The sequence below is a fragment of the Erythranthe guttata genome, chromosome 9 (assembly GCF_056151865.1).
Source record: "Erythranthe guttata isolate IM_541 chromosome 9, IM_541, whole genome shotgun sequence".
NCBI lineage: Eukaryota > Viridiplantae > Streptophyta > Magnoliopsida > Lamiales > Phrymaceae > Erythranthe > Erythranthe guttata.
In genome coordinates, this window is record NC_142541.1 from 14,671,510 (window position 1) to 14,805,627 (window position 134,118).

At 34.3% G+C, this 134,118-nt stretch overlaps 29 protein-coding genes, 1 long non-coding RNA gene and 1 pseudogene across 40 annotated transcripts; 15 read left to right on the forward strand and 16 right to left on the reverse strand.

Annotated features, from left to right (window-relative positions):
- Window positions 1-9,482: 9,482 nt before the first annotated feature.
- On the forward strand, window positions 9,483-10,943 carry LOC105975561 (ethylene-responsive transcription factor WIN1). The gene is made up of 2 exons (XM_013000762.2): window positions 9,483-9,624; window positions 9,817-10,943. The coding sequence occupies exons 1-2, from the start codon at window positions 9,545-9,547 to the stop codon at window positions 10,391-10,393; spliced, it is 657 nt and encodes a 218-aa protein (XP_012856216.2). The 5' UTR covers window positions 9,483-9,544; the 3' UTR covers window positions 10,394-10,943.
- A 3,550-nt stretch (window positions 10,944-14,493) lies between these two features.
- On the reverse strand, window positions 14,494-16,361 carry LOC105975495 (large ribosomal RNA subunit accumulation protein YCED homolog 1, chloroplastic). Its single transcript, XM_013000694.2, has 2 exons — window positions 15,764-16,361; window positions 14,494-15,051 (listed from the first exon to the last, which is right to left on the reverse strand). Exons 1-2 carry the CDS (start codon window positions 15,901-15,903, stop codon window positions 14,649-14,651), a joined length of 543 nt encoding a protein of 180 aa, XP_012856148.2. The 5' UTR covers window positions 15,904-16,361; the 3' UTR covers window positions 14,494-14,648.
- A 915-nt stretch (window positions 16,362-17,276) lies between these two features.
- On the reverse strand, window positions 17,277-19,310 carry LOC105975879 (large ribosomal RNA subunit accumulation protein YCED homolog 1, chloroplastic). Its single transcript, XM_013001120.2, has 2 exons — window positions 18,680-19,310; window positions 17,277-17,756 (listed from the first exon to the last, which is right to left on the reverse strand). Exons 1-2 carry the CDS (start codon window positions 19,231-19,233, stop codon window positions 17,354-17,356), a joined length of 957 nt encoding a protein of 318 aa, XP_012856574.2. The 5' UTR covers window positions 19,234-19,310; the 3' UTR covers window positions 17,277-17,353.
- Window positions 19,311-21,055: 1,745 nt separating this feature from the next.
- LOC105975951 (embryo-specific protein ATS3B) lies at window positions 21,056-22,816 on the forward strand. Its single transcript, XM_013001214.2, has 3 exons — window positions 21,056-21,477; window positions 21,590-21,697; window positions 22,361-22,816. Exons 1-3 carry the CDS (start codon window positions 21,352-21,354, stop codon window positions 22,631-22,633), a joined length of 507 nt encoding a protein of 168 aa, XP_012856668.2. The 5' UTR covers window positions 21,056-21,351; the 3' UTR covers window positions 22,634-22,816.
- A 142-nt stretch (window positions 22,817-22,958) lies between these two features.
- Window positions 22,959-25,060, reverse strand: LOC105975950 (butanoate--CoA ligase AAE1). Its single transcript, XM_013001213.2, has 2 exons — window positions 24,603-25,060; window positions 22,959-24,514 (listed from the first exon to the last, which is right to left on the reverse strand). Exons 1-2 carry the CDS (start codon window positions 24,933-24,935, stop codon window positions 23,084-23,086), a joined length of 1,764 nt encoding a protein of 587 aa, XP_012856667.1. The 5' UTR covers window positions 24,936-25,060; the 3' UTR covers window positions 22,959-23,083.
- Window positions 25,054-26,850, reverse strand: LOC105975569 (isovalerate--CoA ligase AAE2). Its single transcript, XM_013000770.2, has 2 exons — window positions 26,466-26,850; window positions 25,054-26,178 (listed from the first exon to the last, which is right to left on the reverse strand). The coding sequence occupies exons 1-2, from the start codon at window positions 26,772-26,774 to the stop codon at window positions 25,309-25,311; spliced, it is 1,179 nt and encodes a 392-aa protein (XP_012856224.1). The 5' UTR covers window positions 26,775-26,850; the 3' UTR covers window positions 25,054-25,308.
- Window positions 26,851-28,788: 1,938 nt separating this feature from the next.
- Window positions 28,789-31,874, forward strand: LOC105975494 (putative polygalacturonase At3g15720). The gene is made up of 10 exons (XM_088823045.1): window positions 28,789-28,880; window positions 29,042-29,167; window positions 29,296-29,436; window positions 29,541-29,717; window positions 29,825-29,848; window positions 29,938-30,145; window positions 30,240-30,321; window positions 30,910-31,015; window positions 31,138-31,254; window positions 31,374-31,874. Exons 1-10 carry the CDS (start codon window positions 28,863-28,865, stop codon window positions 31,605-31,607), a joined length of 1,233 nt encoding a protein of 410 aa, XP_088679171.1. The 5' UTR covers window positions 28,789-28,862; the 3' UTR covers window positions 31,608-31,874.
- Window positions 31,875-33,062: 1,188 nt separating this feature from the next.
- On the forward strand, window positions 33,063-36,449 carry LOC105975493 (putative polygalacturonase At3g15720). The gene is made up of 10 exons (XM_088823044.1): window positions 33,063-33,198; window positions 33,318-33,539; window positions 33,786-33,926; window positions 34,234-34,383; window positions 34,657-34,677; window positions 34,816-35,023; window positions 35,115-35,196; window positions 35,387-35,495; window positions 35,754-35,867; window positions 35,946-36,449. The coding sequence occupies exons 1-10, from the start codon at window positions 33,196-33,198 to the stop codon at window positions 36,183-36,185; spliced, it is 1,290 nt and encodes a 429-aa protein (XP_088679170.1). The 5' UTR covers window positions 33,063-33,195; the 3' UTR covers window positions 36,186-36,449.
- Window positions 36,450-37,871: 1,422 nt separating this feature from the next.
- LOC105975492 (putative polygalacturonase At3g15720) lies at window positions 37,872-40,316 on the forward strand. The gene is made up of 9 exons (XM_088822796.1): window positions 37,872-38,255; window positions 38,417-38,554; window positions 38,716-38,865; window positions 38,974-38,994; window positions 39,101-39,308; window positions 39,406-39,487; window positions 39,605-39,713; window positions 39,813-39,926; window positions 40,020-40,316. The coding sequence occupies exons 1-9, from the start codon at window positions 37,872-37,874 to the stop codon at window positions 40,314-40,316; spliced, it is 1,503 nt and encodes a 500-aa protein (XP_088678922.1).
- Window positions 40,317-40,362: 46 nt separating this feature from the next.
- On the reverse strand, window positions 40,363-41,980 carry LOC105975929 (Putative thiol-disulfide oxidoreductase DCC). 2 transcript variants are annotated; one of them, XM_088823046.1, is made up of 6 exons: window positions 41,724-41,980; window positions 41,340-41,397; window positions 41,102-41,209; window positions 40,870-40,962; window positions 40,663-40,759; window positions 40,363-40,623 (listed from the first exon to the last, which is right to left on the reverse strand). In XM_088823046.1, the coding sequence occupies exons 1-5, from the start codon at window positions 41,908-41,910 to the stop codon at window positions 40,678-40,680; spliced, it is 528 nt and encodes a 175-aa protein (XP_088679172.1). In that variant the 5' UTR covers window positions 41,911-41,980; the 3' UTR covers window positions 40,363-40,623; window positions 40,663-40,677. The 2 variants fall into 2 exon arrangements, with proteins under 2 accessions (XP_088679172.1, XP_012856633.2); XM_013001179.2 differs by having other exon boundaries at window positions 40,363-40,759; window positions 41,724-41,979.
- Window positions 41,981-53,138: 11,158 nt separating this feature from the next.
- On the forward strand, window positions 53,139-54,126 carry LOC148768183 (uncharacterized). Its single transcript, XR_016033660.1, has 2 exons — window positions 53,139-53,201; window positions 53,364-54,126. It is a non-coding gene; the product is annotated as an uncharacterized LOC148768183 (long non-coding RNA).
- A 3,767-nt stretch (window positions 54,127-57,893) lies between these two features.
- Window positions 57,894-59,748, forward strand: LOC105975913 (uncharacterized). The gene is made up of 8 exons (XM_013001158.2): window positions 57,894-58,144; window positions 58,403-58,515; window positions 58,618-58,689; window positions 58,810-58,845; window positions 58,945-58,990; window positions 59,117-59,204; window positions 59,341-59,398; window positions 59,482-59,748. The coding sequence occupies exons 1-8, from the start codon at window positions 58,066-58,068 to the stop codon at window positions 59,530-59,532; spliced, it is 543 nt and encodes a 180-aa protein (XP_012856612.1). The 5' UTR covers window positions 57,894-58,065; the 3' UTR covers window positions 59,533-59,748.
- Window positions 59,749-59,826: 78 nt separating this feature from the next.
- On the reverse strand, window positions 59,827-63,386 carry LOC105975912 (O-fucosyltransferase family protein). 2 transcript variants are annotated; one of them, XM_013001156.2, is made up of 6 exons: window positions 63,078-63,386; window positions 62,868-62,950; window positions 62,303-62,373; window positions 62,116-62,204; window positions 61,399-61,620; window positions 59,827-60,762 (listed from the first exon to the last, which is right to left on the reverse strand). In XM_013001156.2, exons 1-6 carry the CDS (start codon window positions 63,200-63,202, stop codon window positions 60,030-60,032), a joined length of 1,323 nt encoding a protein of 440 aa, XP_012856610.2. In that variant the 5' UTR covers window positions 63,203-63,386; the 3' UTR covers window positions 59,827-60,029. The 2 variants fall into 2 exon arrangements, with proteins under 2 accessions (XP_012856610.2, XP_012856611.2); XM_013001157.2 differs by lacking the exon at window positions 63,078-63,386 and having other exon boundaries at window positions 62,303-62,409.
- An 849-nt stretch (window positions 63,387-64,235) lies between these two features.
- On the reverse strand, window positions 64,236-66,063 carry LOC105976125 (Pentatricopeptide repeat (PPR) superfamily protein). Its single transcript, XM_013001418.2, has one exon. The coding sequence runs from the start codon at window positions 65,958-65,960 to the stop codon at window positions 64,419-64,421; it is 1,542 nt and encodes a 513-aa protein (XP_012856872.2). The 5' UTR covers window positions 65,961-66,063; the 3' UTR covers window positions 64,236-64,418.
- A 531-nt stretch (window positions 66,064-66,594) lies between these two features.
- Window positions 66,595-68,622, forward strand: LOC105975920 (large ribosomal subunit protein eL18y). Its single transcript, XM_013001169.2, has 5 exons — window positions 66,595-66,746; window positions 66,855-66,944; window positions 67,057-67,185; window positions 67,292-67,474; window positions 68,268-68,622. Exons 1-5 carry the CDS (start codon window positions 66,744-66,746, stop codon window positions 68,424-68,426), a joined length of 564 nt encoding a protein of 187 aa, XP_012856623.2. The 5' UTR covers window positions 66,595-66,743; the 3' UTR covers window positions 68,427-68,622.
- A 3,170-nt stretch (window positions 68,623-71,792) lies between these two features.
- LOC105976094 (hypothetical protein) lies at window positions 71,793-73,683 on the forward strand. The gene is made up of 3 exons (XM_013001384.2): window positions 71,793-72,179; window positions 72,258-72,363; window positions 73,205-73,683. The coding sequence occupies exons 1-3, from the start codon at window positions 72,025-72,027 to the stop codon at window positions 73,472-73,474; spliced, it is 531 nt and encodes a 176-aa protein (XP_012856838.2). The 5' UTR covers window positions 71,793-72,024; the 3' UTR covers window positions 73,475-73,683.
- A 4,919-nt stretch (window positions 73,684-78,602) lies between these two features.
- Window positions 78,603-80,207, forward strand: PDF1A (peptide deformylase 1A). The gene is made up of 4 exons (XM_013001379.2): window positions 78,603-79,071; window positions 79,371-79,460; window positions 79,549-79,616; window positions 79,786-80,207. The coding sequence occupies exons 1-4, from the start codon at window positions 78,673-78,675 to the stop codon at window positions 80,024-80,026; spliced, it is 798 nt and encodes a 265-aa protein (XP_012856833.2). The 5' UTR covers window positions 78,603-78,672; the 3' UTR covers window positions 80,027-80,207.
- A 12-nt stretch (window positions 80,208-80,219) lies between these two features.
- Window positions 80,220-82,274, reverse strand: LOC105975489 (putative polygalacturonase At1g80170). Its single transcript, XM_088823054.1, has 8 exons — window positions 82,036-82,274; window positions 81,742-81,876; window positions 81,486-81,662; window positions 81,372-81,392; window positions 81,000-81,289; window positions 80,823-80,931; window positions 80,633-80,749; window positions 80,220-80,559 (listed from the first exon to the last, which is right to left on the reverse strand). The coding sequence occupies exons 1-8, from the start codon at window positions 82,261-82,263 to the stop codon at window positions 80,260-80,262; spliced, it is 1,377 nt and encodes a 458-aa protein (XP_088679180.1). The 5' UTR covers window positions 82,264-82,274; the 3' UTR covers window positions 80,220-80,259.
- A 2,307-nt stretch (window positions 82,275-84,581) lies between these two features.
- On the reverse strand, window positions 84,582-85,332 carry LOC105975626 (MAPK kinase substrate protein At1g80180). The gene has a single exon (XM_013000817.2). The coding sequence runs from the start codon at window positions 85,175-85,177 to the stop codon at window positions 84,839-84,841; it is 339 nt and encodes a 112-aa protein (XP_012856271.1). The 5' UTR covers window positions 85,178-85,332; the 3' UTR covers window positions 84,582-84,838.
- A 1,163-nt stretch (window positions 85,333-86,495) lies between these two features.
- Window positions 86,496-89,863, forward strand: PSF1 (partner of SLD five 1). 6 transcript variants are annotated; one of them, XR_016033487.1, is made up of 8 exons: window positions 86,496-86,577; window positions 87,576-87,640; window positions 87,777-87,896; window positions 88,744-88,811; window positions 88,896-89,090; window positions 89,168-89,330; window positions 89,422-89,561; window positions 89,669-89,863. XR_016033487.1 is itself a non-coding variant. In XM_088823048.1 (8 exons), the coding sequence occupies exons 1-8, from the start codon at window positions 86,520-86,522 to the stop codon at window positions 89,693-89,695; spliced, it is 843 nt and encodes a 280-aa protein (XP_088679174.1). In that variant the 5' UTR covers window positions 86,498-86,519; the 3' UTR covers window positions 89,696-89,863. The 6 variants fall into 6 exon arrangements, 5 of the variants coding, with proteins under 5 accessions (XP_088679174.1, XP_088679173.1, XP_088679176.1 ...); XM_088823048.1 differs by having other exon boundaries at window positions 86,498-86,577; window positions 89,415-89,561; XM_088823047.1 differs by having other exon boundaries at window positions 86,506-86,577; window positions 87,576-87,694; window positions 89,415-89,561.
- Window positions 89,864-90,218: 355 nt separating this feature from the next.
- Window positions 90,219-91,771, reverse strand: LOC105975488 (F-box/kelch-repeat protein At5g43190). The gene has a single exon (XM_013000687.2). The coding sequence runs from the start codon at window positions 91,563-91,565 to the stop codon at window positions 90,411-90,413; it is 1,155 nt and encodes a 384-aa protein (XP_012856141.2). The 5' UTR covers window positions 91,566-91,771; the 3' UTR covers window positions 90,219-90,410.
- A 633-nt stretch (window positions 91,772-92,404) lies between these two features.
- Window positions 92,405-93,599, forward strand: LOC105975639 (uncharacterized). Its single transcript, XM_013000833.2, has 3 exons — window positions 92,405-92,536; window positions 92,976-93,204; window positions 93,295-93,599. Exons 1-3 carry the CDS (start codon window positions 92,442-92,444, stop codon window positions 93,523-93,525), a joined length of 555 nt encoding a protein of 184 aa, XP_012856287.2. The 5' UTR covers window positions 92,405-92,441; the 3' UTR covers window positions 93,526-93,599.
- Window positions 93,600-94,117: 518 nt separating this feature from the next.
- LOC105975557 (zinc finger CCCH domain-containing protein 39) lies at window positions 94,118-95,638 on the reverse strand. Its single transcript, XM_013000756.2, has 2 exons — window positions 94,776-95,638; window positions 94,118-94,457 (listed from the first exon to the last, which is right to left on the reverse strand). The coding sequence occupies exons 1-2, from the start codon at window positions 95,308-95,310 to the stop codon at window positions 94,222-94,224; spliced, it is 771 nt and encodes a 256-aa protein (XP_012856210.1). The 5' UTR covers window positions 95,311-95,638; the 3' UTR covers window positions 94,118-94,221.
- A 622-nt stretch (window positions 95,639-96,260) lies between these two features.
- LOC105976022 (Single hybrid motif superfamily protein) lies at window positions 96,261-99,683 on the reverse strand. 3 transcript variants are annotated; one of them, XM_013001304.2, is made up of 9 exons: window positions 99,510-99,683; window positions 98,933-99,121; window positions 98,293-98,372; window positions 97,925-97,984; window positions 97,578-97,811; window positions 97,422-97,484; window positions 96,948-97,016; window positions 96,713-96,758; window positions 96,261-96,602 (listed from the first exon to the last, which is right to left on the reverse strand). In XM_013001304.2, exons 1-9 carry the CDS (start codon window positions 99,517-99,519, stop codon window positions 96,532-96,534), a joined length of 822 nt encoding a protein of 273 aa, XP_012856758.2. In that variant the 5' UTR covers window positions 99,520-99,683; the 3' UTR covers window positions 96,261-96,531. The 3 variants fall into 3 exon arrangements, with proteins under 3 accessions (XP_012856758.2, XP_012856756.2, XP_088679178.1); XM_013001302.2 differs by having other exon boundaries at window positions 98,293-98,378; window positions 99,510-99,666; XM_088823052.1 differs by lacking the exon at window positions 99,510-99,683 and adding an exon at window positions 99,217-99,321.
- Window positions 99,684-99,928: 245 nt separating this feature from the next.
- On the forward strand, window positions 99,929-100,844 carry LOC148768184 (uncharacterized; annotated as a pseudogene).
- A 3,279-nt stretch (window positions 100,845-104,123) lies between these two features.
- LOC148768185 (uncharacterized) lies at window positions 104,124-104,986 on the forward strand. The gene is made up of 2 exons (XM_088822797.1): window positions 104,124-104,177; window positions 104,618-104,986. The coding sequence occupies exons 1-2, from the start codon at window positions 104,124-104,126 to the stop codon at window positions 104,984-104,986; spliced, it is 423 nt and encodes a 140-aa protein (XP_088678923.1).
- A 5,802-nt stretch (window positions 104,987-110,788) lies between these two features.
- Window positions 110,789-111,752, forward strand: LOC105975612 (uncharacterized). The gene is made up of 2 exons (XM_013000808.2): window positions 110,789-111,096; window positions 111,194-111,752. The coding sequence occupies exons 1-2, from the start codon at window positions 111,043-111,045 to the stop codon at window positions 111,557-111,559; spliced, it is 420 nt and encodes a 139-aa protein (XP_012856262.2). The 5' UTR covers window positions 110,789-111,042; the 3' UTR covers window positions 111,560-111,752.
- A 657-nt stretch (window positions 111,753-112,409) lies between these two features.
- PWP2 (periodic tryptophan protein 2) lies at window positions 112,410-116,783 on the reverse strand. The gene is made up of 8 exons (XM_013001119.2): window positions 115,386-116,783; window positions 114,905-115,156; window positions 114,712-114,804; window positions 114,252-114,623; window positions 113,656-114,000; window positions 113,347-113,574; window positions 113,063-113,259; window positions 112,410-112,689 (listed from the first exon to the last, which is right to left on the reverse strand). The coding sequence occupies exons 1-7, from the start codon at window positions 116,610-116,612 to the stop codon at window positions 113,089-113,091; spliced, it is 2,688 nt and encodes an 895-aa protein (XP_012856573.2). The 5' UTR covers window positions 116,613-116,783; the 3' UTR covers window positions 112,410-112,689; window positions 113,063-113,088.
- Window positions 116,784-117,280: 497 nt separating this feature from the next.
- LOC105976113 (alpha/beta-Hydrolases superfamily protein) lies at window positions 117,281-120,167 on the reverse strand. The gene is made up of 9 exons (XM_013001404.2): window positions 119,840-120,167; window positions 119,459-119,570; window positions 118,809-118,845; window positions 118,654-118,723; window positions 118,431-118,535; window positions 118,129-118,279; window positions 117,944-118,026; window positions 117,733-117,826; window positions 117,281-117,645 (listed from the first exon to the last, which is right to left on the reverse strand). The coding sequence occupies exons 1-9, from the start codon at window positions 119,868-119,870 to the stop codon at window positions 117,573-117,575; spliced, it is 756 nt and encodes a 251-aa protein (XP_012856858.2). The 5' UTR covers window positions 119,871-120,167; the 3' UTR covers window positions 117,281-117,572.
- Window positions 120,168-126,493: 6,326 nt separating this feature from the next.
- LOC105976060 (putative cytochrome c oxidase subunit 5b-like) lies at window positions 126,494-129,478 on the reverse strand. Of its 2 annotated transcripts, none has more exons than XM_013001343.2 (6): window positions 129,089-129,478; window positions 128,922-128,998; window positions 128,768-128,818; window positions 127,691-127,757; window positions 127,497-127,576; window positions 126,494-126,865 (listed from the first exon to the last, which is right to left on the reverse strand). In XM_013001343.2, the coding sequence occupies exons 1-6, from the start codon at window positions 129,237-129,239 to the stop codon at window positions 126,800-126,802; spliced, it is 492 nt and encodes a 163-aa protein (XP_012856797.1). In that variant the 5' UTR covers window positions 129,240-129,478; the 3' UTR covers window positions 126,494-126,799. The 2 variants fall into 2 exon arrangements, with proteins under 2 accessions (XP_012856797.1, XP_088679182.1); XM_088823056.1 differs by having other exon boundaries at window positions 128,922-129,001; window positions 129,089-129,375.
- A 484-nt stretch (window positions 129,479-129,962) lies between these two features.
- Window positions 129,963-133,418, reverse strand: UVR3 (DNA photolyase family protein). The gene is made up of 13 exons (XM_013001419.2): window positions 132,979-133,418; window positions 132,239-132,310; window positions 132,075-132,155; window positions 131,738-131,989; window positions 131,573-131,659; window positions 131,391-131,489; window positions 131,226-131,309; window positions 131,066-131,152; window positions 130,907-130,978; window positions 130,709-130,822; window positions 130,549-130,636; window positions 130,380-130,475; window positions 129,963-130,288 (listed from the first exon to the last, which is right to left on the reverse strand). Exons 1-13 carry the CDS (start codon window positions 133,279-133,281, stop codon window positions 130,080-130,082), a joined length of 1,644 nt encoding a protein of 547 aa, XP_012856873.2. The 5' UTR covers window positions 133,282-133,418; the 3' UTR covers window positions 129,963-130,079.
- Window positions 133,419-134,118: the final 700 nt, after the last annotated feature.

Sequence of the window (134,118 nt, forward strand, 5' to 3'; positions counted from 1 at the left end):
TCATACACCACAATTTAATAGTTACAAGCGAATAGACACATTTTATGATCATCATGTTTCAAAATATGGAGCTCGAATGAGATAAATTAGGTACAAACTGGATAATCATTCACATAATCTGGAAGATTCCAATAAATTTAACACCACAAGAATGAACGTGTAAGAAAATTTATAGTTGACGGTGTGATTGTAATTACCCAAACATGAGATATTTTTTCATAATTTGAAATTACATCGCTGTTGGTCATAATTTATACAATTGTATATTTTGTTTTTAATCGAGTAAACTGCAAAAACTACCCCTGTATAATCTTGAAATAACAAAAACCCCCCTGTGATAAATAAACTAGCAAAAACCTCCCCTGTGAAATTATTTAAATAGCAAAAACCCCCCTATGGAACTATTTGAGGGTTGACTTGATATAAAAAGACACAAATACCCCTGGAGTCTTGCAATTAATAAATTCTTATATTTTATAAATATTTTAATTATTTTATTTAAAAAATAATCAATTTAGTTGTTTACTATTTTTTTTAATTTCTAAACAAGTAAATTAAAAGGAATAAATATACATATAATATGTATATATATAAATACATTTTGAGGGACAATTTTGTCATTTCAAGTCTAAAAAATCAGCTAGGGGGGATTTTGCCTTTGACTAAATTTCACATGGGGGTTTTTGCTAGTTTATTTATCACAGGGGGGTTTTTGCTATTTCGAAATAACACAGGGGTAGTATTTGCAGTTTACTCGTTTTTAATCCGTTGCAGCATGTAACCACAACTTGATGAAAGATTGAGGGGTTATCGGGTAGCACTTCTCAAATTGGTGGTGCAAAATTTAATTTCGAAGAAATGCAGGACTTTTGGTTGTTATTTTGTATTAACTTTTCAAAGTTAAATAAATAATAAAAAAAAAAAAAAAAAAAAAAAGATAAAAAAAAAAATCAGTTGCCGACATAATTTAGTTGACGATTGGATCATTCGTGAAAGAGCGTGTGTGGATTAATAGAAGCAGATTCAACCAATCAAATTGACCACGACGTGCCGGCACGTGACACCTATGCCCAAGTATTAATCTATATTATCACCAATTCACAATCGAATAATTTTATAAGTTAACATTTAGGGTAAATTCCATTTTCTCCCCTTGTATTTTGGCTCGATATCACTTTACCCCCTTCTACTCTCGATTGCATCGATTTTCCTCCATGTACTTGAAAAGTTGTCTCAATGAGGCCATCGCCGTTAGTTTTCAGACATTTGATCTTAACACCGTTTAATCTAAAGATTGAAAATTACAAAAAAGATACACCCCTCCAAGTTTAAATAATTATTAAAAAAAATTAAAAATTAATTGTGGCTACCGTCGTGTACTATGTTTTTTTGAATTTTTTTATTATTTTTTCTATTTTTTTAATAATTATTTAAACTAGGAGATGTGGCGTTTTTGTAATTTCAGAGCTTAGATCAAACGGTGTTAAGGTCAGATGTCTAACAACTAACAATGAGGGCCACATTGAGACAAATTTTCAAGTGCAGAGGGGCAAATCGTTGCAGTCGATAGTAGAAAGGAGTAAAGTGATACTAAGCCAAAGTACAAGTGGAAAAAGTGGAATTTATCCTAAAATTTATTGTTAAAGGTTTGTGGCCGAAATGAGTTGATGGGCCACGAAACAAAGTATAAATAAAAGTATGTTAAACAAGGCCCGCTTAGTGTGTGTATCTGGAATGATCTAAAGGGTTTCGATTTCGGGCTTTTATTTTGGGCTTTATTCGGCCCAACTTCAGCTAAAGATTATTATTATTATTATTATTTAGGTGAATATTTTTTTAACGTGTTTATGGGAAAGTGACAAAACAAGTCTACCAACTTTGAGTGTTGAAAATTAAATGCAGTTCCTAAAGCATGGGACTGCACATTCATACATATACAATATATATATATATATATATATATATATATATATATATATATATATATATTTTGTTTTTAAATGTCGAATCATATTAATGTTGTTTGTACGCAAGATTGGTCGCTTTCTAGACTTTAAAACAAAAGATAAACGTAAAAAAAGATTATTAAAGTTTCCGGTTCTTAACCCATTTAGGTAAGTTTTTAACAACCTGCAAGAGATCAATGTACGTTTCGGATAAATGTGAATTCATTCGTTCCGTGATATTATATATATATCTTTCGTTTAAACATTTTACGCACATATGAAAAAATAGTATTTAAATATGGTTGAATCTTAAGAAAAACACGAAAATGTCATTTTTTTCCCTCTAGAGTGGCAAATAATTTCGAACTAATGAAATATTTAGCAAGCAATTGTACTCAAATGTCGTTGGCAAAATTTCTATTGTTTGGTTTGGTCAAACTAAAAGTCCTGAACAAAAACTCGAGAAGCCGCCCTTAATTAAATCTCCGAAAAATTAAGATTACGCTATAATAAGTTACTGGACTCGTCACTGCACTTGGTCGATCGACGACTCAAAATAGTAGCAGAAGGATCAGTTAAATGTCTATATTGTTAGGATTGATTCAAGATTTGGTGATATATATATATATATATATATATATATATATATATATATATATATATATATATATATATATATATACTCTTGGTTGGCAAAGTTATATATTTAACTTTGGGAAAATGACTTCTACTTATTCTTCAAGAAATAATTCTAATTGAAGTGGGATGAAGTTGACTTGTCTTCTAAAGAAAAGCAAAATGTAGAAAAAAAAATAAAAATAAAATAAAAAATAATATATTTTCGATTTTCACCGTACCAACGAAACTTTGAAGATGAATAGTAACACTATCACCAACCAAAACACACACACATACATACATAATATATATATATATATATATATATATATATATATATATATATATATATATATATATATATATATATATATATATATATATATTAGTAGAAATTAAAGATGAAAAATGATGAGTATTCTATGCTGCAACACTTCTTAAAATGCATACCAAAAATTTCATATAGGTCTTCATCAATATTAAGTGCATTAAACACCAGCCGCTTAGTTCGTTCATTTTTTTTTTCTGAAAAGATATATATATACACACACACACACACACACATATTATAATAGCAACTTTATCACAAGCTTAATGGTGAAAAAATGTCGTACTTAATTTGTTATTATTGACAATTCATTTTATAGTAGATGTCAAACAATTAATACAACTATAAATCACCCATAACGATGTTTTGTAGTTGTCATTTAATTATATGTATGACTAAACAAAATCAGACACATTTTTTCATCATTTTTAAATTTATGATATATATATATATATATATATATATATATATATATATATATATATATATATATATATATATATATATATATATATATATTGTTAGTATTATTATTTGGAGAATTGGCTTTATTGCTATGATGAATAGACTAATACGATCATGTTGGCTTTTAAGTGACATGTTTAATTAGGTCACTGTTTTCTTTATATATTATTAGTGTATAAATATATAGACCCAATCTTGTTTAGTTCCTCTAACACACTCTCCCATTTGTTATTACAAATTTAGTTAGGGGAAATTTATAATTTTGAAGAGCATCATAAAAATTAGTTAAGAGATTAAAGATCTGACAAAATTTATATAATATGAATTTTAAATCCTTTTTTTATATATTTAATTATTCTAGATCATAATTAGAAACTATATTTTTTGTAGCATTAAATTTGGTTAGTGAATGAGTAGGTGAGTTTCTTAATTATATGATGAAGCATCCCATGTGGTTTGGCAATGTAACCTAATTAATTGTGTGTTTGGAATATTATATATTTGTGTGATTGACATTTTGTAGCTTTTAATCTTGTCAATGGCCGCCCCCCCCCCCCCCCCCCCCCCCCCCCCCACCCCCCCACCCAACAATGCTGTCCCAAGGTTCTGCCAAAATATTACAATTATGCCCCTGTGGGTATATTCCATTTACCACCTCGGGGTTGATTTAGAAATTCATAACGAATATTGCATGGAATCTTCAAGATTCTATTACTAATAACTCCGTAATGGTGTAATTGTAAAACAAGGAAATAACTTATGAAGATATTTGTATACCACAAGTGTCGGTAATAATTTGTTTAGTCTTACCTCACGGGTAAAAGAAAAAATTACGATTTTTAGTTCCAAAGACTTTTCTGTAACATCAGAAATGTAATTATTGAGGAAATTAAATGACAACATCATCATATTAATTAGCATGATAAAATCTAAACTAATGACTAAATAAACATTTTTTGATCATTGAGGAAATTAAATGACAATATCCAATAAATATTTTTAATTAATTATTATTTAAAAAAGAAAAAAAAAAGAAAAAGTAAAACCAATTTGATCATCATTCATTTTTAACTCGACTACCCAATAACATAGAAAGACAACGTTGGACATGCAATTTATATAGTAAGTCTTAATGGGTTTTAATAAATTTTTAATTTAATATTTAATTTTGACATGTGATTTTTCATTGGAATAAATAAAGTGGCTTATTGATTCATAATGTCAATGTCCAAAAGTGTCACAATCGCATTGAAATTAGTATGCTTACCTTTCTTGTGAACCAAAACAAATAACTATAATTCATTTGCATAATTCTTTACCTACCTTAGTATTACTCCACATGCCATCCTCCTATTCCCTTTTATATATATATATATATATATATATATATATATATATATATATATATTTGTGTGTGTGTGTGTGTGTTGTGTGGTAGGGGGAGAGATACCATATGCTCTTATTGCATACCCTTATATTGGAAGCACACATTAATATATTAAAATAGGTGTAACAAAACTCGTGTGATGGGCCGCAGCCCAAAACGCGTATAACAAATAATTCACATTACAATATGATATAAAAAAAAAAAGAAAAAAAAAACTCACCACATCACTTGAATTTTTTTGTCGAGATCAGTTAGGGGTTGTAAACAAGTCGAACAAGACTGTTTTGGCGAGTACGAATCCATTCTGGTGAGATGTGGCTCATAAGTATTTTAATTGGGCTGGGCTCGAGCCGATTTTGTCGAGCTCGAACTCGAGCTCAAACTCATTTTCTTTCAATTATTTACAAATTTATTATTATTAATTAAAAAAAATATAATAATGAACTATAATTATTTTTACTTCATATATCTAGTTTGTATATTATTATTATATTCTATATTATCATATACTATTTACATTTATGTATATAAAACTCGCGAGCCAGCTCCTGAGCTCAAGAATAATAGATTAATACTATTATTACAATATTATATATTATTTAAATTATTATTATTATTATTATTATTATTATTATTATTATTATTATTATTATTATTATTATTATTATTATTATTATTATTATTATTATTATTATTATTATTATTATTATTATTATTATTATTATTATTATTATTATTATTATTATTATTATTATTATTATTATTATTATTATTATTATTATTATTATTATTATTATTATTATTATTATTGTTATTATTATTATTATTGTTATTATTGTTATTATTGTTATTATTGTTGTTATTATTATTATTATTGTTATTATTATTATTATTATTAATTGTTATTATTATTGTTATTATTATTGTTATTGTTATTATTATTGTTATTATTATTGTTATTATTATTGTTATTATTATTGTTATTATTATTATTATTATTATTATTATTGTTATTATTATTATTATTATTATTATTATTATTATTATTATTATTATTATTATTATTATTATTATTATTATTATTATTATTATTATTATTATTATTATTATTATTATTATTATTATTATTATTATTATTATTATTATTATTATTATTATTATTATTATTATTATTATTATTATTATTATTATTATTATTATTATTATTATTATTATTATTATTATTATTATTATTATTATTATTATTATTATTATTATTATTATTATTATTATTATTATTATTATTATTATTATTATTATTATTATTATTATTATTATTATTATTATTATTATTATTATTATTATTATTATTATTATTATTATTATTATTATTATTATTATTATTATTATTGTTATTATTGTTGTTATTGTTGTTATTGTTATTATTATTGTTGTTATTGTTGTTATTGTTATTATTGTTGTTATTATTATTATTATTGTTATTATTGTTATTATTATTATTGTTATTATTGTTATTATTGTTATTATTATTATTATTATTATTATTATTATTATTATTATTATTATTATTATTATTGTTGTTATTATTGTTATTATTGTTATTATTATTATTATTATATATTATTTAAATTATTATTATTATTATTATTATTATTATTATTATTATTATTATTATTATTATTATTATTATTATTATTATTATTATTATTATTATTATTATTATTATTATTATTATTATTATTATTATTATTATTATTATTATTATTATTATTATTATTATTATTATTATTATTATTATTGTTATTGTTATTATTATTATTATTATTATTATTATTATTATTATTATTATTATTATTATTATTATTATTATTATTATTATTATTATTATTATTATTATTATTATTATTATTATTATTGTTATTGTTATTATTATTATTATTATTATTATTATTATTATTATTGTTATTATTATTATTATTATTATTATTATTATTATTATTATTATTATTATTATTATTATTATTATTATTATTATTATTATTATTATTATTATTATTATTATTATTATTATTATTATTATTATTATTATTATTATTATTATTATTATTATTATTATTATTATTATTATTATTATTATTATTATTATTATTATTATTATTATTATTATTATTATTATTATTATTATTATTATTATTATTGTTGTTATTATTGTTGTTATTGTTGTTATTGTTATTATTATTGTTGTTATTGTTGTTATTGTTATTATTGTTGTTATTATTATTATTATTGTTATTATTGTTATTATTATTATTGTTATTATTGTTATTATTGTTATTATTGTTATTATTATTATTATTATTATTATTATTATTATTATTATTATTATTATTATTATTATTATTATTATTATTATTATTATTATTGTTATTATTGTTATTATTGTTATTATTGTTATTATTGTTATTATTATTATTATTATATATTATTTAAATTATTATTATTATTATTATTATTATTATTATTATTATTATTATTATTATTATTATTATTATTATTATTATTATTATTATTATTATTATTATTATTATTATTATTATTATTATTATTATTATTATTATTATTATTATTATTATTATTATTATTATTATTATTATTATTATTATTATTATTATTATTATTATTATTATTATTATTATTATTATTATTATTATTGTTATTGTTATTATTATTATTATTATTATTATTATTATTATTATTATTATTATTATTATTATTATTATTTAAATTATTATTATTATTATTATTATCCGTCACTTCACTTCAGATATAATAATGCTTTAATTATTATTGTCTCAATTTTGCCTTATTACTACTAATTAGTTGAAATATAATTAATGGAAACAAAATTAGTGACACGAGTATTTTAGTCGCATTACATGGTTTTTCCCCCCTAAAATTCACGTATATTGTATTAGTTTTATTTATACGTGCGCAAAAGTGACACTTATTTTAGAACACACAAAGTATTTTTTATTAGAAAATGCTAGATATATCATATTATCATATTGTTGATCACATTCATCGATCGAGCATTGATCATGTACGCCTAAATTAAACATAACCAATTTTAATTTTAAAAACGACGATTAAATTTACAAACTAGACCGATAATTAATTAAATAAAATCTCAAAAAAAAAAAAAAAAAAAAAGGGAGAAGAAGACCAGTCAACAGTCTTGCACCAATCAAAGCCTACGCATTAGAGTCAAATATTAAGGTTTACAATCATAATTACTCTATTATTACATTCAAATCACAATTTTCTAATCACACATTAAACCTTTCTTGAACTCTAGGGCTACCTTAAACCAAAAATCTAGGTCAAGACTGTCTGCTTAGACCTAAGATCAACGGCACAAAATAATCATTAGTAGATACACTACTCACATCCAACCGTAGATATATTTAATCATTCAATTTTCATTTTAGCAATTAATTAGTTACAACAAGATCCATAATATTTTAGCAGGCTATATGTATCTAATCTAACTTATGGACCAATAATACAATGTTTATTTGACAGTTAAAACTGCGTAATTAATATAGATAGGCATTTAATTCCTCAACAGGACCACGTTTTTATTTAGTGAAATAATTATGTAAATTAATCCTACCGCACTAATTAATTAAGGTGGTCGTAGTTTGCTAACCCATCGTCGCTTCTTATAGAAAAAAATATGTTCGATTATATAATTTGACGTCGATGGCTGCCTGGAACATATCGAAAAATGTTGTGAAATTGAATTAGTATAGAATTAATTGGAATATCAAGATTTTTTTAAATAAATAATTTGGACTACACGTTAAAAATCTGAATAGTTCGATAGTTAGAACTGAAGCGCATCAAATTCGTGTCAACCTCATGAAATTTGCCAGTCTTGGCTCGAGCTCCACTCTTTTAAACCCCGGGGTTTATGTCTAGGGCGAGCCCGTCATTGCTCATAGAATTGGCTCGCACGAACTTCTCACAAACACGCATACCCCGTCCCTAGAGACTTTTAGCTAATAAAACAATGAGGATATTTTCGTAAAATAAACAAGCGAGACTTTTATCGAAACAAAAAAGTATAATCGTCCTAATTGTTAATGAAATTGCGTCCAATGAGCGTTTAACACATTCCTTTTTTATTTTTTGAGTAATGAAAGAGTCCGCAACCAACCATATATGTGCACTAGATAAACCTACACTCTCGTATAATAGCTTGTAAACCATACGAGAGACGTAATCCACATGTGTATATATATAATATACAATAGCAAGTACGAATCTTTAAATTACTGAATTAGGGCAAAGTTTTTTAACCTAAATATGTAGTTGAAAAGGGTAGATCATATATATATATAGGTAGGCAAATGTTTTGACTATTCACATGCATGTAAACAAAAATGGCTCTCTACTTAATTAAAATCGTGTTTATACAACGAACCCACAAACTGTGGCTCTCTATAAGTAGCCATGGCCCAACTGCACGGAACTGCACACTGGACCACTGCACCAGAAATACCTAGGCCCCTCTCTCTCTCTCTCTCTCTCTCTCTCTCTCTTTCTCTCTCTATTACTTCCATTCTCTCTCTCCCTCTTAATTATAAAGATGATCATGTAAGTACTATAAATCATACTGCAAATGCGAGGTATCTTTCAGACTAAATCATACTAAATTATAAATCAAATATTCATTCTCATTCCTTCATCAGAGTTTCTTTCTGCAGACGACAAAAAAAAAAAAAAGAAAAAAAAAAAATGGTACTAAAGAAAAAATATAGAGGTGTCCGACAGCGGCACTGGGGTTCTTGGGTGTCAGAGATACGACACCCTCTCCTGTAAATACTTCTCTTCTTCATTTAATTCCTCTGTGCATTCACATTATTTACACACACACACACACTATATTATTATATCATCTGCAAGTTGCAACGAAAACTTATTTGTTACATATATATATCGATCACCATGTACGTACTTTTTTCGGTGTTATTACAATATGAAACCCTATTTTTTTTATTGTCTGACAGGAAGAGGAGGGTGTGGCTTGGGACTTTCGAGACGGCGGAGGAGGCGGCGAGGGCGTACGACGAGGCGGCGATTCTGATGAGCGGCAGAAACGCCAAGACCAACTTTCCGGTGCCGGTTAGCCGGGATGTTGACGGTAACGGAAACGATAATATTTCTCCGTCATCTTCCTCATCGTCTTCCACCGCCTCTGCGGCGGCGGCGGCGGCGGCCAACGCGAGAGCGACTTCTCTCTCGTCGATTCTCAGCGCAAAGCTTCGGAAGTGCTGCAAATCTCCGTCGCCTTCTCTCACTTGCCTCAGGCTAGATACCGAGAATTCCCACATTGGGGTGTGGCAGAAACGGGCCGGATCCGGGTCGGAATCCAACTGGGTCATGACCGTTGAGCTTGGCAAGAAAAAGAACGCCGATCAGAATATCCCGTCGTCAACCATGGATCACGACCATGAACTGCCACCGCCGCCGCTGCCGCCTCTGGCGGCATCTCCGGCGGAATCCTTCGGTATGATGAGGGGTGGGATTGATGAAGAGGAAAGGATTGCACTGCAAATGATCGAGGAACTTCTCAACAGGAATTAATCCAATCAAATTAATTTCTAAATTATATTTAATATATATAATTATATTCCATTATACGTTTATATTTAGTTAATTTTTCGTATATTATGATATTAATATTCACAAGGACTAAAAAAAATAAAAAAAATCCAAACTTATATACCTATTTTCCCAGTTAATTAGATGCTACACCTGGTTGTTTATACCGTGTGTATTCTGAACCACTAAACACACATACACTTTGATGTGTGTGTGTGATTATATGTAGATTGTCTAGAGTTCAAATCCACTCGGTGTAAATAACCGGATGTAGCATATGATTTCTGTATTTTCCGTATCTATATATTATATAAATGGAATTATGTGATTCGTTTGAGTTCATTCCTATATAAAAATAGGGTGGATTATTAAATTAGCCATGAAGGCTTTTGTCTATATGAAATAAATCAATTATTGTGTGTTACTCATTTGAACACACATAATTTGATATTCTTCCTATGGTTGTAGAAATTTATTCATATTTGTCATTTGAGAAAGTTCAATGTTATCTTTCCTACATATATATACACACTTGTGTTGGTTATGTTGAGATCAATTATTTATTTTTAAACACGTCTCTTTTAATTATTTTGTTGCTACTTATAAAATCTTGATTCTAACAATTCGTCTGAAGTCGACTATATATAGGGCAGGTGGAAATTGTAACGGAATTTTCGAATATCGTTGGTTTCGATTGTACGTGAATCGGTGGCTCAGTACTTCGCTCTAAGTACGGGTAAATGAACTTTTTCATTCCGAATTTAGAAAATTTTGCCATTTTTTTTATCGGAATTGAAATGTTAACAAGGTTGCAGATTCCGATCCAATTTTAGTTATATATATATATAGAGGTGAATAAAAGAATAATATTTCCGATTTCTTTTAAATCCAGTACAATAAGATCCGATTTCGGAACAATTTTTTCAACGGAATTTGGAATAGTTCTACAATTAAAAAAAAACCGATTTGTTTTTTTTTTTTTACGAAAGTGCTAATTCAGATCCGATCCTTCAGATTTCCAACCCTAGTTATATTATATAAAGAAACATCTCCAGTTTTAATTATACTATATATACTATAAAGATAAAATTTGTGGACTTTTTTTTTCTTTTGAATTGGAAAATTTAATTTATTGATACTAATATTATTATGTTGCAATATTAATTTTTTTTTTCTCGGTGCATGTTAGCGAAGAAACGGAGTTAGTATTATTTTTACTTTTTTTATTTTTACATTTATGTAAAAAGGTCTTGATATTTTGATTGATTTTTTTGTTTTCTTTTAATTGAAGAACATTACTATGAGTAGCATTTAGTAACCCTTTTCCCTCATTTTTCACTGTTTTCTCTGAAAAAGAAAATTAACAAAATAAAGTGAAACAAATATTTGATTCATATATACTAACTTTTATTGATTCCAAGAATGGGTTGACATTTGAACTTAATTTTAATCAAATGGTTAGCTCAAAGGAGGAAGGAAAAAAGGCAACACATTTAAATACACCTAATAATTTAATTGATCCCAATTTGAGTATGGGGTAAATTACGACCAACCCATTAGGTAAGGTCAAATTACGAAAATACCCCTTTTATTTGGATAATTACAAACCACCATCACCAACTATGAATCTTCTTACACGTCCACCTTTATGACGTTAAATTCAATAAAATCTTCTAGATTCCGTGGAATGTTGTCTAGTTTGTATTCGTTTTGTGCGAAAATACAGTTTTTGATACACCACAATCTGATATTTACAAGCTAAGAGACACATCTTATGATCATCTTGTTCACAAATGTGGAGATCAAATGCCGTAAACGTGTACAAACTGAAGAATATTTCACATAATCCAAAAAATGGAGAACTTTTTCGTAATTTAATATTACCTCAGACTTTACTGTAATTTACCATAATTTAATTGATCCCAATTTAATTATGATATATGTGCGAAGAGAAGATATTCATTGAAGTAGCAGTTACAAAATTAATGGTGAGTTGTCATCATTTTCCGTACAATATTAATTCCTCCTGCATCACTTCAAAAATGGGCTTTTCTAATTATTGACTATTCAATCATATAATTATATGAAAATGACTAGCTAGCTACTGATTTCATTTAATATATATATTAATTAATGTGCTTTTTACATTATTAATAAGTCCATAAAATAATTACCTTATTTTATTACTATATTTATACACACATACACACAATATTTGTATACATACATATATATACACAATATGCACATATATATAAACCCCACGCAATATTTGTACATACATGTAGATCGTAGATAATACCTATGACCAAACTACTAAATAACTAGTTGTTAGCTTGAGTTCGGCATCAATTATCCACGTGGAAAGGTCTGAGTATGGGCGGCGGCCCACAGTCGAATATCGTACAATTTTGTGTGTGCTGAATGCAATACTATAAGATTATGGATTGCGTATTTCCTGACATTAATTGATCTAGCAGCGCATGAGACCGTCCTATAAGTGATATTAGAGCCAAGGTCAGTTTCGTTTCCCAATTGGAGCAATTGCCGAGAGGAAGATTGTTAGCCTGCATTAGGCAGCAATCGTCCACTGAAGGCAATAAACATAAAAAACCCACCGTCGATTAGTTGGTGAATTAATTTAATTTTTTCTTTGGTTTAATTTCAATTATTAGGAGATGATGAATGACAAAGTTGTCCAAATGAATATTCCAAGTCTCGACATATGGTGAATATTATACTCATCTGCAGAATACTTGTTTCATATAATTTAATTAGAGCCCCACAAGAGTAGGTCACATAATAAATTCATAATTCATAGTTTATAAATTTATTTGTCGATAATTCACTATTCGACCATGACAACGTTAATTAGTGAACTATATCACCATAGGGGTGTGAGTGTCCATCAAGCCGAAGCTCAAACCGGTCGCGTAAACGGGCCTTTATCCGAGTCCGACCCGAATGACCCGGATCCTAGTAATTGGAAACGGGTACCATTAATCGAGAAAAAAAAAATGAATTTAATTTGGTAAATTAATTAGTGGTCCTAGAAGAAGAAGAAAGGGGGTGCATTATAATTTATGTTTGATGTGTTTCATCTAGATTGTGAAGGTGGATATAAATGCTCTTATTTAATAATTTAATTTCATATGTAAAAGGAAGTGTGTGTGTGTATATATATATATATATATGAAATAAGGGTGGTAACCATGAAATGTCAATTGTCTGTGGAATGTGTTAGCTAATTCGATCGAACACATAATAATGTGGTAATTACTGCATGCATGTGTGTGTGGGGCTATATTTTAATTTTAATATTTATTGAATTTTTGGTAATATTAATTGTTCTCTGTTCCCCGTGGGCTTCATTTTTGTTTCTTTCTCATATATAATAAGGTCCACTCTTCTCTTCTCCCTATACCTATTTTGCATACTTTTTGTGTTGCTAGTTTTACTGTAAATCATTTTCTCAAGTACCCAAAAAAAAAAAAAATTACTGAACCATATATTTTGGTTCGGTAAACGATATGAAATTTTGGCGTGAAATTTTGGTTTGGTTACAATACATAGCTGAGGGTGGTTGTAACTGCCTAAATATGAGGGGTTTTTTCGTAATTTAACCCTACATCCGGGTGGCCATAGTTTTCCATAAATAATATTCATTATTTCCAAGCCTCTTATAAGCATATAAAGAAAGAAAAAAGTGTCAATTATTTGATGAAACGTTTGCTAATGTTGTCTAATCACCAGACATTGCTGTAACGACTTAAGTAATTAATTAGGATATAATGACAACTGACAACACATAATAAACACAATATATATACATCAAAAATTAATATACTGTTATTTTCAAGAACTTGAAAAGTCCCAAGTCTTTTGCATCCAGAAAGCGAAATCACTAATGAATTTAATGTAGATTTAACATTTCGAATTAAATTCAACAGTGATATATATATATATATATATATATATATATATATATATATATATATATATATATATATATATATATATATATATATAAGTCAATCATTGCTGAGAAAACTGGTAAATTGAGCTTTCAAAAGATTCCAGACTTGTGCAAATAAAAAATTCCATGTGCTGCATGCAAATTCATCACTCTCAAACAAACCTGCAGATTCATTTCCCATTCCTTAAAAATAAAAATATTTACAACAAAAACAAATTTCTTAATTAATTTTTTTTTTTAATTTAAATAAAAAAGTGAAATTTATGTTTGCTGCATTTGCTCTCTCAAATCTCGGAGGGGCCCACCGTAGCCTTTTTCGTGAACCTTCTTCTTCCCACAGATAAACTTACTAATGTTGAGATTAGTGCCGCAATCGAGGCATAATCCTCTACAATTAGGACCACACAGAGCTGTAATGGTGATCTCCACATGTATAAGGTCTCTTATATTCTTCGAAATATCGACCACTTTTTCGTCTGGAGGAAAATACAACTGATCGTCTAAATCGATTAAGCTATCGTCACTGTCTTCTGCTTCAACGCTTTTTAATTTCTCGTCTCCGAAAATCGTACCCAAGTTTATGGTATCGGATTCTTGGAGGGGTTTTTCACACAGTAAAAGTGAGAAATCGGAGTAGATACTCTGCGCAGCTGGTTCGTCACACCTTCACAAATCGGTAAATTAAGATAAATTACTTAAACAAATACTTGAGCTACACAAATAAAATAACCGTCAAGCATTTTGGCTAATCATTCGTGTCGCGTGTTGCACGATAACCAGAGCGAAAGAAAATAAATTAATATTTTATTTAAAATTTTGAAGTTTTCTTTACTTAGGCCCAAATCCATTTACATGCAGATTTCTCTGCGTCCGAACGACTATTTGTATACACTTTCAGGCCCAAATATCAATACGATTTTTTTCATCTCCCAATAATAATGGGATCCAATGCAAAAGAAATACCATCCCATTTTTTTCAATTTTAATAAAATTACGACATATACCATTGAATCATTCCGATGTCACATCGTTAACAAGCCAAATACTTATAAGGCCCAAAAAGCACACAGAAGAGAACGATACCTTCGATTCCGATTCTTATCAAATGTTAACCAAAAAATTTCATAAGTGCAGCACACTTGACAATATACAATGATTACTTTACATCTTTTCACCGGTTTTCAATTAAACAATTTATACTAATTGTAATTGACTAATTGTAATAGCATATAACTGAATACATCAATCAAACATCCACAAGAACTAAATATATAAGCAAAAAAAAAAAACAATGTAAATATATCACAAGCACAATTAAATCAATGCTGCACAAAAATAAAATAAATTAAATTAAATTAAAAAATGAAAAAGAATACCTGTTGCAATTAAGAGAAATGACAGTTCGAACAATTCCGTCGAGCCTCAATTTCTGCTTCCTCCGAGTAACATCTGCCGAAATCAACACCGGAGTTCCGTCGGGAAAATCCTTAACGGATTTCACCACGCGCAACCCCATCTCCGAATCCCGGTTCTTCGAGAATTCCGAGGATACCTTTCCTAACCCTAGCCTCTCGAGAGTAGTGCAGTACTCCAAATGCGAAACGGCGGCGTTTCGTTTGTACAAAATCGCGCCTTCCCAGGGGCTGCCCTCGTCTTCATCTCCGATTACTTCGTCTGGAAATTCCCAATCGCTGTTGGAGGGTTTCTCGGAATGGGTGGTTAATTGGGAACTGCTGCTGCTGCTGCTGCTGCTGCTGCGGGTTTTTGTTAGGGTTAAATTTGATAAGGTGGATGGTTTTTTTAGGATTATGTTTGTTAGGTGGTTCAATTTGAAGGTTTTGTGGAGGTATGTAGATCTTACGGAGGTGAATTGGACGAGAGAGGAAGAGGTCACGGCGGTGGTGGAGGCGGCGGCGATTGGATACACGTGTCCCAGCAACACAATCTATTGTTGCAAAATACTCTTTGTGCAATTATTATTTTAAAAAAATCGGCAATTATAAATTATTAATGAAATGTCAATTTTACTCTCTCTATTTTAATGGAATTTTAATTAATTTATTACTGTTTTTTTGAATGTTCATAATAACCTTATACACAAACATGATAAAAAAACTAATCGATATTATTTTCTAATAATGCTGATATATCCCTAATCTCTCATCAAATCAAATAAGTTCTCCATCTTCATCTTAGAAATCTGGTCTTACGGTTTTACGATCAATTCAGTTATTCATCATTTTTTTTCGACCCTTTAATTTATTCTTACTTTGCTACAAATTCGAATTGGTGCATCGTTACACTATTTCTTCAGAATAAGCTTATTTAAGGATGTCTAATTCCGAAGAATTAGGTATATTACTTGTATTTCAATAATTAAGGTTTTGGTTGAAACCCTTAATAGTTTTCTTACTTTAATCCCATATTCATATTGTATTAAAGATCGAAGGTCGTCTAATTGTGATTCTAGGTTGCCCTATGGATTTATTCGTAATTAAGGTTATGCCGATTCGTAATTAGGGTTCTTGTTAAATTATAGTTAAATTGACTTTTTTTTTTGATAAACAATTTACATCGACAAATTAATCCGTAAAAATTGTAATGCATATATAATTAGGATCCTAATAAATTCGTGTTAGGATTCTAGTTAAATTCTCAATTTTAAGTAAATACATTTTGTGACATGTGATGCAGATAATTAAGAGGTCAAACATAATTATTTTAATTAATAATGTCCTTATTTAGAAAAATATTGATTAAGGGTAATTATGTAAAATAATACTGTATATTTAAAACAGATTTAATTTAATTATTTCAGTAAAATATCATCGGGGGTAACTTAGACAATTCAATATTAATCTATTTTATATTGGTTTGATTAAAAAAATATTTACAACAAAAATAAATTTCTCAAATAATTGTTTTTTTATTATTAAAATAAAAAAAAATAAAAAAAAAAGTGAAATTTATGTTTGCTGCATTTGCTCTCTCAAATCTCGGAGGGGCCCACCGTAGCCTTTTTCCTGAACCTTCTTCTTCCCGCAGATACACTTACTAATGTTGAGATTAGCGCCGCAATCGAGGCATAATCCTCTGCAATTAGGACCACACACAGCTGTAATGGTGATCTCCACATGTATAAGGTCTCTTATATTCTTCGAAATATCGACCACTTTTTCGTCTGGAGGAAAATATAACTGATCGTCTAAATCGATTAAGCTATCATCACTGTCTTCTGCTTCGACGGTTTTTAATTTCTCGTCTCCAAAAATTGTACCCAAGTTTATGGTTTCAGATTCTTGGAGGGGTTCTTCACACAGTAAAAGTGAGAAATCGGAGTAGATACTCTGCGCAGCTGGTTCGCCACACCTTCACAAATTGGTAAATTAAGATAAATTACTTACTTAAACAAATACTCGAGTTACACAAATAAAAGAACAGTCAAGCATTTTGGCTAATTAATCGTCTCGCATGTTGCACGATAAGCAGAACGAGTATTCGATTCGAAAGAAAATAAATTAAAAATTTTATTTAAAATTTTTGAAGTTTTCTTTATTTAGGCCCAAATCCATCTACATGCAGATTTCTCGTCGGAACGACTATTTGTATACACTCAGGCCCAAATATCAATCCGATTTTTTTCTCCTCCCAATAATAATGGGATCCAATGCAAAACAAATACCATCCCATCTTTTTCGATTTAAATAAAATTTGCGACATATAACATTGAATGATTCCGATGTGACATCGTTAACAAGCCAAAAACTTATAAGGCCCAAAAAGCACACAAAAAAAAACGATACCTTCACTTCCGATTCTTATCAAATGCTAACCAAACAAATATACAATGATTACTTTTATATCTTTTCGATTAAACAATTTATACTCTTAAGTGGCTGGTTCGATTCTAGATTATTGATCAATGGCAAATAACTGCGAGCAAGTTAACTATACTACGTACTCTATACGTGAAATAAATTACATTAATCCAAGTATTCATTTGCATTATTAGATCTACGTAAGATAATTTCTCGAAGTTCGGTTGAAACCTAAAAAAAATCTCTTAGCTTTTTCAAATGCACTAATTTTCAATTGTTCGTCGTCGTAACTTCCTAAGTTAATCGTAATTGTAATAGCATATAACTGAATTACATCAATCAAACATCCACAAGAACTAAACATATAAGCAAAAAAAAAAAAAAACAATGTAAATATATCACAAGCACAATTAAATCAATGCTGCACAAAAATAAAATAAATTAAATTAAATTAAAAAAATAAAAAGGAAATACCTGTTGCAATTAAGAGAAATGACAGTTCGAACAATTCCGTCGAGCCTCAATTTCTGCTTCCTCCGAGTAACATCTGCCGAAATCAAAACCGGAGTTCCGTCGGGAAACTCCTTCACGGGTTTCACCACGCGCAACCCCATCTCCGAAGCCCGGTTCTTCGAGAATTCCGAGGATACTTTTCCTAACCCTAGCCTCTCGAGAGTAGTGCAGTACTCCAAATGCGAAACGGCGGCGTTTCGCCTGTACAAAATCGCGCCTTCCCAGGGGCTGCCCTCGTCTTCATCTCCTTCTTCTCCGATTACATCGTCCGGAAATTCCCAATCGCTGTCGGAGGGTTTCTCGGAATGGGTGGTTAATTGGGAACTGCTGCTGCTGCTGCTGCGGGTTTTTGTTAGGGTTAAATTTGATAAGGTGGATGGTTTTTTTAGGATTATGTTTGTTGGGTGGTTCAATTTGAAGGGTTTGTGGAGGTATGTAGATCTTACGGAGGTGAATTGGACGAGAGGGGAAGAGGGCACGGCGGTGGTGGAGGCGGCGGCGATTGGGCGGAGCATTTTCAGCTGCTCGGGGTTTAAGAAATGGTTTCGCTGTTGTCGAAGGACTTTAGTTTGTTTATCCGATAAACTATTTTTATATTATTGCAAAAATAAAAATAAATAATTTTATAATTTCGTATAAGTAAATTATAATTTTTTTTTACTCCCACCTATTTACAACCTTCGTTATATAATATTCCCTCTGTCCCATATTATGTCTTTTTAGAGAGTTTTTTTTTGTCCCACATTATTTGTCATTTTACATTTTCAATGAAGCATTAATTGTATTATTGTCAATTTTACCATTAATTACTCCTAATTAATTAGTTGAGAATCAATTAATGTCGAGGATATTTTAGTAATTTGATCTGTTTTTTACTATAATCTATGCACATTTATTGATTTTCTTAATATGTGTAAAACAAGCCAAAACGACATTTAAATTGGGACGGAGGGAGTATATACATTGTCGTAAATTTAGTAAAAATAAATTATTTATTAGAATTTGTAGTTGATTAAATGTAATTTGTAGTTGATTTAGTATAATTTATAGTTGATTGTTACAATTTATAGTTATATACGATTTAGTCATCTGTCGAATAAAAAATACATAAAAACAATTAAAATAATAATTAAAATGAATTTATTGAAAAACATTGTAGTTGATTATTGTAATTTGTAGCTAATACTATAGCCAAAAAAAATATTAGAAAAGGGCAAATTACGCCCAGTCTCCTGAGATAAAGTTAAATTGCGAAAACCTCCTATTTTTTGAGTAATCATAACTACTCCTTTAACCACGTATTTTGTTACAAAAAAATTCTCATTCAGTTGATAAATTTGATATTGTAAGGGTGCATATGTAAGAATACATAATTGAGGAAGGTGATTATAATTACCCAAACAAAAGGGGTTTATCGTAATTTAACCTTATCTTAGGGGATTGGCCGTAATTTGCCCTGAAATAAAGAATTTATAAAAATATAAATAAAAACTAGCGTAACCATAAACCACGAGGGATTATGTTAGTCTGAGTTTGACAGCCAACGTGGTGGAGGCTCGGGTATGGGCCGTCCACAATCGAATATCGTGAGCGCTTGTGTGTGTTGAATGCACTATAAGACTATAATTTGCACATCTCCTAACACCAATTAATTTTAGTACAACTGATAGCGCCTGAGGTACTACAAATTATATGTTGATAACGATTACGAGGAGGTCATCGGGGAAAAAAAAAAAAAAAACTTGTAAGAGCAACTCCAATGGAGTTATTAAATGGGGTATCAAAACTCTTAACTACCATTTTGATAATTGAAGTTAGAAATTTTCCACTCCAGTGCAGTTATCAAATAAGTTTCTATTTTGATGTTTTAATTTTTGGGATGTAAAAATACATCCCCAAGAAATAATACCAATTGGAAGTTACATAACTTAACCACCATAATAACCAATTAGAATATGACATGTGTTAATTAAAATACATAATCACATTATTTAGTTTTAATTAACAACTATTTGATAACTATGGTTGGAGCAAATAAATTTATTTAGGTGTCAAACTAAAATATAAAATATCAAATAAATATTTGATAATTTATTTTGATATTTATGGGTTGGAGTTGCTCTAACAGCAGTATGGGTACCCTTTTAGATTTTGAGTTTTGAAAATTTCTCAAAAAAAAATTGATTTTTTTTTTTTTTTGAATTATATGGTATTGTCTATTGTCAAATATAATAATAATAATAATAATAATAATAATAATAATAATAATAATAATAATAATAATAATAATAATAATAATAAAATTATTGTAATTCATTCAGAAGAAATTAAGTGTTTAATCTTGATTAGAATAGATTAATGAGAATGGGAGAAATCATGATTGGCTTAACTCTTAAGCATGAGAATACAGAGTCCAACCATAAAAGGGTGGTGGCGAGGCGGCGACTCTTCTCTGCTCGACACCAAACACAGAGACGTGGCCAACTCCAAAACTCCGTCGCTAACCAGACAATTTCAACCGACAATCTAGCAATCGACGAACGCCTCAATATATATATATAGAATAAACCCCCCTTGGTGGTTTGAAAAGGTTTTCTTTTTGTTCGGCGAAGAAGAAGAAGAAAAAAAAAATCATGAAACCCCTGTTTTTTCTGCTATTTTTAGCTTTCGTATTATCTGCTTCTTCTTCTTCGCAAGCGAGATCTGTAATCCCGCGCCGCCCTCAGCCGCTATCGTCGATCAAAATCAACACGACACTGGTACGAATGATGAATTTGTGTTTTGGGCGTGTCGATGATTTTTAATTTGTTGGAATATTGTGTAATTTGTTTTAACCTAATTTGGATTTTAAAAAAAAAAAATCGTGTGCAGAATCAGGGAACATGTTCTTTTAGTGTAAGCGTAAGGACCAGCTGCTCGTCCATTCGATACACACGAGATCGTATTAGTCTCTCCTTTGGCGATGCCTATGGGAATCAGGTTCCATTTTCTTCTTCAAATTTTTTTACAAATTTATTGCATTTTAGGTTTTTTTTTTTAATTGCTGATATATTCAATTTGTTATTGCTGGATTAATATTTGCAAGATAATCTCTGGGGGTATTTTGAAATTTGAACTTGATCCTTGGATTTTAGCTGATCACAGTATCAAAGACTCGATTTTTATGACTCTTTTATGTGCAAGAAGTGGATGAACTTGTGTATAGTAGTTGCGACTGGATATAAACCGATGCGTTGTGTAATTTATCTTATAGTTGAATCTCATTTGCTAAAATATGAGTTTCTTTCCAATTGACGAATGTGTGTGAGCAAGAATCTATACCGATTTTATTACGTAGAAAGTGAGTTTCTAGTGTACGTAAACTTGATTCTTTTTGCTTGTCACAACATCTTGTCGAACTCGATTTAATTATGTCTCTTTTATATAGAAAGAAATGGATAAACTTGCCGATAGTAGTTTCAGTATATTTGTTGTAGATTTTAACTAGGAAAATAATGGAATTTATGGAAATAGTTTCGAAAACTGCCCACGAAACTTTAGATATATTAGTAACACGGCCACGGCAACAATGTTAACGGTTTTTGACTCGACTTGACTTTCACCACTTAGTTTTTGACTCTCAATTTTCAAATTTATTTACAGGTTTACGCACCAAGACTGGATAGTCCTGGTTCGAAGACATTCGAGCAATGTTCAACCGATACGTTTCAAATATCCGGACCATGCACTTACCAGATATGTTACTTGTACCTCTACAGAACCGGGAACGATGGGTGGCTCCCGTACGATGTAACTGTCTCTGGATATAACACAAAGGCCGTCACATTTTACTACAATGTACTTATTCCTAAAGATATTTGGTACGGATTTAATTACTGTTATGGCACCAGAGCTGCTTCATCAGCAATGAAGTAGTAACTCCCAATTTCCTCGTGTGTTTATTTTGTGTTTGGCTGAAAGACAGAACCCCTCGTATCAAATTTTACCGATTTAATGTTATGTTTCGTGTTTTTTTGGGGCTTGTGTTATCCACTTGTAAGTGTCAAAATTCGGATTCTTGATTTGTTAACTGCTGGAAATTTAACTTTGTTGCTGCAATTTCTAGCTATAGAATTTAGATGACTTGAAGCAAATTTACAGTTTGGAAAGATCTTATGAAGAGATTCTCTATTATTAGTATTCGTTGTGTATCGCAACGAAGTAACTCGAGATTTCTTCTCTTGTTTATTTTGTATTCGACTGAAAAACACAACTCTCGTATCGAATTTTACTTGAAGAAAATTTACAGGTAATGATAGCAATTTACAGAGAGATTCTCTATTATTAGTACTCAATAATAATATGGACCAACTTTTGTAGAGAAGCTCAAGAAAGACTGCCCATGGCCTTTGCCTTCTCCCTGAGGATAAACTTCTGAATCTTACCAGTCGAGGTTTTCGGTATATCCTCAAAAACAACAGTCCTAGGTGCCATGTAATGAGGCAATCTATCCCGACAAAAGTCGATTATCTCTTTAGAACTAACCTCTAATCCTTCCTTAATCTTGACAAAGGCACACACCGTCTGCCCCCAGTGATCATCTGGTCTGGCCACAACGGAAGCTTCTAGAACCGCCGGATGACGGTACAACACCGTCTCCACTTCCACCGTACTTACATTTTCTCCACCGGATATCACAATGTCTTTCAATCGGTCTTTCAACTCTAGGTACCCATCTTCGTGTTTCACCGCAAGATCGCCGCTTCTGAACCACCCACCGGAAAATGCTTCTTCCGTTGCCTTTGCATCTTTCAAGTACCCACTCATTACCGTGTTCCCCCTAAACATAATTTCACCCATAGTCACACCATCGTTCGGCACACTCTTCATCGTTTTAGAGTCTCGTACATCCACTTCCTCCAAACCGTAATGCTCGACTCCTTGTCTGGCTTTAAGCTTAAACCGTTCTTCGAGGGGCAAAGAATCCCATTCTGGTTTCCACACGCACGATGTGGCGGGCCCGTATGTCTCTGTGAGCCCGTAGAGATGAGACACATTGAATCCGAGCTCCTCGATCTTGGAAAGGATGGAAGGTGGTGGTGGTGCGCCACCTGTCATTATTTCAACTTTATGTGGGAGAGGTTTCCGGTGGGTGGAATTTACGATCATGTTCAAGACTGTGGGGGCCCCGCCCATGTGGGTGACATGGTGGAGGGCGATGGCAGCGAAGATTTGCTCCGGCAAGACTTGCCGGAGGCAGACATTTGTGCCGCCTAGGGCCGCCAGGCCCCAAATTAAGCACCACCCGTTGCAGTGGAACATGGGGACCGTCCATAGGTAGACGGGGTTTGAGGCCATTCCGTGGATCGATGACGTGGCGAGGGCGTTGAGGTATGCTCCTCTATGGCTGTAGACCACGCCTTTAGGGCGGGAGGTCGTTCCCGAAGTGTAGTTGATGCTGATAGGGTCGTATTCGGTTTTCGGTGGCATAGGGGCGTATTCGTCTTTTCCACCAGCGAGGAGGGTTTCGTATTCGTACTCCTGCGAATCGGGTGTCGATTGAGTGGTGCTGTGTTCGGGAATTAGGACAAGAATTGGCGGTTGAAGTTTGTTTTGTACGAGGAGAGCGAATGCTTGTCGAGCTATGTCGATGAATTGGTGATCGACGAAGATGATTTTGGCTTCGGAGTGTTGGATGAGGATCGAGAGCATAGACGGATCGTGGCGCGTGTTCAACGTGCAGATAATTCCTCCGGCCATCGGAACTGCGAAATGGAGTTCCTGCATAGCCGGTATATTTGGGGCTAGTGTTGCCACCTGTACATCGGAAAAAAAATTAAAAAATCGAAAATTCAGTAAGAAAAAAAATTAGAAATGGCGAAGAATTAGGGATTTTGAATAATACCACGTGGCCATGAGAAATCCCTAACTGAGTCAACGCGGAAGCGAGCTTGAGGCATCGAGAGAGAGTTTGTGACCAGGTGAATCTGAGAGTGCCGTAGATTACTGAAGTTCTGTCTCTGTAAATTTTGGCAGCTCTGTGAAGAAAGGTTATGGGGGTTAAGGCGGCGTAATTTGCAGAGCATCTGACCAGACCCTCCACCATTGATGGAGCTTCGAGATTTTCATGTGATGATGATGAATTGCAGAGATGGCGGGAATTTTGTGGAGGGGCCGCTTTCTTGTGGAAGAACCACCTGGTGGTTAGTGAGCTGCTCCGCCGGAGAAAGTGGTTCATGGTGGTGGTGGTGGAGGTGGTTTTTGTCAGGATCAGATCATTTGTTTTTTTTTATATAGTAGGGAAAAAGACAAAAGGTTTTGATAAAATTTATGCATGATAAAAAATGCGAGTCACATGAACAAATAATAAGTCTATTTGCATCCGCTTCCCCTCAACTATGTGTATTTGACAAATAGACCCTCAAATATTTAAAAGTTTGTCATCCACATCCCTAAACTATAATAATTTGGCAAGAAAAAGAAATAGAGATGTAAGGAAATTTCATGTTTGGATATTAATTTTACAAAATATCCATCTCTGGTATTATTATTTCCCTTGAACATAATCTCACCCACCGGCACACCATCGCTCGGTACGCTCTTCATCTGTCTCACATACAGTCCGCATCAACTTCCTCCAAACAAGAATCCGATTCGGGTTTTCTTGGAGACAAACGGAACCCGAGCTCCTCGATCTTGGAGACGATTGGCGGCTGCAGCGGTAGTATTCCGTCGGCCATTATCTCAACCACCGTGCTAGGCGGCTCATTTCGATCCCGATAGGTCGAATTTACCTTTCGATCCCGATCGGTCGAATTTACAATCATGTTCAAGATTTTCCGGGACCCACCCATGTGTGTGACACTGTTCAGGAAAATGCTTTCGAAGATTTCCTTAGCGGAGACACGTGTAAGGAAAACGTTTGTGCCGCCCAAAGCCGCCAAACCCCAAATCAGGCAGTCACCCCCGTTGAATTGGGAAATCGGCACTGTCCAAAGGTAGACAGTATTCATTGATCTCAATCCGTGAATCGATGCCGTTGCAAGTGTGTTGACGTAGGCTTCTCTGTGGCTACGGACCACCCTTTTGGGGTGTGGTGGCGTTGCTTCGGAGGTGTAGTGGATGCTTATAGGATCTTGTTCGGTTTTCGGCGGTTTAGTGGTGTGTTTTTGGCTATCTCCACTTGCTACGAGAGTTTCGTAGTCATGCGTACCGGGACACGAAAACGGAATGGCGTATTCGGGAATTAGGACGAGAATCGGTGGTTTGAGATTGTTTTGTGATACAAGATCGAGTGCTTGTTGAGCTTTGTGGAGGAATTGGTGGTCTACGAAAATTATCTTGGCTTCGGAATGCTGGAGCAGGATCGAGATCATATTTGGATTGTCGTACGGGTTTAGTGTGCAGATAATCGCTCCGGCCATCGGTACAGCGAAATGGAGTTCTTGCATTGCTGGTATGTTTGGGGCCAGGATTGCTACCTGTTATTGCATCATACACCATCATCATCAATTCATCATAATCATCAAAAAGCCAAATATTCATGATTTTTATTCAAACCTAAAATTCATGTTCATATGAAAAATTCTCCAAGCACAATTTGCAGGGGATTAAAAAAAAACCCCAAAGTAAATCAACAATGCTTAATTCGAAAATACTAGAAGCAATTTTGCAGAATACGAGTATAAGAACCCTAAAATTTTAGCAGAAATCCCCAAAACACACACACATATTATCGGAGAAGAAATGGCGAGAATGGAGAAATTACCACATCGCCGCGAGAAATTCCCAATTTTGACAAGGCGGCGGCGAGATTAGCGCACCTGCCGAGAGTCTGGCCCCAGGTGAATCTCAGTGCGCCGTACACGACGGAGATTCGATCTCCGTGAACCTCTGCAGCTCTCTCCAGAAAGGTTACGGGAGATAAGGGGGCGTGCTTTGCTTCGCGTTTGACGGATTCTTTTACAGAGAACTGACGCTGACACCGGTGATTTAGTGCAGGGTGCACTTTCTTCGCGACATTGGTGAAGGACCAGCCGGTGTTTAATGAGCACCGCCGCCACAAAGAGGCGGCCATGGTGGTGGTGGTGGACTGGAAGTGGTGGAACCCTCGCTGAAAGAGAAGAATTATGTCAGAAATATTAAATTGTGACTTTATTCTTTTAATATTATATAGCTAGTTATTTATTTAGTATTTACAATATCTTTTAATTTAGTATTTTGAATATCTTTTATTATTTTATACAAACTATGGGCAAATTACTGCCGCCACCCATGAGGTATGGTCAAATTACGAAACATCCATCTTGTTTGGTAATTACAGTCACCTCTTAACTATGTATTATCTTACGAAAATAGCCCTCCATAGGTAAATTTAAGGATGTTAAATCGGTAAACCCAACATTTCATATTGTTTACCGAACTGGATATACGATTTGGTTCGGTAAATAACCAATTACATAAATTTTATGTAAAAATATTTAAATGGAGGGGTAACTGTAATTACCCAAACAAGAGGAGTTTTTTTCGTAATTTGGCCATACCTATCTCACAGGGTTGGCCGTAAATTTCCCTACAAACTATTGAGGCATCTATTGATAGTTTATATTTAATCCCACTTTGCACCCTTGAAATATAGTTTGCTGGCACTTTACACCCTTGAAAAAATAATAGCACTTTGCACCCTTAAAACACAATAAATTATGCATAATTCGAAGGTGCAAAAGTGCTATTTTTTTTTTTTTTAAAGTGCCAAAATGCTACATTTGAAGGGTGCAAAGTAGAATTAAGCCTAGTATATTTTAAACTTAAAATCCATAAAACATAAGCAACTTTTGGAGCAGATTCTCAAATTCAACTCACTAAATTCAATCGTACTTCATTTGAATTTTGCCAAGTCGTGATATTTTATTATGTTTAGTTTAGGAGGTTGTGTAATGAAGTAGGGAATCGCACATGCATAGACACATGCATAATTAACGTGGAACTGGATTATGTCTTACGTAGAGTATTCTTCAAGAATAAAGATGCTCATATATAGTTAATGAGCTGTAATAGGTTTATGAATAAGATTAAGATTAAGATTAAGATTAAGATTTAGATTAAGATTAAGATTAAAATTAAAATTAAGATTAAGATTAACCAAAATAAAATTATTTATTTTGATGAGAACTCGCTTTGTGTTAGTATAGTTCGACTAAGGGAGCTAGAACTACTTTTTCTATAATTGCCGATCGACCTGAAAAAGTTATAATTTGATCCAACCAAACATTAAATAATACTTAATTATTTATTTAATCGTAGCTTATATCATACATATAGAGTTATTAGCACAGACTCTCCTGTGTAATCTTTAATTGTCGAAAAAAATCAATGTTAAATTATTTTTTAGCAATAACCCACATATGTAACGTTTTACAAAGCACACATGTTCTTATATTAAAATTGGTTTTTGATTTAAATGAAATGATAAAATTGCCCCTAATAAAATGATTTTTGTATTGTATTAAATATAAAAGAAAATTATTAAACTATTTATTTTGGATCTTACAAAAATCATGGGGTAAATTTATAATTTTCTAAATTTATGTTTTAAAGGTTATTATGGTATTTTCATGTCAAAACAATGTACCCAAGTCGCGAAATCCGCATGTGCAACACACATTCAGCTTATATGATCCTTATTAGCTTTGACTAATTTTTATATGGGAGTTTTTACTAATATTTTTAACACTCATATCTACTCGGAGGGATCAGTTAGCTTAAAATTTAAAACATTATGAAAGCGGAAATATTGGAGCATGAAAAAGCGTGCTACGATCCCTAAAAACGTGGATATAATTAAATAATATTAATTTGTGTGAAATACGACTTTATCGATGGGAAAACACATGCAACTCACTGAGTAAATTGCACGAAATCCATCCTGTATTAGTTTGCAAGAAAGTGGAATATATAATTACTAATATTTGCTTTACTCAAAAAAAAAAAATATAATTACTAATATTTGCTAATTAATTAATTAAACAGTTAAACAAATATGTAAAGTGTCAAAAACACGTTAATTATATCTCTCCTTATAAATAGTAGTCAATCTCAATGGTAATTAATGTAACGGGCCGGTTAATCAGTGTATTTAAGAAGCTAATTAAATTAAATTAAATTAATGCTGCCTCCTACAATGGTGAGTATGTAATGAGTTCCTTTCTTTCATATCTACAAGTGCGCGCGCTCGAGAAGGCGAGAGATGATATATATCTACACATACGCAGAAAAAAAGCACGAACGCGACTGATTATGTATATGTAAAATGGTTATTAATTCCACGTGTTTTAATTTGTGCAGGATCGTCGTGGTACAATCGTAATATTCACGGTAGTATGCATGGCTTCTTGCGCGGTGGGTGCGACGAGTATTTTCAACGTCATGAGTTTTGGTGCAGTTGGTGACGGAAGAACCGATGATTCACAAGTAATATATATAATCCTATATATATATTTTTTACACATTATAAAATAAATATTGTGTATATATATATATATATATATATTTTTATTTTTTATCTTTAATTTTTTTGTGTTAATTGTAAATTATTGCAGGCATTTTTGAGTGCATGGAGGGGAGCATGTGATGGGAGGGCTAGAGGAACAACGCCAGCTGTATATGTACCCCCAAACAAAACCTTCCTTTTGAACCCGTTGACTTTCAACGGTCCATGCCGAACTCGTATGTATTTTCTGGTAATTAATTATATTAATCACTTATTTACTTATTAATTAATTTTCAGATTAATTGATTGATAAAAATGATTAATTAAATAATACAAAATTTTTTTTTTTGGCAGATTTCTGGAACTATTATAGCACCAATTAAAACAAGTTCAGCATGGATGGGAAAACAGAGACACGTGTGGATGTTATTCTCTAATGTCAACGGTCTGATTGTCAAAGGCAAAGGAGTGATCAACGGTCAGGGTTCATCCTGGTGGCCTAAGACCCTTTGCTTTGATGATCCAGCTAATGTAATTACTTATAATTTCATCATTAATTTAATATTCACTCTTAACAAATTCATTTACATTTTTTTTTTATTTTTGGATATTAATTTTTATTAGTTTATAATGTGCAGGGACAATTCTGCAAGGGCCCAACTGTAAGTAATACAAAAATTGATATTTAAATAGCATAAAATATTTTTTCGATAAAAAAAAAAATAAAAAAAATTCCGTGAAATTAATGTAGGGAATGATATTTCGGAGATGTAACGGGCTTCGATTAGATGGATTTACGAAAATTAACGGGCCCGGAAGCCATATGTTGATTATGTCGAGTAATGACGTTGTCGTCTCTAATCTCCGAGTAATCGCACCGGGGGATAGCCCTAATACTGATGGAATTGGCATTTCTGGCTCAACAAAAGTGCAAGTTAGAAATTCTTTCATTGCAACAGGTTATTAATTTTATTTATTTATTTAATCTTACTATTTTCTTTAATTAAACATTAATTAATTAAAATGTGTGGATTTGACTATTTGTATGTATAGGTGATGACTGCATTGCTATTAGTGCGGGCTCTTCTAATGTTGATATTAGTGGAATAACATGCGGGCCGGGCCATGGTATCAGGTTATTTGGCTAATTTTTCTCTTCTTATAAATAAAAGGGTAACAACCACCCTGAGGTATGGTCAAATTACGAAAAAACCCCTCATGTTTGGGTAATCATAATTACCTTCCTCAACTATAAATCTTTTTACAGGTTCATCTTGCAGTTTCAAATTCAGTGAAATCTTCTAGATTATATGGAATATTATCATTTTTGTACTCGTTATATCCCATTCGAGCTCCACATTTTGAAGCAAGATGATCATAAGATGTGTTTTTTGGCTTGTATATATCAGATTATGGTGCATCAAAAACTGCATATTTACACAAAACGTGTACAAATTAGACCACATTTTACGGAATCTAGATGACTATGTTGAATTTGACGCCATAAGGGTGGAGGTGCCAGAAAATTCATAGTTTAAGGGTATATGTAACTATCTAAACAGCAGGGGGGTTTCGTAATTTGACATACCTCAGGAGTGGTTGTAATTTACACTAAATAAAATAACATGCTAATATTTCGAAGTTTATTTCTATGTAAAAAGCATGTATAGATCTACCTTTTTTTTGCAAATTTAATTTCTAAATTAATTAGTTTTTATTTCAGCATCGGATCACTGGGGAGCGGAGGATTCGACGCTGTCGAAAACGTACGTGTTCGTAACTGTACACTGAAGGAAACAATCACTGGAGTAAGGATAAAGACGATACAGGTTAGCACAAAACAAACAGTAATTATTCAAGATAATTGTGTTAATTATTTCCTTAATACTTTGATTAACTTTGCATTATCTGGTCAACATAATTTGAGTTGACTTTTATTTGTTCTTTGAAGGGAGGAAAAGGGTATGCAAGAAATATATCATTTGAAGGAATAAAGTTTGTAGCAGTTGATAATCCAATTCAAATTGAACAATTTTATTGCCCTCTTAAGAAAAACTGCCCAACTGATGTAAGTTTGCTTATGTTCAATTTCAAACATAAATATTAAATTTAATTAAAAGGGATAAATAAATGAATTATTATTAAAACTTATATCTAATATTTATTTATTTATTTATTTTGATGCAGACGTCATCATCTGTTGCAATAAGTGACATATCGTTTATTGCAATAAGTGGTACATCAATTGCAGAAAATGTGATTAATTTGAGTTGCAGCCAAAGTATTGGGTGTAAGAATATTAAATTGGACCGGGTTTATTTAACATCTTCAACCCCTGGCAAGAAAGTGTCTGCAAATTGTAATAATGCTCATGGAATTGCAACTCACACTAGGCCTGCTGTTAAATGCCTTCTCCCATAGAACAATTAATTAATTAATTATGTCATTAATTATGTGTTAATTTGAATTTCAAAATGTGATGTCTCCTTGTTGATTGTAATTTGTAATCTCGATTATTTAATTCGGGGTACGTTATAGTGACAATTTTAAATTTAGGTGGGAATAATTAAATTTGAGGGATCGTTTTTAAGTTATTTTAGTCTTAGTCGTTGTCTCTCAGATATGATGAATTTAATTGTAATAATGAATTGTTTGTAACAAAGTTAAATGGATCTATTGTTGGAAAAATCCAAATTTGTTTTTTTCAATTTATCATAATAACGATTACAATTTAAATAGAAAATAGCAACTACCACTAATTGGAACACTAGTTCACTACCAACAAACCCTAACAACCCATTAAACAAGAGTCCTACAAAGTTGGGTATCTTTGCACTAATTAATATCCTAATAAATAATCGAAATGATAAATACATGACGGCTTTTCTTTTAGTAGATGCAAGTCATTTTTTTAATTTTAATTTGTAATTGTATTCCGCCAATTTATTCTCTTTTACAATCTTCCCTGAGGTATGGTTAAATTACGAAAACCCCCGCTTATTTAGGCAATAATACCTTTTCAACTATAAATATTTTTACACGTTCATCCTTGCGGTTTCAAATTTAGTGGAATCTTCTAGATTATATGTAATGTTATCACTTTTGTACTCGTTTTATCCCATTCGAACTCCACATTTTGAAACAAGATGATCATAAGATGTGTTTTTTTTGGCTTGTATATCAAATTTTGGTGCATCAGAAACTATATTTTTACACAAAACGAGTACAAGCTAGAGCACATTCCACGGAATCTGGATGATTATATTGAATTTGACACCATATGGGTAGAGGTGTAAGAAGATTCATAGTTGAGGGGTAGATGTAATTATCCATACAAGAAGGATTTTTTTCGTAATTTAACCATACCTCAAGGGTGGTTGTAATTTACCCTTAAATTTATTGTTCCAAATAAAATTTCTATATTTTACTCTCATTATATTTAAATCTAACAACATTTAGTGTTGTTGGATTTCTAAATTTAAATTTTCTTTTACAATTAAATTGGGGAATCATCTCATCTTAAAATTTGTCCACAGACAAAGTCTTGAAATTGATAAACTCGTGTTTTGATGATTAATAATGTGATTTTTCTTGCAAAATACCGAAATTGAATAGAAACTGAACCAAATCCAAAATCGAAACCGAAAACGAAACCAAAACCGAACATAGCATATATCATTTAGTGAAAATGATTGATAACCAGAAAAGCTCTTCAAATGCTCCTACCTTATAGGAAAGGTGGAAAATCCATTCAAATTAAAAGAGCAAGCAATATTAAATAAAATTCTAACAATGAAGGCTTAATTAATTGTTTTATACCTTTTTAGTGTGATTATGAAACTATATATGCAAAAAGAAATTCAAATTCCTCAATACCGAAATCGGAGTTTGAGAAATATAATCAGCTAACATTTATTAGGCTGGACTATCTCTTATATATTTGGCCATGGTAAAAAACCCTCGAAATAATTAAGTTCGTTGGAAGATTTTGCAACCACGGCGGCAAAAAATGGTATGAAAAAAATGACATAGTCAATTACATGCATTTTTTTTTTAATAATTTAATTAATATCTTATCTTGACCAATTATGCAACCACGGCTGATTAATGTTTTTTGTTTAAAAAATGCAGGGAGTACTATTGGAATATTTTATGATTTTATTAACAGTTCTGGAATTAAGCAATAGAAACGGGCCCCATGCAACCGCATCCCCACCGTATCACTACGGGTCGTCGGTGTTTCCATCACCGTCACCGTCACCTTCACCGTCACCACTGCTGCCGCCCCCTCAATGGACATTCGATGTCATGAAGTTCGGTGCTGTCGGAGATGGAAAAACCGATGATTCTACTGTAATTACTATTATCCAATTTACGTAATAATTAATAATTACCAAAATATACTCACTCATTCAGTTTGAGATTCTAATTATTAAAAAAAAAGTAAAAAATATTAATATATAATCTACTCAAATTAATCTCACAATTATAATTAGAAATAAATTATACTCTTATTTAGTCACCCCCAAAATTACAAAATTAATTTTATTAATCTAATTAACTAATTTTTTCGAACTCTAATCAAACAATTGATCACAGGCTTTTGAATTGACATGGAAAGCAGCTTGCAAGGGTATTTCAGACAATGGTGTTAAAATAAGTGTACCTATTGGCAAAAAATTCTTGGTGTCTCCTATCAAGTTTGAAGGTCCATGTTTATGCCCCAACATTACATTTGAGGTAATTAATTAATTAATTAATTAATTATTAACATATATAATATGGCAATTTACGAACAAATCCCGATTCGAGGTATGTCTAAATTATATAAATGTCCTTTTTGTTCGTAAAATTGTTTAACATTATCCACTTAACGTACGTACATCAACGTTTAACAGTTTTCTCCAAACAGAGCCAACTCTAATAGAATCTTTTAGATTATATAAGTATACTACTTCAAATATTCCAATTATACCCTTACAATTTTACAGGGCGTAATTGTAAGATTTTTAATTTATTAGGGGGTTAATTGTATATATTGTGACAGATATTAGGAAGCATTATTGCACAACCAAAATCAGCATGGAAAAATAAGAGGTCAAGTGAATGGATAATGTTTAGTAGAGTTGAAAAGCTTAACGTTGTTGGTAATGGACAAGGATTAATTGATGGCCAAGGAGATTCTTGGTGGCTAGAGGTACATACACTCTCGATTTTTCGTTAATCTCGTCATCCGTCTTGAATATTGAATCTATCGCATGCAATTTATCAGTACGTCGCACATCTAATTATTTATCAGCGTTTTGCATTAAATGAATAATAATAACGAGTTCAGTGTACTTCACGCAGTGTAGCATGACATATATACTTATTAGTCGTGATATATAACACAAAATACATATTACATAAACTAAAACGAAACTAATTAATTTCATACGTATTAACAAACCCCTTTATTTTTTTTTTTCAGGGAGGCAACGCGCGACCGACAGTAAGTCCAGCCATTCATCATCGTACCGATATTAAAAAAAAAATCATAAAATCCCTTGCAATTATAATTGATATATATGTAATATGATCATGCTTATTTATTTATTAATTAATTAATTAATTAAATTAATTATTACAGGCAATGATAATTTCTAATTGTAAGAATCTAGAAATAAGTGGATTGAAACATATAAACAGCCCAAAGTTTCATATTTCAATAACAGACTGTCACTATGCAAATATTTCAAGCCTCCAAATAATTGCCCCTCCACTGAGCCCAAATACTGATGGAATTGATATTGCCTCTTCATCTAATATTTTTATTCACAACTCTACCATCAAAACAGGTATACATACATACATACATATATATAATTATTTATTTATTTATTTATTTTTATTTGTAAGTATTAATGTTGATAATTTGGATCAAATTAGGGGATGATTGTATAGCAATCAAAGGAGGAACCTCAAATACTACTATATCTGAGATTGTTTGTGGTCCTGGTCATGGTATAAGGTTTGTAATTTTTTCTCACACACACACACATATATATATATATATATATATATATAATATATAAATTATACATATTAATTAATTTTGTCACAAATATTGTACGAATTTACCACCTCCGGAACCAGTTGAGCTATAACCATGCGGTAATATTGTATATATTTATTTATTTTTCTCCTCGTACTTTTTGCAGCATTGGAAGTCTGGGTCAACAGGGAAAACATGACGAAGTCGAGGGGATAAAAGTGTCAAATTGCACTTTAAATGGAACTGATAATGGAGTCAGGATCAAAACATGGCAGGTATACAGTAAAACCCCGATAAGTTAATAGCCTCGCTTAAATAATAAATTATTTTGGTCGTAACTCGGTGAACGTGCTAAATTGTTAACTCCATAATCTAAAATTTTATAAAATTAATAGAATTTTCCCTGATCCCAACTGTATAAATTTATATATAGAGGTTTAATTGTAGATTTAAATTTTAATGTACAATAAAACAAAAAAATCAATACAATTATTAATTATATATATTTTTAATATTTGCTTTTTTTTTTGCAGGGAGGTTCTGGTTTTGCCAGGAATATAACTTTCTCAAATATAAACTTTACAGCAGTTGAAAACCCTATAGTCATTGATCAGTTTTATTGTCCTCACAAAATATGCAACAATAAAGTAAGTACAATCTTATAGATTAAGGTGTTAATTAATTATTAATTATATGTGTAATAATGTTGTTTGTTAATTAATCAGTTATCAGCTGTGAAAGTGAGTAATGTGAGCTTTGTCGGGATTCGGGGAACATCTTACAAATGGAAGGATGCAACCGTCAGCATCCGGTGCAGCGACACCGTTCCCTGCACCGACATTCTGATTGACAATGTGCACATAACCTCGACGGTGCCACGTCAGCCAGTGTCTGCAGTGTGCATCAACGCTCGTGGTTCAGTTAATGATACGTCCAGCCCAATCGTCGATTGTCTCAAGTACTGAAATATACGGGCCCCACATTTTCCGACTTTAATTTCTAAGATCTTATTAGAACTGACGAACTTCACTAAATAATTTGTCACACACATACATGTGGATGTGTGTAGAATATACTCTTTTTTTTTCGTGTTTTGAAATTTCATATATGTTTCGTATATAGTTTAATAATTTGCTCGTGCCGGGGAGCATTATAAATTTAATTTTTCAGTTCCGGTAGTAAATGGAGTGCTGTTATTAGTGAAATGTTTAACATATTATTAATAAAAAGATGAAAGGTTTGTCTTCTTTTTTTTTTTTTTTTTTTTTTTTTTTTTTTTTAATTTAATAAGATGATGAATTATGTTATTCGAGTAAACATATCAATTATCTAAGTGAGACAATGCGAACAAGAAAGAATTAAAAGGGTCCCGGCATTCGATCGAGTGCATTGCACAATTTCTAAAGACATTTAAAACGAACAACATAAATAAATACTTAAGAGTTAATTGCAACTAGCATCCCTGTGTAATTTCTAATTGACAAATGGTCCCATGTGCAAACAAAGTCAAGACATCGAGCCCCATGGAAGTAAATCATGTCTCTTAATTAACCTTATTTTTTCGAACTCGAGTCATTCTACGTCACACTCTTCTTACTCCATTAAAATCAGGTCACCTTTGCCGACACATGAGACATGATCAATTTCTTTTTCTTCATTGACAAAAGAAACTGCAGCAACACGTAATGCACTAGCTAGGTAAACTATGTCACCATGCAATAACTCACAAAACTGCAAGAGAGATGTAAGTCACACCGAATCTAACCATGAGTTATTTGACCTATACAACATATTGACAAAAGAATTCGAACTCGAATCAAATGATACCGCACACTCTTGCTCCATCTGCGAATCAATGATGATTGATCCCATGCACATTGGAACAAGACCAAGAATAGTAATTTCTTAAATCGGTTTTCTCCCTTTTTTTCCTCTTTGGGAGTCTTAATTGGTGGATTAGGTGGGATAATTACATTATTTGAAGTTTAAAAAGAAAAAAATCAAGTAAAAGAATAATAACTACTGCTGCTTAAAATTGCAGATATGATTTCATAATTAGTATATTCCGGGCAATAAGAAGTAATTGATTCATGCTAACACAAGGTGACAAAATCCATGTAAAATGGAACTGACAACCTATTTAATTATGCATTATAATCTAGTCTTTAATTTTGAGATCAGAAATTCAGATTACCTAGCAACTAAGTGGCTAATTTAAATTAAGAATTTTGGTTCTGACATAGCCAAAATCCTATGACAGTTTTTCCTATAAATTTGGTGTTGTACTAAGTTATTTTGTAAGAAGAGTTGTTCGTTGCAAACCCAATAAAACAATATGGTATGAAAAAACAAGTGCCATTTTTTTTCATTTTTTTTTATCTTCATATAAATAGTCTGGTTTGTTAGTTAATAAATTGTTTATTGCATTGTTGGTGATATTCACAATTGATTTTACAGACTTTTCTCAAAGTTTTTAAATTTATTATTAATCTTGACATTTTTATCTTTTTACACAATTTCCTGTAAAAATAATAGACTAGTCTTAAACATTATTAATTTGATTCAATTTGCTTATTCTTTATGAAATTCCCATATGGCAGGAAAATTTTGGTCCTATGTTGATTTTGTGGCTGACTTATCTGGGAATATGCATGGTTATCGGCGGAGCCCAACTAACCGCCGCACATCCGCCGACTTCTACACCGTGCCACCCCTCTACCGCCACACATCCGCCTACTCATGCACCACACTACCGCCCTATCATCACACATCCGCCTACTCATACACCGCACCACCCTCCTATCGCCACACATCCGCCTACTCATGCACCGCACCACCGCCCTATCGTCACACATCCTCCTACTCATGCACCACACCACCGCCCTATCGTCACACATCCTCCTACTCATGCACCGCACCACCCCCCTAACCCCACCAATCCGCCTACTCATGCACCATGCGCCCCTTCGAAGATCGCATGCTACGATGTCACACATTTTGGAGCCGTTGGAGATGGGAAAACAAATGATACCAAAGTAATTTCTAATTACCATTACTTTTCATTTATCTTAAATGCTAGTGTATAACATTTATTCAAATACTAATAACTTTTATTCAAATATAAGAATGAATTTGAGTTAATTTGTGATTGTATTTTCTAACCAAATAACTGCTTGCCAAAAAAAAACATTAATAGGCTTTTCAGGCGGCATGGAAGGCAGCTTGCAATGGAACGGAGAGCGAAGTGAAGATAACGGTACCCTTTGGCAAGTCGTTTTTGGTGTTTCCCGTCGTTTTTAATGGCCCATGCAAATGCCACACCATCACCTTTGAGGTAATTATTATACTGATATAGTCGAACAAATCAGATTGAAATGACCATTTTAGAATTTCAGAAATCGGCATGATTCGAAAATTCCATTCCCTCTCAAAATGGCTACTCTTTCTCCATCATTTAATTAACAGAAAGTTGTAATAAAAAAAAAATGAAAACAGATACTAGGAAAGATTATTGCACCTCCGAGGTCAGGATGGTCGAAGAAAGGCACAGATGAATGGCTCTACTTTCATCGTGTGGACAACCTTCTCGTGTCCGGTGACGGAAAAGGATTACTCGATGGTAAAGGAGAAACATGGTGGCAACATGTAAGTTTTATCGTTTCCCCAATTTCATTCTTATTTAACTAAAATTCAATAAATAAATAAAATTACTAATATTTCTTGACAAACTCTGTACTCTTTACTTTCTACCAGGGCAGCAGTTCCCGACCCACTGTAAGTAATTCGTTTACCGTCTTCTGTTTTCTTTTAACACAACTCACTAATTCAAATCCTAAAACTCAATTCTAATCATATTGATGTTTTTTTTTTTTGATGGAAGGCGTTGCGATTTTCTCACTGCAGCAAACTTAATGTGAGAGGATTGAAACATATAAACAGCGGAAAAAACCATGTTTCGCTAAACCATTGCGATGACGTAAACGTTTCAAACCTTACAATGATCGCCCCTCAATTTAGTCCCAACACAGATGGTATTGACATTAGCGCTTCGACCAATCTTCACATTCACAACTGTACTATGGAAACTGGTACACTTTTGTAATTTCCCTTTCTACCCCCCACTTTGTTCTACTTAATTACATTGCAGCTTATTTATTTTCTGCTGTGATTGCTATGTCGTAAAAGGGGATGACTGTATTGCTATTAACGGGGGCACTTCAAATGTCATGATATCCAACATAAGATGTGGTCCTGGACATGGAATAAGGTATCTTTTCTCTTACCATTTTGGTGTTTTTTTTCTTTCATAAAATCCAATCATCATTAAACTCGGGTGATCAACGAATTCCTTTTTTTTTTTTTTCGTTTCTACTTCTTTTCGCAGCATTGGGAGTTTGGGGAAAAAGGGAAAGCACGAGATAGTAGAAGCAATAAGCGTAAGAAATTGCACTTTTAACAGAACTGAGAATGGAGTCAGGATCAAGACATGGCAGGTAATAATAATAATAATAATAATAATAATAATAATAAATTAAAAAAAAAAAAGTCGCTTCTTGAGTATATATAGGCTAACCTTTTGCTGCTTTCCGTAGGGAGGTTCTGGATTTGCCAGGAATATAACCTTCGCAAATATACGCTTCATAGATGCTGATAACCCTGTTATCATTGACCAGTATTATTGCCCTCACAAGAAATGCGCTAACAAAGTAAGCAGCTATATATATTTCCAGATTTTACAATAAAAAAAAATTAAATAAATAAAAAATTACCTACTTAATCTCGTGTGTGCCTTGTATCAGACATCAGCAGTACAAGTTACTGACGTGACATACATGGGACTTCATGGGACATCCAGCTGCAAGAACGCTACAATTAACCTCAGTTGCAGTGAGACTTTCCCTTGCACTAATATCGTACTAAAAGATGTTGACATAGAATCGGACGATCCACGTCGTCCAACATCCGCCACCTGTATCAATGCTCATGCAAGAGTTGATCGTACATTGAAGCCAACTCTTAACTGCCTTATGCTTAAAAAAAATGTGGGCAAATTTATCCCTACTAGGCTCAATTTCATGAAAAAATTGTTTTCATAGGTGTATCCGTGAATTTTCAGATATGCATGCACTGAAGGAACGGAAATTGTTAGAATCATAACGCATCAATTTGAATTTATTTTTTCTAAGCGTTTATTTCTCCGTTCTGAAGTAATGAAATTCAATTATTGTGCTGGCTCCAAGTATAATGTGCAATTAGTTATATATAAAAACAACTAACTGAGAAGACGAGTACACAAAAGTAAAGACGATTTACCACTTTATAATTTATTCTATACATAAATAGTTCTACTCACAGAACGGAAACAAGGTGTTCTTCTTCTTCTTCTTCTTCTTCTTCTTCTTCTTCTTCTTCTTCTTCTTCTTCTTCTTCTTCATAAGAATACAGAACAAGAATATCCTATATTTCACAAGAATCTGACCGACCAAACATATTGTATCTGTTATCAGCAATATTCTCATACACAACATCCCGTACAAATCTGCAAAATGTAATAAGAAGAATGAACCAACACGAGATAGATCGTTTAATAATCGCACTTAATATACAATTTTTGAAGATTTTTAAAATAGCAAACTAATTTCAACTTACAACGGTACAAATTGCAGAAAGAATGCCAGCTGAGGAAACGGTAAATTTATGTACTCCATAATCTTCAGTACAGCTTCTGACTTGATATAAGACCTGGAATCAAATTCCAATAATTAACCTCAAAAAACACCAAAACTCGAGAATGCGTGCCCTAAAAATAATCTCCCAAAAAAATTAATAGCAGCATGTTATGTACTAAACTTGAAAATCGACATAGATAATATTTATATACCCGTCTTTTTCAACGAGAACAACACTTGAAATATCATCAGGTGCTCTTCCGGATCTTTGCAACAGTTTCTTGCCTGCTTCACTTTGTAGAGCTTCGAATCTAATATTCCTGGAAAATATCGGAATGCGAAATCAGAAAGAAACTAATGAAGAGATAGTCACAAATGCAATCCGAAAAAAACAAAATCAACAGATTTCATTTCATATTACAAATAGAAGGTGGGGTAACGAAATCCAACCTTTGTCGATCATTGTCTCGTACAAACTTCACGCCTCCATTACATAAATTGCAAACACCTGACACATAAAAAAAAATTAAAAAAAAATTATGTAAGGAATCTACACAATTTCAGCTCTTAATTACCACCACCATTTTGGTTTTTTTTTTTCTTTTTTTTTTTTGTAGATCTGCTGCAAACTATCTCCATAGAAAAATCAATTGCCCCAATTCATCACAGTAAAAATAAAACTTACAAATTCTCCCAGCGATAATACCGAGGAATCGACAAAAATCGTTTGTGAACAGAGACAATTTCGATAACTGTGAACAATCGAGACCTAAACCTAACTGAAAATTTCACATTCTAATTGTTCGATTAAGAAATGTTAAATATGAACAGTACCGTCGAATAACATGATGGGTCGGGAATCCTGATCGAAGAAGCTCGCAGTTTCCTTCACCCAGTCCACCGCAACTGTATTTCCCCGCGGCGGCGATGATAAAGTGGCGGAAACGTTAAACGTGCGGCGGCGACGGCTCGCCGGATGTGGAACGGTGATATTCAACTTGACCGGTGCGACGAACGCCATTAGGAGTAAAAGTAACCACCGGAAAAATGTCGACCAAAACACAGTTTTTCCGACTGTAGTGGGAAAATATAAAAGGAAATTAAAAACAAAATGTGCTGAAATAACGTGAATGCCCCTACAACATCCTTTTAATTACATGAAACACCAGTGCGAGATCGCGAAGATTCTGGGGGGTAAAAGTGTAAAAGAGGAACTCGAAAGCCATGTCAAATGGTGCGCCACGTGGAGTCACTTGTAACTCTAAATAAATTAATTCTGAAAATCTATCAAACAATAAATAAATTAATAAATACAAAAATCAAATTGTAGCCACAAAATTGGAAAATTATGATGACTTTTTTGCAATCCAATTTTCCATACATATATATTTATAAAAAAAAACACCCAATTAAGGCCACAACTGGGCTATGGCTATAAATTACGATGACTTTTTTGCAATCCAATTTTCCATACATACTAGTATTTCACCCGTGCGTTGCACGGAGGTCAGTTTCACAATAAGAAAAATAAAGTTATGTAAACGACTATCTCTTTATAACAATACCAATTCAAGGAAAACAAAATGGAAGGAAATAAAAAAACAAACTTTATCTCTTAATTTAGAGTTGTAACATATAAAATTAAGTTATATATTACAAATAAGAAAGCATGAAGCGCGCAAAACACGATATCAAGATTAAGTGAAATCATTTAAAACATATGGTATAACTCTATTTTTTGGATTGCAATCTACTACAACATGTGAATCTTCTGCAAAATAACTAAGGTAACAACACGGTAGCAGAGAAGTAACACAATAGATATTCAAATAATTTGCAAGTTTATGACTAATGGCGTTCAATTAGTGATGCACATTACTCAAACAACAATAAAACTTATAAATATAGCAAAAGAGATATGATGTATATGCCACTATCAGTACTAGTACCAATGTTGATACCAATACCGATATCAATACTGATACCAATATTGTTACCAATAGTGATACTAATTCAATTAATACTGATACTCATACTCATACTAATACTAATACTAATATTAATACTAATAACATTAATACTAATACTAATACTAATACTAATACTAATATTAATACTAATACTAATTCTAATACTAATACTAACACTAATATTAAATACTAATACTAATACTAATACTAATGTTAATACTAATAGTGATACTAATACTAATATTGGTACAAATACTGGTACTAATACTAATACTAATACTAATACTAATATTAATACTAATACTAATACTAATACTAATACTAATACTAATATTAATACTAATACCAATACTAACACTAATACTAATACTGATATTAATATAATATTAATACCGATACTAATAATGATACTAACACAAATATTAATACTAATTGTGATACTAATAGTAATACTAATACTAATAATAATACTGATACTAATACTAATACTCATACTCTTACCAATACAAATATTAATACTAATAATAAAACTAATACTAACACTAATATTCATATTGATACTAATACTAATACTAAGAATAAAACTAATATTGATACTAATACTAATAATAATATTGATACTTACAATGATAATTATAGTGATACTGATACTAATACTAATACTAATACTAATACTAATATTAATACTAATACTAATATTAATACTAATACTGATACTAATACTAATATTAATACTAATACTCATACTCATACCAATACTAATAATAATACTAATACGTACTAATACTAATATTCATATTGATACTAATACTAATACTAAGAATAATACTAATATTGATACTAATACTGATAATAACACCGATACTTTCATTGATAATGATAGTTATATTGATACTAATACTAATACTAATACTAAGAATAAGACTAATATTGAGACTAAAACTAATAATAATATTGATACTTATAGTGATACTAATAGTGATATTGATACTAATATTAATACTAATAGTAATACTAATACTAATTAATACTAAGACTAATACTGATACTAATAACAATAATAATTATGATACTGATACTAATACTATACTCATACTGATACTCATAGTAATATTATATTAATACTAATATTAATACTGATACTTACACTAATACTGATACTCATAGCAATATTAATATTAATACTAATACTAATACTAATACTGATATCAATATTGATACTGATATTAATACCGATACTCATAGTGATACTAATAGTAATACTAATACTAATATTGATACTCATATTGATACTCGTCGTACAATACTGATACTCATACTAATATTGATACTCATGCTCATACAAGTACTAACAATCATACTGATACTCATACTAATACTGATATTAATGTTGATGTTGATATTGGTACTAATATTGATACTAATAGTGGTACTAATATCGATACTGATAATGATATTGATATTGATACTGATACGCATACTCATACTGATACTGATATTGATACAAATGTTGATATTGATACTGATACTAATACTAATACTAATACGGATACAAATACTGAAACTGAAACTGATATTGGTACTGATACAGATATGATATTGATATTGATATTGATATTGATATTGATATTGATATTGATATTGATACTGATACCGATACCCATACCGATACTGATGCCGATACTAATGTCGATATCGATAATTATACCGATACTGATATTGATACCGATATTGATATTTAGACTAATATTAATATTAATATTAATACTAATATTAATACTAATACTAAAACTAATATTAACACTAATATTAAGACTAATATTAATACTAATACTATTACTAATATTATTACTAATACTAATATTAATACTAATATTAATACTGATATTAATACCATTTCTTATACTAATATGTTAATATTGTTAATGTTAATGCTAATGTACATATTCTAATTCTAATACTAATTTTAATGCTAATGTTAATCTGGATATGCTTATGTTGATTATAAGTGTAATACTAATATTATCCAAATCCTTATCCTATTCCCAATCATATTCATATATAACATTAACCATGATTATAATCCTAATCATAATTCTAATCCTAAACCTATTTCTAACATTAATTATAATCCTAATAATTTTACTACTGATAATACTAATGCTAATGCTAATGTTAATTCTAATTACAATTATAATTATAATTCTAACCATAATCCTAATCCTAATGCTAATCATAATCATAATACTAATACATGTCTCTAATTGTAGTACTAATCAATAATCATAATCTTAATTATAATTCTAATACTAATCTTAATCATAATCATAATCCTAATCCTAATATTAATTATAATACTATATTAATCCGAATCCTAATCATAGTATTAATACCAATACTAATTCAAAGAATATTAATTATAATCGTAATTCTAATGCTAATACTAATCACAATCCTAATTTTGATTTTGCATCAATGTTTTTGCAATGATCTATTATTTTGTATAATAAACAATTATATTCAATGTCGCAACTTTTATATCAAATTCCTTATGTGTGGTACCTGATACATCAAGAAACACATATTAAATATATTAGAAATTAATATTTAATTATATTATCAAACTGACATTAAAATTATTTGAAATAATGTAAGGGTATAAGCAAACATTAAGACGTGAAAAGAACGATAATCGTTGTTAATAGGATAAATTATGAAAATCCTCATGAACTTAGGCTAAATTACGGAAAGCACCCCTATTTATCGGTAATTACCAAAATCCCCCAGATATTTGTTTATGTCTTACACGACCCCCTTATGGTGTGATTTTTTACGAAATCTTTTTTTATTCCATGTAATATGTGGATTCTACCCTTGCAGACGTGACATTTCTTTTATCTTACTTTTTAAATACAAAAAATACCTTTAGGGGAGGTAATAGTAATACTAAAAAGTTGTGAAGATTTTAAGAAGAAAAAATATTTCGTGTAAAGTGCCCCTTACGGTAATTTTTGTCTTTGAAAAGTACCATAAACAAATATCGTGTGCAAGGTAGAATCTGCATTTTCGGTGAATATTCCACGTAATAAAAAAAAATTCCGTGAAAAATCACACCGTAAGGGGGTCGATGTAAGATGGAAGCAACCATCAGGGAAATTTTTACGATACACATTCTCTGGTCATGTTCATGTATAATGTATAATATCAAATGATTTATTCTGCAATATTTTGTTTATATAAATCCAAGTTTATGAATTAAAATACACAATTTTCGTAACACCGTCAATCATACAATTATAATAGGTGAAGATTTTAAATTGAATTTAAATTAAATTAATTACTATTGAAATTAAATTAAAAAATAAAACTATTTAGAGTTTTCCAATAAAGTTGATATATTTAAAGTATTTTATAAATGGTATGATATAAAAATATAATTAAATAATTAATATCTTTTTAATTTTGGAAAATAGTGACATGTTTTTTGATGATTTATTTTCACCAATCAATTTGCCACATTGGATGAAATTAATGACATGTCATCATTTGAAATCGACAAATGTCAATCAATTAGGCATGCAATTCAACTTTTATATATTATATAGATATATTTATAAAAAAAAACACCCAATTAAGGCCACAACTGGGCTATGGCTATAAATTACGAAAAGACCTCTCTTGTTTTGGATAATTACAGTTATTTCTTTCTTTTAAATTTTTTTACATAAGATTTATTTAATTCGGTTATTTGACGAACCAAATCGTATATTCAATTCGATAAGCGGTATGAAATGTCGGTGTACCGAAATTTTGATTCGATTTTACCGATTTAACATCCCTAAATTTACCTTTGGATGTGTATTTTCGTAAGATAATACATAGTTGAGGAGGATAGTTGTAATTACCCAAACATGAGAAAGATTTTCGTAATTTGACAATAATTCAGGGGATGCGTTAATTTGCCCTATAATATATTGACATTGCCGTAAAATGATTTTAAGTTTTTTTATGATATATTGTTTCGATTCAAATTGATTTTGTCTGTTGATAATGTAGAAAGAATTGATTTCTACAAATTAATTCTAATAAATAAAATAAAGGGACTATTAGTGAGAACCCCCTCTAACATTATTTTAATAAGGATGGGTCCAGCTCATTTTCCTTTATTAGTGAGAAACCCATTTTTTTTGTATTCTCAAATTTACCCTCCCACTATTCATTACTCATTATCCATTAGTTTGATATATTTTTTTATTTTTTATATTTTAATTTTAATTTTCGTTTTTTTATTTATTTCTTCTTTAAAAAATAATATTTAAAAAAAAAATTATGTTTTTTTTAATATTTTTCTTTAAATATTCCTTTTCTATATTATTTTAGTTTTCAGTTAAAACAACTATATGCCAATAAAACGACTATTATTAAAACGACTATTATTAAAATGACTATTACGAAAACAACTATATTACTGTACGAAAATAACTATATTGTTGTACGAAAACAACTATATTACTGTACGAAAACAACTATATATCTGTAAATAACACCAACACAATTTCAACAAAAAACAAACATCCAATATACTATTGATTGAACACAAAATTAGTCTTCAATATAAGAATTCAACCAAAATCTCCAACTAAGAAAATTGAGATTCAAAAATTGGGTTAAAAAAATCAGAGAAGAAGAAGAACCACAACAATCAAATAATATTGGCGGTGGTCTCTATTGAAATCTCAAACGCAATATCAACCCTAGCGCCGCTGCGTAGTCTCGTCATTCTCCCTACCGAAAACCCTAATACCGTCCATGACGAGAGAATTCCAGGGGTGGAGACCGCCTTCTTTTCGCGGCGGTGGAGGGAGAAACACCGATGGGAGAGAGTAGACGACGACACAGAGACAGAAGATGGTTGGATGGCAGCATCGACAATGCAGAGATGGGGAGGGTTGGAGGCGGCGGTTTATAGAGAGACAAGGGAGAGAGAAATAAGAGAAATAGATATAACGTAAAATAGGTTTGGTTATTTTAAATATAACATAGAAGGACAAATTAGGTATATTAGTAATGTTAAATATAATAATAATTAAAAAATAAATTATTTAATATAAGGTAGGGGGTTCTCACTAATAATGAAAAAGAGGTTATATCCACCCTTATATAAGTAAATGAATTGGGGAGTTTTCACTAATTATCCCTAAAATAAAATTCAAAATTTATTAAAAAGAGAGAATTGTCGAGTAACTGTTAAATTCAAAATATTAAAAATCATCACTATTACATCCGTATTTATACCAATACAAATAATCTTAGATCCAAATTGACAGGGACAAAATTTATAACTGTTAAATTAGAATATAGTTTTATTCGAGCAAACAAACGTGAAATACCAAATGAAAAGTTGGATCAGTCGAATTGGGATCCGTTTTGTAAATCAAATCAAACCCCCTTTCAGGTAATAAAATAGGTAGAATAGAGCTTTCTAATTTTAGTCTATTTTATTTCCAAAATTTTGATTATACATTCCATTTTAAGTAATAGTTTTATTGCTATATAAATAAAATACTATGATCAATTTTTAAAAGAAATATTGAAACATGAGTAAAGAATAGATTTAAATGGTTTATCTATCCTACACCCGGTGAAGGTTACACCGGGTGATTTTTTACCGTTGATCTACACATACCAATATGGATGTGTGTGTGTTTGTGTGTATATGAATGGTAAAGATCTACCCGATGTATTTCACCCGGTGTAGGATCTCAAAAGCCAATTTAAATTTATGATATTGTAGACGCATAAATTAATTAATTGGTTAATTAAATTAGCCAATTAAATTGTGTCTAAATTAAATTATACATTGTCTTGCAAGACAAGTCATGGGGATAATTATTAATTAATTATTGGCCAATAGGATTATTTCTTCTCTTCCAAGTTATAAGAGATAAATATCAATTTAAAGATAGCCAATCAAATCGCGCCACGTCATCAAGCAGACTTTAAGTAGGACTCTTATTCTACCACTATAAATAGGGACCCTCCCTACACAATTCAAAACACAACTCAAGACGAATAAAAATCGTAGGAGAAAATTCTCTCTACAATATTCAAGTCATCTTCATCAAATTCAAGGTGTTCTTCATCAAATCGAGGGCGTTCTTCAACAAATCAAGATCGAAGGAAGATTGAAGGGCTAAATCCATCAAGAACTCCAAGATCTTCAAGTCGAACCCCGTCAAAGTTCAACAAATCAAGATCGAAGGAAGATTGAAGGGCCAAATCCATCAAGAACTCCAAGATCTTCAAGTCAAAACCCGTCAAAGTTCTGCGTTCGATCCGAGATTCAAGTCGCAAGACCCTCGGAAGACGTTATTCAAGTTCAAAATCAAATCCGGAGAAGATCAAGTCAACGACCCAACTCCGAAATTCAAAGTCAACATATATTGTTCTTGAGAGAAGAATCAGAGGATTAAATTAGAGTTTGTACCCCGCAATATTTTATTTTAATTCAATAAATTATCTTTGTGCAAGTTTTTCTTGTTTGTTTAAATCGCAGATAAGAATTTGTTGTTACAAATTTTGGCACGCCCAGTGGGACATCTCTACCTCTCATCTCTTCTCTCTCTCAAAGATCATCGAAGTGTTGTAGTGACTGCTCTTCGTTGCAATGAAGACTGCTACTTTTGATTCATCAAGTGTGGGCGTAGCTACAAGGAGTATGACCAAGAAGCTAGAAGCATCCTCCAAGACTAGATCGACGCCCCAAACCGTTCAGAAAGGCTTACCACCTCTTGTCAACACAAGCGCCGACGTGGAAGGCTCAAAACGGGAGATGTCACAGTCACAGCCCATGCCTCATTCAACATCAAGCTACTCAGAGATGGCATCCGTCATGACAACAAACGCTACAACTATGGAAGAGCAAATTGCAAGTTTGACCAAGGCTATTGAGGGACTCACAAAGCATGTTCAACAACGAGATTCTCAAATTGCCAAGTTGATCGAGAAGATGAACATAGCCGATGCTAGTCAAATTGTGGAACAGATAGAAGCTCAAGACGAAGTCGAGGCATCCACAAAGCAACAGTCAGTTGAAAACGAGAAGGCTCCAGCTCAAGATTTTCAAGTTTCTCCAGAAGGGATGATTCATTTAGATCAAGTGATGACGCTGATCAGTAGAACAATCAAAGATAAGTTGGAAGGAAGCTCGAAGTCGCCATCAACCTATGTCAAGCCATACACGCAAAAGATCGATGATCTAAAGATGCCAATGGGCTATATACCTCCAAAGTTTCAACAATTTGACGGCAAAGGCAACCCCAAGCAACATGTGGCACACTTCGTCGAGACTTGCAATGATGCCGGGACGTACGGAGATCACCTCGTCAAGCAATTCGTCCGATCGCTCAAAAACAATGCGTTTGATTGGTACATTGATTTGGGGGCAAACTCCATCGATAGTTGGAAGCACTTAGAGGAAGAATTTCTCAACCGCTTTTACAACACTCGAAGAACAGTCAGCATGATTGAGCTCACCAATTCCCGCCAATGGAAGAAGGAACCTGTCATCCACTACATCAACCGTTGGAGAAATTTGAGTCTTAATTGCAAGGATCGACTGCCTGAGACATCAGCTATTGAACTATGCATCCAAGGAATGCAATGGGGACTCCAATATATCCTTCAAGGAATTCAACCTAAAAGTTTTGAAGAGTTGGCCACTCAAGCACATGATATGGAATTGAGCATAACTGCAAATGAAGTTGAAGAACCTTCATTCCAAAAGTCGTACCAGCTCAATGAAGAACATGTCGAAGAAGAACAAGAGGATCATGAGGATGGGGGCAAGTCTTTTGAAGAAACAACATCTTATGCAATATGACAAGTCACATCAAGTGAAATACTCCTTGACACGAGTTTAAAAGGTCTATAAGTCCAAATCAAGTGAAACACTCCTTGACACGAGTTTAAAAGGTCTACATGTCCAAATCAAATCAAGTACTCCTTGACACGAGTTTAAAAGGTCTACATGTCCGAATCAAATGAAATACTCCTTGACACGAGTTTAAAAGGTCTACATGCCCCAATCAAACAAATTACTCATTGACACGAGTTTAAAAGGTCTACATGTCCAAAACAAACGAAGTACTCCTTGACACGAGTTTAAAATGTCAACATATCCAAATCAAACCAAGGCTCCTTGATACGAGCATAAACTATCTATACATCCAAATCAAATCAAGACTCCTTGATACGAGCATAAACTATCTATATATCCAAATCAAGTCAAGGCTCCTCGATACGAGCATAAACTATCTATATATCGAAATCAATTCAAGGCTCCTTGATACGAGCATAAACTATCTACAAATTCAAGTCAAATGCTCATTCAGCACGAGCTTAAACTGCAAATGTTTCTCCTTGTCCACATGAGTATAAACTGTGCATGACATCCCTCAAAAGGATATATTTTGAACTACGTTATGACTTGATCCCTTTATAGGGTACGTAGGCAACTTAGAATCTCTCTAAGTTCAGTCATGATTTCAAAATGATTTCAAAAGATATATGTGCTTTGCTAGATCAAGCTGCAATTGAAGTTGAGTAATTATCGAGACTCATCTACTCCAAGATGCATTGTCCGTGAACAAGTCTCGAGGGGGCATTTGTAGACGCATAAATTAATTAATTGGTTAATTAAATTAGCCAATTAAATTGTGTCTAAATTAAATTATACATTGTCTTGCAAGACAAGTCATGGGGATAATTATTAATTAATTATTGGCCAATAGGATTATTTCTTCTCTTCCAAGTTATAAGAGATAAATATCAATTTAAAGATAGCCAATCAAATCGCGCCACGTCATCAAGCAGACTTTAAGTAGGACTCTTATTCTACCACTATAAATAGGGACCCTCCCTACACAATTCAAAACACAACTCAAGACGAATAAAAATCGTAGGAGAAAATTCTCTCTACAATATTCAAGTCATCTTCATCAAATTCAAGGTGTTCTTCATCAAATCGAGGGCGTTCTTCAACAAATCAAGATCGAAGGAAGATTGAAGGGCTAAATCCATCAAGAACTCCAAGATCTTCAAGTCGAACCCCGTCAAAGTTCAACAAATCAAGATCGAAGGAAGATTGAAGGGCCAAATCCATCAAGAACTCCAAGATCTTCAAGTCAAAACCCGTCAAAGTTCTGCGTTCGATCCGAGATTCAAGTCGCAAGACCCTCGGAAGACGTTATTCAAGTTCAAAATCAAATCCGGAGAAGATCAAGTCAACGACCCAACTCCGAAATTCAAAGTCAACATATATTGTTCTTGAGAGAAGAATCAGAGGATTAAATTAGAGTTTGTACCCCGCAATATTTTATTTTAATTCAATAAATTATCTTTGTGCAAGTTTTTCTTGTTTGTTTAAATCGCAGATAAGAATTTGTTGTTACAGATATCTTGTTATGTTTTTGTTGTTTTATATTAATAAATGTATTTATTGTTTAAACATATAATTTATTTAGGCTTAACATATTTATATTTATTTAAAATTTAAATAATAATAATAATAATAATTAGGACCGGCAATTGAGTCGAGCCTAACTGAAGACCGATGGCTCGGGCCGATTATATTTAAGTTGAGCCTACTTTTTAGTAAGTAAGGCCGAGTTTGAGCATTTTACTAAATTCGATTTATTTATGAGCTGGGTTTGAGCCTACTATGGCTATTTTACTAAATTCGATTTATTTATGAGCTGAGTTTGAGCATACTACGGCTACCCGAATAAGGCCCGACTATTTAGGTTTAATAAAAGAGTAAAAAACAGTTTGCCTCCTAAACTAAGGGTCGATTTGCACTTTACTCCCCAAACAAAAAAAAATTGCACGTTTTTACCTGAACTCGTTAATTCGTTGCACGGTGCCCCCTAAACTCAATTTTCCGGCAATTTTAATCGGAATGTTAAAACATGTGCTTTGCACGTGAGATTTTGAGGGGTATATTCGTCCCTTCACTTGCATCTTTAATATTAAATATAAATAAATATTAGAAAAAAAAGAAAGAAAAAGAATAAATAAATAAAGGAAAAAGAAGTTGTTTGTCTCGTTCAAGCTTTTCTTCCAAATCCATCAATGGCGTTCAAGCTTTTCTTCCAAACCCATCAATGGCGGCCGCCAAAGAACAGAAGCGCAGCCTGCACATAACTACCAACCACCATTCTCCACCAAATATTTGTTTTATGTGATTATTTAATCTTGATAATTTTCTGTTTCTGGGTTTTTGAAACTGAATAATTTCTTGCATTTTTTCTAACATAAATAAATTCACTATCTTCTTCTATTGGTATGTATTTTTATGTTCTACTCTATTTTTTTATTAATTAATTTGGTGAGATTTTGGAAGTGTTTTTTCTTGGGCTGCTGCAGGGATTGATTAAAATTAATATTAATATTAATATGAAAGAGTGTATAAGAAACAAAGGATGAATAAGTTCCCAATTTTCAGGATATGGAACACAACTACTCAATTCCATCCCGTAAAAAGCCTGCTACTGCGTAATTAATTCTTCTAATCTCTCTATTTTAATTTTATTCCTTTATTTTTTTTATTATTTAATTTATGCTGATTAATTGATTGTATTATATGTATGAGATTGGGAATTGTATTGGGAATTTCGATTTGTGTTTTTGTGAGTTGTGGTGAAGAGCAGATTATGGAGTCGCTATGGCAGAACGGGCAATTGGTGGTGCAGAACCAAAATCAGAGGTTGCCCAAGAAGAACGTCGGCGGCGGCGGCGGCGGCGGCGGAGATGTGGTGATTCCGGCGGAGAGGGAGATGCGTCCGGCCGGCGGAGACAAGCAACAGCAGCATTTGTTTATGCAGGAGGATGAGATGTCGGCTTGGCTTCAGTACCCACTCGACGATTCCTCCTTTGACATAAAACAAATATCTGGTAGAGAATGGTAGTTGGTAGTTATGTGCAGGCTGCGCTTCTGTTCTTTGGCGGCCGCCATTGATGGGTTTGGAAGAAAAGCTGGAACGAGACGAACATCTTTTTTTTTTCTTTATTTATTTATTCTTTTTCTTTTTCTTTTTCTTTTTTTTTTTAATATTTATTTATATTTAATATTAAAGATGCAAGTGAAGGGACAAATTTACCCCTCAAAATCTCACGTACAAAGCACATGTTTTAATATTCCGGTTAAAATTGCCGGAAAATTGAGTTTAGGGGGCACCGTGCAACGAATTAACGAGTTCAGGTAAAAACGTGCAAATTTTTTTTGTTTGGGGGGTAAAGTGCAAATCGACTCTTAGTCTAGGAGGCAAACTGTTTTTTACTCTTAATAAAATATATAATATATTTATTATTTTAATCCTACGACAACATACAAGTTACGGCCGTATAAGATTATTTTATTTTGCAAAATAAAAAGAATTAAGTAGTGGCGGTAGCAATAAGCAATGTTGTCAGAACCGGACCGGACCGGCCGGTCCGACCGGTTAGACCGCGACCCGCCAAAAATAAAGCCTGGTTCAACCACAAAAAACGAAAAATTAGTTAACCGGGGTCAGAGCGTCAAAAACCCGGTTCGACTGAAAACCCGGTAGACCCGGGAACCAGTTAAAGAACCGAGTTTTAGGCTAAAACGATGGTAGATGGCCGGATTTGCGTGAACGATCACCGTGGTGGTCGGATCTGGGCGGGGAATTGCGTTGGACGGTCGGATCTTGGTCGTAGGTGATTCGATCGAGTTGTGAATGGCTAGATCTGTGGGTTGAAGAAAAAATAAAACCGAGCAAAAAAGATGAAGAAGTGAATGGTAAAGAATAAAGATGGAGAAAAATCAAAGAGAAACATGAGTAGATGAAGAAGGTGATGTTTTTTCTAGACATGGAGAAAAAAAAAAAAAAAAAAAAAGGGATTGGGCTTGGAAGTTGCAAAACGAGAAGAGGAAAGAAAAGTTGGAAGTGGGGGTAGATGACTGAAAAGGTAAGAGGGGAAAAATTATAAAAAAATGATATATTAAAATTGGATTAGAAATATAGGAGTAAAGGTGAAATAAAAATAAAGAATACATAAAAAACCATATAGAATAATATTTTTATATTTATAAAAATAATTAAAAAATTAAAAAATTAAAATAACAAAAAACTCGGGTTGACCCCGGTTGAACCAGTCCAACCGTGACCCGAATCCTTACTCGGTTTTGTGTCCGGTCCGGTTCTGATAACATTGGCAATAAGTAAAATAGGAATCAAATGCATTTATGGTTTTTTTGGATTGAGTTAAATGGAGGTAAATCTTGTTTATCGCTTGTTTTTATAATATTTTTTACTCATTACAATTATATAGTAGTAATGAGGCACGAAATAAATTCAAAACCCGAAAAAATACATGAGTCGAGCTTGAGCATATACTAATGAGGCCCAATGGTATGTGAACTTGAACCTGATTCACATGGCCCGATTGCGAGCCCTAATAATAATAATGATTGGTCAGAAAAAAATAGGCAAATCAAAAAATAATGTCAAAAAGATATTAATAACCAATGTTTTCCATGTCATGGCCGTGTGGTATTATTAATTACAAATAGCTTGATGGCTTCACGGTGCGGTGCGGTGCTCCCAACTAGCTGTCAATAGAGTCGGCGATCACAACAGCCCACGAGTCAAAATCTCAGAGAAACATTTGATCGAACAGTTGGCGGGCGTGATCGTAAGAGCCACTGGAAACGTACATAACAGAAGACGTAAATGTGTGGTGTTACGGGGAGTTTGAGAATGTCCATCACCCATCAGCCATTAGGTGGTGGTGGTAAAGGGTTTGGGGGCCGGGTTTCGGGTCTATGACTTCCATTCGTATATGTGCTTTTTTTTTCTTCATTTTGTTGTATAAAGATCTAATGTCATCTAACAGTCTATGTTGATGTCATTATTTTGAATGAGCTTGTTTGCATATCTTTTTATTTTTTAAGACAAGTATTGTTGATATTGACAGTTTTTTTAACTCAACTGTCACACAAGTATTCTGTATGTATATATAAATTTCACTATAAACTGTAGATTTTAATTCAGAAATTGCAAGATATATTTGTTGATATATAATCGATATTTAATTCGACATGTAATACGAAATAGTGGACGGTAATCACGCACTTTTCATAGTGAATCGAGAGGGAGCTCGAGTTTAATTCGATGTGATATACGACAATACTTTATTCGAAAGATGCAGAAAATACGCTTTTAGAAAGACTACAATAACGCGAAACCCATTATTTAGATTTGAAAAGTAGTCGTCACTAGAGAAAAACAAAATTAACTGCAAACTTTTCTTCTTTCGATCGTCGTCATCGCTATCCTCATCCTTATCTTCATCTTCATCCTCGTCACATTCATCGTCCTCGTCCTCGTCATTTCCCTCCCTGTCATCTTTATTCTCTATTTCGTTTCATCTTTATTCTCTATTTCGTTTCCTGCTTCATCTTGTTCGTCTCCCTCTTTATTTACCTTTCGTCACCCCAAATGTGGTTCACCTGCACCACCGAAACAATCGCAAGATCCATTCTTCCAGATACGATTCCGTGACACGTGACCCGGCTGTTGTGCGATTCCGTGACACAGTTGTTGTACTCTAAACGATTCCGTTCCGCGAATCCCGTTCCCTTAATAAGTGCTTCGATGTTGGATGATTACAAATTACCCTACCCTATTTATGCTAGGCCACTTACTTAATGGACGGTGGAGATCTATTTGATCTAACGGCTAGGAGTTGTTCACTAGAACATTCCAAAATATTCCTACAAAATATCTACAAGATTTCCAAGAATTTCTATACATTTGGTGGCCTAACTCTATTTGGGCTAAGTTTTGGACTTCTTAACCTCCGTAACAGCTGGCTCCAAATAAAATGTGCAATTAGTTATATATAAAAACAACTAAGTGAGAAGAGTACACAAAAGTTATAATTTATTCTATACATAAGTAGTTCTACTTACAGAACAGAAAAAACGTGTTCTTCTTCTTCTTCTTTTCATAAGAATAAAGAACAAGAATATCCTATATGTCGCAAGAATCTGCCAAACATATTGTATCTGTTATCTGCAATATTTTCATACACAACATCCCGTACAAATTTGCAAAATGTAATAAGAAGATGAACCAACACGAGATAGATCGTTTAATAATTGCACTTAATATACAATTTTGAAGATTTTTGAAAATAGCACACTAATTTCAACTTACAACGGTACAAATTGCAGAAAAGAATGCCAGCTCAGGAAACGGTAAATTTATGTACTCCATAATTTTCAGTACAGCTTCTGACTTGATATAAGACATGTAATCAAATTCCAATAATTAACCTCAAAAAACACCAAAATTCGAGAATACGTGCCCTAAAAAAATCTCCAAAAAAATTTTATTATGTAGTAAACTTGAAAATCGACTTAGATAATATTTATATACCGGTCTTTTTTCAATGAGAACAACACTTGAAATATCATCAGGTGCTCTTCCGGATCTTTGCAACAGTTTCTTGCCTGCTTCACTTTGTAGAGCTTCGAATCTAATATTCCTGGAAAAATATCGATCAAAACACAGTTTTTTCTGACTGAAGTCCCTAAATATAAAAGGAAATTAAAAACAAAATGTGGAAATAACTTGAATGCCCCTACAACATCCATTTAATTACAATGCACACCAGTGCGAGATCGCAACGATTGTGGGGGGTAAAAGTGTAAAAGACAAGCTAGAAAAGCCATGTCAAATGGTGCGCCAGGTGGAGTCACTTGTAACTCTAGTTCTGAAAATCCATAAACAATAAATAAATTAATAAATACAAAAATCAAATTGTAGCCACAAAGTTGGAAAATTATATTAAAAAAAATTGATTTTATAGAATATAATTAAATTAATATTTAAAAAAATGCGGTTTGACCAAAATAATGAAAAAAAAAAAAAAACGCCACGTAGGCGCTGAATTGTTGTCTCTCTCAGTCATAGGTTTATGAACTGGCCAATCAGAGTTCGTCTACACCGTCAACACTCAACACAGCAGTTTTCCTTTTTCTTTTTCTTTTTTTTCTAATTAAAAAAAAAAAAAAAAAAAAACAGAGCAGTTTTCAAACACAGTTCTTTTTACCTTCCGAAAATTAAGAAAACTTGCAAGAAATTTCAATTGAGCGCTCGAGAAAAAACTGAAGAAAAATGGGGTGGATTGAAGATGGAATTTCTTCGATTAGATCTTTCCAGTTACGGCAGGCCCTCCATCAAGCAGTTACCCTTGGTTTATTTCTTTCTTTTTAACTCTTCTACTTTTGTTTTTGTGTAATTAAATCTTGTGGGATTAGGGTTTTTTGTGGGTTTTATTTATTTAATTTCTAAGATAATAAATAGTTATTTTTTTCTTTATATAATCTGTTATTATGTTCACTTGTGTTTTTTCCAAGTGTTTTTTATTAGGTTATGTCTTGATTTGTTTATTGAATTTGTTTTTTTTCCTGATTTTATTGTCCTGTCGGTGTTTTCGATTTTTCGTATCAAGGTATGATTGTTGCATCTGCATTGATGATATGGAAAATGTTGATATGTGTAACGGGAAGCGAATCGCCGGTCGTTGTCGTTCTTTCCGGAAGCATGGAACCCGGATTTCAAAGGGTAATTAGGACCTTTTAGTACTAAATTAAATTATGTTGTTTTTTCTTGGTCAGAAAAACTGATGTGTGTGTGTTCATGTACAATTACAAAATTCATCTGCAGGGAGATATTTTGTTCTTGAATATGGGTCGTGATCCTATTCGAGCTGGCGAAATCGTTGTCTATAATGTCGACGTAAGATTTTCTTCTTCTTTTTATTTATTATTGGTATTATCTTGTGTCGATAATGTAATAAACCACCATATAAATCGTTCGTTTATCGATTCATATCCTGCATCTCTACATTATTTTCAGAAACGTGAAATTCCGATCGTCCATCGCGTGATTAAGGTAAAACACTGTCGTTATTTTTGGACATTTGGTCAAATAAATTGGTGACTTACTACAATTTATTTCTACAATATCTTATGGTTTCGTATTTTCAATTAGGTCCATGAACGAAAAGATACTGGAGAAGTCGATATCCTCACAAAAGGTGCCGAAAATCTTCTTTAACATAGTTTATGTTTTTATAATGATTAAAATTGAGAATACTTTTATAAAAACGTTAACAATTTCTACCTTTTTTTTTTCTAATTTCGATTTGTTTTTTTCGTTTCAGGGGATAATAACGACGATGATGATATATCCTTATACGCTCCTGGTCAGTTCTGGCTAAAACGGCACCACATCATGGGACGAGCTGTCGGGTATTTTTGTAATATTTTTTTAATGTTTTATTGCAACTAAACGAAAATATTGAATTATATATATATATATAAAAAAAGGACGATTTTGATTCATAATATGATCAATACTAACATTATTCTTCACACTCGTTTGCAGTTTCTTACCATACGTTGGCTGGGCCACGATTATCATGACTGAGAAGCCAGTGATCAAGGTTTGTAATTTTCAGACAATTATTTTCTGATGATTTTAAAAATTGGAAAATGATATTTGACATAGTTTATTTTCCTCTTGCAGTACATTCTTATCGGTGCATTAGGTTTCCTCGCCATTACATCAAAAGACTAACGGAAAAAAAAACGAAGGGATTGGACTAAGATTGTAGGATTGATTTAACTGCGACTGTTGTTCCCCCAAACGGGAAACAGCACGATGTTCTTGTTTGTGTGTCGAATTATGATTGTGCTTCAACTTTCTTGAATGAAATTCATTACATGATTGTGTGTAGGCACTTATCTGAACTTATTTTCATTTATACAAATAAATAAGGTTCGCTCTTTCTAAGTACTGTGTTGTAGATTTCTTACATTTCATTTGCCATCAAAATGGAGAACTAAAACTCGGTTCTTTGGAGTGAAAATATTGTCCAAACTCGACGTAATATATAATAATAAAATCTTGCAGGATTCAACTTAGTTACAAAAGAGTCATACAACAGATACGAAATATCAAAAAAAATCTAACACGGGCAGGTATCAACACTACGCTTACAAATACTTCTGAAACACGGGCAAGAAAACAAAAGCTTAAATCACTACCAAAAAAAGAAAAAAAAAATCTCTACCTCATAGTTTGAATTCACAGAAGCAATCGGGCAAAGCGGACCCCACTCCCATAACAAAATCATCTCTATGAACCTTCCATAGCGCTTCCATTAACAAATTACCATTAAGCCCCTGATTAGTCAAAACCGCAAACGCCCTCCTACTCAGGAAAAGAGTTCTATACAACCCCTTGAAAGCCCTCATAGCCGCGACCATTTTATCCATATTTCCAAAATAAGTAGCCACGTACGAATCACTGTTAACCGACACATAGTAATCCAACGCGGCTTTACTATTCCCATGCATGTTCTCAAAATCTGTACCACTCAAAAGGGTAGATTTGGTAAATACATTTGCGTAGACCGAAGTCAACCCTTCAAGCTCCATTAAACCATCGCCAGCTGCCAGATATATATTCGTATTTGTGGGTATAGAAAGTGATTGCAGGATTATCGCAGTTTCGTTCGGTGTGAGGGGGCACTTGCCCCTGGCCCTCCATAAACGGGCTTGTTCTCCAGTCCAGGGCTTTCTCTCTCCTCGTGCGGAATCTATTGCTTGCGTGGAATTAGCAGAGAGGAAGGAGTACTCGCATTGACTGTAAGCTACCATGTCGGGTTCGAATCGGAGGTGAAGTGAGAGGAAGGGTTTTGGTATAGCTTCTAGAAGGTCGGAACCTTTCTTCTCCAGTGTAGCGGTTAAGCGCAGAGCGCTGTAGCAAGCCTGGCAAAGAGCAGCTTTTGCATACAGTGGGTACCTGCAATATATTTTAGGATAAGAAACGCGCATTCACAAACTGATAAAAGTACAGTTATTGACTAAGGGGTGGAGATGGAGGGGTTGGATCGGAATTAGTACTTTCGGAAGAATTCTATTTTTTTTTTTCTTTTTTTGCAAGTGAAAAACTAATTTCAATTCAGTTCCAAAAAACAAATCGGAAAATCGGAAATTTTCGGATCGAATCGCCGGAATTTGGAATTTCTAATTTTTCAGTTACCTATAATATAAAATACAGAATAATATTGATATTATAAGTGTCATTTTCGGAAATAAATTGGAATTTTTTAAAATATTTTCGGAAATTAGAATCTAATATGTATTCCAATTCCTTTTCAGAAAAAGTCGGGAAAAAAAAATTCAGAACTTTTAGAGTTCGGAATGGAAAATGTTGTTCCAATATTGGAATCGGTGGAATTTGGAAATCCCGTCCCAATTTCGACCCGTCATTTATTGTAGAAGAATCTTGAACAAACAGAACTTTTCTTCCTTGAGAAGAAGATAAAAGTGGTCCGAAATACAAGATATTATAATTGCACAAAACAAAAAACAGACAAGGTGGAATTAACAAATCGACTTAAGAGTAAACATGTTTTAAAGCAAAATGCATGGGTACCTATCCCTTCTTTGACTCATAGCTGGAGTGATTGAGATGTAGCGATGCTCCAAGAGAGACGGGAGTACAGTTTCTACATAATCAAATAAGCCTTTACGTTTGCTGCAATCAACTTTGAAAGGCTCTTTTGATGCAAACTCCGCTGGCAACTCTTTCACAACCTGAACGAAGCCATTCATTTTTTCGATGAAGTAATCCACATCAAAGACATCTTCGAATCCACTGTATGGTCACAAAATACGAGTTAGGAAAAAAAATGTTGTTTTTTTGTTGGATGGTCAATAGATAAGATAACAATTCATTATCTCAACTTCCAAACAATATAATAGTTAAGATAACATATGGAGTTGCATTAAGTCACTCATACCAATCTAAATATTCATAAATCATAACCACCTTAACCGACTATGCATCATTGGTTAATCTTGCTTGCTCTAATTCTTCTAATCCTTTTTTCGTATCCAATTTTTATTGAACATATATTCCATCCCAACAAATGGCCAATTGCATCATTTTTTAATGTTAACCGTTTAAGCTCAATTATACTCGGTCGAGATTGAAATGCCAACATACATATTAATGTTGGATATGACTTGATTTTACTTCATCGACATAAGAGAATGTATTGGACACTGCAACATGCCTTTTTATTCAAAAAGTATAAATATAAGGCATGTTCATAGAATTTACCCTAGTAAAAGGATTAATGGTGCTTACCTCGATTCGTTCCAATATGCAGCCACTTCAAATTTAGGTAGAACAATAGTTGCGTTCAGCAGTCGAGCAATACCAACTCCATCACAAAACTGCAATCATCTCAGGTGCCGACAAATGTAACATAAGCACACAAAAAAAAAAAAAAAAAAATTAAGCACACATAGTCATATAGTGATAAAGTACTCACATCCCTCCTCATCTGATTGAGCCCACCGTAGCAATCAACTCGAATATATCCATTGTTCTTAACTGGCAGAGCTGCAGCATTTCAACACAAAAAAGCAATGCAAATGTCTGCATTTGACGCCAGTCAACGTTGACTTAGAAAATAAAACATCCCAAATTCTAAAGATACTAATGTAGAAACACAAACACATCCCCAACTAGAGCAAAAGACAGTCTAAACCTATCACTGCCGCCATGTTTACGACTTTGACGAATCTAATATTTCAGTACAAAAACGAACATGATAGAGAGAATTTAAAAATCAGATAAGCTTAATTTTCATGTTCAGTCCTCTATTGGCCAAATCAAACTACTATTTCCTTATGGAACTTCCAATTGTATCAACAGATCTTACATTCCCCAAAGATCCCAAGGCGGAGCTCCAATTTCTTCAATATTAAATTAGAAAAATTAAATTTTCTAAAACAGTAAATCTAACTAAAAAAGCATAACCTCATAAATCTCACTGAACTCAGAGCCATAAAAGAATCCATAAATAAAATTCATAAAAAGTAGGAAGAACTAACGAGCAGGATGCCGTTGAAGCCACCATTCGCAAGGTCTCCACTCGAATAATCTCCGCAGACTCCATATATCTGCTCTTTCTGGCCTGTTCAACAACAATTCCTCAATTAATTTAATCAGATCAGAATATTGCCGAATCTAGGAATCGAACGCTCAGCAGATACAATTTCCCGAACGAGGCAGGAAATGTAAAAAAAAATGCGGCGACTTACGGCGGAGGATTGAGCGGTGGTTGAGAAAAGGGGAAAGAAGGTGAGAAGAGAATTAGGGCTAGAAAAACACTGAAGAATATCACCGTTGAGATCAGTAGGGTTTTCCCTACCGTTGGAGCAATCATTGATACGACTGTTGTGCGAATTCGTATGGCTCTGTGATTTGAATTTCTAGCGGTGTTTGATTAATACTGGAGGAAGATGCAACTGGAGAGAGTCGTTCATTCAGATGGTGCAGTTTTTTTTTTTCTTTTTTCTTTTTTTGTGTCGTTTTGATTTATTTTTTTATTATTATCATGTGTTACTCATGTTTCTTTGTTTCAAAAAAATATTTTATTAGTCTAACTTAATTAGGGGTGTTCAATCCATAAAATCGTAACGAACTGCTAGAATTTCATACCATTTACCAAATCGAAATATACGGTTCGGTTCGATAAATAACCGAATTATCTAAATTTTATTGAAGGTTCTTTTAAATTTTTGATTTTTTATTAATTATAGTATAAAATAATATATTTTATTATAAATATTAATCATACATATATAAATAAAAATAAAATTCCGGTATTCGGTAAAACCGAATTACTAGAATTTCGAAAACCAAAAAACGGAATACCGAACGGAATTGCCGGTTTAGTATTCGGTATGTATCGAATTTTCGATTCGGTTCGGTCCGTTTACCGACTGGATGAACACCCTTAAACTTAATAGAGTGCTTATGTATTTTTTTTTTTTTTGAAAAAGAACAGAGATATTATTAGGCTAACGTAGCCAAATGAGAAGGAAGGGAGAGACCCTCAGAAGTGGCCAGTTCCATGGATGAAGCGATTCCATGAGCTAGCTTATTACATGAACGAGGAACGAAAGAAAAACGACAAGATATGAAAGATAAAGAAAGATTACTAATGTCTTCTAAATAAGCACCAAAGGAACACATAAAAGAGTTTTTATCATGGAGTGCCATGATGAGCTGACGGCAGTCCCCCTCGATAATAACTGACGCCCAACCCCGTGCACGAGCACCCTGAATTGCTGTAAGAGCGGCATGGGCCAATAGAGTGCTTATGTATTAGTATCTAAGTATTTATAGTTTAGTCTCTAATAACCCATTAATCAAATTAAATGTAGACATGTTCTAACTTCTTATACATATATTGGTGGTATTTGCAAATACTTTTGGAAGTAAATTATGAATTTTGTTTTTGGGTGAATTGCAATTCGCCCCCTATAATTGACATTAATCGGCGATTTGCACCCTAACATTTCAAAATTGACAAAGTCCACCATCAAATTATACATCTCATGGCAAAAAATGCCCCTACATTTCAAAAAACTCACTCATCACCACTCACCACCTTCAGAAAACTCTTCTTCCTTTCTCAATCTCACAGAACCCCTATTCCCTCTCATCACACTCGCGGCCTCTCGAATCGACTCAGAACTGCTTCTCTCCATCTTATCAGCAAGAATATCCGTTCTCTCCGCAAATCTAAATCCAATAAGCTTGTTCCTCAAAACTTCACAAGTTTCCGAATAAGGCGGAATCCCTTCATCGATCATCATCTCGAAATATCTAGAAGCTTCCTCAAGCTTCCCTCTCTTCTTACAAAGCCCGTGAATCATTACTGCATAAGTCGAAACAGTCGGATAGAACCCCTTCTTCTCCATCGAGTACCAAACTTTCTCCATCCGATCGAATCGCCCTATCCTGATCAGCATTTTCAGCACCATGTTGTACGTATGCCTGTCTCTTTCGCACCCGTCTTTGTCCATCCTTGAAATCAGCTTCAGAGCCGTGTTGACTTCGTTGCGGTCGCAGTGGAAGGCTAGCACAGTGTTGTAACTCCACGTGTCCGGTTTTACACCTCTCCCGAGCATTTCGTCGAGCAGCTCGTACGCCTCGTCGATTTTGTTGTTCTTGCAGAGGCTCTTGATTATGCAATTGTAGGTGAACACATTCGGGGCAAGATTGCACCTTTTCATCGAATCCAGCACCCGAAAAGCCGAATGGATATCATTTTCACTGCAAGAAGCACGTATGAAAATCGAGTACGAGTAAGCATCTGGTTCGAGCCCTTTGGTCCTCATCCCTTGAAACAACTCATACGCTTCGTCCACCTTCCCTCCTTTACAGAGTGCGTCGAGGACGCTATTCCAAGCGAGCAAATCGACCGTGTATTCTCTTTCGAGCATTTCGTCGAACAGTTTCTGCGCTTCACCAGACTCTCCAATGTCCCCCCAACCTTTCATCAAAATGCTGTAGGATTTCACAGTTGGGATTAGTTCGCCGCCCTTGACTTGGTCGAAGAATTCCTGAGCTTGCTTCACGTGTTTCCTCTTACACAAGGTGTACAGAAGCTGATCGAGGTCATCCAAACACGGCGTAATCCCATAATCCACCATCTTATTAAAAGCCCTGATGGCATCACTTGGTAAATTAGCTCTGCTGTAAGCCCTAAATACAATCCAGAAAATTTCTCGGCTGATCTCGCAAGATTCGGTCTTCTTCGTCTCCGTTAGAAAATCCCAGAGAAACGGGAACTGTCTGCTGCTACCTAAGATATCCACGAGAATGTGGTGACTGTCTCTGCTGTGTTGGAAACCGGCCACGCTCTGTGCCCAGAGGAAGAATCTGTGGGCGGAGAATCCGAGATTCTTGCACCTCTTCAATACGTGCTCGACTAGGGTTGGCGAGAGCTGCGAAGCGAATGGGGCGAGAGCTGATTCGACGTCGTGTTGGGGCTTTCTGTAGTCGCTGAGAATGCGCGAGAGATCGTTGACGAGGTGTGGGGAAGGCGGGTTCGATGTTGTCTGATGAACGGCGATTGATTGAGAGGAGAAGTGTTTGACGCTGAGAGATTTGAGGAGTGATCTAATCGCCATTTATTCGAAGAACTGAAGAATCTGGAATAATCTGCAAGGAAGGTGCAGAGGCAATGCGTCGAACACTTGGTCTGCAATTTTATTGAAATGATGGCTTAATTTTTTTAGGGTAAATTACAGCCAACCCCTGAGATATGGTTAAATTACGAATAAACCCCTCATGTTTGGATAATTAAAACGACCCCTCAACTATGAATTTTCTTACACGTACTTCCTTATGGTGTCAAATTCAACATAATCTTCTAGATTCCGTGGAATGTTCTCTACTTGTGTACTCGTTTTGTGCAAAGGCGCAGTTTCTGATGCACCACAATCTGATATATATATACAAGCCAAAAAACACATCTTATGATCATCCTGCTTCAAAATGTGGAGTTCGAATATGATAAAACGGGTACAAAATTCAGAATATTCCATATAATCTAGAAGATTTCACTAAATTTTACACCGCAAGGGTGAACGTGTAATGAAATTTATATTTGATGGGTGGTTGTAGTTACCTAAACATGAGGGTATTTTTCATAATTTGATCATACCTCAGGGGTGGTTGTAATTTTTTTTTTTTTTTTTTTTTTGTTATCAAATAAATTAATGCAAATACATTTTTTTTATATTGCACAAAAATATAAAGAGCCCAAATTGCTATTGGGCCTTCAGATACCTAGGGTAATCGGCCCACATAAAACTATACAAAACCCTAATTTCCATTTCTCAGTCTTTCACCACTCCCATCAACAAGCAGCAGTTGCGCAAGCGGAGGAGCAGGCAGCCGTCGTCGAAGCTATGGTACACCGCCGCCGCCGTTACATAATCCATCTACATTTTCCATCTCTCTATCCATTTCTCTTTACTAATGTATATTTTTTTTTAAATGTTGGAAAATTGAAAATCTAGGGTATTGATTTAGTCGCCGGAGGTAAGAGCAAGAAGACCAAGCGCACCGCCCCTCGATCCAACGATGTTTACATCAAACTCCTCGTCAAGGTCTCATTTTTTTTATTTTTCCAATTTCAATTTCAATTTCACTTTCACTTTCATCAATTACACCAAACCGGCGAGATTTAAATTGAATTTAATTTGAAAATCTGGATTACAGCTGTACCGATTCCTTACTAGAAGGACCGGAAGCAGTTTTAACGGGATTATACTGAAGAGGCTTATCATGAGTAGGGTTAACAGGCCGCCGCTCTCACTCTCCCGCCTCAGCTCTCTCATGAAGGGCAAGGTATTATTTCAATTTATTTCATTTTTAATTTATTTTCAATTTCAATTTTTAAATTGTGGATTTATTGATGACTGTAAGTGTTTTTTTTTTGTTTTGCATTGTGCAGGACGGTCAGATTGCGGTACTTGTTGGAAGCATTACGGACGACATTCGTGTGCACGAAATCCCTGCCATGAAAGTTGCTGCTTTGAGGTTTACGGAGACCGCTAGGGCTAGAATCGAGAAGGCTGGTGGTGAATGTTTGACTTTCGATCAGCTTGCTCTCAGGGCTCCTCTTGGCCAGAACACTGTAAGGCTTTCTGAGCTTTTTTTTGTTTGTGTGTGTGCTGATTATGCTAGTTTATGCAGTGTGGTATATGATTGTGTTGTGGTGATATGCACTTTATGTATAATCGAGTGTTGGATATTGTTGATTTAAATTTCTGATGTCTGTTTGTTTTCGTGGATTTTGGAATGAGGAAACTGAAAATGCAAAAGCAATTGAAAACAAAGAGTTTGACGTGGAATTGATTTTGTCGAAAAGCATTTGTTTACCTGCCGTGGAGGTGGACTAATCACATAGTTGGGTGTTTTTATAGGTCGGAGAGGAATTTGAATTAAGGAATATAGAAAATGTATTTTCCCCGTTTTAATAGCAAATTACCTAGTCCTTTCATCTCTTTTCACTTGCCATTTTCTTGATCCAAACATAACCTAAATGTACTTTATTTGCCTTGCAAAAACATACACAAATCCAAGAATTCTAAAGGGAGAGTAGTGATAATAAGATCGATACACAACTTTTATTCCATTGATAACTTTTGTTTATGGTTAATGTAGGTATTTTAGTTATATATTTACGGTAATACCGCTACTTCTTTCTTTTTATACCGGCATACGATACTAGTTAGATGTTTGAACCGAATCTCACTTGTTTTTTTTCTTGTTTCGTTGTCTGCTGCTGCTGTATTTTATACTATTCCATGCGCGAATTACGTAGTTTTAGTCTGAAAAGGCCAATTGTTTTTCAGTTGTATCCCATATTAACGTGTGGCACGATAACAAAAAAATTGAATCAATTACTAAATATAATGTCGAAACAGGTGCTGTTGAGAGGTTCGAGGAAGGCTCGTGAAGCGGTGAGGCACTTTGGACCAGCACCTGGTGTTCCACACAGCCACACCAAGCCTTACGTTCGCTCCAAGGGTAGAAAGTTTGAGAAGGCCAGGGGTAAAAGAAACAGTAAAGGATTTAGAGTTTAATTTATTATCCTTAGAAATCAACGAGTTCTATGTTCGGATTTTATGTTTTTCGGAGGATATTTATTTGATAGTTTTGTATCCCAAGTAATTAGACAACCTGTCGTTTTGCTCTCTTATTGTTTTGAAAGTTGTTGGAGTTACTCTTTTTGTGTCTGACTTTTATTAAATCGGTATTGTTGTTTTTCTATGCTGCTTACATAGATGCTGTTTGAAACCAAAATGAATAAATTCAAATGCAGGAGGATGATTTGGACAGTTAACATTAATTAAACAAATCATAATTATGATTAATCAAACAGGTGTTCAGGTAAACAGCCACTGAGGGCATCTCCAACCTTAAAAGCTAAAAATGGACATGTTATAATTTTTTTAGCATTTGAACAGGGGTTTAACATGCCATTTTTTACCACCACCTCCAACCACATCATTTATAATTTACCATTTTATTATATTTTATTAATTTTGTTATTTGAATATAATATATATATTTATACATGGGTTTTATTCTCACAACTTTATGGGAAGTTGTGGCATGTTTAGTATTATTATAATATATTTTCAAATACCTTTCGTGAACAGAGAATGGTATATATACCAGTTGAAGCTTCAATTTTTGCAGGCCATGTAAATTATACCACTCCCGTTGGAGCAAGTTTTTTTGTTCAAAAATGGTAAAAATGTTAAAATATAACTTTTAGCTTCCCAAAATCAAGAAGATTGGAGATGCTCTGATAGCAATCTTACATACATATATAATTATAATTGATGTGGTGGGATCACTTTCTTCATTTTGTAGGTGATTAGTTTATTTATTTACCTGGTAGGTTAGTTTGGGCCTAATTGGACTTGTTGAGAGCCACTTGAGCTTGGATTAGGGGTGCGAGTTGGAGCGGAAATTACATTTTTCATCGGTTCCGATACGAAAAGTTCTAATTTTGGAACAATTTTTTCATTCCGACTTCCAAAATTCTGATTTTCGATTTTTTTCGATTTTTCTGGATTGGAATTGGAATTTTTTCCTATTTCCGATCCGATTTAATTTCCAAAATTAATTCCAAAAAATTACGATTTTTTTTTTCTTCTGAAAAATACACCTATAAATATCAATATATTATTATATAATACTTATTTTAAGATTTCTTTTTACTGAAAGAGTAATTTGATTTAAGTTTTGTTTTAGGATTTTGACAAATTGAATTATCGTTAGAAGTTTTATCGGACATTATTATGTGGTTTATTTTTTTGAACTGAAATTTAATAGTTATTAGTTTTACTTTTTATCGACGTGGATGTTCTCACTTTTTTTAAGATATGAAATTTTCAAAAAAAAATCCGCTAAGTTTTTAAATTTTAAAACTTATGCGATTTCCGAAATTTTTCCAAAATTCCGAATTTTTCGGGCCTTTTGGAATTGGAATGAACTTTTAGATTCCAAAATTTTTGGAATTGGAATTGATTTTGTACTTCCGATTTTTTTTGAAAATTTCCGAAAAAGCTAATTCCGATCCGATCCCATTCATCCAACTTTCACTCCTAGATTGGATAATGCCAAGTTTTCTTTTTCCTATTAGAAAGAAAATCCAATGCTAAAAAAAAAAAAATCATTTTTCTTTTTAAAATTTCAAGGTTTCTTTGAATTTGTAATGGATTTCGTGGATTACAAAATTCTTAAATTGGAATCGGAAGATATTTTGTACTTGCGAAGTTTTTTTAGCTTTTTCGAAAAATTATGGATTCCAATCTATTCCGTCCGATTTCATATGCTAAAATTTGTGGATAATGTGTAATTTTTGTTCCTTCCAACACTAAATTTCGGCTACTCTTACATACTGGCTCTACATTCAATCATAATATATCTAATTGTAAATAACAAAATGGATAAAATTCTGAGAAATTCCTAAAATCAATCACAACCCTATTTTTTTATTTATTTAATCAATCATTATTTAATTTACATTTTTTATTTTTTAGGTTGACCATCTCTCCTCCGAATAAATTCCACAATTTCAGGTAAACCTAAAAACAGTCCTAACAAGTTATCTCCATACAGCGTGGCTAAGATCTCCACGTAATCATACACGCATGCGTGTAATGTGTGTGTGTTTACTGTGTGCCCACACTTGTATCGCAAGATATACATGAGTAATGGGTCAAAATCCTTGTGTAATTCTTACGGCGTCGTTTTGTCAACTGTTAAGGCTGGTTAATTCAAATTAAATTAATTGGTTTCCTGCCATTAAATGATTGATTAATCTGGTGCAGACAAACTTCCGTGCAGGAGGTCTAATTACAAGAAAATGAAGAACTGACGTGGCAATGACGGTGACAGAGTACCCTCTGTATGGATCCGTTAATTATTTTAAGCTAAATTACAAATACATCCCCCAGGATAAGGTCAATTAGAAATAACCCCTTGCTCGTGAAATTACATTTACCTCCCTCTAACCAACGGTGCTTGATTTCTTTCAACAGAACCAAGAAAATATCTTTAGTCCTTGACAGAAGAATTTATTGTTCTTTGACTTGGTGCAAGAAAAATAAATTCAATATCTAAATTACAAATAACCCCCTCAAAGTATGTCTAAATAATAAAAAAAATGTTTTTGTTTGTAAAATTACATTTAACCCCTCCAACTAACTATAACTCAGTTTTTTTTTTTTTTTTTTTTTTTTTTTTTTTAATAAAAATCATAAAATATCTAAATTCCCTTAAATAAAATAAATTACTAAAACATGTTAATACAAAAAAAGTTTTTCACACCTATATATTATTTCTAAAGAAAAATAATATATTTCGTGGCAAAATAGCTATTTAAATTATATTTAATTTCTCCAGAAACAATTATTAACTTTAAAATTCCGAGTCACGTATATAACTCTCGTTTCGTTGTCTAAGCTTGTATTAGATGATAGTTTTTACGAAGAAAAACTTGCAAGCATTGAGACCGTTAGGGGACAAATATACGATACATTCCTAACAAGATGACTAAATTTTATATGATCTAAAAAAGTTACTATCAACCCCCTATTAATTAAGACAATTAACATTTACACCCCTAACAGTACTACAAGGGTAAAATTGGTATTTTTTTAGGAATATTTCCGGAATCTAAACGACCCTATTACATTGACGCCGTTAGGGGTCAAATGTTAGACTGTGCATACTGAAGGAGGTAAATATAATTACGCAAACAAGATGAGTTTTTTTTTCACATAGGGGCGTGTTTGTAATTTACCCACAATTTTATATAATTATTTAGGTGGTGTGTATTTCAATAATGATAATCCTAGTCAGCAGAGGGTGGGATCTACCCTAGGTGACGGAAGAATCAAACAAGAAACACCTGTACAAATCGAAGTATCCACGTGGCAAACAACCCGCCGATCCACACCCACCCGCCGCTGCTTCTATATAAATTCCGTTGCATTTTCCCTTTCTTTCAGCCATACCACATAACTCATAAATTCATATATATCTTTCATTTTCCCCATATTTTGCTATTGTCCAAAAGGGTTGATCATTTTTTTTTCTTTAATTTTGTAAATTTAATTAATTATTTCAATTTCTTGAAAAGAAAAAAAAAACGAGGAAAAAAAAATGAAGGAAAACAAGGATAATCCTCTGCACCTTTCTTCCCTGAACCACATCTCACTTGTCTGCAAATCAGTCGATGAATCAACTGATTTTTACCAAAACGTCCTTGGGTTTGTACCTGTCAGAAGGCCTGGTTCGTTGAAATTTGACGGTGCATGGTAAGCTGCGAACCACCTGATCATAGATGATTTATTTGATTTAATTTTATTGATGATTTAATTTGTATATGTATGCAGGCTGTTTGGTCATGGGATTGGGATACATCTCCTTCAATCAGAAGATCCTGACAAAATGCCAAAGAAAACTGTGATTAATCCTAAAGATAATCACATTTCATTTCAGGTAATTAATTTGTTTTTTTTTTCTCCTTAATATTAAAAATTCGAATCTTTATTATGCCTATTTTTTTTTCATTATAATTTAATTTCGTGTTATGAAATATTATTGGGAGCTAATGATGATTAGAGGTTGATGTGACTGATAATTAATGGATCCACAAAGAGAAGACAAAAAAGATGAGTAGTTTAATTGATTAATTAATTGCCTCAACTAATCTCAATCATAATTAAATCACACGACATTGATTAATAATGTTTACTAAGGATTTTGAAGTATTATATCAGGTTAAGTATGCGATCAACATCGTCGTTAGATTATTAGTTTCGCCTTTGGATTCGACGAAAACTCCATTTGCCTATTTTGATCGATACATCGTCATCAGTTACTTTTAAGAAATTTTTTGGTTTCATATTATCTGTCAATTTAAATTTACCACCCGCACTTAATTAATCACTTAATTTCCAGTTTATACATTTATTTACTCTTTGTAGCACTCTTTTCAACTCAATTGATCCCTCCCTTATTAGCTATAAAACAATGTCATTTTAGTCTAAAACTATACAATTTTTGACACATTTAATGAAATATTTAAATAATTACTTTTGTGGTTTAATTTTTTATTTTATTTACATAGGATAAAATATGTAGTGAAATAGGTGGTTGGTTGTATGTCATAATCAAACAGTCGTGCATGAAGTTCTAACTTTAGATACATGACCTATACACACAAAAGTATATTGTTGAATGTTGGAGCATATTTAAGAAAAAAGTTTTTATTATTATTTAATATTTTTAATTAATTAATTAATTAATAAATATTATTGGTGGTAATTAATTACACTAGTGCGAGAGCATGGGGATGGTGGAGAAGAAGCTGACGGAGATGGGGATTGATTGGGTGCGGCAGAGAGTAGAGGAAGGTGGGATCTACGTGGACCAACTATTTTTCCACGACCCAGATGGTTTCATGATTGAGATATGCAACTGCGACAACATGCCGATTGTACCTTTGGCTGGTGAGATGGTACGTTCTTGCTCTAGAATCAATCTCCATATGGTGGTGCAGCAGCAGCCGCAGCCGCAGCAGATCCACGCCCCCGTTGTACAACCTTAGTTGGGGTAAATAATTGGGTGTTGCGTCAGCATTGATTAGCTGCCGTAGGATCTGATGATCTGGATCTGGATCGGACGGACGGAGGGACCCCCCCTTCTTGGCCTAACCTTTTGTCTGTTTGCTCCTTTTGTAATGTTCTGTGCTTTCTGTTGTCGTGTTTGGTATAAATAATATTAATTAATAATGACGCTTTTGGCCTTCGGTCCAAATCCACGAGTTCTCTCTGTTGTGTGTGTGTGTGTGTTTTTTTTTTTTTTTTTGAATTTTAATGTTTTAAATTATGAGATACAAGGTTTATTAGGGATGACAACGAATATGGGTTTGGCGGGTCCGACACCCAAACTCGACCTGTTTATGACTAAGTCAAATGGTTCTGGATCGGATAATGGACTTGAGTTTCTAAAATTAGATTGTTTTAGGTGGATAATGGGCTTAAGTTTCTAAAATTAGATGGTTCTAGGTGGGATTTCAATTCTTATTAAAATCGACCCATAATTAATCCGCATAATTTTATCGTATTTAGTAAATTAATTAATTTATGATTTTATTTATCAAACTATCGTATCAATTTCCATTGCGTCTATTTTCATATACCAATACACCGTTTCATTATTCCGAACTCGTTTCTCGTACCTCATATCTATCACTTGTAGACCATCACCAGTTGTTTTACATTTGAACTTTATTTATTATAGAAGTTAAATAAAATTAATTTTATTATTTTATATCACTTGTAGATATTTTTTAAAATATTGTAGTTTAATTTAAGAATTTTTTTTGTTAAAACATACAAGCACTTATTACTATATAAAAGTTAAAAAATATTAATTTTTTTACCTGATGTTAAAGGCTCTAGTGAGTCGAAACCATTTAATCAATCGGGTGGATCTAAGCTAAAACATGTTGGGCCGGATTTGGATTTTATAATTTTTGTGGGTCGGGCCTCGGTTTATACAAACTCAAACCAGATCCGACCCATTCCTAAAGTTTTTTTGAGTAATTCAAGTCATTACAAGGGGAATTAGGGGATGGGAGACTCGAACCCTAGACCTTTTATCCTATTGGTAAGGCTAGGTACCAACTCTCCTAATGAATGTTGGCGACCCATCCCTAAAGTTTAGAGAATGCATAAATGTGATTTGTACTATCGTTCAATGAAAAAAAAAAAAAAAGTCTATTTAGCTTTATTGTTGAGTGTGTATTAATTATTATAATTAAGAAAACAAAATTGGATAAAACATTATCATTAGTCACATTCTCAATACATAATTAAATAAGTACGTGTAAAAGCAGTACTCAAAATAACTGGTTCAAATTCGTGTAGCAAATTCAATCAATCAAAAGTTCAGTACTGACACATATATAATTTTCTGGTACAGCTCCCCTGTTAATTATTGTGGGGAACAAATGCTGATAGCATTTTTTTTTTATTTAATTTAGGAGCAATTTAAATAATTCAAGATTTTCAATAGAATTTGCAATGTGTCACCGGTTAAGGGGATAGGTGTAATTTTGTAAACAAAAGGGGTTTAATTGTAATATGTGCATGTCTTGGTGGTTTATTTGAAATTAAAAATTTCGATTTGTTTTTGATTTTTTATTCATGATCAATTTATGTATTTTATATATAGTTTCATTTTTTATGGGCGGTATTAATTTTGGGGGTAATTGCCATTTCAAAATAAAATGTAAGATTTTTTTTTAATGTAAACATACTTAGGGATTTGTAATTTACCCTTAAAAATATTATATATGTGAAATAAATGTAAACCAAATCAATGAAACCATTTTTTAGCAATATTCAAATCATTTACAAATTGGGGAAATAGGGGTGTAAACCTAAATAAACCAATGTTTATAAAATCGGACTGAACAAGCAAATTAGGTCACGGTTGGACCGGTTGAACCGTAGTCTGATTGGGTTTTCCCATTTTTTTAATTATTTATTTTTTATAATATCTATTTGTGTGTTTTTTTAACTTGTTTTTTAATGTTTATCAATATTATTAGAGTTCTATCATTGAAAATTATAATTAACAAATGACCTGTGATTTTTTTTTAATTATTTATATGAATTTATTACTTAATTTTATATTGATTATATTTAAAATTTAAAATAAATTAAAAAGCTCACGAGCTCACGAACAATTAAGAATGAGCTCAAACTCGAAAAAAATAAGTTCGAGTTCGAACTTTTGTCGAGTCGGTTCACCAAGCTCACAATCCGGCTCAACTCACTTACGCCCCTAGAACCGGCCGGTCCGTTCCGGTTTTCAATACATTGGAAAAAACCGGGAAAAAATGAGATTTTTAATAAGCTAACAATCCAACAAAAAATGGACTAACCCTTTATTTACTTTTATCAATTTAACCACCACATAAATTAATTAGGATTACTATATAACAAATAACAAATAATCCAACAATATCCCACACACAAAAATAAATAAAACTAATATTAAATAAATAAAACTATATATTTTCTAAGTTCCCCTTTTAAGCATTTGTTCATAGTTTTCAATAGACTCGAGCCTTTGTAGAACAAGCTGCTGCCTAAATTTCCTTATGAACGCTTCTGCACTATCGTTTATATCTTCATCACTCGTCTTCTTCTTGATCTCCGCCTTATTCTTCGACGGCGGCGGCACCACCACTTTTTCCGTCACTTCCGGCCGTGCGCCGCCGACCACTCTGATCTCTCTTATAACCGCATCATCACTTCTGAGCTGATCAACTTTTTCTTCTTCGTCGATCGTTTTCAAAAAGGATGATCGAATCGAGCTATTCATTTGACCTAATTAATTATCTTCTCTTTTTTTTTTTTCTTGGATAATAATGATTTAATTTTTATTGGCTGGCGATCTTATATTTATAGCAAGAAATTTCAAATATTAATTATGGGGGTTTGCTTAGGAAGGAAGAGTGTTTGAACTTTGACGTGATTTATTTTATTTTATTTTTATATGCATGGGAGACTTTTCCACAAGCAAAAGCAAAAATTAGTAGCTTTTTTAATTACTAGGAAAAGTCAGAGGATTTTTTAATTTTCTTATTAATTAATTTAATTTCGATTTCAGTCAAAAGTCTATATTATAATATAAATAGTTGGTATAAAACTATGATATTTCACGTGAAAACGAGTGAATATGGGGAGAAAATGTGTGAATTAATAAAATTATTGGTGATGATAATTAAATAATAATAAATAATTGATTGTAGTAAGAATTACTCACACGATTGTTTATGAACACAACTCAAAAAGTAAAACCTTGCGGCTTAAGACATGGCTAATCAACCGAAAGCGTGTACATTTCATCAACCTAATTAAGTTTACATCTATCAGTCGCGCAAGAAATGATTTAGCGGTTGTAGCAAGTGAATCCGTGTCAAATGACCTAAGTTCGAATTCACTTGTCAGTGATCGATAGGTCGAGCTTCTCACACATGCATAGTCAGCCTAGTGTAGTTTACGTCACTCTATGCTTTGCAGAATGCAGACTATTATACGAGAATATAAGTTTACCATATTTTGATTCAATTTTTTTCTTGCACTAATTATTGGAGATAAAATGTATCATTTGCTACGTATATACACGTGATTATTTAAAATTAAACCAGACCATCTTCTTATACAATTTGAGAAGAAAAGAAAATACTAGATGATAATTGTGGTAAGAAAATAAATTAAATTAAGTAGGTTTGTTAATAATATATATGTTATGTCAATTGATAATTTAATTTGGTATGGCATCTTTTGCCTAAAATAGGAAGAAAAAAAAGCTGGATTGTTAGGTACATAATATATACAACTTTAAGTTTAAGCACATGAATTTCTTACTTTGCTACTGATTATGACCATATGTGTATTATGGGTTGACCTTATGTAGTATATAATATATTTGACTAGGGGTATAGATGTAATAATTATAAATTAGGATTGAATTAATCCATCATTGGTTAGCTGATAGAATCAAATTTCTGGTTCAGAAATTCTGGATTAAAGGATCCTTCTTTCAGGCCACCTAATTAATTTGTAACGAACTTTCCAGAAAAAAAATTGGAAGTTTCCTAAAAAATATTTTTTTATTACGAAATTAGTGGTTAAAGGTTTTGGTATTCCATTTAATAACTTTATTAGACTTCTTATGGAATAGATATGATGTGATTATACATTAAAAAATATCGGATAAATTCTCACCCACAAAATCAAATCCACTATCAACAAATTATTGTGTGTAGGCAAATCCTTGCGTAAATTAGGATTTTAAATTAGGCTAACCAACAAAATAATAAAATATCATTCTTAATTATTAACATAGCAAAATTAACTTCAAATTAGGCTAACGAAACAAAACATTAAACCTACATTCTCGTATAATACCTTGCAAATCATGCGAGAGACGTAAACCACGTTAGGTTAATCATCTCTAACAAGCTCGTCTATTGATAATGGAATTCGAACTTGGGTTAACTGACACAGGTCACAGAGTCACTTGATCCAATCGCTACACCGTCCCTTGCGGGAGAATATTTATCATTTAGATTAAGGGCAAATTACGGCCACCCCCGAGTTATTGTTTAATTACGAAAACCCCTTCATGTATAGGCAATTACAACCACCCCTAACGCATTATCTTACGAAAATACCCCTTTAAAGGTAAATTTAGAGATGTTAAATCGATAAAACCGAACCGAAATTTCAGTACGCCAACATTTCATACGTTTACCGAACTGAGTATACGATTTAGTTCGATAAATAACTGAATTACATAAGAAATATTTAAAAGGAGGGGGTGGCTTTAATTACCCAAATAAAAGAAGTTTTTTTCGTAATTTGACCATACCTCAGCGGTGGCCGTAATTTTCTCTTAAATTTAATATAGAGAGAGGTGTTAAATATTTTAAAAATCTAAACTAAATGTCAATAAGATTCCTTTGTTTAATTTACTTTGTACACATTCCTTTGTTTAAAATAAAAAAAAAAAAAAAAAAAAAAGAAAATTTGAATCCATTTTTAAATTGGATGGAAGGTCAAACAAAACCCAATTAAGTTGCTCCAATACGAGCCCATTAAAACCGGATCTAAGCCCATTTAAACCGGGTCGGGCCTATACCAAGCCCATATATCGAATACCCAAGAAATTATCTCCTTCGGAAAAAAAATTGAAAATCAAACAGAGTTTCTGATACTGAAATCAATGGAAACCATTCAGAGATTCAGCCACCGAATCTTTCCCCTAACCTTCACAAACAAGTCCTTCAGAGCCATTTCAAGAGCACATATCCTGACCCGACCCGTTAATGGGCATCCACAACCCGTATTCGGGCCCATAATTACATTACCCAGGAGAAGTCACAGCTCCGGTTTAGCTTCCCGGGCGGGTTGGTTCATCGGAATGGGTGACAAGAAGAAGAAGAATCCGTTGCCGGACATTGTAAAAGCCGGCGACCCGGTTCTCCACGAACCGGCTCAGGAGATTCGATCCGACGAAATCGGGTCGGACCGGGTCCAGAAGATCATAGATGATATGGTGAAGGTTATGAGAGTGGCTCCTGGTGTTGGCCTTGCTGCTCCTCAAATCGGCATTCCGTTGAGGGTTAGTATTGTAATTTCACCCCCTTCTTCATGTTTGAATTTTGATGTATGAACTGTATAGTGTATATTTTAATTTAATTTTCTTTGTTGGTTTTTTATAATTATATGATTCTTAATTTAATACTCAAATTTAATAGATAATTGTATTTTCCACAAACATTTACATGATGATCCATTTCATTAAAATGGGGCAAATTCGAAGAATATATAGTTCAAAGATTTAATTGTATGTGGTATATGAAAAAAATTAAAAAAAAAATCGATTTTATTGGTTATTTTACGGTTTGTTGTTTTTAATAGATTATCGTATTGGAAGATACACAAGAGTACATTAGTTACGCGTCGAAGCAAGAGACTAAGGCGCAAGACCGACGGCCTTTCGATCTTTTGGTATGTCAAAATTCAAAATATCGAAACAGAATAAAATTATCGGGAACTTTGACGCGGGATGATTTTGTTATGTTCTCTTTTAGTGCAGGTTGTGATAAATCCGAAGCTAAAGAAGATAGGCAACAAAAGTGCTTTCTTTTTCGAAGGGTGTTTGAGGTACGGTGCAACTTTCGTATCTATCTTTATTTTATGTTAAATTGTGGAAAATCGAAATCGAAAAATTGTAATGTCACGAAGATAATATGTAATTATAGCTTTGTTGAAATATTGTTAGTCGGTATTATTGCAACGTAGAGAAAGAAATATGGATTGTGTTTTTTGGCAGTGTGGATGAGTTCAGAGCAGTAGTAGAGCGACACCTGGAGGTTGAGGTGACGGGGTTTGACCGGAATGGTCAACCGGTCAAAGTCAACGCTTCGGGTTGGCAAGCTCGAATATTTCAGCACGAGTGTGATCATCTAGAAGGAACACTCTATGTCGACAAGATGGTTCCAAGAACTTTCCGGACTGTTAAGAACCTAGATTTGCCTCTTGCTGTCGGTTGCCCTAAACTCGGTGTTCGTTAGTACTTCCCACTAAAAACACTCGAAAATTTCAATCGATTTTTTTTTATATTTATCTATTTATTCCAATTGGTGAAATTTGTGGTCAATGAAATTATATGTTAATTTCGTCGAGAATATCAAATTTAATTTCTGTATTACATGTTTCGTGGCAACCTTAAATATATACAATTTTTTTTCACTACATGTATAAAAATCACTACAAAAATTGCAACCGATTTTTTTTTTTTTTCTGATTAAAGGAGAGCATATTGATCGTTACGCCAGCTCGTGGAATTGAATTGAATTTGATGTCGAATGATAATATCACCTGATGAAACACAAGAAGGCGGATACACTAATCTTGAGTTTGTTCCGTATGCTTCCCAGCAAAAGGACTTCGCAGCGTTTCCATTCAGTGTCGTGAGTTCGATATTTTCGAGACGTAATCTTTTACATGGACAGCTGTCACTGCATGCAAATTTTATAGCTTCGTCTGTGGCTGAAGTTCCTCTGATTCCGATGTAAGACACGTTTTCGATTCTGACCGACGAAGTCTGCATTCTCTAATGTTTAAAAAAAAAAAAAAAAACCCGATTTTATGTCTCGAAAACGGACGATATATTGTACCTGGTTCGGACAAGTCAATGGAGAGTCACAGTAGTATTGATCTATTACAAGAGGATTTGAAACATTGCTCATCCAAATGTTCTTAAACACAACTTTTCTTACAAAACCACTGCCTCCCTGAAAATATAAAATAAATAAGTATTTATATATATAATCATAATAATAATAATGAATTGTAAAGAAAAGTTACCTGCCATGTTTTGATCCTCAGACCGGTTTTAGTATCGAAGAAAAATGCTCGGTTTACTACAACATCCTCGACTATACCAGATGAATTGTATTTTCCCAAACTTCCTATGCTGCCAAACGAACCCTTATCAGCAACGGATTTAAAAAATCGGATAATCATGGTAAAGAATGCAATTACCTTATACCATGGCCTACTCGACAGAAAATGTTTTCCATTCGAATCGCAGAGGAATTACTCCCTATCGATATGCATTCATCTCCTGTGCTGATAATAACATTATCGAGTACAACATTGGTCGACGCGCTTATGTGGACCCCGTCGGTGTTAGGGCTATCCGTCGGTGACATGAGTGTGATTCTGGACGCTTCCACACCCTTACAGTGCGTGAACGCAATGTGAGTTCGTTGGCTGTTGAATATAGTAATATTTCTTATTTTCATGTTCTTGCATTTGTCGAAAGTAACCGCCTGCGTTGTTATATATAATGCAGCCGTTTATTCATTAAACGAGAGAGAGAGAGAGAGAGAGAGAGAGAGCGAGAGCACTAACCGTTGGCGCGTGTGTGCAAGGCTGCGAAAGAAAATACGGAATCAATATCAGAACGGACACACAGACACACACATATATATATAGAAACACATGAACAAGAAAGTGTGATCGTACATTCGATTCGTTTTTCTTGCAAGACCGGGCCCACCATTCATGCCCCATTCCATCGATCAATCCACCGGCGGCACCTTCGATTTTGAGGCGATTCACTTTTCGGAAGTAGAGCCATTTATTTACGTCTAAACCATACCAAACTTCCGGATCTCGTGGTGCAACAATAAAACCATAAACCTACATTTTAAACCACTATACATAAACTACAATTAAGTTACACTAAAGTACAATGAAGATGCAATCAAATAGCTCTTACCCTCAACGTCACCTTCGAGCGACAAGGCCCCACAAAATCGGTTGGACGAACTAGATAAGTTTTCGTTTCGGGGATCATGATTTCGGCTCGCGAAATATTCGATGAACATGCCGCCTTCCATGCATCTCGAAAACTCTTTATACCATCAAATTATCATCATATCCATATTCATGATACATTAAAAATAGAAAAACAAAAAAAAAAAACAAATTAAGTTACTCATTTCACACACACACACACACATACACATTAAACACACACACACATACATATATGTATATATATGTATAATACCTTGGTGTCATCAGTGAAACCATCTCCTTGAGCACCAAAATCATCGATGTTGAGAAGCAGAGTGGAAGTGTTCATGTAAAGAACATTTGTGGGGAGATGAATTAATGGATTAAAATTAAACCCATTTGAATATCTGATTCTTGATATTATTAAATAAATGCTGCTGCATATAAATTTAAGAACAGAGAATTTGGAAGAGAATGCATTTGAAGAAGAAGAAGATCTCATTTTGCGGCTAAGTATTTACACAGTAGAGGGGAAGGAATACTTTGTAGTATGAGGTTTCTTGAGATTGGTCAATGTTTGACTTTTGACTTTTTTTTTTTCTTTTTTTTTTTTTCTTTTTTTTTTTTTTTTTTAATTTGAAGTTGAGCTTAAGTCAACTAATACATAGTATTAGTAGGTTAATGAAGTCTTCGTTTGACATTTTTATAGAGATGGATAAATCATGTTGAGAAATACCTTTTAGTGTAAATATCTAGTTATTATCATTTGGCTAAATTACAACCAACCCCTAAGGTATGGTCAAATTACGAAAAACTCCCTCCTGTTTGGGTAATTACAACCACCTCTCAACTATAAATCTTCTTATACGTTCACCTTGTGGTTTCAAATTTAGTGAAATCTTCTAAATTATATGGAATATTCTCAATTTTGTACCTGTAACTACATCCACTCTCAACTATAAATCTTCTTACACGTCCACCCTTGCAGTTTCAAATTTAGAGGGATCTTCTTGATTATATGGAATAATATCATTTTTGTAACCGTTTTATCCCATTCGAGCTCCACAACTTGAAGCAAGATGATCATAAGACGTTTTTCTTGACTTGTATATACCAGATTGTAGTGCATCAGAAACTGTAACTTTACACAAAACGAGTACAAACTAGAGTACATTCCACGGAATCTAGATAATTATGTTGAATTTGACACCATAAAAATAGATGTGTAAGAAGATTCATAGTTGAAGGGGTAGATGTAATTATCCAAACATGAGGGATTTTATTCATAATTTGACCATACTTTAGGAGTTGGTTGTAATTTACCCCTATCATTTTCTAAGTCATGAGGTGAAATTTGATATGAATATAGTTATTTAATATATATTGTTATTATCATTTTATAATTCATGAGGTGTAATAGGCTTTGTACAACCTACACTTCGTGAAATACACTATGTACTTTTAAACCATCGATTTACACATAATAACACATATACTCATGTGTATGTGTGCTTAATGGGTAGTTATTTATATAGATTTACGGTTTAAAATCACATATAAATTTCACCAGATGTAGGATCTCAAAAGCAAGGTGTAATATGATACATAGTTATCTAATATATTAAGAAAATTTAAATGGGCCCGATAGACCGGATTCAACTAAGCCCAATTATAATTTTCTAATTACGCCTAAGACACCATGTTGGAAAACTAATATAACTTCGAGTCTTCGACCTTATTAATGATACATAGATTTTTCATGAGAAGAAGACAAGTGATAAAAATAAAATTAAAAATAAATATGACAATTAGAAGTTGAATTGGCTCATATTTTTCCTTACATATCTTTAAATAGGACAAAATTATAAGAAAACCCGGATAATAATGGGGTAAATACGTATATAGATGCCAAATTTTATTATTATTATTATTATTATTATTATTATTATTATTATTATTATTATTATTATTATTATTATTATTATTATTATTATTATTATTATTATTATTATTATTATTATTATTATTATTTTTGTGTCCGGTTATTTATCATATATATGCATGTAGGACACGTGTATGGCTGTGATATACTTACACTGTTAGTTACACATATATGGCTGACATATATGGCTGCAGCACAAGTTGTGATGTGTGTTTAATTAAGATTTATAAGCTATTTTTATAAGTTTAGTCAAACATTCTTCTTGTTTAATTGCTTAATTGCGTAATTAGTTATGACGACTTCCAAAATATATGAGTAAAGAAGATTGATTAATTCTTTTCTGCTTAGGGTACGGCTATAATTTTGGTGGTTAATTAATCATACTTAATTGCCTAACTAACTATCACTATATTAATTATATAATAGATTATTAATTGTGACGATATTACGTAAAGATCCTTGACTTTGTATTCATCCTTATATTCATCCACATTCTCCGGTTCACCAGCAATATTCTCAATTTTTATTTTTATTTAGATGTGTGTATTATTAATCATTAATTATTTATTGGGAAAGTTATGCCAAATTACAAAATTAAAAACTACAATTTCCCCTATATCTGGTTTTCTTTGTAATAATCATTCAATAGTAACTTAGAGTCAATGAATATTAGGTATAATAACAATAAAAATAAATAAAAATTCATCACCTTTTTTCTTCTACAAATCATCCACCAATTCAAGAATTTTCATTGTACCATTACAAAATAACTAGTATTTCACCCGTGGCAGCTAAATTAATCGAACAAAAAACATGAGCAGTTGATTTAAGTATTGAATTAAAGTACTGAATTAAACAAAACAAGTGCTAAAAGGAAATACAAAATACGAAAATTGTGATCTAATATCGAGAAAATTGTAAAGGCGTGATTGTTGAATAATAATATAGAGAAAATTTCATTTAATTTGTACATTAAAAACAGCTAAAAAGAAATTAAAGCATAAATAAAGTTATTAAAAATAAATTATAACCTATATCCTAAAATAAAATTCTTAATTAATTATTTAAATTAAAAAAAATAAAAATTGCATGAATTGATTGATCATCGAGATGGACGTCTTACACCGTCGCGCCATCACGCCACGCGCTTCCCTGTTTTGGGAGGGCGGCGGCGCGTCTTATTACTCTTACCAAAAGCACCGCAGAGTCCGCAGGCGGAAACCCTAGGCGACGGCGGCTCTATCGCAGGCGCAACTTTTCCAGTCCTGAAGCCGTTGGATCGGCTCCTCTGGATCGTCAATCCGGCGGCGGCGGCGGCGCCGGTGCCATCCACTCGCCGCGGTCTGATATTTTTATCTCCCTTCCGTTGGTCGGCGATTTGATTCAATTCGCCGGAAAAGAGTTTGTCGTCCCATATCAATCCCGACGAGCCTTGTCGCCTGAACGATACTGAAGATCTCTGCAAACCAGCCATGAAAAAAAATTAAATCTCACGCGCCTCTCTCTCCTTCGTAGTTTTTTTTGGATCTCTTCTGTGATTTATTGGGAAGGAGTCTCTTCCTTGTTGGTGTTTGTTTCCAAGTTAATTTCTCTCGTGTGTGTAAAGTGTATGTATATATATGCTATATATATATCATAATATAATATATTATATTATTAATATATATAATTTTTTTTAAATAATAATATAATATAATATATGTCATTATCTGCATTACTACGTAGAAGATAGATGTGTAATTATCGATATAGGTTTGATCATAGTATATACACATGAGTTTGTTTTGTCTTATTTTTATTTTATTTTTATATAGTTGATAATTACGATAAAGTTATAAAATCAGTATAATTACTTTTCTTTTGGAATTTGTTAAAAATGTTTAGGCTAATTAATAAATCAAAGTGCGATTATTAATTGACCTTTCAAACATGGCGACTTATAATTTTTTATTTTCCACTTAAAAAAAATGTCAAATATGGGACACTTTTGTGGCAATAATCATAATTAGGTTGCCTCCTATTTTCAAATTTTATGCGTTTTGACTCAGAAACTATTATGTACAGTACAAACTCAATAAATTAATAATTTGGTTTAAATTCAATAATTTCTTTCCATCTCGTTTTGGTGAATGCGTATTAAATTATTAGTTCAATAATTTAATATTTCGCTGAATTAATAGAATTTTGCTAGTCCCACTTTTAGCAAACATCAAAACGTCATCATCACATTATTAAACTGTCTTTATTAAAAATTAAAAAAAAATATGAATAAAAAATTAATTATAAATGGATAATTGATACCAAGTGCTTTTTTTTAATGAATGCTATACTTTAATATTTGTTGGGAGCAAAATGTTAAGATGTTTGACTTGTAGCCAAATGCGCATTTTAATCATGGTCAAAAGGTTAATACTATTATTTTCAAACTATAAGACTACAATTCTCATATTTGATTTTATTTCATATTTTATATTATAATGACATATCCAATATATAATAGTATATTCTTTAATATAATATATTCGAACTAATTGTTGAAAATATTCAAAATTTACAACTTTAGCTTTACTTCTCTTAGTATTATGTCATGAAAATTGTTTCCTACCTAGTAAAAAGTTAGACCCAAGGTTAAATTTTTAATATACTGTTTTTTGTTTCATAATTAATTCATCATATAAATAATAAAGTGACCGGCCCACTAACACAACTTGCCACCTTTAGTGGGCTTTTTAAATCCGCAAATCCAATGTTTAAATTTATTTATTTATTATTACTTTTTTCCATTTAAAAAAAAACGCAAAATCCAAAATGCCAAAATGTTCCCGCCAAAACTCTTTTTTAGTCAATTGTTCTCTCTCCCATTCAAGATCGCACTTTTAAGTTTGGGTAAACTTCATTTTGACTACCTGAACTATACCCAACGTATAATATACCCCCCTGAACTTCGAAATGAATCAAAACAGCCCCTCCGTTTAGAATCTGTTTGGTCGTGCTGACGTGGCACTTTGACTTTTGCATATAAAATTATGTTTATAATTTCTGCATTTGCTTTGACATTTTTACCCCTTAGTTTAATATATATATATAAAAAAATTCCAATGGAATATACAATATTTCTACTGGAACACGTAAGCTTCGCCGGAATCCGCGAGCTCCGTCGCCAAAGTACAATTCTCCACCGGAAATGTGAAAATGAAATTGGGGGTTCGGGAAAAAACTGGGTTTCTAAACGATTAAACTATTTTTTGCAATAATCCTAATAGATGAGTACTTTCCTACCCACACACACACACGCACACACACACACACAAAAAAAAAAAAAAAAAAAAAAAAAAAACAGAAAAAAAAGCTCTGGAACTTGTAGTTAAATATAGCAATTGAATTCAACCCAGTAGCCCAATATTCAAGAAAATGGTCAGAATCTAATTTGACCCCATCCAATTTGAGCACACCCAAATTCCACCCAGTTGAAAATAAATCCAATTTGATCTTATTATAAGATTGAAGCTCGTTTCTTGACAGAGACGAGGTTGTGGAGGTCGTGGAGGCTGATCTTTTATTTTGCTGTGAGAATCTTTTTTCTTTTTTTTTCTTAAATGAAGTTTGGGAAGAAACCTTTGTGAGAAGAAGGAAGAAAAGTAGAAATGGGGAAAAAGAAAGAGCCGAAGGAAGAAGAAAGGAGGAAGAAGATTTTAGGGACAAAAATGTAAAAACCCTTTAAAACTAACGGATTTATTAAAAAACTGACGGTGTTAACATTTTTAACGTTGACCATAAAAAATGTGGGCTGTTTTGATGCATTTTGAAGTTCAGGGGGGTATTTTATACGTTGGGTATAGTTCAGGTAGGTAAAATGAAGTTTACCCTTTAAGTTTTAATCAATTCAATTAAAATTGTCTCTTTTCCTTTTCCAATCATTCTTCAGTCGAATTACCAGGTTCTAATTGTTTTCATTCACAATTCCATTCATCTTCTATGTAATTCTTGCTTTGTATGTATGTATGTATCGATCTATCTATATCTCCCCCCTTTTGTTTTTGTAGCTAAACTGTTTGATGAAATGCCTGTGACAGAATTCTGCAGAAAACAATTGGCTGCCGTTTGAAAATTTTGGAAGAATGTATGGGAGAAAAGCAAGCGAGTTGGTCAAAGAATTTGCCACCAGTGAACCTGGGCAGCTCAGCACTTTCAATGTAAGCTACAAGATCTTCTGTTTCTTTCGATCGATTGAAACCCTAAAAGTTTTCTTGCATTTTTCACTGATCTTTTGTTTTCATTGACGGTCGTGTTTCGGGTTCATTATTTGTACAAGCTATCTAATGGGCTTGTTCGATTTGTTTTTCGAGCTGATTTCTAGAGAGTTTCAAATATGTAATTGAGAATAAAAAAATGTTTCAAAATACAATCTTTTTTTTTTTTTTTTTTTTAAATTATTGAGGCTGGAAAACTTATAATTTCTTAGCGGTGAAGTTGTTTTACCATGGCATGTAACATTAACCGTAGATGCTATGCTCCAATTTGATACGATTATTTGGCTTATGCCCATATTGAAACGTTTTTGCTACTGCATCGAGTGTTCTCTAAAAAGGCTGCATTTTGGTAGAGTTCCGAATGGTGAATGGAATTTGCATAGGGAAGGTGGACAATTGATATACAAAAAAAACTGTTCTTTTTCCCATTATTTTTCACTTTCGTTCCATATCTTTTGCCAAGCTGGCAAGAAATACGCCACTGGTCTACTTTTTTCTTTCTGTATCTATCAAGTATTCTGTGAACACATATCAAGTATTCGAACTTCGAAGAAGAAAGATTATTTTGTTTCAGTCGTAAATCGTAATTGCAATTCAATTTAATTTTCACATTTCGTCCTTTATAGTTAATAGTTGTCACTGCACAAGCAGAGGTTCGTTGTAGAAAGAAAAAAGCAAGAGAAATAAAGCTCACCTAGTTTTTTTTTGGTTATGCTGTTTAGCTAATTATGTTTTGTTACTGCAATCGGTCTTAGTAATTTGATTCACATCGGTTTGTGTACATGCCCAGAATGATCTTTATTCTCAAGTGCTCGAAGAATGCGAAGGACATCTCCTTCACCTTCAGCCTTTAATGAGGTAGTAACCCTTTTCTTTTTCTTTTTTCTCGCTGTCAATTACGACTTAATATTAAAAATAAATCCAATTTTGGCGATGCTACAGAAAAATACAAGAGCACGAAAACGAATTGAAAGATAAAAGAAGCTCCGAAGATGAAACAGAAGATTCAGAAGACGAACGTAGAAAAACAGAAGCTGAGAAAACGATAATTCAAACAGCTCTGAAATCCGATCAGTTTGGCGCACTTGTTCATCACCTTTCTTTAGTACGAAACAAACGCTGTCTCATGGCTTATGTGTGAGTAATCAAAACACTTCAACTTTTATTTTTTATTTTTTATTTTTATTTTAAATAATAAATCTCCAAATTTATAGATATAACCGGGCGGAAGTTGTTAGAAGCTTGGGGTGGATGGTTGACAGTGTGCTCCCCGAAGAAATCGACGAAAAACTGAGCAGTAGCGAGAAAGAATATTTCAAGAACCACGTTGCAACTCTACAATCGTATATGTCGGAGCTTGATCTTCATCTGACTGTGGTAATGAAATACGATATGAAATAACCATTAGAGATATAATCTTGTGTTTATTAAATTTGAGTCCGATAGTGCGTTTCTTATTAGGATACAGTTCCTCCGAAAGATCCGTACATAAAGGTGAGAGTTAAAGAAGACATCGGTGAAGTAGCGCTTAGTGATCAAGTAGCTAACTTAGCTCAACACGCGATCATGTTCTTGAGACGAACTGATGCCGAGCAGTACATCACTCAGGTTACGTTTTTACGATAAATCCTCGTTTGAGAATGTTCGGTCGTTTTTCTATTTTTTTTTTAAATGGGCTGTTTAGTGATATATTCATTGTGAATTATGGTTAACAGGGCCAAATGGAAGAGCTTACTAGTTGAACTTTGACTGCTGGTGAGGTTTGAGTAGTTTAATTTGTATTGGTTTGTATTAATTTTATATATTGATTAGTTAGTAAAATGTTCGTTTCTTTGTATTAAAATTGTTAATTTTAATTTTCCAATAACATTATTAATTTAATCTTAAGAATAAATTATGTTTTTTTTCTTCTTTTTAGTAACTACCTACAAAATCAATTGTGGGGGTTGATCAGCATCAAGTGTTTTTTTTTTTTTTTTGCAAAAACTACCCATGTGTAATCTCTAATTGCTAAAAAGAGCCTGTGTATTAAATAAATTAGCAAGAACACCCCTGTGAGAAATACTCAAAGCCAAACAAAACTCCTAACAACTTATGGGTGATGCACGTGCCGATTGTGGGAGTAGAAGTGTATTTTATGAGTTGGAAAGTCAACAATACCCTCTGAAATTCTTTTTGTTTTCTTTTTTTAATGTTTCTTTTGTAGGGGTAATTAGGTCATTTAATATAAGTCAACAATAAATTTCGAAATTAGGGCCAGTGTGCTTTAAAAATCAAAACATGGGGCTTTCTTGCTACTTGTTTTAAAACAAGGGTTTTTTTCAGCAATTAGAAACAACACAGGGAGGTCTGTGCAATTAAATTTATTGATAGGGGCTTCAAGAAAAATGAAGAATACGGAGAATTGAAATTCTCGCCGGTAAATAGTGATTAATCTGCAGAAGCAGCCGGAGAGTTTTATCCTGAGAAGGCGGAACGAGCAAGATTAGGTCGAATAAAAAACCCGTTGATCGGAATATTCCGAATCTGGATTCCTTTAATCGAACAACAACCTTCAATCCAATCCCACTCCCATTTCTTCCCATCACCAAAAATCTCCCTCCAAATTATAATTCCAGATCCGAGATCTCTGTACAAGCAAACCGCCCCATCAATGGCGGCGCACTTCACACTCGCCCAATTTCTCTTCTCCCCCAAAAGTCTCTTCCCCAATTCACACGGCACCGTTTCCACCAAGCACCAAGCATCGCCTTCCCCGAGCTCCCACACGGACGCATCTCCGCCGCCGCAGACGCCGCCCACCGCCGCTAGCCTCCCGTTCCTCGGCACCAGCGCCGCGAAGTCGAGCCGCTCCGCCATCGGTACGCGCAGCTCCTTCCACCGCCCCGTCGGGATCTCGAACCCCACCACGCTGTAGGCTCGTGCTGACGTCATCCAGTACAGCGTCCCGTTCGAGTGCACGCTCTCCCGGGGGGTCCACACCGTCAGCCGCACGGCGAACGCCGCCGGCATAGCTCCGACGACGGTCCACCTGTCGGAAACCGAATCGTAGGTTTCGACCGTCGGCTGGTAGGCCGCGCCGCCGCTCGTCGCCGCGGCGGACATTCCGCCGGCGACGTAAATCTGGAAGCTCGAATTGCTGCTCCCCCCCGCCCCCGCCACCGTCCCCACCGCCGGATTGGTTCTCGGCATTTTTAACGCCGGGAGGTTTCTGAATTGTCCGGTGAAGGGGTTGCATACTGACAGCTGTAGTGAAGTTGTGGCGGTGAGTTTTGATAGAATTAAGCCACAAATTGTCGAAATTGGCTTAATATTACAGTCAAGAGATAACAAATGCCAATTGTCTCCAATTGGGTTGTATGCATAGCAAGAAGAAACACCCGCCGGCAAAGCTACGAACCACGGCGGATGACGGCGGCGCACGGCCAAAGTGTCCGCAGCTTCGGCGGCGGCGTGCCAATTCCGGCAGGCGGATTTAGCCCGGGCCAAGGATTCCGGTGGGAAGTAGGAGAAGATGTTTGCCAGGAGATCCAACGGAAGATTGCTCCACATATCTCCAAAACGACAACGTTTTTGACAAATTGTTGCAGGGGTTTTTATGATTTCTTGCATAGGGATGTGTGCCTGCAAATCTACATGAACTTTGATGAAATCTGACCCACATGCAGCAGTGTCAATTTTTTATTTTATTTTTTTTATCAATAATTGTTTTTTTTTTTTGAAAATAAATAAGGAATGAAGATTTAATAGTTGTGATTCTTGGAAGAGTTGAAAGGCCAAATGAAAATGAATGAATAGAAACAATTTGCATCCTTAAGCTTAATTTTGTGGGGCCCTCTTCTACGAAGAAAGAAAGTTGAGTTGGCTGCATGTCTGAAAATGGTACACTTGATTTGAATACTCGATGTCGAATTCGAGATCTTTCGTTAAAAGTTTGTTTGATTTGAATACTCGATGCTGGATTCGAGATCTTTCGTTAAAAGTTTGTTTGGGCTCAATTTGAATGTATCGAATCAAGTTTAAACATATTTTCGTTTGGTAAGTTATGAAGTTCCACTGGAGTTCGACTCGTAGTCGGTTTGATTGAAGTTGATTCGAGCTCGAGTGGATATTGTTTGTCAAACCAAGTCCAAATTTAACTCTGAAATTTCAATTAAAAAATCAAACAAGTTTGAATAATTATGTCAGTTCGACTTGGCTCGATTCGTTTAAACCCCTTATCTTGAGTGAATTGATCAAAGTTTTTTTATTAAACTATGATGAGATTAGCCCTACGAAGGTCATTTAGGGTTTTTTTCTTTTTTCTTTTTTTTTTTTTTTTTTTTGGCAAAAACTACCTCTGAATAATTTTGAATTGTCGAAAAAGTCCTCATGTTAAAAAAATTAGCAAGGACTTATATATGACCGTAAATATTAAATAGGGTTAGGGTAACTAGAAAGAAAAAGGAAAATCAATTAATTTTACAGTTTGCAGTAATTGGTAGAATAATGGGGTTTTCATCAAGAAAATGGGCAGAGATAATATCTAACGTCGCTTCTCGCATCTACTTCGTCATAATTATTTTAAAAATCCCACTTTTTAGGTACGTTATTTATTTATTGATTTTGATGATTATTTCTATTTATAATTCAACATTATATATTCTCTAATCCTTCTAAACACCGATGACAGCAGCCACTGCTTTATTATTATTATTATTATATGATTCTTAATCTTCTGATTTGATTTGCCCCACATGTTTTTTATTCTCATTTTCTTAATATCCAAGAATTGCATTATAACTAAGTCAAGAAATTTTAGATAAGTGGTCTATGCAGTGGAGAAGCCAGTGTAGGGTCGGAGGGGGTCATGGCCCCCTCATTTTAATTTTTTTTTACTACTATATATATGTATATATAGGTTTTTTCGCCTTTGCAATGTAAAAATGTTCACACCATCTAAATGTGTTGGATTCTTGAAAAAGAAATTCAGACAAAATAATCTGATTGGTTTGTATTTTTGTTTTCGTTGATGATTTTCAGATTTCCATGTAGAATCGGCACTTGTCGAACTCCGATAGATATAACGGCATGTGAATTAATCGCGGGTGAAATTTTCCCGGAATTCGTTGTGAAGGCCATTCTCTATCCGGGAGCCATAATAACTTCTTTTACGGAGGGTAAAATCGTCCCGAATCGCGATCAGATTCTGACTTCTTACAAGTCTAATATGAGCAAAGCACCTCCCACAACTGATCTCAAACAATTGGAGGTTTGTTTATATTGAATATGTAATAAAATTTGAACACAGAATCAAAGAATAAGCCAATGTTTTTTTTTTTTTTTTTTTTAATTGTGACAGGTTATTACAGGAAGTTACCTATGTGTGGCTGGAGCGATATTAGGACTTATAAAACGAGGGCGAATGAGCGTATGTGGTTTAATTTTAGTACTGTGGGGTATTGTACGAGAAACGTTTGTCGGTAAATATCGAAGTGAAGATGTTTGCGTATATCCAGAAATGATTGTGACAATAGTTATAGCATTGTTTTCGATGAGAAGGGATGTGAGAAAGCTTATTAGATGTTGTTGATTTGACTTCATTGTTAAATGGCTAAGTAATTAATTACTCACAAGCCAAATACAATTGAATTTTTGTTACATAAATTGTACCCGAATAATCGGGGGGCGTTTCAGTCATTTCAAGACTGCGTTTCACCGAAAAAATTGGCTAATGGTACCAAGTTAAAGGATGAAGAAAATAGCGCATCCTTGATCCGCTGTTCAGATCTGAAAGTTCAATAGTCCAAAAAGTTGAGGCGAAAAAGAATATTCCTCGAGAAATCGAGGGCTTCTTGCATTGTGATCTTGTCCTGCAATAAATCACATTTTTTGGCATGATGGAATTAAACAAGGATGCTCTGTTCGATTTCTTAGCATCGGTGAATGTGTTGCAAATGAACTCAAAGAAGCTAATTTGAGACCACTCGAAGCTGGAAACCCTCTTCGTATCGGTGTTTTTACAAGCAACGAGACAACTTTCTTAGCTCGATTTTATCAGGAGAAATTCTCGTGTTCTCGTAATGATTAAAAGTAAACATTATTCGTTCTTCGTTCATAGGGTTTGTACGTCTATGCATGTAGGAAAGTAAAATCTCGTCGGTGATAGAAAAAAGGCAGCGAAATTAAATCTCGGAAAAGTGCTTCCATTGCAAGTCATATACAGAACAATGTGTTTTTCAGAATCAGGACACAGCAAAAAAAAAAAGGGTAAAAGGCTTCCTTCTTTCTAGCTCTCGACTTTGCTGAACGAAACATCGAAATTGTGGGTATCATCTATCCAATCGGCATAGATTCGATTCGTCTTTTTAAATTTCCACTCCATCAAACACCTTTTGCCTTTTAGTTGCATCTTCTTTGCAATCTTCTTTCCTACTTCGGACAACGACGCTGCATTTTGACGTTTCCCAGCAAATCTCGTACATCTACTTTCCATCTTAGCATACGCACCGGCTTCTTGAAGTTCTGTCCACCAAAAAAAACTAATCGGTGTAAGAATTAAGAAATAATAACACCATTAAACGCAAAAGCACCACAACTTCGGTAACTTCTTGATGTACATATAGTAATTCCACAAGATACGAAACAAGTTATCTACGAATTTTTCGTATCAAAAGAAATCGATCAATCGTCACATGGATTAATTAGCAGATCTACTTCAAACGCATATATACTCGATCGAGCACACAATTTGAAACAGAGTGATCGGCAATTTACGAGAAAAGATTTCGTCCACACAATCTTGAAACGCACAAACTACGAAAAAAATCGATAACGAAAAACCTTCTCTCCCATGGGCATAGCTACATTTCAGTCCAAAAGGACAGTCACCGAACCTCAACCACTTCATACAGAGCTTCGTTTTCCAAACCGATTTATCGCAGTTTACACCGTAATTAAAATTCCAGCATCGAATCTCATGATCACTATGAACTCTCTCTTCAATTACATGAAGAAAAGAGCAGCGATCACCGAAAGGGCAAACCGCCCCACCGGAAAACCAACGACACACTTTCGATTCGTAAACGGAATTTCTCCGACTGTCATCCTCCTCCTCGTTGTTCAGATGCTCCTCCACAGCAGCAGCAGCAACAGATTGAAACCCTAGGTTTCTGATTACAGTTGTGGTGTGAGAGAAATGGCAATTATCGCCGTAGTAGCATTTCCCCCTTTGGAAAAGCGAGCAGATTTCTGACTTGTATGGGATGTTGAGCTTCGAGCGGTTGACTGAAAGTGGTATTCTCGGCTTGTTGAAATCGAAATTAGGGCGAGTGCGAATTCTCGATTGGACGAAAGGGTTTTCTTTGAAATGGGCCATGTTTAGTTTTGTTAGGGGTTGGTGGAAGGAAACAGAGGATTCGTCAGTGGATTTGGGGAGTGGAGAACTCAAATTTCATGAAAATGGCGGAAACTGGAAACTTCGGCCATGGATTCAATGGATGATGAACGAAGATGTTTCATAAGCAGAAGCATATTATTTTTTAAAGGGATTTTTGATTATTTTGATTTTGGATTTGGGGTTTTGTGAGAAGAAGAAACGATGAACTTGTGATTATCACAGAAAAACCCTTCTGTGTTTTGCAGTCCGTACGTGTAGTACGATCATGCAGAGGTATGATTTTTGTGAAATGACAGAATTCGCCCTCATTTCACCAACTTTTTTCATTATCTAATTATACTTCACACAATTTTAAATATATTCTTAATGTGGCGGAACCAGCATAGAGCAAGGGGCCATCGCCCCCCAAACATTTTTCAAATCTCTTTCATTTTATATAAATTTAAAAATAATCGTGTACATTAGCATAAACATGTCCCTTGTAAAAATATTATGCATTCAGCCCCTGCAGACTTAAAATTCTAGGTCCACAGTTGTGAATTGTTGGGTTTTGATCATAATTTTCTAATTTAAATCAGATAAAGTTGATTTTTTCCTCCTTTTTTGGACTGTAATAACCATCGATATTGTGTCCATTTCTCGGATTTAGGTGGTGTTTGCAAAGCCTTTAGAAAAAAATAGAAATTGGTGATTATGAGCTAACTTAATGATAAATGTACGTTTCTAAATGTTGATGGTGCTTGCAAAATTCAATGAAAAATCAATTTCCAGCAACTTTTTTTTAGGAGAATTGATCAGATAGTGTTTTTTATATTTAACTTAAGCAGCTTATTTTCAGAGAATTGGAAGCAAAAGCTGGTATTACAAATACTTAAAAAGTGATTATGCCCCCAAAAAAGTTTAGAATTACTTTTCAAAAGGATAATCCATTGCTCAAACAAATACAATTAAATTTATTATAAATAAATTCAAAATTTCAAGCTTTCGGAGTCCTATCAATAAATGTCATCACCAATTTGCTAAAAGAAAAACTCAACAAAAGAGAAAAAAAATCCCCAACAATCAATACAACAAGACTTCTAGAAGCCCTTGGACAAATTTCCGTAAAAGCAACAAATACTCTTTTCGAATTAATGTAAATTTACCGAAAAAGATAAAGAGCTGAGAGCAAAAATCTTGATAAGAGTTGCATTCGGTGATCTACTGAAGCTTCTTTATGCCCGGAAATGAAGGAAGGATTGCAATTAGAGCATCCCCGTACCCGACTGGAGCTGCAAATTTTCAAGAGTTACAGTCGTTATATGATGCCATAAAATCATTAAATTGTAGATAAAACGCGAAATTATTCGACACAAAATCAATGGAATAAATTTTTGCGTACCACCATCTTCTCTAAGTATCTTGACCACCTCTCCCGATATGTCAGACTGTGGCAGAAAAAAGAAAAGAAAAGAGAATCATCAAAAATAATTATATCCCATGATAAAAATGAAAGAGAAAAAGAAGAAAAAAAAACACCGTAAATTTAACCATGTCTTATGCAAGGTTCTTTACTTGCAGTCGAAAGAGGGAAAGGAAATGAAAGAAGTTTAACTAAACCATGGTCAGGAACAAACCTCAATGGGGATCTCACCGCCTAGCTGTTCAATAAAACAGAGCACCTGGCCCTCCTTTACTGTGTCTTTCTGTAATTGTGAAGATAATAACTCGTAAATAGATGAAAGATTGAAAGTGCAGGAATTATTGGATTGATCGGGCATGCAATAGATGATAAATACTTTAATAATGTCTTCAAATATATTGTTCGAGTACATAATAAAAGTTTCGAGTTTGCCTTTAGTCAAGATCAAAAAAATAGCATGGGGTGTCAAAAAATTTAACTTTTATCGACAAGGGTAATGTGTACACAGGTGAAAAAATCACTTAAACCTACACCAAAAGAGATTGCTATGAAGTGAATGAAAACAAACCAAAAACATAATGATATGGGAATTGTAAGAAACTGGCACACCTTCTAGAAGCAAAAATCATACAAAGATGCATTAGGTTTATAAAAACAAAAAAGAAAAAAAAATGCAAGAAAAAGAAACCTCTTTGCAGGATGGAGGAGCCTTCTTCCCTTTAATTGTTCGACATCTCTTAAAATACCCAACCTGCATTTGTTGGTATAATCTTAATGAAACTCAAATCCAAAAAAGAAAAAAAAACTCTGATTCGTAACGAAATTTGTTGAAGAATTTTCTTACCCTAGGAGATTGAAGTATGACCAAGCCCTCATCTGCTGCCTTATCGAGCATTGTCTGAATTCCAGCTGAAGAAGAAGTTGGTTTGGAGAGGGCTAAAGATGGTGATGAAGCTGATCCATTTGAACTGGGTGTTTCCACAACTGAATGGGCAGTAACATGAGCAGGTGCTGGAGGTTGTGGAGGTGCGTTTTGCTCGGCCAAGTCTCTCGACACGTATAATCGAAACCCGCCAAGCTAATGAAGAAAGAAACATAAATAAATACATAATTTAACCAAAGACATTTGATGTTTTCAATAATATTGAAGTTCAGATGATTATATTTCAAGAATGAAGCAAAACTGCTCACTTTAAGTTCAATCTCGGCGATTGATGTTGTGTCACATAGCACCGTCAAAAGAGACTCTACCTGTAAGACGAGATTTTGAGTAAGATGGTTGGAATTATTTATAAAAGTTGATGATCTATTCATAACAAGTTCCTTTTATAATTATGTTCTATATTTGGTTTATGCTGTTCTCTAATACAAAATATACAGTGTTTTTGATTGTAAACACCAGTTGAACTCTTTGTCTACCTCACCAATCGAAAGAATATTCCTTTCAATTGTTCTAAATCTTATTAGGAAATACGACAAACGAACAGAAAATCAACCAGCAATCAGGATAAATACACATAGGATATCTATTCACAGGCCACGAAGAATAATCAACTTACCTCAAATGCATTGGGAATTAGTGTGCTTACTGCCTCGGGTGATTCAGTTTCTTTAGAAATATCCTCTATACTTGCATTAGCTGTTACTTGTTGAACAAAAAGGATCGATTAGATAAAGATAAGTGAAAGGTGTAAAAGAAATTCTCAATTAAACAGAATTTTCACATGAATCACTATGTATATGTTAAATGAGAAACAAAATCACTTTCTTTCATTCACTGACGTCGCCATCTACTAACAAGTACTAGACGCATCCTCTGTATATCAAGAATCAAACTTCCACCCGAGTTATTTAACTTCCAATAAAGTACTAGATAACCTAATTCACAACAAAAACTTAAGCCGTAAATCATTGTGTTCGAATTAACAATTTAACAGATTCTACGATAATTGCTCGAGTTTCTCCTTTTAGTACTTTATGGCATGCCGTTTAACCTTCACCGAGCTATATATTCGCATAACTAACCAGCCATTTACAATGATCCTAATCGTGAAATCAATCATAATCATACTCGCTAAACGACATCATTAGGGCTAAATAGAACACTGTTTACTTCAACAACTAAACAAGCAAAATCAATGTCACAAAGTTAATCCCACAAATGGAGCTGAAACAATTCACATAAAAAAAAAAACTCACAATCAGATTCGGCAGACAAACTACGGCACCCAATTAGCATCTTCTTCGATCGATTCGACAAGACCAATCCATCGAATCGAACAATTGACGGAGTTTTCAAACCATGCAAAGGCTGCAATGTTCTCAATTTAGGCCTCACAGAACCGAAATCCAAGCTCTTAATCTTAATTCCTGAAGCCCCAAAACCACCTGAACCAATTATCAGCGAACAAATCATCAATCACTATTCCATTGCGCACCAAAATGCAGGTTTTTGTTGGGGAAAATAAAGAAAAATCAATTACTAGGGATTTGAGAGTTTCCATAGAAATGTATGCACATAAATCCAACAGAATTAAGATAACCCAAACCCCGTTACACAGGCATGCATCAACAGCGAGAAAAAAAACAGCATAATTAACAGGAAATCAATTAATAACAGTATAAAAGGGAGTGTGTGTAGTTTTAGTGAGAGAGAGAGAGAGAGAGAGAGAGAGAGAGAGAGAGAGAGAGAGAGAGAGAGAGAGAGAGAGAGAGAGAGAGAGAGAGAGAGAGAGAGAGAGAGAGAGAGAGAGAGAGAGAGAGAGAGAGAGATTACACGCAGCCATGTGTAAGTGGAGAGAGAGAGAATTGAGATAGACTGATAGTGGTGGTGGGGGAAGAGGAAGACAGCTCTACCAGAGAAATTTCAGTTTTCAGCAGCGACGATGTTAACGAAGAAGAGAGCCAGAACACACATATTTATATGGGGCCCCAATTTCTAGATTTGCTTTTTTTTTTTAATTATTTATTTATTATTATTATTATTATTAATTTTTTTTTTCTCTCTGTCATAATTTACAAAATGAATGCTTTCTAGCAAGAGTTTATTATTTTTCAAATATTCATAAAATAACTTTTTTTTTCTATTATAGTAATTCTTTATTGTCCTGAACATTAATACTCTTTCATTAATCAAACAATAAAGTTCTCTAATTTTCAAGGACTAAACTAGAGTGTAATATTGCATACAAAGTGATGGGGGTACATTGGACAACTGGGTCGTGCCCCCACCTTCTCGGCATAACGGGTCGGAGACTCAATAGGGCGAAGAGAGTAAAATGGACCATGGAAGTTTGGGCGACTGATATTGAAAATTAAGATGGGCCAAGAGCTCGTTTTCATGGAGCACGATCACCCCATAATGGATTAGAAGTTCGCCTTGAAGAAGTCAACACATGAGAGTTCTCCCCACGTTTCTAATGCAAATAGAAGTGAAGGGAAGATACGACGAACGACGAACTGATCGATCTCATTACTGTTGGAGTGTGAGATCCGAAGATAACTACCATAAATAGATAAGGACAGTATATATGAAACTAAACACAACATTATCCCACTTCTAAAAGCCATCTTCGCAAAACACGGCGACATTGTCAAAGAAATCACTTTTTCGAAAGAATCACGCTATTGCCTTTTGGAGGTGGTTTGCCCCATTTACGAGAGGCTAAAAGCTTCGGAAGTTGATGCAGCTAAAGCCACTGGAGATGGAATCTATTTCAGGTCAAATTGGAGATCTCGAGATTGTGAAGGTGAAAGTCGGGTGGCTTCGTAAAAGGCTCGACTTGATAGTCAGGGCAAATGAGCTTTGCGAGGGTGCTTCGAGTCTCCAAGAAGCTGAATCGAGAATCATGTTGGCTGTTGAAGAAAAGCTGAAAGCCGTGAAAAGTTTCGAGAAAAATGTGGCAGCTGACGTGGCGGGTGTCGAGAAGTTGCAACGGAGAATACGGGATGGGAAGGATGAGGTGGCGGTGCTCGATAAGATTATCGACTTGTTCGATGGGTCTTTGATTGATGGACTTGTTTAGTAGTAGTGTTCTTGACTCTTTCAACTTCTTTTGGTGTAGAATTTTGAAGTTGATGAAAATATTAGGGTTAAATACATTTTACATCCCTAAATATATCATTTCTAACACTTATCCCCTCAAGCACAATTTAATTTGTATTTTAAATTCTAATATCTTAAAATTTTATCTTTTATTAAAAGAAATATCTAAAATAATAATTAACTTATACAACAAAAAATATACGTTGAAAAATGCTATATTTTAAAATACAAATTATTATTTCAAAAAAAAATATACAAATCACTAAATTTTGGAATGTGCTCGGGAATAATGTGCTTAATTGTGTTCTAGATTTTTCTAATAACAAAAAGCTCCCTAGAAAATTAAACCACACCTTCATCTTCGAGTACAGGCCGATAAGTTTGTGTAACGTTATATACTACAAGATTATGCACTTGCTTTGGGCCAAGTTGTTAATCTTGAAAAATCCACAATGAACTTCTGTCCCATGACACCACAGTCGTGCTACTTACTGGGCACGTGAAATAAGCCGGAGTTGATCTGGCGGAAACCTCTCCGACGCTCAAGTTAGACGCTAAGACAGAAGATAGGGCAGAGAGCACTAGATCAATAAGACTCCTAATTAGAGTACTAATCTAGTTTCTTTTAGATTAGGACTCTAATCAGGTGTTTTAATAATATGATTATAGATAGTGGTCCTATAAAGGCCCAGTTAGGTGAATGGGCTCGACTTCTTCATCTCACGGGCTTTGGGCCCATATGTTTGTGTAACATAAATGGCCTAATCTGGCCCATTTAGGTGTATCATTGGGCTTTAATGGGCTGTGTCTCTTAATTAATGGGCCGATGTGCCTTCTCCCTGTATATAATTAAGCAACAACCAATTAATTATTCAGTTCAGAAATATATTTGTTATCAAGAATATTTATGTGCCATATATTATATATATATATATATATATATATGATTAAATTAATTAGGATAAAGTACGAAAACCCATCTGAACTCTGAACTTAGGCTAAATTACGAAAAACAACCCCATTTCCTTTCTTTCCTATATTTTTTACATGATTTTGTTTAAAACTCTTATCTTATTGCAAGGAATTAAAGAATACTATATATATCAACTCATAATCTCAATGTTTGTAGGTGACTTCAATTCTTCTTTTTCTTCCATATAAGTTATTATCTCGTATTTTATTCAATCATTTCCATATACATTCAAATTAGTTCGTTAGTTGTTTTTAAGTACTTAGAAAAGTTGTATTCAATTCACGACTTTCTGACAACTTTTTACAAGTACGTAAACTGACAGTTAGTTGTTAAAAGATTTTCTTCTCGACTTTCAATCGCTTAATTCTAACAACACGGAATTAATATAGCTGATCTAGCGGGAACAATTATGTATTTCAGATAACTTATAATTTTCTTAAAAAAAAATTGTTATTGGATTAACCTATGATCAATGAATTCGAACTATGGTCATTTGACATCGCATTCTTTTGCTCCACGCACTAACTAGCTCATGAGTTGGGGCGCAAAATAACTTTAATTCTCGTAATCTCACTAGAATCCAATTTTGAATTCGAAATCCTGATAATCAAATTATGGAAATCTCAGTCATCAGAAAGTCCAAATTAGCCACAATATGTAAGCAAATCACTCAATTCAAACAAGGGCAAAAAAGTATTTTCCCCGAATAAACACAAACTAGAAACCGTGTTAATGATAATCACCTGTATAATCTCCTCTTAATCCCATTTTTAACACATCCTCTTGTGCTATATAACAAACTGACTTTAGGAGAGATCACTGCTGTGGAAGCTGATCGTCGTTGCTTTCTCTCTGAGAGTAAAATGGGAAGTCAAAAGAATTGTGTTCAAATTAAAGTCAACGGCACTGGTTCAATAAATAAGGTGAAGCTAAGTCTATTGCATGTAAGAAGTCTGTGTTGTGGTGTATAAATATTTCACCATCGCCTTTTAATTATTATTTTTACGTAGTAATCAAACTTTTGTGGTGATTTGGCTATGAACTTTTAGTTTGTCTCAGCTGTTAAATAGCTAAGATATTAGTAATATTAATGATGGAGATAAAGTCCATCCTAATTATATATTAGTGCTGGTTTCCAATTTATTTTTTATTTTATTAAATTTTCGTTTTCGTGGAACTTGTCCTAGCTTTGCATGTCTTAAAATTGAGCTTCGAACACTTATAAGCTAACATTAAATTTTGCACGTAATACCTTAGCTGACGTTTTTGTGTCTAGATTCATTTAAATAAAATATGGATCTCGAGACTGTGTAAGAATTTTATTCAGCCATATATACATTTACATTCGCACAACAAAATCACCAAAATTCTCAATTTCCTTTCGATTTTCGTCAATGGCTATCCAACACCCAGAGGCATTACGAAGAACAAGACCTATCAGAAATCGTTGCGCATGGAATACAAGTTCCTGATCTCTATCTACTAATCAAATACTATGAAGAAAGGCGTCTGGACCAAGTTGACGTCAAAAGATCAATCAGAATATTAGCATCGTTAATGGAGGGTAACGTGACGGTTAATCAGGCGCGACAAAGAGTATCTAGAAGATTTTTCTTCTTTTGTTGGAAGATCAAAAAAAATTAAAAAATTAGGAACAATTTTCACATTGTAGCTAGGTTTTGTTGTGTTTGGATGACATAATTTTACGATGAAACAGAGTAAGAGTAGCATGCTCACAAGCCTAAATAGAACCAAATATTTCGAAAATGACAAAAATGAATATGGAAATGAAAACTATTTTCATTTCAAACTTGGTACCGTTGAATGTACATTCTATGGAGGGACTTAGTTTGTAGGAAAGTACTTGTATTGCTTGAATGTCTTGGATTGGTTGGATGATTACAAATTAAGTCACTACTCCTATTTATACTAGGCCACATTCTTAATGGACGGTGGAGATCTATCTGATCTAATAGCTAGGAGTGGTTCACTAGAACACTCCAAAGAATTCCTACAAAATATCTACAAAGGGAGGGTTCTAGAAAGTTTTCTAGAATCCTCCAAGAATCTCTATCAATCTCTATATACACTTGGGCTAAGTTTCGGACTTCTTAACCTCCCAACCCAAAAAAACTGGCAAAGAATTGGGCCAAAACTGGCGGCCGTGGCATAGAGCTATCTCCGTAGTCAATCTCTTTGGAATCAGGATCCAAATCTAATTCGTATTTCATCCTAGACCTGTTACATCTACTTGAGGAGCCGAGAGCACTTCATATTAATGGTTTCTGATGTAAACATGTATATTATTCAACACACACACACACACAAAATTGAGTAGAACTTCACCGACCGAAGCATTCAGAAAATGAATAATGAGTTTGATAATTGCAAGGCCAAAATCTTTCTTGAAGAGGGATAAACCCAAGGTATATGCTTGGACGCAAACCATGGCTTCAACCGCTCGTTAAAAATATTAGCGTATATATTATATATATTACGTATACTATTATTATTCTTATTTATTATAGTTACCTTGTATAATAAGTTATCTTGTGTAATAGGTTAGGGTTTCCTACATGTAACTATATATACGATTAATATACGTAAGAGATATTATTCTCTTTTTTCTCCAAATCTATTTCTCCTATATGGTATCAGACACTAGGTTAACCTAGCCATCACCACCTCTTCTTCTCTTCTTCTCAATAGCCGTCGCCCCCCCCCCCCCCCCCCCCTCTCCATGGCCGGCGAAACTTCTTCTTCCTCCACCGCCCCTTTCAATCATTTTCACATTGCTCATGACATTTCTAATATCAAATCTCTTATCCCCGCTACTCTAGATCTGAAAAATACTAATTATCAAAAGTGGAGCCACTTTTTCACGATTACCGTCGATCGTTTCTGCCTCTCCGATCTTCTACATGGAAAACCCCGACCGGATTCGATTTCCGCCGATGAATGGCAGCGCGCCGACTATCTCCTCCAATCTTGGATCTACGGCACCATCTCCGACGATCTGTCCAGCATGGTTCTCTCAAAAACCTCTACCGCCAGTGATCTATGGACCGCCATCTCTTCTCTCTTCACCGATAACAAAGATTATCGAGCCATTCAATTTGAAGAAAAATTCAAGTCCCTCAAGAAAGGCGCTCTCTCCATTCACGATTATTGCCAAATAATCAAAGCCACGGCGGACAATTTGACCCATGTCGGAAATCCAATCTCCGACAAATAACTCGTCCTACAAACCCTACACGGCCTTCCGAAAAATTATGAGACCGTCCCCAACCTCATCTCCTTTCAGAATCCCCTTCCCAGCTTTCTACAAACTCGATCGCTTCTTCAGATGGAAAAAACTAGAATTCCTGAACCGGAGCAGACCGCTGCTGTTTTCTACACCTCCAACGCGAACTGTCCATCCAACAGTTGCAATGGTTCCTGCAACAGTTCCCGCGGAGGTAGTTCTTCGCGCTATTAGCGCGGGGGTGGCCGATCCAACCGTCGCAGAGGTCGCAGCACTAACCGTCACCCCATGCAGCACTACGGCTACCATAGTGCCCATGGCGCATCTCAACTCTGGCGCGCACCTTACCGACAACCGTCAATTTTGGGATCCGCTCCAAATACATCGGACCACCCATCCACTCCAGCAGCTCAAGCCTACTTTACTGGACCACCTGAACCCTACACCGGCCACTCGGCTCTTGCTTAGGTTCATCCGCAGCAGCAACCATGCCACAGCTCTAACAGTTCCATCAACAGTTGCAACAGTTCCTGCAACAGTGCCAACGTGGTGGATCTCGCAAACCGTTTGAATACGGTGACACTTCAGCAGCCTACCGAGTCACAGTGGTTCATGGACAGCGGGGCGACCTCTCATATGGCAACACACTCAGGTGATTTCAATTTTGTTTTTAATCCTGGCAGTAATTTCCCCAAACATGTCGTCGTCGGTAATGGTTTCACCCTCCCCATAACCCACATAGGGCACACAATTCTTCGCACCACTCCTTTCCGCCTCACAAATGTCTATGTCACACCCAATATAGTCACACACCTTATCTCTGTTCGAAAGTTCACCCGCGATAACTCTTGTTCGGTTGAAAATGACCCGTTTGGTTTTTCTGTGAAAGATCTTCGGAGTCGAGTCGAGATTTTCAGGTGCAATAGCTCCGGTGACCTATATCCATTTGGCGTCCCTCCCCCCACCTCACCTCCCGCTGCTTTCCTCACTGTCGCAACACCTTCGTCTCGCACTCTTTGGCATCGGCGTCTAGGCCATCCCGACAAACACGTCATGTCCCGTTTATTTTCTAGCACTTTTCTTTCCCATAATAAAGACCATATAGAGTCTCTTTGTAATGCCTGTCAATTAGGCAAACATTTTCGTCTACCATTTTTTTCTCAGAAATCTACTACTGTTGCTCCATTTCAAATTATTCATGCCGATTTATGGACTTCTCCTATCTCTAGTCTTACGGGTTTCAAATATTATCTTGTCTTAGTTGATGATTTTACCCATTATTTATGGATTTTTCCTCTTCGAAATAAATCTGACGTTTTTACAACATTTGTCAATTTTCATACACTTCTCAAAACTCAATTCCAACATCCCCTGAAAGCCTTACAAAGTGATAATGGTCGTGAATTCAAAAATGCGGATTTTCAAAACTACTTCACTAAATACGGCATCCTAAATCGTTTTTCGTGTCCCCACACCTCCCCTCAAAATGGACACGCAGAACGAATGATCCGCACCATAACCAACATGATTCGACCCCTCATCTTTCAAGCTCATCTTCCTCCTACTTATTGGGTCGAAGCTCTTCATATGGCCACCCACCTACTCAATATCTTACCTACCAAAACCACACAAAACCGGACCCCTCACGAAGCTCTTTACCTAATCAAACCTACATACTCTCATCTTCGAGTATTTGGCTGTCTCTGCTATCCCAACCTCACCGCCACCACACCACATAAACTCGCCCCCTGTTCTACTCATTGTGTCTATCTCGGTCACCCTTCCTCTCACAAAGGCTATTGTTGCCTTGATAGATCCACTGGCCGTATCATAATTTCTCGTTATGTTACCTTCGACGAAACACACTTTCTCTTTGCTGAGTCCACTCCCCCCACAAACACACTTCCTACCTCTGCCTTGGACGAAAACACACCGTCCCTCTTCCTCCTCCCTCAGACTTCGTCTAACTATTGCAACAGTCCATCCAACTGTTCCAACAGTGAACCACCCCGTTCCAACAGTTCATCCAACAGTCCAATAACACAGCCAACACCTGTTGCACCTGCAGCACCACCTCTCGACCATGACCAGCTCACAACGCCTACTCATACTCCCACACCTCCCCCATCTCCCCCTGCTCACCCTATGGTGACTCGTAGTAAAGTGGGCATCCACAAACCCAAAGTCCCTTTCTCTCTCGTTGCGTCCTCTACCTCTTCCATTCCCACCAACTATTGCCAAGCTCTTCTTGACCAAAATTGGCGAAACGCCATGATTGAGGAATATACTGCTTAAATTAAAAACAATACTTGGAATGTTGTGCCCCGCCCCCCGTTCACTAATGTTATCTCTGGTAAGTGGATATACAAACAGACACTCAAGTCTGATGGCTCCCTTGAGCGATACAAAGCACAGTGGGTTGTTCGTGGGTTTCACCAGCAGGCTGGCATCGATTTTGACGAGACTTTTAGTCTAGTTGTCAAACCAACAACTGTTCGAACAGTTCTCAGTATTGCTCTCTCCCGATTATGGCCAATCCACCAGCTTGATGTGAAAAATGCCTTTTTACATGGCAATCTCTCTGAAACTATCTACTGCGAGCAACCTCCCGGATTCGTCGACCCATCTCGCCCCACTCATGTGTGTTGTCTCAACAAAGCACTCTACGGTCTCAAGCAGGCACCACGTACTTGGTACAAGCGTTTTGCATCTCACATTACTACCATGGGGTTCAGAGAATGCAAGTCCGACACTTCACTCTTTGTGTACTGTCGCAACAGTTCAGGCGACAGTTGCAACAGTTCATGCGCCTACCTTCTGTTGTATGTCGATGACATTGTACTTACGGCCTCCACACATGAATTGATCCGCTCTATTTTCGCTGCCCTTAATCAAGAGTTCGCAATGAAGGACCTTGGCGATCTTCACTACTTTCTCGGCATCTCAGTTACTCGCATGGGCTATTTCTCTCTCAACGCAAGTACGCCGACGAGATACTAGAGCGTGCACACATGGCTTCCTGCAACCCTTGTCTTACACCGGCTGACACAAAGAGCAAGCTGTCTTCGACCACTGGACCCCCCGTTGCTGACCCTACTCTTTATCGCAGCCTTGCCGGTGCACTGCAATACCTCACGTTTACTCGTCCCGTCATCTGTTATGTTGTGCAACAAGTATGTATATTCATGCATGATCCGAGGGAACCTCATATGGCGGCTCTCAAGCGTATCATTCGCTACATTCTCGATCACGGCCTTCAGCTCTCCCCCAATCCGGACCTCTCCCTTATCGCTTACTCCGACGCCGATTGGGGTGGCTGCCCCGACACTCGTCGTTCGACTTCGGGCTATTGTGTTTTCCCCGCAACAACCTCATTTCTTGGTCCTCCAAACGACAGGTCACTACTTCTCGATCGAGTGCGGAAGCCGAATATCGAGCTGTCGCAAATGCCGTCGCCGAAACGACTTGGTTACGCAATCTACTTTTGGAGTTGCTCTGCCCACTTTCGAAAGCCACTATTGTGTACTGCGACAACGTCAGTGCCTTCTACCTATCCAGCAATCCTATTCAACACTCTCGTACGAAACATGTGGAGATCGATATCCACTTTGTCCCAGACAAAGTTGCTTTGTACACGTTCGAGTTCTTCACGTCCCATCCGCCTACCAGTTTGCCAATATCTTCACGAAAGGACTCCCTACTCAACTGTTCCAACAGTTTGTCTCCAGTCTCCACGTCTTCTCCTTTCTCGTTTCAACTACGGGGGTGTATTAGCGGATATAATATATATATTACGTATACTATTATTATTCTTATTTATTATAGTTACCTTGTATAATAGGTTATCTTGTGTAATAGGTTAGGGTTTCCTACATGTAACTATATATACGATTAATATACGTAAGAGATATTATTCTCTCTTTTCTCCAAATCTATTTCTCCGGGGTATTTGCACTCGGCTCCCCTGTGAAATCTCTAATTGGCAAAAAAACCCCTCGGATAAATAAATTAGCAAATACCCCCCTATGAAAGGAAGTCAATGACAATAAGGACCCTACGAGCGAATCGTGGGATACACTCGCGGTTCATGCAGCTGGGCGTGCGTTTTAGGACATTTTAGGACAGGAAAAGACATAAAAACCCTTTGTAAGAGGAAAAAAACCCAGAGTGATTCAATTATAAATAATCTAAAGTTATAGGACTAAATTATAATTATCAAAATTGTGGGCTGAAATCACTATTTTGGAAAAAATATCGTCTTCCCCAAAATCCAAATTTCTTCTTCGCCATTGAAATCACCACCACCACCACCACCACCACCACCACCGGCACATCACCACCTCTTCCCGCCGGACCCACCCCTTTCCTTCTACAACATGTCTCCTCCGCTCTTCTTGACCCCCCCCATGGAAAAGCTGTTTTGTCGGCCCATCCATGAATGCCCTGCCCCAGCGGAGATGTTGATCTAACCCTTCCTAATTAATCCGGTTTGTCAGAAAGGTATGTGATTCGTGTCTCTTCGAAGGTTGGTTTCGATTGGCTGCTTTGTGTTCAGTCTGTTGTTATTCCAGACAGAACTCAGAAAGCTTCACCTTTACAAGTCCGTGGCTATGGCTCTTTTCTTTTGGAAGCCATAACTACGAACCCCCATAGCAAGGTCTACAGCACCGCTATGATAAATCCCAGTCCAGTAACCTGGGGAAGGAAGAGGTGAAATTCTTTTTCCTTTCCAATCTACCCAAATCGGCAGTCTATTGTCGGTGTTATGGCACCATCTTCGCCCCACCCAATGCTACACCTCTTCCGCTCGTACAAGGCGGCGGCTGCTGCTCCAGCGACGGCGGCAACCCGGATTCTTGAAACCCGAAGCCCTGATGCGATTCTTGCCGAGACCTTTACAGTGGGGTTTTGATGATTAGGGTTTTGCTGAGCTGGTTCCCCAATATTCCTTGGGACGGCGGCGGTTGGGGAAAATGGTGGATGAAGTTGTGGTGGTGGGTGTGGGGTGTGGTGGAAGACGGGATGAAGAAGAACACTATTTTCTTTTTTCTTTTCCTTTTTTAATTGTTATTATATTTAACACATATTTTATTTATATTTGTTTGTTTAAAATTGAAAATTTATTAAAAATTGTTAGACATTATTTTTTATTTTTCGCTTTATTTTTTATTAAGGGTAATTCTGTCATTTCACTTAAGTCAACGAGTCAATGCACACAAAGGGGCGGTGGGCTGACTAAAACACAACAGAGGGGGTTATAAGCTAATTTTTTTTTCCGGGGTGGTTTTTTGCTTCCGAGAAATAACACAGGGGGGTCTATGCAATTAACTCCTATTTCTCCTATAAAAAAAGTTGTCCTTATCGGTAACGGGCAGAAGATATAATGCGCCGCCGCCAGCCTGAAACTTGAAAGATATCAAAAGAAATTTAATGAATGTATACACTATACATTAAGGAGGAGTTAATACGAGTTACCACGAAAACGCTTTCTCTTGCAGCAAAAATCACTATATCAGCACAAGAAACTTGTTGAACTTGTAACTTGATAATGTCGATTCTCCTCAGGGGTGATTGACAACCCTACAAGTAATATAAGGCAAAAACCAATTAAATTACTACTACTGAATATTTCAATTTTTCCATTTTTTTTTAAAGGAATTGAAATTAATTTTCACTTTTCAAAAAATCTCGAATATCTTTGTGGCCTCAATAAATTGCCACGTCATCAAAAATCAGTAACCGCTTCGTCACTGATCTGATCTTCAAGTTCTGAAACAATAAACTATCACAAAAAAAAAAGAAAAAGAAAATATGGATACTTAATAAAGCTCACTGCTTAGTAGGCACGTAAACATTACACGCGTCGAACAGCTGGACACGTGTCAGCTTCCCTGAAACCCCAACAACCTCTATATAAACCCACCATGCAAACCAAACCAAACACTCACTCATTATCTCCAACAACTTTTCAAATCGAAGAAAAAATCAATTTTCCTTAGCTCAGAAAAACCAGTCAAAAAGTTTAATTCTTTTCCAAGCAGAAAAAAATGTCGTCCGAGCAGAAAAGCTACCGCGCCGGTGAAGCCAAGGGCCAAGCCCAGGTAATCTTAATTAAACACACACACAGTAACACACATTATTGCGTGTATGTATGTATGTATGTATATATAACGGCCATATTTATATGTGTGTGTGCAGGAGAAAACAGGGCACGCAATGGACACGATGAAGGACAAGGCTCAGGGAGCAAAAGACAAGGCTTCAGAAGCCGCCGACGCGGCGAAGGGGCACAGCCGTGAAGCCAAGGAGCAGACTGGGGGTTACATGGAAGCCACCAAGGAGAAGGCTGCCGGCGCGGCTCAAGCCACGAAGGAAAAGGCTTCGGAAATGGCTGAGTCTGGGAAGGAGACGGCTCAAGCCGGGAAAGAGAAGACCGGCGGGATAATGCAGAAGACCGGCGAGCAGGTGAAGGGGATGGCTCAGGGGGCGGCCGATGCGGTCAAGCACACCTTTGGGATGGCTGACGTGGACGAGGATGAGACTCGTGTCAAGAGGGACTATTAGTTGGACAAGATGAAAATGGAGGGGCTCTTTTGTAACTTCACTTTTTTTCTTTTTTCGTTTGTAAGAAAATCAAGAAACTCCATTCCCTTAGAACTTGTTTTGCTACTTCTAAGAGAGGTGGGAGTTTGCTTTTCAGTTTCAGTTTCGTTCAATAATGTTTTATTTCAGCTGTGAAATGAAATTGCTTTTGTTATATTATATTTCGGGTTTTCGGGTTTCGAGTTTTCAGAACTCGTGATGAAATTTTATTTGACAGGTGAGATCTATGTATGATAAGAAGAAAAAGCTACAGGAAGGGGTGATTTTGTCAAATTAATAAAAAAAATCTTATAATATTAAAGATAATTTAATATTTTATAATTTTATTTAATATGCGACACTTCAAATGAAGTGGAGGGGGTAATCGGATTTCATTGGAGGGTAAATTATAACCGCCCTGATGTAAAGACTAATTACAAAAGAACCTCTCATTTTCCGATAAATACACCCATGCCCTTGAAATTGTAAATGTATTACATTAACACACTTTTGTCGGGGTGAATGTAAGAAACTTATAAATTGCATGGAGTTGGATGTAATTTCTGAAACAAAAGAGATTTTTTGTCATTACACTTTACCTCCGAGAGGGAGGTGGTTGTAATTTATCCTATAAAAAATAATTGTATTGCCTTGTCCGTACAGATAATTTTTCAATTTTTTGAGTACCAACTCCAAAAATTATTGAATCAATTAAACATATAACAAAATTCAATTATTATAAAATTATTTGAGATGTTAATTCAGCTATTACACCAAAAAAAAATAAGAAAAAAAAAAAATCAAATCTCAGTTAAAGAAAAAGAGAATGTAGAACAAAACTTTAGCATATGCCAATAATTCATTAATCAGCAAGAACAGATAGAATAATAACTTTAAAATATACAATATGTCAACACCATCTCATCAAATACATTTTCTTTTGCCAGTAAAAAAAATGCTCATAATCTATCTTTTTTTCCTCCACAGCCGCATAAGTTGTTTGTCGTGGTGGTGGTGGTGGTGGTGGTTGCGGTGGTGGTGGTGGGGGCAGGGGGGGTGTCAAAATTTCAAAATTGTTATGCATGACATCATCCTCAAAACAGCTTCAATCCCTAAAGAAAGGGAAAATATCAGCATATCATCAGCCTTTTCTCATTGATGGTATATAAAGACGATGTATAATTTTATACTAATCATAAACAACATGAAAAGTGGTTATTCAATTGAATCTCGTTACAAATTATTCGATTCCCATCTATTTTCTTCCCACTGCTCGTAAACCCGTAGCACTGAACGTGTATTAACTAACACAAACAAAGACATTATGGAAGAACGTAGAATATATGTAACAGATTGTTGTACATGCCACAGGATGTAGTTGTAGTATTTGTTGCATTGCTCTTCTCAGTTTTCAATAGTTAGGGCAGACATACAAGAAAACAAAACATGTGAAAGAGAAAAAAGAACTTCGAAAAAGTTTCTTACCGAAGTGTTTGAGTTTAAGACCACAGTTATTTCTTGTTGCTCGTCGAGCATAGGTATCGAAGCATATACTCGTTGGAAGAGCACGTGTCAGCCAAATCTTGATGTAACATAGTAATTGCCTTCTGCAAGGATTTCATAGCAGGGGACAGTTTTCTCGAATTCTGCTGGATAGAATCGCCGTGTGCTTTAAATAGTTCCTGCAAAAACCAAAATACAGCGTCAAAATCTAACTTGCAGATAAATACAACGCCGAGGTAATAATTATCGTTAATTGATATAATCACCTGAGACCATTGCATTACAAACTCCAAATGAGGGCACTTCTCCAAAAGCTCTGCCAAAGCCTCAACCAATCTCTGCAAGTATCTAAACGGAACCGACGAAGCAACAGCTGGTATATCAGAAGGAGCCACAGCAACTATGCACTTCTTTATCAATGCATCTTCATTCATACGAAGACTGAGTATCAAAGCTATTCTCGGTTGATCGTTTTTCAGAGCTGCATCAACCGCCTGGGCTCAAAGAGATAAAATTAAAGTTAAATTTATTGCAAAATAATAGCGAGTGGACGTAACTAATAGTTAAGCTCTCACCTCTGGTGTAACATCAATGTCAAGATCAGTTGGGTCGAATATGAAAGATTCGTCCATTGAATATAACATCACCCCTTCTGTAGTTGCAGCTGCCCAGCTACGGCCAGTCGGTGCAATTCTCAAGCACTTGGTTCGGACAATTGGCCTTCCATTGTTGGGCATTGAGCCTGGCAAGTCGTATGCCAATTTATCGCGTATTTGTTTATCCACGCCTTCCTCTGTGTCACTGTCGTGGTCATCTATCAAATCCAATGGTCCCGCTTCTGTCATGTTCTTTGAGTTCAAGAAATCAAGAACCCCGTCTAAGGATAGATTCTGGGTTATTTGGAACCTCCGCAACAGTACCTGTTATGATTTGTACAATGATATATATATATCTCAGTGTAGTGTTGAAAATAAATGCTTATTTCCAAAAGTCGGATGAGTTTGCAACTTCTTTAATTTTAATTTGTCAGTTTAGAAGTTGTAGGTGTTTTTTTGTCAAAGGTAATAAATAATAATTGACTGTATTAATATTACCCGCCAATAGAACGAAAAAACTAAGGACAAACAAATAGTAGTTTCCAGTAAGAACCTGAGTTGATAATAAAACTAACCTGGTCAGCAACATCGTACATACAAATGTATTTACTACTTCCGCCAGCTAACATGTAGCTACCATCAGCAGAATAGGACAAACTTGTGAAGCACTTTCCAGCAGAGGAGTTAGCAGACGACCTACGATCAGACATCAAACGCCCACCTGAAATGTCCCTACGACCTTCAATTGTGAACATCTCCAAGCCTTCTATTGGGTCCCAGAAATGAATCAGCCCATCTAGCGTGCTACATGCCAGCTGTTTGCCATCCGGGCGGTAGACAAGTGTAAGAATTTCATGCGTATGATCGAATTTTTCAACGCCACCTTTTCCTTCAAAAATGTCCCACAAACGCACACTTTTGTCCCAAGAAGAGGAAGCCAAGATAGCCTGCATAGTAAACAGGAAACTTATCTTCATTAATAGGCACAAAACGTAATCAAATTGACATCATCTTTACATAACCGAAGCAACTTACACTAGTGGGAGAAAACATTAATCCATGAACAGGACCCTCATGGCCGCTGAGAACATCTAATAACCGGCCTGTGTTCATTGACCAGACAAATATCTACAAGCATTATTGAGTATTGCCTCGTCAGTAAAAAAATCACGGAGCAGTATGATTTTAAAAAAAATGTATTTTTTTCGTAAATAGTAAATATCAACACCTCGAATGAATCAAGAGTTCCAGCACAAATCACTTCACCGCTCTGATCTGAGGCCAAGGAAACAAATTGCTTTGGTGTAGGGGTTACAAAGGTTCTAAAGTTCCGATAGCGGATCAAATCCCATGCACGAACAGTCCCATCCAGAGATGCACTCAGGAGACAACTCTTACCAGCTATGAAATGAAGTGCAGTAACAGAATTTGTGTGTTCAGAGAATGTTATAAAGCAGAAGCCTGACGAGACTGTCCAAACCTGTCAATAATTAAAATTCCAATCTTTTTAGCTTAGATATATGTACAAATTCGAAACTAAAAATTTGAGGCTAATTGCAATGAAACCATTTAGGAGTGCACAATCATTGTATATTCGTGTATAATGGAATTCATTTTGTGAATATAATAATTGATTGTATATTTCACCACTCCCATCGAAATGCAAAATGCTAATGCAATAGCTAACTGATCAGTGGACTTTCATGTACCTTGATTTTGTTATCATCTGCTCCTGTAGCCAAAAGTTGCGAATCTGATGAATATGCAAGGCAATTCACATCGAAATAATGCCCCTGCTGCTTTAGAATGTAACTCTCCGATTTCCACTCCCACACGAGCAACTGACCAAGCCTTGCACATCCAAAAGTCAACCAATTTCCGAGATCATTAAATACAGCAGTAGTGATTTTCTCTCGCGAGATTGATAACAAGTGAATGCACACAAAATCAGGCATCTGGTAGAGAGCAAACACCCCATTAGAGAATCCCACAACCACCATATCAAGCCCCTTGTGATAGTCGCATGCCGATAACTTTGCGGGAGCTTGCATGCAGAAGTTCTTTTTTAACAGTTCCCATTTCATCTTATGCAATGCTGGCCCGTTTGTTCCATCCATTTCATCATCTTTAGCATCGATTTTTTTCCTTTTCTTCAAATTAACTTCATTTCCATCTTCTCCATCCTGTCCCTGCTCTGGTGTACCAGGAGACTCTGGATCCGAAAAATCTCCGTCTATTTCATTAGGTTTACCATCACTATCACTATAACCCCAGCTAAAAATAGCTCCATCACGCGAAAAAGTATAAACTTTCGTAACAACATTAGTATTCTTATTAACCCCGAAAAATGCACCTAGAATCACATCTCTATGACCCAAAAATAGAAACGGCTTCGTGTAACTATTCTTCTTCGCATTCCCGTTTTTCAAATAAAAGAGCCTGGCCGTCAAATCTTTCGACCCAACAACTAAATAATTTGAATCAGGGCTCCAATCCAGAGATGTAATCCGATCATTACAATCGGCGTAGGTCTTAATCAGCTCGAAGGGGAAGAATTCCTTTTTAAACCCCGGGGCACGCCATACCTGGAGGAGTTTTCCGGCGGCGACGGCTATGAACTTGCCGTCGGGGCTGAATTTCGCGTCGGCGACGGGATGCTTGAAGGAGATGCGGTGCAGAACCGCGCGGCGGGGTAGGTTTATGAATAGGCAGCGGTTGTTCTCGTCGACGGTGAGGAGAAACACACCGTCGTGCGAGGCGGCGATGCGGCGCAGGTTGGTGGAGGCTTGGCAGGGTAGTGTCAGGGTTTCGGATTTTTGGAGGTCCGTGACGGCGACGCGGTTGCCGACCGGTGAGATTAGTAGAGTGTTGTTTACTACGACGGCGTTTCCACCGCGGTACGGCGCGCCTAGCAGATTTTGAAACCTGTAATTCATGGTGGGAATTCTGTGTGTGTGTGTGTGAAGAAACCCTAATTGGAGAAATTTGGCGGAAAAGGGGTTTATGCCTTTGTTTTGCTTAAACCCTAAACCAGAGTATGCGAAGTAAAGGAAGCACGTTTTTGAGGAGTTGTCGCATTTGAGCAAGTAGCGTTTTCTTTTCCGGACAAGATAGGTAGCATATTAAATTTGGAACAATTATTATTAGGTAAATTACGAAAATCCCCTAAACTTAGACTAAATAACGAAAAACACCCCTCTATCAGTAATAACCAAAATCCCCCTTTGATTAACCGTTGATCGAGTTTTTTAACAGAAAATGTGTACGGTCTATTATACATTATATTAAATAGGTGAGAAATAAAAGAAAATATCTGAAATTATATAAATTTTATTCCCTGAAATAAAAAAAATAAAAAAAAATCCGTGAATAGGTGGAGATAATTATGGGTCAAGGGATTTTTGTAATTATAAATAGATAGGTGGTTTTTGTAATTTCATCTAAGTTTATAGAGGTTTTCGTAATTTATCCTTGTTATTAATACATTTGAATTGATAAATTCACATTTAAGTTGATATGTTATTTCTAATTTCATAATTAATTTGCCACTTGTCCAATGCAATTTACACATGGGTGTTAACGAGTTGAGCTCGAGGTATAACACTTGCAACAAAAACAAGAATACTATATTATTATCAAACCATAATACTCACAGGAATCTTACACAGCATATTCCTCTTTCATAGGTGAAAGTAAATAGTAAATAAAAATTACAAACAAACAAACAAACAAACAAAATTTTATTTTTTACTTTGAACTCAAAACTGTAGAAAAATATTAACTTTTATTTATTACTCTTCAATCCACTTTCTTGCAACTAAATTTTTTAAAGTATACTCTCCCACCCTTGTTTTATTATTTATTATTTATTATTACCCTTTTGCCACCACACAACTCTAAAACCCCATCCTTGTGTTTAACCAATGGCACACCTCATCCATCTCCTTCGGCACCGTATAATGCCCGATCCTATATTTCGAGAAAAAAACGAGCAAAATTTCAATAAATAAACTTCTATAAAAAATATTCAAGATTATAATGAAATGTCTTAAATACCCTTCGTAGGTTTTAAATGAGAGGTTCCGGAAACCAGCTTGGCTCAAGACATGGTACGACTTCTCCCCGTGTTTGTGTGGGACCACTTCGTCGCCTGTTCAAGAAACTTAATATTGTCAATCAATATTCACTTAATGCATGTAAGTATTTATTTTTTATTTTTTTTATTTGACACTTTATTGTATAGTTTTTCGAAGTATGAATTGCGTACAAAGTCCATGCGACAGCAAAATCGGTAGCGATGCAGCACGCCTTGTGGCCTCGTGTGATCCTTCGATTTTGTTCCTCACAGTTCTGCAATTGAAAAACCGACGGTCAAGATTAGGTTTTTAAAAAAAAAAAACCCTATACAAACTCGACAAGGGTATTTTGGGAAACGACAGAGTAGAAGCTGACCTGGCACCGGGAAGCCAGCCACTTAGACCAACAATGGCCCTGAGATTAACAGTGTAAGGATAGCCATTTCCATATCTACCCTGAGCAAAGCACGTTGCCGAATAAAGCGCAGTTGCAGCACCCATACTGAACCCTCCGATACCGAGTTTAACTGTAAAAAATTACACAAAATTAATTAATTAATTTGGTAATTACTTAAATTAATCACAATTAAACTCTTTGATTTCGTTACGAACAAATGTCTCACATAATATTAATAAATGAAACCACTAATTTTAGTAGAAAAAATATAATGTTCGTACTGTCGTTTGGCTCGGTCGACAACAAATTAGCAATGTGGGCCGACGAGGCGTCTAAACCTTCGATATCATCCGGACAATCTTCGGTAAGCTCTCCCACATCGAACCCTGATAATAAAATCGCTCGTTGAACAAGACTTTCCAAAAAATAAAAATAAATAATTGCAGTATTTATTTATCTATGACATCGAAATTGGATTTTTTTTAAATTTTTTTTCCGACTTACAAGCAGCGCAAGGAAATCCACCGAGTATTGCCACGGGACGAGTAGGAGCAGTAGGGCATATCCATTTTATCTGTGCACAATTTAAAGTTCAATAACCGAATAAATAGAAATATATAAATGTATATATATAGATACGGAAAATAAATAATGCTTACGTTCGAAAGTGGGAGATTTTCCAAGAGTTGTGACCAGCTGCAGAAATAATGTTGACATTATATTAAAAGAATAATCCTAAATATATATATGCTTCACCACATCACCAACTAGTGGTCCAAAAGAAACATAAACAGGTGAAGAATATATGATTTTTCTTACTAATCGAAGAATTCAGACAAGACAAACGATACAAAGCATAAAGATCGATAAAATGCTTATGTATTAAAAAATCATCAATTCGATTAATTTAGGAATATTCTCAAAAATCGAAAACCTCATATATATATGTATACATATTTGTCTACCCCATTGACATTCTGTGCTGTTATGAACAACTTTTTTTCCAACACTTTTACCCTTTAGTGATATAAAGTCCACTTATATACACAATCCCTTTCTCATAAAGTATATACCATCGACACAATTTCGTTACCGTAAATCGTTGTAAGAAAAAAAAATCGAAATTCGCATACTAATTAATTCAAGATTGTCTGATATAATGAACATAAACTTCAACTAGAAGCAGCCCTCTTTTGAACCAAATTATTTGACATATTTCGAACTCGAAAACATCATTGTAATTAGATTAAATAATCTGAAAATTGATTAAATAAAAACAAGAAAATAAATATGATGATGATAATAATACCTGGAGCCATTGTCACCAAGGCCATGCAGCCAAACTATTGTAGCTTGGTGTTTACCTTTTGGCTTAACCACATAAGTTCTCCCAAATTCAATTCTTCTACCTGCTCTGCTCCCTGAATTTAAAAAAATAAATAAATAAATAATATTGTAAACACTTATTGAACCATAAAACAGAGAACTAAAAATGTATTACTTCAAAAAAAAAAAAAAAAAAAAAAACAGAGTAATTTAATTTCACAGATTAGAAGGCAAAAAATAGCCCTAAAAATGCAGTCTTTACATCAAGAACACATTTTTATCACACAAAATGCAGATATGGGGAGAAAATAATGAATAAAAGATCAAGAAAAGAAGAGGGTTTTGTTTGTTTTGGGAAACTAACCAGAGCCCATTGATGGATTTGAATAGCTCATTTGTGTGTTTGCAACAGAAGATATGAAATTGAGTGAAAATTAAGTGTGTAATAAAAATGAAAGGAAGCTTGTAATGAAGACAAGTGTAAACTGGGACAGAGGCCTATTTATACTCAAATGGGGTAGGTTGTAAATGGGAATAAAACACGTATGTGTGAACCAGCTGCACATTGCCTAGAAACTCAAAAAGATACAAGAGAGAGAAACTCTAGAGAGAGAGAGAGAGAGAGAGAGAGAGAGAAAGAGAGAGAAAGAGAATCCATGATAAGGAGAGGGAAAGACAATGACAAAAAGAAACCAATCTTTTTCACCACCAAAATTAAATACAACCCAAAGAAAAAAACCCATATAAAAAAATTTATTTTAATTTATTTTATATTATATATATTAAAAAAAGATAATAAAAAGAAATAATTTTTCGATAAATTAGCCAGAGCCGTTGAGGTTGGAGGGGTGTCGATGAATAGCATAGGGGAGAGAATCTATGCTTACATCTTCCAGCTTCAAGAATATTTTCTGAAAACAACAGGGGGGAATAATTAAAATTAATAAATTAAAATTAATAAATTAAAAAAAAAAAAAAATCTAAGTTTCAATCATTTGTTTATGTATTTTATGATGATTGATGGATGCCCATTATCTTGAATGTGAAGTTCAACTGTCAAAATGTATATCATTGTTGTGACACAGCATATTTTTTTTTCTGACACTACTTAGATTATATTTACATAGGTTAGTATATATATATTTCCTTAGGGTTGTAATAAAAATATTTGTGATTGACAAAATACATTGGAAATGCAAATATTAGCATTTTGTGCTAATAAATGAATATTGGACAATAAACTATGTATATATAAAAATATATATGTACATACACACACACACACACTTCTTGCAGTGGTAAAAGGGTCCAAAGGTGGACCTTTCTTGCATGACAACTTGTGACTATAACAGAGCATTACCATACTGCCTATGTCTGTTTGCCTGTTAAATGAGCTGTTCTTTGTTATTCCTTTTTTTTTTTTTTTTTTTTTAATGTGAATACTATATTACACCAAAGGGAATGAACATGAGGACTGTATAGTCTGTATTGGATACTTATATTTTTAATCAGTTTTTTAGAGAATCATTTGTGATTATTTTAAACTCTTTGAATTTAGTTTTGTTAGCAATAGTTGTAGACAAATTTCAAGAATGTTTTTATGTGTATATATAATTATATGGAGGTTATTGCAAAAACTACCCCTGTGAAATCTCTAATTGGCAAATACCCCCCTGTGGAAAAAAATGTGACCAACTCCCCCCTGTGTTATCAAAGTCAAAGCATCTGGACCCCTGAAGCTAAATCGTGTATCTCACGCGCACTTTGTGCGAATATTTCTTTGTTTTCACTTGTGAAATGTCATAAATGCCCACCCCATCCCCAATTTTCCATAATCTCTCCCTTCTCTTTTCTTTTCTTTCAATTCCCTAATTTCAGCCGCTCCATTTCAACGTTCAATTGCTCTGTGATTTTATCTCGATTTCCGTTGATATTCTGATAATGTCGTCGTATTCGTCTAGCAACACACACACACACAGTGTGCAGAGGAGGAGCATTCAACAATGGCGGACAATCTGAGCGCTTCGGCGTCAACTTCTCTCTCCAACGAAACCCATCTCTTCTGCAACTCTCTCTCTCCTCCAAATCTCCATCAACCCAGAACCCATAAAAATCTCTTCTTTCCTCTCAAAATCCACCCCTCGAACCCCAATCTCCGCGTCTCCTCCAGAGTTTCATTACAAGAACCACCCGCCGCGAACACAGTCTCCCAAAATTCCGGAGCCCCAATTGAAGAAAAACCCATTTCGAAATCCACCGCTTGGGTCAACCCCAAAAGCCCACGCGCCCCCAACGGCACTCTTCGTTGCTGAAGCTGGCCGAATCTTTAGATTCCTGCGCCCGCGCCCCCGTCGAAGAGGATGTTTCGAGCGTGTTGAATATTCTCGGAGATGGAGTATTGGAACAGGACGCAGTGATTGTTCTGAACGGAATGTCGAATACCGAAACTGCCCCTCTGGTGCTCGATTATTTTCGGAAGAGGCTGAAGGTGAAGAGAGAAGTTGTGCTGTACAATGTGACCATGAAAGTATTTCGAAAGTGCAAAGATTTAATCGGGGCGGAAAATTTGTTCACTAAGATGCTCGAAAAGGGGGTTAAGCCCGTAACGTAACTTTCTCGACGCTGATTAGCTGCGCTAGGCAGTGCTCGTTGCCCGAGAAGGAGGTCGAGTGGTTCGAGAAGATGTCGTCGTTCGGGTGTGAGCCGGATAAGGTGACTTGTTCGGTGATGGTGGATGCGTACGGGTAGAGTTGGCAATGTGGAACTTGCGTTGAGTTTGTACGATCGCGCGAGGAGCGAGAAATGGCGGCTCGACGCGGTAACTTTTTCGACGTTGATTAGGATTTACGGGTCGTTGGGGAATTTCGACGGGTGCTTGAATTTGTACGAAGAAATGAAGGCGTTAGGTGTTCGACCAAATGCTTACCGAGAGAGTGAAAATGGGTTTTGAGAGGCAGGTGTAATTTGGGAGCGAGAGTGAAATTGGTTTACAGAGAGTGAAAATGGGTTTACTGCTGTTTATTTCATTGAGGGGTATAATGGTAGTTTCACATGTGGTCAATGTTTAAAAAAACAATGGGTGCGGTGAGCTTTGTAATTCATAACACAGGGGGGAGTTGGTCACATTTTTTTCCACAGGGGGGTATTTGCCAATTAGAGATTTCACAGGGGTAGTTTTTGCAATAAGCTCTAATTATATGTATAGATACTCTTGTAAAAGAATTGCAGCCAATACATATAATTATATATATATATATATATATATATATATATATATATATATATATATATATATATATATATATATATATATATATATATATATATATATATATATATATACTCTTGTAAAAGAATTGCAGCCAATATAAAGGTGGAAATTGAACGAATCTGATTAAAATTAGCACTTTTAGAACGAGAGAAAAAAAAAATGGGAAACTAGATGAAAGAATTTGTTCAAGTATAAAATTTTCAGGTCGGACTCGGAAATTCTATTGTTTTAGCCACCTATGATATTGATATTATACGCGTAAATTTCCAGAAAGAATGGGAATTGTTTGAATATCGGAATTTAATATGTCTTCAAATTTTGTTCCCAATAAATTTGGAAAAAAAGAGGCGGGACTTTCGTAATTCGAAACGAAAATATTGTTCGAAATCGATATTTTTTTTTTTAAATCGGAATCGGTGGAATTCATAATTTCGTCTCGATTTTCATCCCTAACCAAGTGGTAACTATATATTTATATATAATATAGTATATATAATAATTATATTTCAGAAAAGCACCAATTCTTTTCTGAACACAGTGGTGTGGTGGGAGGAGCCACCAGGTGAGATTTAGCAATAAGTGGGCCGTAAAAAATGGATTTTGTGGCCCATTAATTCGCATTATGACGTCAGCAAGTGGGCCCATGTTTTTAGCCAGTAATCATGCCACCGTGGACTTTGCCTTAATTTCACTTTCCTTAATTGCAGATTAATTTTGTTTCTTACAATAAGTACAAGTTGAGGTTACACTAGAAAAGGACAATAATTATGGATTATTAAAAAGAAGTAATGATGATGGATTATCTCAAATGATCTCACTGGGATTAGATTACTCAGATAATGCTAATTTGGACAAGTTTTTTCAAACCTTAATTAATGTGCTTAAATCCATATTTATATAATAATTCATGCATTTAATCGATTGTACGAGCTCGGTTGGATTAAATTAAATTAATTATTTAGTTAGTAATGCATTTATTTCATTAGTATTAGAATTGTTCAGACTTATAGTACTTACAAGAAGTGCGGATAGATGAGTTGTTGTAAAAAAACAAGACGTTTAAGTTGTGTGCAAGAACGACATATAGATTTATAGATGAAGTCTTTATTATTTTAATAAATTTTATTAATGTACATTGTAAATCTGAACTACTGAAATCTTGTTCGTAGAACCTCGTGCATGTGGCGCAGTTTTATGTCCGAACCACATTAAATTTATGTGTTATTTATTCTGCTTTTACTAGTTAAAATATTGTGTTCACACAAGAAATATATTTACAAAATATTATTGTCTTAACACGTAACTATTGACTAAATAAAATTGATTTCTATAAGCATATAAATCAACAAGACTGAACTTGGATCGTTAAATGTAACTTTCTTTTATTTTACCAATTGTAAATTAGACCACTATTGTAAATGTAAATAGGATCTAACTTTTAATTAAAATGAATTTGTGCCCCCCTCCTTTTAGGAGAGTAGTATACATGAAATCTTTTGTATGTCAACTCCACCGCTACTTGCAAGAGAAGAATCCTATCAGAAATAGAAAAGTCTTTTGTTCTACAATTATAGTTTTTTATTTAATTAATTACTAATTAATTAATTAATTAATTTCTAAGGTATATGCTGTTGGCACTAATTGTCTACTAAAATTAAATCAAAACCCCACTTGAATTTAACTATTTATACTTTGTTTGGCTGTCAGTGAATCAAATTCGAAAAAGAAAATATGTAAAAACAAATGCTGCACTTAGGAATATGAGTACTCGCCTAATAAGAAATGGCCTTTTATCTTTATTTTATAATAATTAAATATTATATATAAAAGGAGTTAATTAGCAACTCCAATGGCATTTTTTATAATTTTTTCCTCCTTACTAATTTTTGTAATTATTTTTTGATTTATTAATTTATTTATTTATTTATGTACCGATCAATTTTATATTATGACAATTAAATTTAGAGTAGGTTTGAATTATCAAACTTATATGAATGTTGATGTTATGGCTGCAATTTAATTTCATATTAAATATAATTACAAATAATGTAATATATTTCTTATTATAATTTTTATCGACATGTATTAAATTATTCATTATTGATGAACCTCGTCCGATGGATTATTGTATTTTAATTAAGACAAATATTAAGTAATAGATGCTCTTATAGTTCAACTTTCTCTTTGACAATTTTGTTAAAGTATGGAAGAAAAGTTGTTTACTTTTATTTTCTGCCATGAAAAAAGGCTAAAAGTGTAATATTCTCATTAAGATTTTGAAGTGACTATATATTATTTGGATAATGTACTTAGGTGCAATTTATTTAGGTCTAATATATAACTTAGGTATTGAGACCAACGGTAGGGGGCGAAGTTATTTATTCCCCTTATTTATTCCAAAAGGAAGAAAAGTGACATTTTGTTCTTTCACACTATTTGGCAAGATTTAAAAATATATATAAGAGTACCGTAAGGTATACTTAACGGTTGAAGTAAGTGAGTCTGTGTCGATTTGATCCAGTTTCGAATCCCTTTATAAACGGCCGCTAGGTCGAGTTTCTCACACATAGTTAGCCAAGTATCATTTATGTATCTTATATGATTTACAAGTTATTACACGAGAGTGTAAATTTACCCAGTGCACTTATATAGCTGATTATAAAGTTTCTTCATTGCCAATATAAGAGCACCTATTGAATCTATTCCATTTATTTGTCAAAATAAAATAATATATTTAATATTCCATTTAAAATCCCAAAGTACACGAGCACATTCGGATTATATAATGCTCATTGTTTGGTAAAGCATCCCATTTTTTTTTTTAATTTATTAGTTCTTGCTAGGGGTCGAAATTGGACGAATATGATTAATATTAGAAGTTTCGAAGAAGAAAAAATCAGTAATCTAGGATTGCATGAATATTTATAAGCAAATCTTTTAGTAGGCTGGAATTGAATTGATTTTTACCCAACAACAGATAATAAATTTCAATAAAGGTCGAGAAATTTCAATTGACCCATCTATGATTGGTTGGTTGATGGCTCCTAATGTCATAAAAGTGGGTTGATCGATAATTTATCGACCAACCAACTATAGTAATAAAATTTTATTAAATATAATCTAAATTTCTACATAAAGGGCGTGGTTGTTTTTGTAAGTAGACAAACTCCACCGTAAAAAATGAAATTATTGCAACCGAATTAAATCTAATACTTGCATTATCATCAAAGAATTATCAAAATAGTTAATATTTTAAATCAACAAAAATCAAAAAGAAAGAAAAAATGACATAAAGATATTCCACCGGCAATTGTATTTTTTACCAAATTACTATTAATTATTTTAAACTGATAAATTACGACAACATAGTCTCACTAGATATTGTGCGTATTTCTATTCCAAAACTCGGAGTTTTTTTAAGTGAACTAGGTGGCGAATATACCTATGACCTATCAACCAGCCCATTTCAGAACCGACTATTCAGTTGCCAACCGTTAACCGACCCATAAAAGTTAGGTCGATGATCAACTGACGTAACTCGGTCCCAAACCTATCTTACAGGATTGATGAAACTTTATTTAAGTCATCTTATAGGAAAAAAACAACATAACTCAAATTCGAGACATTATTGTGAGTCATCTGAAACAAATTACCCTAAGTCTCCCATCGGAATGCAACATACATGAAATGCTAGCATAATCTTAAATGAACAATTATTCATCTAAAAAAGAATGGAGAATATGCAGATTTTCATGTTTAATGACAAATAGAAATGGCAGTAATGATAAAAGTATTTGTTGCCATCAATTATTATGTGCTGCTGCTGCTGCATGATAAAAATTAAAAGTGTATAAAATCCATATTTCGAGTGGCAGACCCGCCCGTAATAAAAAAAAAAAAAAAAAAAACCATAAAAGATAAAGGGTCAAATTGTGGCCAAACAAACCCGGTAGACAAAACAAATCAGTGCAAAAGGCAAGCGAAAAAAAATGATACATAATTCATTGTTCTCTCACCAGATCTTATTCTGGGTGCAAAACTGTCAAACTATATTCAGTGGTGACCTTCCTCTTCATCGTCATGACCATCGGGGGGACCACCTGGGCCCACCACTTCCAGCTGTCGATCGAAAAAAGGCAATGAATATTTTGATAGGAATAACAGAGAAGTTAAAGAAACCATAAAACTGAGAGGGGGAAAGAGAGAACAAAGAAAATAAATTGATAGGTTTAATGTCCATCGTATTGCAACATTGTATGCACTTAATTTGTTTACGTAGAAGTTGGCAAGGCAAATCGGGGTTACGAAACCTTTAACAGAGCACAAGAACTACACAAACTGCGTTAAGCTAATTTATTAACTTGTTTGCAATTGGAAATAACACTATCCGAAAGAGAAATCATTGTCAAATTTGACAAATCATTTCACGCATACCTGTAAGTATATAATTCCAGCTACTTCTTGAACTATTTCACATACGTAATTGTAAATATACGAGTCCGGCTACTTTCCAAACCTATAAGCATGTGTCCAACCGATTGATAGGCAACCTAATTAAACACCTAAAACTAATTTCAGACCTTCTTTTTACTTTCTCAAATATACACCTTAACTCAAATATGTTGACCGTTGATTTCTCATGCAAATAAATGCATATAATTCTCAAGGAGTATACTAATTGTTCAGTCCATTTTCACTATGTAATCACTATTCAAATAAAAACTAGTTAATTAAGTGCCTCGTTACTTACCTCAAAGTATTGCGTACAGACTGGGCATTCATGTGGCTTTCCCTTCTCTAGCCAGAACCAAACAACATCATGCTCATCCTCTGTTTAAATTATGAACATGCAGATAATTTGGTTAGAGTATTTGAGGAGAAAAAGAATTATAATTTTCGATATTACCCTAGTAGCATAAGAGAAAATGCAGCAAAAAGGCTTACCGCCTTCAACACCAGGGCATCCCACTATTCTTCTGTCATAATACGACTTGACCACAGCAGGTGCTTCCTGCAAGCAAAAGAAAGAAGTCTTTCTTAGTCAAAACCCCTTTCGTGACAAGTAGAAAATATAGACAATGATTGAAACATTCAGCCAATATGTACTTTTTCGAGGTATTAAGTTCAATAAATTAAGACTCTAACAGAGAAAAACTTATTTAATAATTATTTAATAATCAAAACAAGGTCAATCTTAGGCTCTCCACTCTCTTCCCAACTCCCAACCATAATTAGAAAAAAAATGTATTTTGGTATCATTCGGACCATCAACAACTCACAAACTTTTAATCTAGCAAATACCGAACAAATAAGGTTAAGTCCGACTTTGATTTTGCATTTAATTATCATTCTAAGACATGGAATTAAATTTTAGCTAGTTACCCTACCGTTCATTATATTTAACTTTAACTTCTCAGTTCATAAATTATCTTATGTGCAATTATAGAGTACATTGATTATTAGAGTTGTACTCTTTTATTTCCTTGTTCTATCTCACCTTAAGTGTTGTGGTTGTAACAAAGAATTCTCGTTTAAGTCTATAACACTTAGTATAATCCTCATGAATGAAGATCAAAGAGCTCGAAAAATAACAAACCAGAGTTAGATTCTTGATAAGATTTCCAAAGTGAACGGACAAAGTAAAGGATTGAATCAAAGCTAAGTAAAATATTAATTAAATTCCAGACAATAACTTATGACATAACCACCACATTCATAGTGTGTACGTACGAAGCCCCAACTTTTAATTCAGCTTGTTCAATCTCTATCTCCAGCTCTCCCAAAAGATAAAGCTACCTACTTCTTGCATTTAAATTCAGAATAAAGTATGTGTAAGAAACTACATTTCTCATTAGTCCTAGGCCATAAATGTAGTATTCTCAATAAAATTAAAATTCAGAGCCTCGTTGTATTTTTTTCAATAACTAGTTCTTTGCTGATATTTACATTAAAAAAAAAAACTCGTTCATCAGAAATTAAAACAACCTCAAAACTCCGAAAGCAGGAGACTTAGACACTGACCTTGGTTCCAAATGGACCTGAGGGGTGGTCAATTTCCAGAATGTCCTTACCCTAGTTAATGCAAAAACAAAAATCAATAAAGGAATTAAACAAATCTCAACTCGAATTAAAAAAGAGAGAGAGATAATAACAAATTAATGAGAGTATAACTCACTTGAAGCTCTGCTTCGAGCTCTTCACGCTCGTGACCAGTAGCAATCGGCATTACATCCTCCACTCTCTTCGTCACACCTGCTATTAACATCATTAATCAAACATTTTTTTTTTAAATTAACCTAAAAATCGACGTAACATTCACAAAATTAGGGTTTAGAAACTCACCGGATTCAGCAGCGAAGTGTCTGGAAAAGATGGGGAACGGACGGATGACATTCTCCGGAGCTATGGGAGATCCGACGGCGAATCGAGCAGCGGCGCGAGTGGATCGGGCCGGGGCGAGAGTGCGGAGCTGGATAGCAAGCCTTCTGAACATGATTCGGATCCGATTACGGATTTGGGTGTGTTCTCAGGTCGGCCCCTTTGATCGGAAAACAGTCTGTTTTCTCGTGTTGATCAAAATATTTACGGCAATGAAAAATGAAATGAAGTTTTCTGAGTAGGGCGGACGAGAGAGAATTGGGGATGAGTTTTGCAAATGGAGATGTTGAGTCGCACGTGTGACGAGTTTCGCGCGTGTGAATTTCTTGTATTCCCTGTTTTGCCCTTTTATTTGGAGGCTTGTACATTGAAGTTGAACACTAACCTCGGATCAGTCGTTTGACTGGTCAATTAGACAATTAATCACCAATAATTCTGGTGGAAATAGCACTTTTGGAAAAAAGAAAAAAAGAAATTGAATTTTAAAAATTGAAATGAAAAAAGTTGTTCCGAAATTGAAAGCTGTATCTGGTTGGCGGAATTTGAAAATTTCGTTACATACCCAATCGAATTAGGAGGCGATATTATTCATTCCAATGGATTTATTGTGACAAGGAAACACGATTGAGATTTTTGTAATTTGCAAAAAAATGTTTTAGTAATTAATGTTAAAAAATTATTATATATAAATATATATTTCAATTGCAACAAAATGATCTAACTAATAATTTTTAACAAAATATTAAATTATCGAACTAATAATTTAGTAGGTTTTTACCGAGTCGGGATTAGAAGAAGCTATTATTTAAGCGATGTTATTAATTTATCGAGGTTCTACTGTAGTAGGCTTTGTTTGGCCGGTAAAATAAGCTATGAGGTTTAAAATCACTGGAAAATGAACAAAACTGCTCCTGCAAATACGATGAGAAAGGGAAAATCGAAAAATTAGCAGAAATTATAATTCAGAATCCTCAGTCGAAAATTCGATCTTCGTCTGTTTAAGCCTCTTGGATTTGGGATTCTTCTGCCTATTATCGTCCTTCGTTTTTCGCCTCAAACATTTCAAATCATCTTCACTCACCTCCCCGTTTAACCTTTTGTTCAGCTCGTACGCCTCGTGTAACATCTGCTTGCATTCTTTACTAGCAAGATCGTGCGCCACAACTGAACATAAAAAAACAGAAAATAAAAATAAAAACAAAAACAAAAACAAATTGACGATTTATCGAGATATGTGTAACTGATAACAACCTACCTGGCTTTGGATAATCTTTTCCGACGACGCATTTTGCCTTAACCTGTACGCTTAGAGGAGCAGTCCACGGCTCATATATATACTCCTTAGGCATATCTGCAACACGAACGTCACTTAAAAAAAACGTAAAAAGCTAATTAATCGTAAAGCAAAATACGAAGATGTATACCTTTAAGTATCGGGAGAAAATGCCTAATGTAATTTCCATTCGGGTCGTATTTCTTCCCGAACGAGATTGGAGAATAGATCCGGTTATACTGAAAAACAAACAAGAAAGTCAATCAGAAACTATTGACTTGCCGAATAACGACACAATATTTTACAAAAACCTGGTAAAAGAACGACGAACACGATAGCCACAGCCAGTTGGCATTATTGATAGACCAGTCCGAATCGATTAGAAGTCTCTCAAAAACATCGCGCCCCTTTTCCCAATGTACAAACTGCGACAAGGCGACGAAATTTTGCCACGTCACGAATCAGACAAGATATTTTGTGTATGGCTTATACTATTGAAGTCAATTTACCAGATCGCCACGCGTGAGGAAACACGCAACACAGTGTCGAGCAAGGTGGTGTATCCAGCCCCATTTTTTAAGCTGTTACGTTTTTATCAAAATAGAGTTCAAATGTATTTTTTTTCCCACGAGAAATAGAATTAATTGGGACCGGAATTCAAAACTAACCTGCATCATTATAGCATCTATCCATGGAAATCCCGTCTTCGAATCTCTCCAAGCAGCTAGCAATTCATCGTCGTTTTTCCATGGTATCTATATAATAATAAACTCACTTAAAACGATCCGGCATGCAAATTAGTCAATCGATCCAGGAATATTTCGATACCTGTTTGCAAATTTTGTTATCCTTCATTTGACCAAAATTAGGAGTGCCGAAAGCAACCGTGGAGAAGAAATCTCGCCATAACAGCTGTCGAAATTCAGGTTTTATCAGTTGTACGGAAATCCGTGATACTTACTGCTATATAAAATGTAAAAACGGTAGACGAACCTGCCCGAGAAGGGAAACGGGGGGAGAAGTATGCTTTTTGACATCCCTCTGAACCTCTTGAATACATTGGTAGAAGTATCTCGAAGAAAGACAACCGAACTTCCGAAATATTTGGAGAGAGAAATAGATTAGAACGATTTACGAAAATAACGAAATAGAGATAGTAAACGCAAACAACCTACTTTTAAGTAAGGCGATAAAACAGTCGTTGCTGGTTTTAGAAACGCAGAGGGATCTCCCTTCGGTTTCTCAAACTTAGCCACCCACTCCTGCAAAAAGAAAAAAGCAGAATCTTATTAACTATATATGCACCAGAAAAAAACACGGAACGTATTTTTTCTGAATACCTTGTTCGAAATCGATTCTCTCAATCTTGTTAACGCTTCTGATTCACCGCCTCTGAACGGAGTCCTCTCGTCCTCCTGTGCCTCCTCGTAGCCAAGTTCCTCGATTGACGGGACTTCTACAACCGGACAATTCCTAAAATTTCCAACTGGAGGAAGCCATGTAAGCTCGGTTGGAAGAGGAGACGAGGCCCAAGAGGGCTCCCCGGCGCATTTGACGAAAGATTGATAAGTCAAAGGCGGTCTTCCACCATTCTAGGACCACCAAACGAATACGTTGATTCAATCGAAAGAAGAACGTTCCGACACGTTGTAATAATTTGCAGAGATTCGTACGTACCTTGTGTATAATATCTACAGGGTCGAAGAGTGTATGACTCACCGGAGAGAAAATCTCGACACCGGCACCAGCAGCATATCTCTGTATGTTGCAAAATGAAATATTCATATCATGAAAGTTCTTGAAATCTGCTTTCCAAGAAATCCATGAACACTACTACTTACCTTGACTTTATCGTCCAAAGATCGATAATATGGATCTGTGTCGAACTCGAAGCATAGCTTCTTTATGCTCCACTGATGGTTCAAAAGAAACGGGGTAAATTACGAAAAACTCCCTGAAGTTAGGCTAAATTACAAAAAAAACACCCAATCTATCCGTAGTTACCAAAATCCCCCGACGTTTGTTTCCGTCTGAAACCAACCACTTACGGTGTTATTTTTCACGTGATCTTCTTGCTCTTAGAAAATATTTCCCAAAAAATGGCGACTATACCCCTAAGAGCATACATTCTACAATAACCTCTTTTTCTTCAACATCACATTTCAATGTCACTAGACTTCCTCGACTGCTAATATTAACCATCATAGCATATATATATACGCATTTTTTAACAAAGTGCACGGCTATCTACAATATGTCGACATCTGCACGGTTATATCGGCATTCTTGGGCAAAAATTTACTAGAATAAAAAAAGACTTCGTAAACAATCACACCACAGGGGCGTCGGCGTAAGACGAAAACAAAGATCAGGGTTTTTTTTCGGTAATTACGATTTTACGTAATTTAGCTTAAGTCCAAGGGCATTTTCGTAATTTACCATACATTAAGAAAACACTTAAATAGAGCATAGATTAAACCAGAGCTCCAATGGAGGTTAAAAATTACAAGTGCTAATAAACTAAGATCATAAAATTCTTGATTAAAATTATTTAATAAACCCAATTTTTCCCCAATTTTACCTCCTTCAAGCAGCGGAACAAAACCTCGCTAGGCTCGCCCCTGAGCACGAGCAAACGCGACCCTAATTTTTGGAGGCTCGAGTCAAGATCCACCAGGCTCTCGAGCAGGAACCTGATCCGGTTCAACCCGGCCCGTTTCGAGCCCGTGGAGAATTCATTCGGGTCGGGGTCCATGTAGTGCGGGTCGATTACGAAGACCGGGTACAGAAATTCCGCCCGCCTGGCCGCGCACTCCAGCGCCGGGTTGTCGTGGATTCGGAGCCCCTTTCTGAACCACATCAGAGAGTTCGACCCGGATGCCATTGTCGGGTTCAAATGTAGAAAGGAATGGGGTGGTTTTTTAAACGGTCTACGTGTTTCCCGCCTTGATGTAGAAAGGAGGGAGGGTTTTGCTAATGTACGCTTTGGGGAAAGAGTGACGTGGCTGGCTAGTTACCGTTGGAATCCTTTTTCGTGCGTGGTGGCGCAGAATAGAGGAGCATTTGGGGTCCGATTGGCTGAGAAAATGCCACGTATGCAGTGAGGAAACTAATGGCCAAAATTAGGTTAGCTCAACGTGAATTCGAATTTCGATTTTTTTTGTTGCAAAACAATAAGATAATAATGCAGTTTTGATATTTAAAAATTGGGGGAAATTGGTTAAAGAAAAATAAAAGGATGAAAACATGCGTTTTAGAATAAACATCTATATAATATATTATTTTTGGATTGTATTATATATCAATTATCCTATATTTACTGTTCAATAATTTTTATTATTGAACTATATTATATTCGACATGCAACACGCAGCGAAGACGATTATTATCAAACAAAATTTTAATAATTGATTTGGAAAAATTGATAATTTTGAATTAATTGGCATTGTAGTTGTATACGTAGGGACGAAGGATGTACTAGTTTTTTGTATACGATATTTCATTCTTCGATATTTATTTTTTCCACCCTACTTATTCAGACTTAATTAACAACTAGCACCAATTTTTTCTTTTTTTGGTTATACTTTTCTAAGAGTATGCATTGCATATCAACTTTTGGTCTTTCTATTTCGATGGAATTGTTTTATAATCAAATATTTATTTATATGATGAATATCCTCATGCATCATACGGGCCGAGTATTAGAACTTCTAATTAAACA

Coding starts and splice junctions, on each gene's coding strand:
- LOC105975951 (XM_013001214.2), top strand. CDS start 21,352: ATGAAACCCCTGTTTTTTCTGCTATTTTTAGCTTTCGTATTATCTGCT. Junction 21,478..21,589: donor TCAAAATCAACACGACACTG/GTACGAATGATG, acceptor AATCGTGTGCAG/AATCAGGGAACATGTTCTTT. Junction 21,698..22,360: donor GCGATGCCTATGGGAATCAG/GTTCCATTTTCT, acceptor ATTTATTTACAG/GTTTACGCACCAAGACTGGA.
- PSF1 (XM_088823047.1), top strand. CDS start 86,520: ATGTTCCCGCCAAAACTCTTTTTTAGTCAATTGTTCTCTCTCCCATTC. Junction 87,897..88,743: donor GGCAGCTCAGCACTTTCAAT/GTAAGCTACAAG, acceptor GTACATGCCCAG/AATGATCTTTATTCTCAAGT. Junction 89,331..89,414: donor TTGATCTTCATCTGACTGTG/GTAATGAAATAC, acceptor GTTTCTTATTAG/GATACAGTTCCTCCGAAAGA.
- LOC105975494 (XM_088823045.1), top strand. Junction 30,322..30,909: donor GGGCCGGGCCATGGTATCAG/GTTATTTGGCTA, acceptor TTTTTATTTCAG/CATCGGATCACTGGGGAGCG. Junction 31,255..31,373: donor AGAAAAACTGCCCAACTGAT/GTAAGTTTGCTT, acceptor ATTTTGATGCAG/ACGTCATCATCTGTTGCAAT.
- LOC105975639 (XM_013000833.2), top strand. CDS start 92,442: ATGGGGTTTTCATCAAGAAAATGGGCAGAGATAATATCTAACGTCGCT. Junction 92,537..92,975: donor TTAAAAATCCCACTTTTTAG/GTACGTTATTTA, acceptor GATGATTTTCAG/ATTTCCATGTAGAATCGGCA. Junction 93,205..93,294: donor CTGATCTCAAACAATTGGAG/GTTTGTTTATAT, acceptor TAATTGTGACAG/GTTATTACAGGAAGTTACCT.
- LOC105976094 (XM_013001384.2), top strand. CDS start 72,025: ATGAAGGAAAACAAGGATAATCCTCTGCACCTTTCTTCCCTGAACCAC. Junction 72,180..72,257: donor TTGAAATTTGACGGTGCATG/GTAAGCTGCGAA, acceptor ATATGTATGCAG/GCTGTTTGGTCATGGGATTG. Junction 72,364..73,204: donor ATAATCACATTTCATTTCAG/GTAATTAATTTG, acceptor TAATTACACTAG/TGCGAGAGCATGGGGATGGT.
- LOC105975488 (XM_013000687.2), bottom strand. CDS start 91,565: ATGCAAGAAATCATAAAAACCCCTGCAACAATTTGTCAAAAACGTTGT.
- LOC105976113 (XM_013001404.2), bottom strand. CDS start 119,870: ATGAGCTATTCAAATCCATCAATGGGCTCTG. Junction 118,536..118,653: donor TGGATTTCCTTGCGCTGCTT/GTAAGTCGGAAA, acceptor TTTTATTATCAG/GGTTCGATGTGGGAGAGCTT. Junction 117,646..117,732: donor TCATTTAAAACCTACGAAGG/GTATTTAAGACA, acceptor CTCGAAATATAG/GATCGGGCATTATACGGTGC.
- PWP2 (XM_013001119.2), bottom strand. CDS start 116,612: ATGAATTACAGGTTTCAAAATCTGCTAGGCGCGCCGTACCGCGGTGGA. Junction 114,805..114,904: donor GAACTCTTGATTCATTCGAG/GTGTTGATATTT, acceptor TAATGCTTGTAG/ATATTTGTCTGGTCAATGAA. Junction 113,575..113,655: donor ACATTGATGTTACACCAGAG/GTGAGAGCTTAA, acceptor CTTTGAGCCCAG/GCGGTTGATGCAGCTCTGAA.
- LOC148768185 (XM_088822797.1), top strand. CDS start 104,124: ATGAGTTTGATAATTGCAAGGCCAAAATCTTTCTTGAAGAGGGATAAA. Junction 104,178..104,617: donor TGAAGAGGGATAAACCCAAG/GTATATGCTTGG, acceptor AATTATCAAAAG/TGGAGCCACTTTTTCACGAT.
- LOC105975920 (XM_013001169.2), top strand. Junction 66,945..67,056: donor ACATCAAACTCCTCGTCAAG/GTCTCATTTTTT, acceptor TCTGGATTACAG/CTGTACCGATTCCTTACTAG. Junction 67,475..68,267: donor CTCCTCTTGGCCAGAACACT/GTAAGGCTTTCT, acceptor ATGTCGAAACAG/GTGCTGTTGAGAGGTTCGAG.
- LOC105976125 (XM_013001418.2), bottom strand. CDS start 65,960: ATGGCGATTAGATCACTCCTCAAATCTCTCAGCGTCAAACACTTCTCC.
- LOC105975626 (XM_013000817.2), bottom strand. CDS start 85,177: ATGGCTGGTTTGCAGAGATCTTCAGTATCGTTCAGGCGACAAGGCTCG.
- LOC105975489 (XM_088823054.1), bottom strand. CDS start 82,263: ATGAGATCTTCTTCTTCTTCAAATGCATTCTCTTCCAAATTCTCTGTT. Junction 81,663..81,741: donor GCTCGAAGGTGACGTTGAGG/GTAAGAGCTATT, acceptor TTTAAAATGTAG/GTTTATGGTTTTATTGTTGC. Junction 81,393..81,485: donor GCAAGAAAAACGAATCGAAT/GTACGATCACAC, acceptor TTTCTTTCGCAG/CCTTGCACACACGCGCCAAC.
- LOC105975561 (XM_013000762.2), top strand. CDS start 9,545: ATGGTACTAAAGAAAAAATATAGAGGTGTCCGACAGCGGCACTGGGGT. Junction 9,625..9,816: donor GAGATACGACACCCTCTCCT/GTAAATACTTCT, acceptor ATTGTCTGACAG/GAAGAGGAGGGTGTGGCTTG.
- LOC105975612 (XM_013000808.2), top strand. CDS start 111,043: ATGTCGTCCGAGCAGAAAAGCTACCGCGCCGGTGAAGCCAAGGGCCAA. Junction 111,097..111,193: donor AAGCCAAGGGCCAAGCCCAG/GTAATCTTAATT, acceptor GTGTGTGTGCAG/GAGAAAACAGGGCACGCAAT.
- LOC105975493 (XM_088823044.1), top strand. Junction 33,927..34,233: donor GCCCCAACATTACATTTGAG/GTAATTAATTAA, acceptor ATATTGTGACAG/ATATTAGGAAGCATTATTGC. Junction 34,384..34,656: donor GAGATTCTTGGTGGCTAGAG/GTACATACACTC, acceptor TTTTTTTTTCAG/GGAGGCAACGCGCGACCGAC.
- LOC105975950 (XM_013001213.2), bottom strand. CDS start 24,935: ATGAACCACTTTCTCCGGCGGAGCAGCTCACTAACCACCAGGTGGTTC. Junction 24,515..24,602: donor GGATTTCTCATGGCCACGTG/GTATTATTCAAA, acceptor TCCGATGTACAG/GTGGCAACACTAGCCCCAAA.
- UVR3 (XM_013001419.2), bottom strand. CDS start 133,281: ATGGCATCCGGGTCGAACTCTCTGATGTGGTTCAGAAAGGGGCTCCGA. Junction 131,490..131,572: donor TTTTATCGCCTTACTTAAAA/GTAGGTTGTTTG, acceptor ATATTTCGGAAG/TTCGGTTGTCTTTCTTCGAG. Junction 130,823..130,906: donor TCCTCACGCGTGGCGATCTG/GTAAATTGACTT, acceptor GCCTTGTCGCAG/TTTGTACATTGGGAAAAGGG.
- LOC105975912 (XM_013001156.2), bottom strand. CDS start 63,202: ATGATTGCTCCAACGGTAGGGAAAACCCTACTGATCTCAACGGTGATA. Junction 62,374..62,867: donor GCTTCAACGGCATCCTGCTC/GTTAGTTCTTCC, acceptor GAAATGCTGCAG/CTCTGCCAGTTAAGAACAAT. Junction 61,621..62,115: donor GCATATTGGAACGAATCGAG/GTAAGCACCATT, acceptor GTGACCATACAG/TGGATTCGAAGATGTCTTTG.
- LOC105975569 (XM_013000770.2), bottom strand. CDS start 26,774: ATGGCCGCCTCTTTGTGGCGGCGGTGCTCATTAAACACCGGCTGGTCC. Junction 26,179..26,465: donor GAATTTCTCGCGGCGATGTG/GTAATTTCTCCA, acceptor ATGCAATAACAG/GTAGCAATCCTGGCCCCAAA.
- LOC105975913 (XM_013001158.2), top strand. CDS start 58,066: ATGGGGTGGATTGAAGATGGAATTTCTTCGATTAGATCTTTCCAGTTA. Junction 58,516..58,617: donor TGGAACCCGGATTTCAAAGG/GTAATTAGGACC, acceptor ATTCATCTGCAG/GGAGATATTTTGTTCTTGAA. Junction 59,399..59,481: donor CTGAGAAGCCAGTGATCAAG/GTTTGTAATTTT, acceptor TTCCTCTTGCAG/TACATTCTTATCGGTGCATT.
- LOC105975929 (XM_088823046.1), bottom strand. CDS start 41,910: ATGGCGTTCGTCGCACCGGTCAAGTTGAATATCACCGTTCCACATCCG. Junction 40,963..41,101: donor GTTCTCGTTGAAAAAGACGG/GTATATAAATAT, acceptor ATTTGATTCCAG/GTCTTATATCAAGTCAGAAG. Junction 40,760..40,869: donor TTTCTGCAATTTGTACCGTT/GTAAGTTGAAAT, acceptor TACATTTTGCAG/ATTTGTACGGGATGTTGTGT.
- LOC105976022 (XM_088823052.1), bottom strand. CDS start 99,253: ATGTGCATACATTTCTATGGAAACTCTCAAATCCCTA. Junction 97,017..97,421: donor CTCCTCCATCCTGCAAAGAG/GTTTCTTTTTCT, acceptor TCACAATTACAG/AAAGACACAGTAAAGGAGGG. Junction 96,759..96,947: donor GCGGTGAGATCCCCATTGAG/GTTTGTTCCTGA, acceptor TTTCTGCCACAG/TCTGACATATCGGGAGAGGT.
- LOC105975557 (XM_013000756.2), bottom strand. CDS start 95,310: ATGGCCCATTTCAAAGAAAACCCTTTCGTCCAATCGAGAATTCGCACT. Junction 94,458..94,775: donor CTATGCCCATGGGAGAGAAG/GTTTTTCGTTAT, acceptor TTTGGTGGACAG/AACTTCAAGAAGCCGGTGCG.
- PDF1A (XM_013001379.2), top strand. CDS start 78,673: ATGGAAACCATTCAGAGATTCAGCCACCGAATCTTTCCCCTAACCTTC. Junction 79,072..79,370: donor AAATCGGCATTCCGTTGAGG/GTTAGTATTGTA, acceptor TGTTTTTAATAG/ATTATCGTATTGGAAGATAC. Junction 79,461..79,548: donor GACGGCCTTTCGATCTTTTG/GTATGTCAAAAT, acceptor CTTTTAGTGCAG/GTTGTGATAAATCCGAAGCT.
- LOC105975495 (XM_013000694.2), bottom strand. CDS start 15,903: ATGGGGTTGCGCGTGGTGAAATCCGTTAAGGATTTTCCCGACGGAACT. Junction 15,052..15,763: donor ATTTCTCTTAATTGCAACAG/GTATTCTTTTTC, acceptor CGATTTGTGAAG/GTGTGACGAACCAGCTGCGC.
- LOC105975492 (XM_088822796.1), top strand. CDS start 37,872: ATGGTTATCGGCGGAGCCCAACTAACCGCCGCACATCCGCCGACTTCT. Junction 39,714..39,812: donor TCAGGATCAAGACATGGCAG/GTAATAATAATA, acceptor TGCTTTCCGTAG/GGAGGTTCTGGATTTGCCAG. Junction 39,927..40,019: donor ACAAGAAATGCGCTAACAAA/GTAAGCAGCTAT, acceptor GCCTTGTATCAG/ACATCAGCAGTACAAGTTAC.
- LOC105976060 (XM_088823056.1), bottom strand. CDS start 129,239: ATGTTCAGAAGGCTTGCTATCCAGCTCCGCACTCTCGCCCCGGCCCGA. Junction 128,819..128,921: donor AGCTCGAAGCAGAGCTTCAA/GTGAGTTATACT, acceptor TGCATTAACTAG/GGTAAGGACATTCTGGAAAT. Junction 127,577..127,690: donor ATGCCCTGGTGTTGAAGGCG/GTAAGCCTTTTT, acceptor TAATTTAAACAG/AGGATGAGCATGATGTTGTT.
- LOC105975879 (XM_013001120.2), bottom strand. CDS start 19,233: ATGCTCCGCCCAATCGCCGCCGCCTCCACCACCGCCGTGCCCTCTTCC. Junction 17,757..18,679: donor ATTTCTCTTAATTGCAACAG/GTATTTCCTTTT, acceptor CAATTTGTGAAG/GTGTGGCGAACCAGCTGCGC.